The sequence below is a fragment of the Haemaphysalis longicornis genome, unplaced genomic scaffold (genome assembly GCF_048455015.1).
Source record: "Haemaphysalis longicornis isolate Haplotype H1 unplaced genomic scaffold, Haemaphysalis longicornis Haplotype H1 scaffold_1, whole genome shotgun sequence".
Classification (NCBI taxonomy): domain Eukaryota; kingdom Metazoa; phylum Arthropoda; class Arachnida; order Ixodida; family Ixodidae; genus Haemaphysalis; species Haemaphysalis longicornis.
This window is the reverse complement of record NW_027526203.1, coordinates 227,515,939-227,648,034: the sequence shown is the minus strand read 5'-3', so window position 1 is coordinate 227,648,034 and position 132,096 is coordinate 227,515,939. Positions and strand designations below refer to the sequence as shown.

Below are 132,096 nucleotides of genomic sequence, written 5' to 3'. Positions count from 1 at the left end.
TAGTCGTAGTCGGTAATTTTGAATGTGGATGTGTCGAGCCCGAAAAGAAAGCGGTTTACGGGTTTCGGGATGCAGACATTTGGCTTGCCAATCACGCTGATCCGACACATCCGACCACCCTACGGCGCATGCGTACATCGATTTGACATTCTCCAAAATGTGTATGCAGTAGCAAGTTCCGCGAAACGTTGACATGTATGACCATATATTAACATGTATTGACATGTATGACATGTATGGCACAAATAAGTTTAAGGCGAAAGTCTTAAGTGGTGCATTAGGCGAAAAACTGACGTTGTTGTAGTTATTGGCGCCCGGTCAAGCAAAGGGCAACCGCTGCGAAGAGCAAATGAAAGGCATTTGTATCATTCGATGCGATTTGAAACCGGACCTTCACAATTGCGGCCCAAGGCTCTCCCCCTGCGCTATCTCCGCCAAGTGCCAGCGGTAGAATAAAACCTGTCGTTGTTCTTGTTTCTTTTTTACTTGGCACACACCTCCTTGTGGGATCGGCCACGTCGTCCGCTTCACAAAATTCACAAAGCGATAATTCGGGACGTAAAAGTTGCCGAACAGCGCGTGCCGCCTTGCACCTTAATGTGATGGCAAGTGAAAAAGAACAGGTGCACACCAACCACGCAAAAACCTGATTTTAGAGGAGCTGTAAATTGTGCCAGCCTTTTTGCTGTACTTCGCGCGGCAAGACGTGGAAACGAAAGCGAATGAAGAGACGCAAATACAATGTAGCAGTAATGAAGGTGTTTGTTCATAAGCATCACCACGTAAGCAGAGTTAAGTGCCCGAGGAATCTTTCGCAACGGTATATAAGTCCTCCCAGGGGACGAAAACGGCCTCCAAAAAGCGACGGCAGAAAAGAAAACGCAAAAAAATGCCACCAACAACTTCCGGAGTTCACCCAGCTATGCTCCTCATTTAAAAATAGGGAAATCCTTGTCGCGAATGCGGACTTCATGCTTCAGGAAATACGGTAGTTTACAGTTAATGTATTCTTGGCAGGTCGCAAGCGCTAAGCTGCCGAGCCGTCTTTATCGTGTATACCTTCATCTTTTCAAAGCCAGCGTAAGCGCTCCAACGCATGCCAGACATTAAGAAATTGGGACTTTTCTTTCCTCAAACGTGTAAAACAATTCGCTACGGGTGCATCTCAGTTGCTGAGCGTGATAAAGCGGCGTATTTCCGCGTTTCCGATCAGCTGAAAGGGCACTCGTTCTGACGAAACATGCTCTTACGCACAAGCGTTTATTTGCGCGTGAATGTTTGCTGATTGGATCACCTGCCCTGACCTCTACACTTGGCAGGGATTTTGTGCGAGGGCTGCTTCGACCGGCATACAAGCATGGCCCGTGCAAGTAACTGTTTCTCGTTTGCTCATCGCTCGCGAAACGGAGATATTCTTCAGAAACTCGGTGATGTCCCCAGTGAGCTGTACTCAGCTTCGTAGAAAGGTTACTATTTTTATTTTTATAAAATATTTTTCGATTCTTTGACAACGTAAGCCGGGAACTTTATCCCGACTTAAAAAACAACGGGAGACGACACCTGTAGCTATCGGCCCTGTTCGACACCGTAGAGGCCTGAAGGTGCAAGTCGGGAGACGGGAACTCTTGTAATTCGAACCGCGTCCTTCACCGCAAATGGTGCGCCGCCGTAAAAACCCGGTGCCTACACTAAAAGTGGACGCACGCAACGCACGCCCTTGCGCGTGTTGCGTGCGTTGCAACCACAAGATGCGCCGAGACGCTGAACCTGATTTCGCAATTTTACGGCAACACACCGAACCGGTGCTGCAGGCCAAATTCCAAGGGTAATCAAGGCAGTTATCTGCTCTCGGTAATTATGTGTATGCAGAAGTTCGCAGGAGAAGTGCTTTTTGTCAGACGCTGATCGTGTCAGTTAAGCAGTGTATATGGGCACATATTTGAGTATACGATCGTATCGACGAGGTACCAGAACGACAGTGGCCTTGGATGGAATACCGTTTAAAAACCCGCAAGAACTGAAGCCAACACTTTGACCATTCATGAAAATGTTGGGCCATGTTTTGCTCCCTTTATTTCTGCCATTAGACGCGGCATAAGTTTCTAATGTCGCTATTTTTTGTTGTTGTTGTTGGAATTTGTGACTTTTTCCTTTTGTGCTTTTTAATGAGTTCATTCGCCGGTGTCTGGGATAAAACTGTCGAGAACTACCCGTGCGTTTTCGGTGTTGCTGTCATGTCGGTAGTACGCAATGGTTTTTTTAGAAATATCGTATTTATTATAGATAGACGAATAAATTACCCACCGTACTGTTCTTTCGTACTGTGCCGTTGAGACTTTCAACAATAGCTTAGATAAAGTAATTAACTCGTAAAATCTGGTTTCTCTGCCTTTTATACATGGCTTGGATCCTGCTTAACAAGCGCCCGTGTACTGTGCGTTTCTCTGAGTAAACATCGCTGAAATTTACCCAAAATAAACGCCAAGCACGCTAACAGCTTCTCAGACGGTTAAAATTGAAAAATATCGTCACTCTGTCAGGAGTTTCGTCTAACAAAAACATTTATTGCTGAAGAGTGCACTTGTGAAAACCAAAAACACCTGATGCAGTCGTTTTATTTAAAGGCTTTTTTTACCATTTCTGTTACTCAAATTCTACGGTGATATATTTCGACAGCTAGAGACGACAGAAAACTTCCCCGGGGTTCTTTTTCGGTTACCTTGGAAGCAACGATGTTGACATCATGCCGGTTTACTATGTGGTTTGGTTCTGCCCCAGGCTTCGCAGTTTTTTTTTTTTTTTTAACCTGTCTGGTGGTTTTAATCGACCTTGCCATTCATGAGCCACAATTTATATAGGGTGCACGTGCTCGCACTCCCTGAGATCTCCCCTAGATAAACAAGAGTGTCGAAAACGTGAGGGCATAGCACCGTGCCAAACATTGCACTACTGCCTCTTTCTAGGGCTTTTTTATTTTATTAGACACAGCTCACATTTCGGATACTTGGAATGTTTTCGTCTTCAGTACTCTATGTTTCTTTTTTCCAAGGGCACATCAACGAAGCTGCACGTGTCTACAATCAGGCTGTAAAAGGCTACACGTACCTTTGGTGTTCGTCTATTATAACGGTAGTTACAGAGTGTTTGTTAACTGCTTCATTTTAAAGTGTAATGGGTTACAACTACGTGCACACTTTATTTAATGTCCGGTTAAGGATATTTGCGGTACAATGGAAATGACATATACTGTACAAGTATGGCGCTGTGATGAGTTGTGTGCTGAATAACGCAAATTTATAGTGCGTACATTTATTACAAAAAGACGACAAGAGATCAACTCATGTAAATGGCTTCGTTGTAGTGGCAACACTGCGCAACATTAAATACATAGGGCGTTCACTGACGCCTGGTACACAAACTGGAAATACATCGCGGAATTCTTTACTTCAAGTTGTTTTGGTGGAATTAACTGTTTTAGAGTGGAAGCCGTTTTTGTAAGTAGTTATTGTTCAGTGATGGGGCTTTAATCATAGCGGTAGTAGTACCGGTAGGGGTGGTAGTAATGACAGTAGTTGTGATGGTGGCGGTGGTAGCAGCATTAATATAAGGAATAGCGATGACGGTAGTACTAGTTAGAAGTAGCAGTAGTGCCAGTAAGGGTGTCTGTAGTAGTAGGAATAGTGAGGGTAGTACTAGTGGATGTGATATCTGCAGCACGAGGTGATATTTGCAGGAGGGCGACTGCAGCTGTGGTAGCAGTGATTGTAGCCAGAGAGAGAGAGAGAGAGAATAGTCTAATGATACTGGTGAGGTTAGCCTGGCCAAGGCGCCTAGCTTGCTACACCAGATGTATAAAAAAAAAGAATAAATTGATGAAGAGATGATGATAATGACTGGTAGTAATGTAAATGTAGTGGTGTAATAGCAGTAATAATACTAATAATATCGGTAGCACTAACAGTAACAATGGTACTACTAGGGGTAGTGGTAGCAGTAGGAACAGTAGTAGAGGTAGTAGTAGTAGTAGTAGTAGTAGTAGTAGTAGTAGAAGTAGTAGTAGTGGCAAATATTCTGCCTTGGTCCATCAAAATCAACGAAAAAGTGTGTAACAGCAATAGTAAATTAGTGATGGTAATATGGCAGTGGCAATACCAGCAGTACTCAGCAGTAATACAGTGAAAACCCGCCGCGGTGGCTCAGTGGTTAAGGCGTTACGCTGCTGAGCACGAGGTCGCGGGCTCGATTCCCGGCCGTGGCGGCCGCTTTTCTGATCGAGGCGAAAAGCAAAAACGCCCGTGTGTACGAGATTTCGGCGCACGTTAAAGATCCCCAGGTGGTCAAAATTAATCCGGAGCCCTCCACTACGGCGCGCCTCATTGCCTGCGTTGCGTCGGCGCGTTAAACCCCACAATCAATCAGTAATACAGTGAAAGCTCGTTAATTCGGATCTCTAGGAGTAAAAAAACTGTGCGAATAATATCAAACCCGAATTATCGAACGAACGATAAAAACAGCACATTTATAATTATTTTATGCGTACCTTTACTTTGCAAATACTCAGTGATGCCAGTTTGCCGTTTGGCGGGTGGCTGTGCGGAAAGAACAGGTTTTCGCGTGAGAAAATTTGTGCAAAGCAAGAGTACTGCATGTAGCATCATAGCACAGTTCTTTCAGAAAAGCGAGAGCATCTGGTGCATCTAGCCAGTAAACGGCCGGGTGCCGCTTGGTGTTTACTGGCCCCGATGTACACTGGCATCTTCCCACCGCTATGGGGAGAGAGCGCGTGGGCGAAGGACGACGCGGTGCGGCTAACGTTTCGACAAGGCGTTGGTCCGTATTAAGAGGAGCGCGGGTCATTTTGAGCTGAAATAAAGAAAGTACGCGGCCACACAAATGTACATTATTTAAGGGAAGGAGTAGGATTTTTTGTGAATTCACGGGGCCTGAATTAACGAGGTTTTAGTGTAGTAGCAGTGGTGTTAGGGGCGGCAATTGCAGCAGTAGTAGTAAAGCGACAGAATGGGTGGTAGTAACGCTAGTGGGAATAATTATGGTACTATAGGTTGTTTTTCTTCGGAGACCCATTGTGACTACATGCAAAAACGACGAGAAAAACCATAGAAGTCCCCGCAAAAATGGTTCCGTTAAAATTATTTTTCTACACACTCACATAAATGTCTGCCATAATATCTAGTCTCTCTTCGGCCCGACAGAGCAAAGTTAAAACTCCTCGGCGTGGGCCCGATATACACTGCAGCATGCAGTCACCACCATTTGTGTCATCGGTATTAGCACTGTCTTCGAGTACACCGGTGTGCATTCGACACTGACTACATCTTTGGTGGCATTTGGATGGTGGCGAGAGAGAGAGAGAGGGGGGGAGGGAGAGAGAGAGAGAGACAGACAGAGGGAGAGAGAGAGAGACAGAGACAGAGACAGAGAGAGACGTGTTTATTAAAAGAAAAAAGAGGCTTGCGATTGTCTTTGGGGCGGTGCCCTCCTTCCAGGGCCCCATGGCTCTGCTGCTCCTCTCCGGGCTCGAAGAATGAAGTTATTCTGAATCCAGAAACCGGAACTGGCCAGAGCTGCCTCGCATAGCACTAGCACGACCGTGTTTATGGCGTTGCGTACTGAAGGCCACACGATACTACACGCCCATGCTGCACGAAATAAGTTGGAACGGTTTCCGCGTTTATTGGATACGTTTGTGTGTGTTTGAAGGAGCATTTTGGATAGCCTGCTTTCGCTCAGGTTGATACGTGTTCAACGTGGGGCACAGCAACACTTCATGGGAGATTGGATGCTTTCCGTTAAGTGTTGCACTCCTGTATTACGAAGCATGACCAATTCAGCCAGAGAGTCACCCTGATGCATTACGTTTTTAAAGCGAAGCTTTATTGCTCTCACTGATGGCGTCTGTAACACGAAAACACCCTGCAGCAAAGCCAACTTTCTCTGTCGATGATAATGAAGGATCGTGGGCGAAGTGAAAGAAAAAAAAAAAACGCTTCAGTGGTCGGAATCGCACCCGGCTCCTCGAGTTATGAAGGCGCCGTCTATCCGATCGCTCCGTTTCGGCATGCTCGAAACCCACTTCAAACTCAGACGACAACCAAATAATGCGTCACAAGAAAGCTTGTTCAACCATTGTCGTCGTTACACGGAGGGATGCATGATTTTTATTGCTAACCATTCTCGATGCGTTCACATTCACAGACAGCATGGTGATATCTCCTAGGAAGCAGTCTGTTTATGGGTCCAAACTGTCGTCAAGGCATGATGCAACTCAAACAATGCAACGACCACTGCGGCAGACGAAACACCGTACGCTTAAACAAGCGCAAGCCAGGGTCTTGAAACAAATACATGAAATATGAACATGGAAGCTATACAAATAGCTAAGAACGGTTGCACAATTAAGAAATTACAAGACCGTTGCCAGTATTAAAAATCTTTGTTTTCTTACTTCTTTATGAATGAACGTGGCGCAGACATTCCCCTGTCACTTTAGACAGCAACGTCACCTGTCACGTGGCAGACGATGCTGTTTGCATAAACTTTCTCACGAAAATACGGTAAATGCGCAACTGTTGCTATAACCTCGTAGTACAGGAACTGCAGGCAGTCTTTAAGAAAGTATTTTAGCGGCTTTTGATCTTAAGAATTTTGTGTATACGAGAAAACATCCGCACTGCCGTGAACACCACCAACACAGCTATTCTGCCGTTACGAACTGCGTGTCGGCTAGCTCAAGTTGATCACCGTGCTGATGTCGTCGGGTATATATCGTCTCCAGACTGTCAGAGAATTTATCACTTTAAAGTACCAATGAAACGACTGAGAGGTGTTTACGTAGCTAGTGCGAAAATTAAGAGTTCTTTGTAGCCACTGACTTCATCCGTCAGAATTACAGAGGAATCGCAGAGGAAAAATGTTGAAAGGATGTGAAGGGGAAAAATCCGCAATGTTTTGTTTTTAAATTGCTACAGCGTACATTTTTCATTTCGCACGGATGTGTACAAAGTCTTATTTGGCATTTCGGCTGCACATTACGCATTTTCGCACTAAGCCAAATTGTTATAAGCCAAGTCAATTACGAAAATGATGCGGATCTGTACTCTTTGTACAATACCCCTACATGGCAGTAATGGCTTCGAAGGAGTCGCTTTGACGCCGGCGTCACATTTCTTCTCCCCTGTGTAAAAAAGCTGTCTGCTTGCCTTACTTGCCATAACTTGGGACCGACCCCAAAATGGCTGCTGTCCCGCCTAGCCGCATACTCGGGGTGCTTGTCGCATACTTGGGGTGATTGTAACGCACACTTCTTCGCCTTCATCATCGGCAATGCAAACAACCCCTCATGGCCCCACTCATAGCGTCACATTCCGGGCGTAGCTATGCTTCCTTACTTCACCGCACGCGTGGATCCTCGTGATACAGGCTCCTGGGCCGGGGAACGCTGTAATGGACGGTTTCGCAGCAACTTTCGCAACTTTGGAAAATCTACCCGCGCTTAAATGCGACAAACTGGGAACTTGTCAAGCCAAACTAGCTCAGCATTCTCGCAACAAACAAACTGCTGGCGACAACTCTGGCGACCAGCCACACTTTTTCATCCACAAAGACAGGTTTCCATGTCAATGAAGACTTTATTTAGACTTACAATCATTTATTAGGGCCCTTAGATGTTACATATAAAAGGTAGTGATAAAATGACAATTTCTTAGTTTCCGATTGAAGCATCTGAAAATCTGGCGCTTAAAAAATGGATCCAATAGCTAGCTATTTATTGCGTCTAGTGTTCTCCCCACTGAGGGTAAGAAAAAGTTAAGGCGGAAAGAATAAAGTAGTAATAGTGGCGATAGCGAGACACAAATAAACAGGTTAAAGTTTTAACAAGCACGGTTCCAGCTCTTTTTTAGCAAGGTGACATTCCACCATACATGGTGCAGCGGGTGTTTACTATGGTTTAAAGTAGGTATACGTGACTGATAGCAGCGTACAAAGATTAACAGTGATAAAATACCTTCGAAAATACTGTTGCCTGACGTAACTCAACCTAGTTGGTTCTCCATTGAATGAATGAATGAATGAATGAATGAACACACGTTTTTTTGAAAGAGAGAGAGAAGTCCCCGTGAAATGACCCGAGGCCTTGGTGAATAGTCGGAAATGGGGTAGGAAGTAAAGAGTGTGGAGAACAGCGAAAGAAAGGCAGCTAGAAGCCGTCCTCAATGCAGGCTTCAATGATTAAAAGTAGCACGAAAATCCAGCAGATGCTTCCTGTGAGGTGGGGCTCTAAGTGGATTAACCCAAATTTCGTAGTCTGCCGGTCGTAGCGGGCCAAGTGTCTTCAGGCAGCGTTCTCTAGAAACACTGTGTGCCGAATGGTCGCTACTATGGCTATCTGGCCAGGTGTACCGCTAGCATTTAAGAACCATGCTTGCCCAGGTCAGGTGGGGAGAACTGTCAGTCTGCTTTGCATGGTCGACGAGGTGTGCTACAGTGCCAACCTCGTTTTGAAGCTCGAGGTGGACAGGCTCCATTGACCGAATCAGTGCAGACCCCCTTCTTGTGTCCGTAGTGTAGTCCCAAGTTGTATGAACAGCATTACAATCTCCACCAATGAGAATGGGCAAGCCTTAAGCTCGACGACAAAGAGCCATGATCAATGCGGGGCCATCACCATCACTCACAGCAGGACGTATGTGTACTGATGCCCAGTGGTATGTCGGCGGTATGAAAAATCAATCTTGACTCTCTTATTAAGCGCCATTGGCTCCCACTGCTTCTTTGTGATGGCGGCAACCACTTCGCGCCCCTGCGTACAAATGTCACTCAAGTTTGTGATAAGCGTTTGTCCACGAGCACGACAGCTTGGCCCCTAGCGTCAGGTGCGGGTGATTGTTTGTCTTTACCACTTCTCCCTCTTAATTTAAGTATCGTTGGACACGGCTACGTATTGTAGCGCGTGAGGTGAACCGAAAGACAGTCCGTTTCTTGGAGAAAAAGAAATGTTTAATGACATGCTCCTTGCGTGAAGAGAGAACGACGGACAATGAGAGATGTCAGCGCTTGTCTGTGTAACGTCTGTCTTCGTCCGTCGTTCTTTTTTTTTGCGCTACAAGTGTTTCATTCAAACACCTCGCGTTCGTACACACAAGAACTAAAGAAGCAGAGGGAGACAATGGCACTTCATAAGAAAGTCAAGATTGATTTTTCAAGCCCCCGACATAACACTGGGCTGTTAGGGTGCAGGTTAATTTAAGGGTTCGGATTAATTCAATGATGCACCAATTAGCCCAACTTGCGTTTTTGCTTTACTTTAAACCATTTGACGTCCTAGTTTGTTTGTTTTTTATTTCGAGCAGATTGTTGCAATTATTTACTCGTGCAAAAGGAAATGCCTAATTTTAGGTGCGTGATTCCATATCAAGGTTGAAACCACCGAATAAATTACGTCGGTAAGGATGCTCTGAGCCGGCTATTATTTGTTGAGGCAATGATCCGAGAAATAAACGTAGCACTAATGTACAGAATGCCCCGAAGGCGAATCAGAGACGCCATGGGCGAAAAATGTCGTGTAGTCGGGGAGTATGCAATTTTTTTATATCTGCTGAATAAAGGGGAGTTGAATTTGGCACAAAATTCGCCGAATCGCCATCAAGAAATTCCATCTCTGGTACAAGAAAGTAGCTCAATATGGGCCAATTTATTACACTTCAAGGTAGTTCCCTGCGTCGCGCCTCAACTGAGTCCAAGAACACCAAGGCCAACGACCTCGCATACCAACTGGTGGCATCTAAAGGCAAACGGTGTTCACCTGTCATGTTTAATCTGTCCAATCATCATTAGCTCTCACTACAGTCTACACCACAGGTGGGTTACAATAGTAACTCCATGCTCGCTCTTAGATTAATAATTGTCTTCCTGGTGTTGTGCCCACCACCCAACGCACGAATTTTCACTTAAGGACAGTGGCTTAGTGCCTAGAACGTCGTGCTGCTACTCTTGATGTCGCGTGTTTGATTCCCGCGGCCTCAGAGGCTGAATTTCTGTCGGCACCGCAGTACAATAAGGTCCAAGTGTGCAAGAGTTCAGTGCACGTTGAGAGATGCAGCCCAAATTGATTCACAACTTTCACTATACCGTACCTTGCAGCGGAGGCATAGCTTCGCCGAAAAATACTCTAATTTAAACTCCCACGTAAGACGACGCGTAACAGTCAGCGCGGACTAGTTAAGAAGTGTCTTTCTTTCCATTACAGCATTAACAAAAAAAAAGCGTTCATCCCGCATTGACCTTCCTGATCACACTCCTCTATCTGTCAAAATTGAGTAGATCTGCGCACGTGCCGAGCCATTCGCCCTCCTCACCCATTTTTGTGGGTCTTTGGATAACCCCATAACCCGTATTTCTCTCGTACTGCGGTTTGTGGGCGTTCCGGTCCGGTCGGTAAGGGGGAGCTAGGTTTATCTCTGTGGTTAATCTAACGTGGCGCCGGTGTTCCATGAAAGCCCTGTTCTGGGTTCACGCTCAGGACACCGCCCATGGCGGGAACTGAATGACGCAAACTGTAAGGGGCGCGCGCTAGAAAGAGATAAGCATAAATTTCTCCGTAAGACAACGTGGTGCCCCAGGCTCATCCCCGTTCCCCCTCTCAGCTGCGCACATTGGCCACTTTCTGGCGCCAAACGCGAGCATCAATTGACCTCTACAGCACTGCGCGCTTGCCCAACCAGGCAGACCTGGGGCATCCGGGGCCTATTCGGAGAGGTCGCCTTAAAGAAGTGGAGGGGAGGATGATGACAGAGCATGCGAATTACCTCTCTTTTCTATCGCTGCATCTCTCTCTTTCCTTCGTTGCTTCACTTACTCCATGTATGCGGCCACATCGCGACACGCGAGGGATCGAATAGACGCGAGGCGGGCAAGGGTAAAACCAAGCCGAAAACGGAATGAGAAAACGAACATCCGTGGCATTGATGACGCGTAACCTTTACAAAGAAAAGAAGCCGATTGTCATAAGCTCGGCCCGTAATAAGTGTAGCGCTGCCAAGTTCAACTGCCGCGAAAATCCCGGATCCCCCTCCCTCTATAGGCACATGGCACAAAACAAGAAGCGCCGTTTCTACTGCGCCTCTTAGCACTTCGTTTCGGGTGTCGGTTGCAAGTGTGTAGCGGCGTTTTTCCAGTCGCGTACGTTGCGCGCGCAGAAACACCAGCGGTATTGGACGTTGCGGGGATTCCTTAGCAATTAATTCTCCGGGCGTCTTTTCGAAGCGTACCCGTGGATAACGATCGGCGCCCGTCTGCTACATACTTCGTGTTCGCTGGCCCATGGAACTCAACGCCCCGCATTAACTTACATTTGCAAAGCTTTTCGCATCACCGTACTTCCACCTGCATTCAGCTTTGTGCCCGAAGTACGCGCTAGGGGAGTCCTCTCAAGAAGGGCCAAAGTCGACCCACTCTTGTTCACAGCTTTTCCAAGTTCGCTGTCAATTTAAAGCTCGCCCCATTCGGAAGCAAGCTCTTGATCGTATTGCCAGCATCCTTGAACCCGGGGGAATCGAACGTCAAAGCATTCACGCTTCCGCTTTGGGTCCTTGGGCACGTGGTTGAGGAAGCAAGCGAAGTTGCGTCGCTGTCTCTGAGGTGCTCACTCATCATGATTTTAAGATTTTTTACCGGTGACCGGAGTCGCCTGCACTCAGTCCTCCCGCTGTTCGTTGTGGCGGTCACACTACTGTTCACGGTATCTGCTGGAACCTCGCGAGCGGAGAATTCGACCAACGTCCATGACTCAGTCACACGGGTGCCAAATAGTGCGTCGAGCACGGAGGAGCAGGATGAGCCCGACTACGAGCAAGCTCTGCGAGATTTCGTCGCTCGCGCCTTTGCCAGCATACCGGCATCCACAAGGAGGAAGCTGTTAGAGGCCGATGTGCGGCCGGAGTGCAGCGTTGGCCTGTTCCGCATGATGCGGGCCTTTCAGAATCTCGACCCTTGGGCACTGAGACGTAAGTCTACTACATACGCTTCTTTACACCCTTCTCTGCGCGGCGGACTGTAATGAGGGTAAAAAAAAAGCACTCTATCAATCAATGTGGCTGTACCAAAGTGTCTCGTAGTGCTACCTGCGGTACGGTTGAACGAGCATTTTTAGCGACTTAGTTACGGAGAGCATAATTTTAAAGAAATCAGCTTTGCATAGCGCACGGTTCACTTCTATGGACATAGTGGAAAAATTCTACCTCCTCGGGTGATTTTTGCTAACCATATTTGCAGGCTGTCTTCCTCCGAGCGTGTGGGCGTACTGCTTTTGTAATCATTACATGTGCTCGCTGCGGAGAAATTGGTAGTGTTGGAGTAGAGCACTAGGGCTGCTCATGCTGTAACCCCTGAAAACTGCCTGAACAGCCTTTGTTGCTTTACTTTTTACCGCCACATTTTCTCGCTCTCGATCCAAAAACATCATCAAAGTGCCGATTTGACGTTTGACTTGTCAACACGCTATAGCGCCAGAGCGACTGGTTTGACATTGTTTGTGTCTGAGCAAGCGCGGCAACATTAATGTAAAAAAGTTCGTCGTCGTCGACTTGGTTGCCACTTCAAACTAGAGCCACTAGATCAGGTTTCAGAGTATCGGCACTCTTTACGCTAATTGTTGGATGCCGCCAACAGCAGCCATTGATCGAACTGCGTCCCGTCACATTTGTTTGCCCCTGAAAACCCATGGGCGCTGACATTTTGGTGCCCATGTGTTGTCGCGTGCGCGCATTCTTCGATAAATCGGGATTTTCGAGGCACAGTGCGGCTGTATGAGGCGTTGAGATGGAGTTTTTAAGCCCCAGACAGAGTAACGATGGCGTGCTGCTCTGTACTGGGCTATTTAAATCGGCCGGGAGGTGGAAAAAGCCTGCTTCGCTTTCCACTGGGAAAGAACGACAGTGGCCTATAGCGTAACCTACAGCCACTAGAAAAGTGTGGCTTATTTAGTGGCTCTAGCAAAAACTAGAGCCACCGAAAGCTACGCTAGAGTAACCGAGCCTGACCCTGTCGCCCCTGCACGCCGTCTCGAAATCATCGAAAAGTAAACACAGCTGTCATGGTTACCGGTCAGCGCCCGGATCAATTCCGCCCGTCAAGGTAGGCCTCAATTTGGCTCATAAAGCTGGCCACCCTGGCGATAGGCTACGAAATGGCTGCCGGAGTGCATCAGTGCCCTTAATCTTGAGCCTAGCTGATTGAGTGGCTCTACATCAAACGCTTCGTTCGCCGCCGGAAGCGCTATGGAACCAAAAGAGCAGGTACGGTGAGCGTTCCTTAGAGCGTAGCCACGTAATGTCCATTTTTGCTCGGCGGCGCTTCTGATTACCATTGCTGTGCCTGAAGCTCAGGCAGAGCCTGCCATGCTAAATCGTAAACTTCCTCAGCAGTTATCAGCAGATGTCACCCTTGAAGTCAGAAGTAGGACGGTGAAGAGCTTCAAAACCACGGAGACGACTGTATAAGCATACACGCAAGAAAGGCAGTTAACTTTTGCTTGGGAAAGGCGTAGAGTATACGAAATGTGAAAATCAGCTTTCTGACTTCGAAAGGCCGGAAGCAAGGAAGTTGGCAAGCAGTTATACAGACGGGCACTCCAAGCACGCTGCGCTTGTATTGTGCTTTGCAAATACTCCACGTGGTGGCGCGCTGTACGATGGTAAGGGGGTAAGGGTCCCGTGCAGTTTTGTGTACCCCCCAGATAAGCCTAACAGATAGATCGCCTTCCCATTACAGCCAATATGCGCCATTAGTGCGTATGTGCATGGGCAGTTTTTTGTTGACGGTGAGAACACGATATTCGGCCTATATCATTGCATCACCCTGCGAGTTCACCACTGCTGGTTCTAGTTCAGCGAAATTGTAGAGCCCTAATTTATTATTCTTCCATCCAGTGAACTTTACAAAAATTCATTAAACTTCTGCCTGCCCACCGCAATTTTAATGGCTCATTGCCTACGAAGTTCTGGCTGAGGGTGGTGAGGTGTAATTCCGGCCTTTAAAGCCACAAGGCCGGCTTTACATCCCCAGTACAAAGAAGCGCGTATAAATTTTCTGCCCTTCGCCAAAGTGTCTACGCATGCATCCACAAAATCATAGACCTAATAGAAAACTTTGTGCCGTTCAATGCCAGGGAGAGCTCAAAGGGTAATGCTACATTGGGTATAGCAACAGGGCATCGGAAAAATGGACCGTAGTTCGCAATGGAGCAGCTGCTTAGTCATTCGGCGGGTAATTGCTAAACGCTGAGGAAGACAAAGAAAGGCCGACATTGATACATCAAGGACCAGAGTCGTCAGAACGAACCAGTGTGACGAACAAGGAGGCGCCTACAGACACCGTGAGCAAAATTTACTTTCCTGAGCACAATAATCGACGAAGAATGCCAGTCTTTCCAATCCTGGATGCTACAAATTTAAACATATATCCAATCGTTGCAAGTCGCCCCTACAGAGTCTCGTCCTCGTAAAGTAATTTGCGGTGCTGTGTCGCGCGGTGCCAGCCAGCCCGCTACGAAGGTCCGCGGCAAGTCCATTGGTAATCCTACCACGGCCGCTGAGACCCACGCGCTTCGGAACGCACTATCCGAAACGGCAGCCTCGCTTCCATGAGGCTTCAATTTTGTCTTGTGTGTTTGCAAAAAGGTGGAAAGCAAGAACCTGCAGCATGGCATGTTGGCTGGAACGCAATGAAGGACACAGCTTGTATAAATTGGACCTGGCCGACGACCAGGGCGTGGTTCTTATTGTTCCAAATGTAATGAACTCCAAAAAGCATGCTAATTGTTGCTTTAGGGGATTCCGATTGTTGCATAAAAGCATTTTTCGAGCAATGTATTACTGCATTCAATTAAAAAAAGTCTGAACAGGCATCACTGAAGTTTTTCTTTGGTGGTGGTGCACATTTTACTACCAAAATTCAGGCTGAAGGAATAAACTCTAGAGCTGTGTCCTTTAGAGAAACTGCCGGATAAGTGCCATTCGGTAAAGAGCGTATGAAATAAATCAACTTTTCGTAGATACTAAATTGTTTATAGAATTTTAAATGCCAATTTCTTTCGAATTTTATTCGTTGCTGGCACGCAACACCCTCCCGTGATTACACGTATTCGACAAAAGCCGGTTATTTAAAGTAGATTCCATACTTCAATTTTTATGTGCTAAATGTAATCAAATACCCTCTGTCGGTCATCGCTGGTTAAAACACGTGTAGTGCCCACAGCTTCCGGAAAGAGTCATTTTAAACTCATCATTGAGTGACTCCTAAAGCATGATTCTATTTCTTGGAACAGGTCAAACAAATACACTGCATGTTACCTGCAGAGTGTTTGTTTGACCAGGTATGTCAAGGTCTCTCTCTCTCTCTCTCTCTCTCTCTCTCTCTCTCTCTCTCTCTCTCTCTCTCTCTCTCTCTCTCTCTCTCTCTCTCTCGCTCCCTGTGCGTCTGTGTGCATGTGTGCGAATGTTCATACGCACGCGGCGCGCGTGTGTGTGTGCACGCGCGTGCGTGTTCATGCGCATGTGTGCGTACTTGTGCGTGTTTGTGGGGACCTGTGCGTGCGCGTGCGGGTGCATGTATGTGCATTTGCGTGTCAACACGCGCGCCCATTGGATATATGCGCCTGGCTTTAAGCAGTACGTCACCTAGTACAAGTTTCCGACCGACAAGATAACGTCATGGGCTTTTATGTTATACGCGTACACCACCTGTGACACTTGTACCAAACCACTGCACACAGCGCATTCTTAACTGACGACATGTATGGGCGCCCCCTACTTCGCTCAATGTGGCGCCCGCCCCGAGAACACAGTACTTTTTTTACTGCATATAGGATATCTGATCGTTTAGAAGGGACCAAGGTGAAAAGCTAATTGGGGGGGTCCCCACACCAATTATTGCGCAGAGAAAACAACACACGTTTCCAGGTATCAGCTTTCTTTTTGCCCGTACATTTGTTCTATGCGGGTGAAACTTGCCACTTTTTTCCGCGTTCGCAGCCATTTAGTGAGGTGATAGCTCCCGTCTTTTATGGCTGAGTCGAACTCATTGGCAGCTTGATCTGCGATGCAGGAGGATAAAAAGTACCAATTTGACACTTCTCTGCCCCGCGTTGGCCGGCTCGGGTGTTCCGGTTTTTTGTTTTTTTTCTTGGGAATGCAATTACGCCTGATCGCGTTGTCAACCAAATTCTTGCACTTTGTCGCGATATTAACTGCCAGGCAGCGTTGATTGATTCGATTGTTCTTTGCTTGATCCGGTTACGACGTTTTATACGGAAGGTAGTGAGTAGGTGGCCAAGCAGGCCTTTTCAGTATCGCCAAGGTCGACTGGATCACGACCGGCTTTATAGATAGCTATAAAGCCGGTCGTAAATTGGAAACCCAGTGGCGGTGCACGTGGGCGCTGATCCAGGCTGCGGCACTGCACTGCCATCGACAATATGGGCGTAAGCCTAAATAATTTTAGAGGTACGCAATCCTAATATTCGTCAAATCAATAATAACCGAACAGTGCAAGCTTGTATAATTTTATCACGGAAGATTAAACAATAAGCTTCCAGAAACACAAAAAAAGAAAGTTTTTGCCGCCCTCTTAGGTAGAAATCTAATGGTTTCCACTTGGTTTCCATACTGTGCCAAGGTGCCCAAAATGAGCTAAGTGGGTCGCCTTCTTTACCGGAAGTACCTAGCACTGATTCAGAAGTAATTACTTACGAAAACGCAAATTTTGGTTCGGATGATCCGCCGCTCTTTCAGATCGGTAATCGGTGACAGTGGCCATGGGCTGAACTCTTTCAGAAGCAGGTATCGGCGTGTCTAAGCTTTACTTTCAGATGCCCATCTCGATGCTTCCTCAGGTGGTTTTGAGTGGACCTACTTCGTAATCCTCGTCATCTGAGTTATTCCTGAACACTAATCGGTTTTGCCAATCTAGTACGCGGCTATCAACATAGGTGTTTGCTGCAATGCGTTGCCTCTAAAAAAATATCTTGACCTAACAGTTCATGAAAGTGACTTGTATTGATGCGCAGAAACCCGCAACATTGGAGGATTTCTGGTTAAATATAATCAGGAAGCATTGTATCTCCGGGTTGTTCAGAGTCCATCGGATTTACACGAAAACGCATATGCGCGTTCATCACCCACAAATTGGTTCAACCCGGTAAACCTGAAGTGCAAACTATGCTGCTGCAATCTTGAAGTCTTTTCTTTTGATTTTATGGGGAGTTCTATAACCTGGTCACGCCATCGTTTACATTTTGGCCTTCAGCGTAATTGGTTCACGTTGCGTGGATTTCGCGTGGATTGGTAGTTATATGAGATATGGTCATCTATCTCCGAATCAAAATTAAATGAGCTAGAAAAGTGTGCACGCATGCTTGGCAGTTCCTTTGCATGGGGTTATGATGCGCTGTAGTAGCGCAGAACTACGGATTAATTTGGACCATCCGGGGATCGTGCATATGGAGGCTTCCGTGTTTGGCTTCTCTCTGAAATACAGCCATCACGGCAGATATCTGGGCAGTATCTACGACCATGTTTGGGAAACTCCCTTCAAATAACGATCGCTTCGGGGACGCATCGAGGACTTCGGACTCGGACTTCCGCGTCGTGCCCAACACAGTAATAAAGTGTGCATTATTGAGGCATGACCTGGCAGTCACAAGCCCAGTGTAGTCTCAATTACGTCTTTGGTGCGTTTAGAGTGCCGTACGACTCTACTATAGGCACTCCACTAAAGCGAAGTCGGCTGGAGGGTTGCAAAAAATGCTGTATCTGGCTCTACTTCGCTTTCCCAGATGTAAGGTAGCGTAACATAATCTAACATACCCTAATTAACCGAAAGCAACAGTTAAAAGGCCGAAAGCTAACCTAAAACTGGAAGAGATGAGTAAAACTAATCTGAAAAAAATAATAATAAAGGAGGCAAAAGCCAGCCTCGAACAATCGCCCTTTGTGTAGGGCAGGTAATACTGAACTTCATAACCACAACGCCAGACGCTCCGCTCTTTGCCAGCCTAGTTTTAAATACTCCAATGTCGCCGGACGGCGCCCCAGCCATGGCGACAGGGCTGCCCTAGAACGCTGTCGGACGGCACTCGAAACACTGCTTTACGTCTTTCCTCTGTTTGTTCAGCCGGCTCAAGACTGAACGACTTTCCACTGAATATTTTAGCACAGCAATGACATGCGTTCGGTAAAACGGCTTTTGGAGCCATTCACGCACGCAAGGCCCAGTTCTTCTTTTTGCTTTCGCAATCACTGTTGGTGAAACCTACGAAAGTGATTTGCGGCACCCACATCGTACGTGGCGTGGTGATTCTACAAGTTCCGAATATCGTTTCTCTCACCGTTTCCAAAATTAAACTAATTTATTGTGAGTGTTGTTCATTTTAAAGCGGATCAGGATCGTTGCCGAAAAAAAAAAGCTAACACGCCGCGTGGAAAATATTGATACCAAAGCGCTTTTCTTGCAGTCTTTGACGCGTCTGGCAAGTACCCTTCGGGGCTGCTGCAAGGCACCAAGGCCGACCTGGGCGCTTTCGACGAGTGCGTGGAGACTGTTGTGCACGACAGCTTCGGCCGGGAGGTGTCCAAGGGCCAATACTGCAGCCTGCTTTTCAACCTGCGGTCCACTCCGGCCATAAAAGAGCGCATCTCTTCACTGGACGTTTTGCACCCGCTGGTGAGTCTTGCAACTTCCCAAGCACGTGCCGTCAAATGAACCACTCATTATCAGCCGAAGGTAGTTTACCTCCGCACTCTTGCGTTTAGTCATTCCAAGCTCGGCCTCAGACATCCCGACAAGACGCTAAGCTTGTCTCTAAGGCTTGTGGTGGAAAAATAAAAACGCCATAGTGCCGGGGGGGAGGGGAGGGGGGGGGGGGCGAGGAGGCGCAATTGAGAATCCAACGCACGGAACGATAGTTGAGGGTGCGCCAGCTGCGACCCACGGCAGGAAACGGATTCAAATGATCTTCGCTTGGTAATGGGAGATTTTACTTCTTCCGCCCAGCTATAGGGTATCGAGCTTAAATTTATTTGGCCATTCGAAATAAAAACGCAGAAGGCGTTTGCGTCGACGGGTGACAGTAATAGAGGCACCGGCTTCGCAGTGAAGACAATGCACCGGGGCTAAAATTGCGTCTGCACTGCTAACATTCAGTATCTTTCCCTTCTATCAATGAAATTTGCCTGACTTAATACTTGAAAATATAATCTTGATAAAACAAATTCCAAACAAATATCTGAGGTTTTCTTTTAACCTCACGGTGGCATTGCGGTCTCAGCGCCCCGACATATGCGAGAAGCCATTTTTTGTGGGTTTAAAATGAAGTGCAAGACTTTTTAACTTGCACTGATCACCTTAAGCAGTTAAGGTAATTTGGCCGCGAGAAGGCTAATGTAGAATTGGCAGGGTGCAAGGTCTGCGTTATGTGCACTCTCTAATGAAATCTGGGCTAGTTTGCCTAACGTCGAGCAGAAAGTTCAAAAAGCAGAATACTCAGGCGTATTCTGAGCTATGATCGAGCGCCATTCTGGAGTGTGGGGTATGGAATGACCCATTGAAAAGCCCATAAGGGCGGTGAAATTGGGGCAGTCCAAAATATGTGTTAATTCGGTGGTATTCACAGGGAGCAGTTTGGGGCATCACTCCCTCTCAGCCTCTGCAGCAGTTTGGGCATCGCCTAAGAAATTGATAGCGAAGGAATGGAAGTTTATGATTTGCGGGGGCGTACGGACAGAAAACCTGGGTCGTGGGAGCGCTTCATATATGAACGGAATATAGCGGTGAATCCATCATGGAGACATCTGCAACGTAGAGTTGAAGTTATAAAAAAGCCACATTTTTTTAGACAAATGGCATTTTGCATGGGCCGTGAGCCCTTAACACTAACATTGTGGCATTAATTCCCCTTCGGCTGCAATTTTGGCCGTCAATATTTCGGCCTCCCTTATGAATGTTATTGCACTTAAAACTGAAGCGGGTAATAAGCTCATGAGTGACTGACCGCACTCTTCGGTAGCCCGAAGTAGTTCTAAATGTGATAACATTCCAAGACACAGTGAACTGTTTTGTAGGGTTGCTGTTGTATAGTTCAACGGATAGGGGCGGATATCTCAGCCTAATAAAGAGAGAGGAGCCAACCCTTGTCCCGCCCGGCAGGTTGTCGTAGCGAGGGGGAAGGGGGGTGAAGGTTGAAGGAGAGAGGCTGGGTACTGAGCCCAGGAAAACAAGAGAGGGATATCTTCCTAGCCAACTCCGCAACTCCAGTCAGTCCAGCTGCTATTTAGGAATGCAGGATAGGATACCAAACTATTTACAATAAACAGATACAGCGAGACTGATGGAAGAGACAGCAAACATGCTCTCGCAGGCAACTTGCTGTGGCCTAATGGACGATGAAGCAAGCCGTGCTTGAGAAGTAAGGAAACAGGAAAAATGCTCCTTTTAGAAATTGTTCCCATACATCGAACGTTTGACGCAGTTCTTAATGATACGCTTCATAAAGAAAGCGTTACGCATCACCGTCATAGTTCCGCATTAAGAGCTTTGCAAAAGAAAACAGTCACCCGAACGTAGATGTCTGCACGCATATTCGTGTCTGTGTTGGCAGCTGTGCTCGTACCAGGATGTATTTGGCAAACAGGATATTCTGCGCCAGTTTTGTTTACCACTCATCGCGTGTTGAAGGGTTCTGGCTATGCGCTATGCACTGATGCCGATTCGCATGCGCCTAATAGTGTTGTAAAGCTCTGCAGATTAGTGTTGATGCTTCCTCGGGACATATCACATTTCGCTTTGTGCAAACGCTTAAAGCCATCCCTTGAGATCATGCTCAACTTTCTGAAAGTATGAAAACAAAAAACATAGCTATACTTTTAGTGTTGCTTAGTACAAGTCAAGGGGAGGCAGCCTTGAGGTATTGTGTGCTTACTTGCCATTCCTGTACCCTCGACAATCGCAGTGCTTCGGAAAAAACCTAAAATCATTGTGCAGTCACCAGAAGTAACCTTATCTGGTTTTAGACGTAATGCAGTCGTGCGTGTCGGGATTCGCATTTGCTGTGGTTACCAGCTTGCGTTGTCTTACAACAGTAAATGAAATATTGCCGGGAAGAATGGAAAATTGTACCTAAGACTTGTTAAGACTTATACTGAGACAGACCTCACGAAAACCGTCTCGAAATTACATGAATTAGCCCTACGAAGTTACAAATCCAGTATTAACGACTCAAGTGCGCCCCCAAGTTTCGTTCTGGTAAAGATGCCATTCGAGGATTACAGGCTACATCACCCGAAAGAAAAGATTGTGCAATATAAAAGTTCGCGTACTAACCGGCAAAAAAAAAACTTAGCGTTCGATGAACCCCTCAGAGATTGGATATCTATTGTTTAAAATCAGCAATAGCTCTTGAGTGGGACAAGAATTTCGTGTAATAGGGCGTTTTTGTTTCTAGCCTTACTGAGAGAACAAAACCAAACGCCAAAGGTAGTACGCCAAAGGGAAGACCCTATTGGTTGCCTTTGGTAGGGGAAACAGAGAAATAACGGTGACAGGGGAGCGCGCCCTCACAGCTCCATGTCTCGCATTACAACGGTAGGTCGGCAGGCATCTGGCTCTTTGAAAGAAACTTAAAGTTCATTCGGTGTGCATGATTTTCCGCACACGTGCAAAACAAAAAGGTTGAGATGACAATGGTGGTGGCACGTATGCGGTGCATTTTCTTCCACTCGATATTACAAATAATGATAAAGTGATGGTTATTCTTCTCGAGCATACTGTATCACTGTTGCATTGCATTTACTCCAAAGCGTGCAACATATTCTCTTCACCACGTATCTATGTGCACGACGCTCTGTCGGCATCGGGCACTATAAATAGTGAAGCTTTGCGAGTGTGCTAGCATGCGCGATATATTGTCTTAAAGGCAGAATTTCTCCCTAAACAGTATACAGGCACCTAATTTTGAACGTTCAACTTAGAGTTTCCGGCAGCGAGCGCGTTTCGTTTATCCTATTAAACTGCTGCTCTAGCGAACGTATAGGGTATTACAAGCTCTTTTGATGCACAAAACTCCAGCCTTCCCCTCAGCTTGCTTATCGCAACGTCAAATTCGCCAAAGCAACCCGTTGCACTGCGTCCAAACGGGGTGAGACGTTGTTTAGAGTTCATTTCGGGTGGGGAATGCCCTACAGTGCCTTTCGAACCCCAAGAAAGAATGCTTGTTCTACATCGGCTCAAGGGCACATCGCCTGCTGAAACTGATTTTACTGATCCCTCGGCAACCAGTGTCGAAGTACAGGAAGAGGCTGATTTATCCATGTTTGTTTAATAACAAAACGACCGCCATGACGTCCTTCCGCTCTCAAAGTTTTGTACTAAAAGGGACCGTCCCTCGTGGATTGTTGATAGCGCGGTTAGAAAAAAAGGTTAATAATGTTGTTAGCTATGTACAATAACGGGAGCTTAAAATTACAAGTGCTGGGGCATTGGTGATTATGCAAACCCGGTTTTACTCGAACACTATATTTTTTTTCTTTTTGGAAGGGCATACCAGCTGTGTGGCGGATATTGGTGTTCTTTAAACGACTACTTCTTCTGAACGGCTCGCAATATACGAGAGGTGGTTTTCAGATTGCTCGTGCTTAAAATGAACTAATACAGTTTTAAAACATTCGCAATTATGACATTGTTCTGACATTTCTGTTGATTAACAAAACGCGTAAGAAAACGATTGTACCTTTTTAGGTTATTGTTGTATGATGTAAAAAAAAACACTGGGTTGTCCAGCTTATGCTTCAGGTGGGTCTTTAGAAGCAAACTGAAAGCTTGCGGTGTGTGTGCGGGTAAAATTTACGGCATACCGCTGAAACACAGTCGCTGTTACTCTGCTGACAATGTGGGCCAGACTGTTTCTTTGTGCACGCTCGGTAATCACAAAAATTGGTTTAGCTGATAGAAATGCTTGCATGAAAAGGTTTCAAGTGGTACTACACGCTACTCTGTAGATGGGTATACCTCAAGTTAGTACGGGGATTGAATGTTCACACCATTGTAGGACCATTGAAAAACAGAGGTGGTTTTGTGTGCGGACCCGATTCCTTTTTTGGCAGCGCACATCATGAGTTTTTTATTGAGGAAGGTTATCTTACATCGGGGGGATAAATGAAGTTTGTCTTAATACCTTGAAATATTTTCAGGTTTATTCACGGTGTAACGACAATGAAAATACTGTTTTTTTTTACATATTGCGGATTGATGCGGCAACCTTCTGCGCACACTGTGTAGTGTAACATTTTCCTACAGGAAGGAGGTTTGCGTTTCGGTATTCACAATTTTCATTTCAAGACGACGAGACAGACTTTCTAGCGCTATGGCGGCTCACTCGTAAACGACGACGAAGAGGACAGTCTGAACTAGACTGGGCGAGCTGTCTGCCAGGACGCTACCGAGGAGGGTCACACCGGTTTTTGTAGACTTTGTATGGTGCATCTCTACCGTCGCATAACTTCTCCGCGACGTCGCGATCGCAAAAATGTTGCCATATACATTTCGTCATGTTCTAGAGCAATGCTATGTAGAGTCGAAGTGGTCCCACTACACTTATCGTTGAAATATTTACTTATTACCCCCGCAGTAACAAGGAAATATTGGCAAAATATCAATCCAATATCGTCTAAGTATCCCCATGTGGTGTCTACGCCATCCAGCAATCATGCAGGTGCACAGAATTTCTGCATTATATAATTTCGTAATGATCACCACATTTTCCTTCTAGTATGGTATGTTTTCGATGCTCCTGCGCAGAGTTCTCCAATACAGGTCTTTTGAATGATAAAAGCGAACACTATTTGATATCCCTCCCACTTTTCCTTTGCCAAAGAGCTCATTATCTTCTCTGTCCGTACTTCCGAAAGAGTACTGTGGTTGCTAAGAGGGCCATGAGCTTCATGAACGAATACTAATACCTGTCATTCAGCAATCGCCAGAGTTACACTAATGAATTCTTTATTTTCACTTTCAGATGAAGCATTACAAAGACCTCTTTTTCATCGATGAGTTTCCCATGATGCGCATAGGCATCTGCATCACTAACGACTGTGACGAACAAGACTTGCGCGCTCTCATTGCGGCAGGTAAGCAAAACGTTTCTCGATTCGGGTGAGAAATGCGAACCACGATACAATTGAAAATGTGAGAGCTATAAAAATATAACGATCAAATGTTCGCATAAAGTTGAAAACTACATTTTTTTAAACAGAACTCAGTAACAAGTCAGTTAACACATAAAAGGTAACAACTGAAGCGCTCCATTTCTCTTGACTACCCTCTTGTTTTTGCGCGCTGTTTATTAAGGAATCGACGGCCGCAATGTCTCAAAATTCCTCGCTAGTTTAGAGAAAGTCGGCAGCGTTGTGTAAAGCCTCCATAATTAAACTAGAGTAAACCATTTCAATCTGGCACCAAAACCTGGTAAACTGGCCACGTGGCGACCTTACGACTAATACTTGGCATTACAATGCAGACGCATTCGCATAACCTAGATCACTTTATCTGGGTAAAATACAAGCATAAGCGCAACCAGTTTTTCTCTGATCTTTGTAATAAACTTTTAATCTCAAAATTTTCCTGGCCAAAACTTTTCAGTCCTGCTTCTCTATGCGTTCAAACGCAGGCGCCACTAGCTCCCTCTCTGCAGTTGCTCACCACTTTTCCAATACAGCAAGCTCGTTGGAGCTCCAGTTTCACAGAAAGGTTACAATCTGTGCTTTATTTATATTTAAATCACTATTAGAGGCGGAAAATTCCAAGTTATTTACCAATCAATCTACGGATACCTTTCACCACTGCGCACTGGCCATATTCTCTGAATGAACTAGCACAGCCTTCTACGAGCTTAAAACAGAAACACGTTGCGCAGACGCTCACGAGTTCAACGTTGGATTCGTAAAAGGCACAGGCAGCCAACTTCTCACTGTTTTATTTTAAAATTTTTGTAGCCTTTCATTGCCCTCACGTGTAAAGCAGGGCAGGTTGTTGCATTGTGGTTCAGTGTTCGGTGGATGACGTTCATTGTGACGTTCATTGTGATTTAGTTGACAGCATCGATTCCAGTGACCGGGTAGCATAGGTAATGTTCGGTGTGCCAAAAATGCGTTTATAGATGTTTCCGGGTGTTTTTCGCGAAACAATCTCAGCGTACGACGTTAGAGGTGATTGTCTCTAATTTACGCTATAGAAAACATACGCAGGGCAAATTGTTGGTCTCTTAAAAAACGAGTATGCCACAAGCAGGCTTATTTATGCTTTCGTCCACGCTGTACACCCGATTTCGGGAAAAGTAGCAGGAAATAAAGGAACCCAAACGAATGCGATATGAGCGATTTGCCGTACCTACAAGGTTATGTCGAATTGCTGGTACTTTGACGAAGTAAAGTGCTGTAATTAAGGACCAAGGAACCAGTAATTCGGGAGCATAGCTTTGCTCCGCTGATAATCCATGTTCAGGATAGAAAGCACAATGTAATAAATAAAAACGAAGCACGCGGGGATTCTTTGTTGCAACTCAGATCTTGTAAGGCCCTCAGCGGCAAGCTCTGCTTTGTTTACAAGGCGGTCCACCCCCAAACGACTGGGAGTCTACTACCTCGCCACAGCTCTCCGACATGACGAATTGCCCGTGGCTAGCGCTGCTAGTGGAATAAATGTTCAAAAGGATGTAGAATGGGGCTAGTTGGTGATGCTTCATGTTGAATTGCGTTAAGTATACAGACGAACAGGACACTAAGAGGACTGGGACGAGGCGCCAGCTTGCAACTGTTCATTTAAAAAGCCGACAGCAATGCGGGACACCTAAATATACCCACAAGGGCGTCACTTTGCGCTTTCGCAGTAAAACCGATCAAACATAAAACCAAAACATGAAGTTGCAGAAACTTATCTACTCAGCCGACAACAATACACGAGAACACTGGCAGGAAAATGTGGGAGTGGCTGCTTGCAATATGTTATCTTTCTTATCATGGTGGCTCTCTCTGAATGAATTTTGTTCCTCATCAGTAAGCAGTACTGACGGAGTGCTAACGCACCCTTCCGCTTCTGTGATTGTGTGACATGCTTCTATGATCTCGCGCGTTATCCTGTCTTTAGCCTGTGCCAGAATTGGCGTGTTCTGAAACTGCGGTGTGCACTCACGCGGCTTACAAGTTTTGCAATGGAGTGACAGACTGCTCGTTGCCTGTGTTTGCTGACCTGCGTACCGGTGTTCTCTGAGGCGTTCACTGACGCACCTCCCGCTTTGTCCTATATAAGCTTTCCCACACGCCAGTGGTATTTTGTATACTATACACGCGTCTGACAAGCAACAAATTTTTGCCTGTGTTTAGCGCCGCATTCTCCTTTGCCTTCCTCTCTGCCGTTCACTTTCCCGCACATGCCTTTTAGCTTTGACGGTGCAGAGAAAACCACTCTGACATCATTCTTTTCTGCCAGCTTTTTTAACCTGTGTGATATTCCATGGATATATGGGATTGCAACCGGAGTCTTTTTCTCTGTTACACCTCTTTCATTGTTCCTAGTCCCTCCTGTGATGGACTGGAGCAGCTTTTACCTGACCGATGCCAGCAGGCTGTCGTGTATTGTTGTCGTCTGAGTAGATATGTTTCTGAAACTTCCTGTTTTGGTTTTAGGTTTTATCGGTTTTACTGCGCAAGCGCAAAGTGTCGCCCTTGTGTGTATATTTAGGTGTCACCCGTTTGTGGCGTCTTTTTAAATAAACAGTTGCAAGTTTGCGCCCCGTCCCAGTCCTGTTAGTGTCCTGTTCGTTCATAGCGCAATGCAACACGAATAAATGTTGCTAGTATGCAAATAGTTGCTAGTAGGCTGGGCATCTTCATTCAGTTTCCCGGCCGCGGCCGCCGCTTTTCTGATGGAGGCGAAAAGCAAAAACGCCCGTGTGTACGAGATTTCGGCGCACGTTAAAGATCCCCAGGTGGTCAAAATTAATCCGGAGCCCTCCACTACGGCGAGCCTCATCGCCTGCGTTGCGTCGGCGCGTTAAACCCCACAATCAATCAATCAATCTTCGTTCAGTGCTGTCATTAGTACTTTGCAGCATTGTGGCGAAGCATGCAGGGTGCACGAAGGCGTTGTTACGAGTCTGCTACTACTACCTCCACCATTATTCCTAATTGATTTTGCTATTACCACCATTAGCATTACCAGTGCTGACAACCTTAACATTACCTCAATCACTATTAATCCAACTAAAATTAGTTAAATTGATGCGTAGTATTAAGGGTCCCGTGCCGCAAAAAAGCCGTCGTCCATGGGGAAGCGGACTGTGAGCAAAAAATCTGCGTTCGAAAAACATTCCGTACGGCCACTTTGCAGCGCCCCTGAAACCCCCGGGGTCGCAAGGCGCTGCCCCAACTGACTGCATGTGAACTGGATCGAAAAATTTCACCGCTCCCGGGGCGCCGCTAGGCACTACGATTATGTCAAGGCTAGGACTTTAAAAGCTATGGGGTGTAAGGCGCCGTGATGGATACACGTGTGATGGATGCAACGCCGCGTACTACACTCAAAGGGGAAGCTCCAGCAACCTACAATTTTGTCATAATTGTTCCAAGGACGATTCTGGCACTGTGCGCGGAGAAGCATTCTTGACAAAAAATAATTGAAACGGGCGCAGAAAATACCGGCGTGCTAAAAAAAGCCGCGGAGAAATGATAGTGCACAAATGTTGCTTGCTTCTTTATTTGTCTAAGGAATGCAAAGCTATTAGTAAAATGGGCCTCCTAGATATTTGGCACCCTTCAGGTGGCATTATGCACACGAGATTCCGTGCTAGGCGTTGCCCACTGGGAATTAGGAAAACTGACCATTGGTAGAGCACGTTGTGGTTTTCTTGGAAAATTAGATATATGCGATATCTAATTTAGAGCGATTTCATAAGGTACTGGGGCACAGCTGTCGCTAACAACATGACAGCAGATTCAAGGCGGATACCCTGGCGTTTATAACGGTTTTTCGAAAGGTGTTCGAAAGTAACGTGATTGGAAAGCGCAAATCAGCGTTGCGATGTCGCTCCAGTTTTTTTAAAGAGCAAAGTGGACTTACGGCCTATTAATTGCGAACTGCTTTTGTTTTTGTATTGCTTCTTTAGTGAAGCCCGCACGGCTTAAAGTCCAACTGGAGAGCTGCGCCACCATCGAAGCCATGCCGATGACAAGAGGTCAAGCTTCCATCATGTGAGCTTGAATAGCTTCTCTGACAAACTGTTCTGCGTTTTTCTTTGCTTTCACATTACTACGTATTACCCTTTCGAATGCTGCAATAACAGAACATCGTCCCCAAACACCGCTTACGTTTAGTGGCTCGACTATAGTCTTTGTGCACGCTTTACGCTTTCAAATTTTACGTTTGCAACTTCAAACAGATATGTACGACGTGCAGTATTTAGTGCAATCTAAGTACGGCGCTCCGAAATTCGGCATTTCGGCCAGCCATTTTTTTTGTTATTTCAGATTTACGGCAGTCATCTTTGGGCTCCAAAATATGCGTGATCGTTTACATGGAACTACAGCAATCGTCGTATGTGTGACGTCGGGGGCACAAGGTTGTCGTCTTAAACACTGCCAAACAACACTGAGGCACCCCGTAAAAAATACCCGTTGGCTTCCTTTGCCACTCCACAACAAACGACTAGCTATTGCTCCAGCAAAGCGCTTAAAGTTAACGACAAATCGGATTTGTGCCCTAACATTGCGCAATTTAAGCACATTTTCCGTTGCGAAGAAGAATAGCATAGAACACATTTTTGCGTTCACCTCATCTTGGTCCTATTATTCGCTTAATTTCCTACTTTAGCACCACTGTTTTTGGGTAGTTCTACCCCGCTGTAACGAGGCATATCTAGTAGAGTACAAACAAAAATGGCGCGGTGATCGCGTGACGTGATACTATAGTAATACTGCATTTCCGCGCAGTAATGGTGATAATTAGGCGATAATGAGTTAAAGGAGCCATGAAGACAAAATACAAGTTGGGTGTATTAGAAAGACTGCTTAGTCCTGATAACAATGATACCAATATCATCGCAATTTTCGAACAAATAACGGAGATATTAAAGAAAACGTGTGAAGCAGTCGCGACGCCCTAGCCAATTTCCCGCAATTTTTCTATGACGTCACGGAACTTTGTTTGTGCGATTGGCGGCCGCCTAACTGATCTTTCGCGACGACACATGACTGGACGGCTGTAATGGGGCCTCTAGTTCCATTTGACCGCACCACTTGAATGCTAACGTGCAGTTAACGCACTGAAAATTATGTTTTATTGTTGGCCCGTATGACGTCATACTTACTCATAACACGTCACTGTGGCGCAAAATCTGAAAGTTTTTAAATACTTCCTGCTTTTTTTTCGTTAGAAAAACATCTTTTGTGGATATAATGGAGCTGAGTGAGATACTGAATACTGGTTTTTTGAAATTAAACGAAGTTGTATTTTCTCTTCATGGCTCCTTTAAAGCCGCCGGTTGCTGAAGCATATTTGTAGGGCGCGTCATACAATTAGGTGAACAAATATAAGCACCTGCTACACCAAGCGCTCCATGTCGGCTGCAGGAGCGAGCGCTATTTCGGGGTAAGGGGCAGACAAGGACCCCTCCTGGTTTATCGGCAAGGAGGGGCATTGCTCGAGTTGCTATAAACTGGGCATGACCGCAAATAATTTCTGCGGAAAGCAATATCTTTGTGGCTAAAAACCTCCTAACGTGGCAGCAGCTTCAGATGCGCTGTAATGCAGACGCATCGCACTGTATCAAACACGGAATACCCCCTATTTTTACCTCGCAAAATAAAATGTAAACTATTGAAGTAAAACAGGAGTGAAACCAAAGTTACCAGGCGGTCGCGATATATGAACTTTTGGTACCAACTGTGGAAACACGCAGGGTTCAGTATACCGTCAAACAAGCGACAGCTGTAAGCTTTACAGAGCACACATAGTTTCATGCGTGTTTTCACTTAGGCCCGGGAAGCCTGGTGACTCCATACTTTGCCGTGGAGCTTGGAGGCACCCTTAGTCACTTTCTCTGTCCCTCGTGCGTATACGATCGTAGGGTAGAGAGTTAGTACTTTTAAGACTCTGCACGCGAATAGCCTAGAGCTATTTTATTATTCTTCGGAGGTAATCGCGCTGTATTCTTCGTGTTTTATGATAAGGGCGTTGGGAAATGCAGCTTTGCAAAATAATGCTGCATGTTTAGGTACAATGAACCAGCCCGCAATATACTGTGTACTAGTATGGAGAAAATTGTATGCAGCAGCGATTTTTTAGAAGGCTCGTGATATCTAAAAAATATTTGTATTTATTCAAGCGCGGTGTTGGCAGTGCTCGGCCTGCTGATTGGAGCTGGTTCCACCGTCGACGCGTACATGTCGTCCAGGACGACGTATCCTAAGCAGGAACACAGTGAGTGTGACAGGACTGTACTATTTCTGTTCTTAAGGAAGAGGCACTGTTTAGGCAGTCAAGAAGCCTCTTTGTTTCTGGTTATAGAGTGAGAGCAACAATGGCTTGTACAATTCCCAAACTCAATGTGTATGCCGCGGTGCATGGCGCGCCTCTTACGGTTTGGAGAAAGGTGTAGTTAAACGCTCCTTATCACGCTACTTATTAAAACGCTACTTAAACGCTAGTTAAACGCTACTTATTACTTATCCAACAGAGAATTTATCGGCAAAGCTTCCCTAAACCTTTAACAGTCAATAGAGTAGTTGAATGCTTTTGGCAGTAAAAGGATATGATCGTAAAGAAGAATTTGTTAGTCCGCATTAGACAGTCATCCTTTATGAACCAAAAAGTACTATTCGGTGCCATACTGACATGGAGTAGTGCATTTCTTGCTAATTACCTCCCATAACAAAAAACTCCTTATTTGCAGGCGTGTGGATGAAGTGTGTGATGTCCTTTTCTGCTCTATCGAACACGCGAGCTGTCTTCAACGTGGCCGAGCCCAAAGGCGCCTACGAATACGACCTTTCTTTCCTCCATGGATTGAGGTTCTTCAGTGTCGTCTCGATCGTCCTTGGTCACTGTTATGGCGTCATGTCTGAAACCTGGTGTAAGTAGTTACATCTATGTACAATATCCACATAAGCTAATGAACTCCGTTAAAATGCAAACATCTGCACAAGTAAACGGTGTTCTTTTATTCTTCCTTTCACAAGCGACGAGTGAAATGATTCTCTCCGTGTCAATCGAGGCTTGATTAGCAATCGTGTGTGCTCAGCGTGGCTTGTTAATTTGATTTCTGCTAAATTGATGTCATTACTGGCATCTCCTTTATAGTAAAATGGGGAGCACTAGAAAGGGTCCCGAAGAAAGCCACTCCAGCTTTGATTAATGCTACTTTTACACTAGCCTCGAACAGCGTGGTACTTTTAATGCGACTTCGATAAATCGTGACTTCCCGCACCCATAACAACAGTGATCTGTTTTAAAAATGGAAATTTGCAGAAGCGCTCAAGTACTCCCACAGCACCAGAGCCCCTTCTGCACCACAGCGCTCTTAAATTACTTATCATGATGATCAAAATAAAAAGTTAGTCCAGTTCAGGCCCAGCATGCCATTCTGCTCTGAAAGTGTATTCTGCGCAGTGACGTTTCGTAATGCAAGCGTGGTGCTTCGAAGTCTCTAATGTCACAGCTACGTTCAATGTTGTTATGAAATTGTATGCCGGTCCCTGTTATTCGTCACCTCTGCTGCCTTGAACTAGGCGCTTGATCAGGTATGTCGTTGAAGAAATCAGACACACCGACATTTAAGCACATTTGCGAGGTGCAAATATCTTTTATGTACGTAAAATAAAATGTAAAACCGCTTTCATGTTCACGCACAACAAGAACAAAGTAGCTTTAAGCAATTTTTTGCCAACTTTTTAAGTGTGTCTTCGATATATTCTTCTTTTCCAATCAAACGGTGCCCTTCTTGCCTCATTGATACTCTACATTATTAACAACCCTAAAGTTCACCTTGTATTTTCGGGTGAACGCAGGGAAAGGGGAAGTCGAGAACTGCAAAAGCTAAGCGTACCGTAAAACTGTCATTTGGACAAGTTCACACTGGTTCATTCTGCACAAACAGCGCCAAGGCGACGGAGGTAAAAAAAGTGGGGCGCGAACCTGTTTCCTTCCTTTTCAGCGTTCCTCACCTTGGCACTGTTTGAATATAATAAATTCACACACTAGCGGTTATGTTTCAATCATAAGCCAATACTCATACCAGGGTATCAGGAAATTGCGCAAATTCAGAATTCGTTGACGCTGAAGACATTCTCTTCGAATCACGTGTCAAAAAAGGAAAAGCAACACCGCGAGCATGTTCAGGAAGTGATTCACTCTGACCGAAGTTGCGCATGTGTTTTGCCAACCAAGATGGGGGAGGGTAGCAGCCATGCAAGCCTGTAAACGTAATGACGGGAAATAGGAATGAACGCGCGGATATTAAACTAGCAGCTCACAGAATGGGAGGCCCTTGCGTGTTTTTGCCTAACGTTTTGCCCAAGAACACTTTTGCTGCTGTCTTTAATTTCGGCTGGACCAATGTCGATCAAAAGCATTAAATAGTCCATCAAGCTGCGTCAGACGCGAGCTCCAAAACCCACGTCACTGCGAAGCCTTCCATGGCACGTCCGTCGCATGTTCAAAACAAAAGAATAGGAGCGCGCTGCTAGGGAATGCCTGGGCATCCACGTGGATTGCTAAGAGCGAATCACGCGCGAGACGTACTGGCCTCAACCTACGTCGCAAAAGGTACGAGTGAGACAGGCAGCTCTGCACCGCTGCAGAATTATGAGAAACGTCGCCCAAATGGTTGTGATCTACAGCCAACATCTTAACGTAGAAATATTAAGAATAACTCTCACCAATTCCATCATGTAACTCCCACCACAGCAAAACTAAAAAAATACTCGCAGCGTTAAGCTCCAACTCAGTGGTATTGAGCCTGGCATAAATGCTTTCGAAATTTCAACTCGTGAAAAATGAAAAAATGTCCTCGCCTTTTTTTTCTAGTTTATGACAGTTCTGTTAATGACGCAGACAGCAGGGTCTATATTTGCTTTCGGTGTGATGGTCAAACAGATAACTTGTCATTGCTTTCTCACGCCAGACGTTCATGTCATAATTTGTTTTCTTCATTATTCATTTGAACCCATGAATGAATAAAATCATGCGCCCCTCCGTCTAACGATGACGATGGTTGAACGCGAAGCTTTCTAGTGAGGGATACTTTGGTTGTCGTCTGAGTTTTCCACTACGTTCGACTCCTGCCGCGTGAAGTGTTTTTTTTTTCTTTCACTTCAACCACGACCATTAATAACCGTCGTCAGAGAAAGTTGTCTTTCCTCCAGGGCATTTTCACGTTGTAGACGCATCAGTGAGGGCCCTCATGCTTCGCTTTAAAATCCGTGCTCCCGGTCGCAGTCTCTCGATTTAATTCGTGATTTTGAATCTGTCTGTCGAACCATGCATTAGCTCTGTCGTGGGTACGTGGAATTCATGCGTAGGCAACGGCAAACCCACGCGCATTTGTGGAAATATGTACAAAATAGGTGATATTTTAGAAACACCCTCACGATTCGATTCAATGCCCTCATGCCTTCTAGTGCAAAGAAGCCGTTTAACATCAAATTTAACGTGACTGTGCGAGGGGCCCGAACTCGTAATGTCGGGTCTTTCGTTTCGTAGGAGGGAAAAGCCTGTAGATCAAGATCACAGAGCGATATAATGCAGCACGACCAAAGAGCGGCTTTGCTAGGAAACGCCCAGCAGCATCCGACGTGCTGAGCATAGTGGCTGCTGCATGTGCCACTGCACAACGCGGAAGCTGCGCAGGATGCACGCAATACGACGCTATGGAGAGGAGGTTTGTGTATGAACAGCCGGGTTCTGGTTGTCGTGGCCTGATCACCTGGTGTTTCTGCAGCGTGTCGCGTGTATGGACTTTATTGCATCGCTATGGCTTCAGGGAATCCATGGACGGAATTTGAGTCGAACATGACGAAGTACGACCAAGCGGTGCTCCTCCCCCTTATCGAGCGCTGCTACTCGCGCTCACTGCAGTGAAACTACTTAATTTTGTAGAGCGAAAGCTCTATTACGCTACATCTTTCAAGCTCACTCATCGCGTCGCAATGACCTTCAGCCCCCGGCGTACACGCTGAACCTTTCTTTCTTATCGCTTCGCTTGCTCGGAGATTCATCGCTGCGGTACCACGTGGCCAGTGAGAAGCGGTGCATTCCCATCTAGTTATCGCCCAGCGGCGGTTCGACCATCTGTCCGTGTGGTTCAGCGCAAGGGAACCATGTCACTAGTACAGATCTTAACCACTGATATATGAAAACGCTGTGCTGACGCAGCTTGCAGCATGCACCTCCATGAAAGCGCTGCTTTGGCGGCTGTTTTTTTGGCGCTTGTTTCCTAAGTATCGCCATCGATGGCGCGCCGGCTATCTTGCCTGTGCGTTGCCTTCATCGCAAACAAAAGCGAGAATCCAATCATCCAGTATAGATAGCTAGACGGCAGGCTGCGAAATCGCAGGCAAAGGCAAATTACCACGATACATTAGGTGCATATTGTTTGCTTCCATGCGTGGTAACTAGGTTTGGAAGTGTTAAACCTCACCCGTATTTTTTTCTTTCCAGCCCGATCGCTGAATATATTGATCTTCACTAGACAATGGATGAGCATACTGGTAACATCTGGATTCGTCCTGGTTGACACTTTCTTTTTCCTCAGGTAAGTGAGCGGTTACAAGTGACGCTGAGTTGTTCTCGCGGGCAAGGGAGCATGTATACATATGCACGAGCTGGCGTGTTTACGTGGCTGTGTATGTTGGTTTGATTGGTGAATATTAAAAAAAAAGAGGAGTTACTGTCTAAAGGAGTCACTGTCTAAAAATCTACAGGGTACGAAATAAACGAGTTATAAACGAGTTATAAACAGTACGGCTGCCAACCTATTGCCTCACGATTGTGGGAAATTAGCCGATAAATGTACACCGAACGTCGGTTGTGAGCCATTATCGATGAAAGTTTGCTAACACGTATGGAAAGAAGCCTTATATAGCAAAATGTCTCACGAGCTAAACACAATGTTTCTAGATTTTTACAATCTAGAACGGGGACACCCGTTCCTAATTTGCCATCGAGGGTGGCACGTTTGGAAACTGAACGGCATGTATCGATACTTAAAAACTTGTCTCTGTCTGCAAGGCCCTTTTAACGAGGTATTCTCTCGCACCAGTCACTGTTACAATAAGCTGTAACAGTTCTAAAACAAAAGGGGAATTTTCACTTCCAGGTTTACATTGTTTTGCTTGGCACGACCCTGTTTACATTGTTTTCCTTTGCACGACCCTAGTGCAGTCAGTAAAGCTCTATGAAAATGCACATATATTTGGGGTAGCCCTATCCCGAGGGAGGTAAAAAGAAAGAAATGTAGCTGATGAGGTGCTCACCAGAACTAAGTAGAGTTTGATCAGCGAAGTTTCAAGTTATTCTACATCTACAATTCTAACTATCCTAGCGCAGTCACGGCGGGGATGGTGTTGTCTCTATAAAGGATTCATTGCGAGTAAATTTAAAACTTCATGTTCTTAAAAAAAGCAGGGGTTCCTGCACGCTTTAGACTTACCAGCTGTTCCACCCCTGGAAAGCGACATATTAGCCAATTAGTGATCCATAATCGCACGCTCCTTTAAATGGACTTTGAATACAGCATAAACCTTGATTGAAATCGAAATAAAGCCTGTTTGTTATAACACTTGTTGCAATGCTAACAAGATTTAAAATCAAACTACCTGTACAATAAGGAAAATAGAATTAAAGTGACTCAGTAGCTGCTTTCCCGTGCTCACCTGGTGACATTATCAGTCTAGTTTGCGGGATTAGCTAATTCCAACGAAATAAACTGAACATTGAAATAGTCTTGTGGCCTTACAGCTGGAACTCATAGGGGATAAATCTTAAAAAGTAGTGCAAGGTGCAAAGGTGGTTTTTTTAAACAATGCGTGAGCACCGGTCCCCTCGCTTCCGCGATCAGGAGGCTGAGCCTGACGCAGACACCTCTTTGCGGCTTCAAGAGCCCACAACACGGAATTTCTCACGCCCCCCCCCTCCCCCATCTCCCCACCCCCACGCCGTGCTTTACGTTCTAACCGTCTAAGTGGTAAGGTCTGGTCGCTTTAGCAGTGGCATTGGCTGCCTACCGCTTCTCGTCTCATCCACCATTATCGGTATTTCATTGCCATCATTCACGTTAGACCGTATTATTCCGCTTTCTCGGCCTGAGTTTTACCCTCCACTTTACAACGCGGACAAGCGGTTACGGAACGCGTCGTTAAGCTGGACGACAGGTGCGTCGTGTAAAGACAGTGGGGCGAACGCAGCGCCACCGCAACCAATTATACCGCCTGCTCATGAAGCGTCTTGACGTCCTTCACTACCCACGTGCACTGTTGATATGTGCTCGTCTATCGTTGTGTCCGCGGATTTCACTAACATGTCCCATCTATTCCTCACGGAATGACAGCATTTTACCTCAAATGGGGGTCAACATTGGGCTACAGGGCAATAACGCTGGCCGAATCAACAGGAATCCTAAGCAAACGCTACGAGGGGCTTAACAAATGGCGACAGCGCTCCGCCATTTCTTGATAAGCTCTGGCAGTGATATGGCACGACAAAGAGAAAGAGAAATCGAGAAAACTTTATTCGAAGAACAGGTTATTGGAGGGCGGCTGCGGGAGGCCGTAGCTCACCGGCGAAGATATCGGCTTTGGCAGTGAGGCTTTGTTGATTGCTCAGGTCCGAGTAGCCCAATGCTGCCTCCCAGGGTTGAGAAGAGGGGAAAGGAGTATGTTGAAAAGTGCACATAAGATGACCAACTGTGGACAGGATTCCACCATGAATGCAGAGGGAGGAAGGGAATAACGAAGGATCTATATGGCAGAGTACCGCAATAGGAGGGAGTGATTTTGTTTGGATGGGTCTCCAGTTACTCCTCGCCGGTGGAAATGAATCGGAATCTGTATGGGAAGAGAAGGTGGTGTGCCACTATGGCGGCCCTTGACGTCGATAGAATAACGAAGATATCGCACACCCGGTTTTATTAGAACATGCTGAAGAGTGGGGTGAGATCAATCCGCCCATTTATAGTCACCTTCACCCCCAAAAGCAAAAGCAAAGCCCATTGTGATGCCATTTCAAGACGTAAGTGTTATTCAAGAGATGAAACTACTTGTTGTCTGCCACAAGTTTCCACCAGCGATTATAAACTTCTGGCTACTTCACGACTGCTACTTCGCGACAGTCAGCGCACTGACTGCCCACCTTTGGTTTCTCCCACTAGTCCGTCACAGAACTATTGCCCGATCATTTTACAACGGATGGAGGAACGGTGAAAAGCTCCTGAAAAAAAAAATGGTACCGATCTACGCTGTGAAGGTGGTTGGACTGCGAACCTGTAAACGGCACCCACAACGATTACCCGGGCGACGTCACTGTAATTCAGACACGTGGCCCTATAAACAGTGAAATCAGATACTTTGGCAGCCGTTACCTGGGTTTCGCGGGAGCTGCGTCTGCGTAACCGAGTGACCGAACACAGCAGCGACAGCAGGAAGAAAACGGAAAGGAGCGTGTGGCGAAGGCTAGGAGGAGAGCGGCACGCGCGTCCATGGCTGCCCTTCACTGTTGGTTCATGCGTCTCCGCCAAGGAGCTGCCTCCACATCACCAGAGACTGTTCCGTTCGCCGCTAATCTAAACCACGAGAACACCGTTGTCATACACTATGCGGTTTACACTTCACACGAGGGCTTTGAATGAGCGCACGTGGTAGACCCGCCCCTGCGCTCGTTCAGTACACCGTTTGTTTCCCCGCCTCCTAGTGTGGCCGTAGCTAAGTCGTTAAGATGACAGGTTGTCGCTCCGCTTTCTATGCGGCTCCAGGTTAGATTCCTGGCGGTGCCAGTAAATTCTATCATTTAGCCTGGCGTTTTCTGCTGATGCGGACACGAAAATTTCCTCGGCTGGTAGAGGCATACTGCTTCGCAGTAATATGGTCATTGCTCACTGATGGCCAAACGTCGAAACAAATTATAGTGAGGCGTCAGCTGCGCAATCTTTTAAATTATGCCAAGTTTTGTGTTGCCTTCATGACGACTTTTATGTTCCATTCTTTGCGTCGTTTCATCGAGCTTCCAATTCACAGAAATTCAGAGGTTACTTTCACTTGGTGTTGCTGTCCATATTCTGTCCGCCACGTCTATATGCTGAGACTTGTCTTTCCGCGTAACATTATATGCATTCTGTGTACCTTTGTATTCAGGAAACGCAAGGTTCAGCATTTATAAATCTAAGTTCAGCCGAATTCCTGGAATTATTCCGTGAGCTGGCGATTTTCATAGACCCCTATAGTTACAACGGTATTCTATTGCTCTCCGAAAAATTAATAGACCCACCTTTCCTACTTTCCTGTTTCGATACACCAACCCGCAGTACGCTGCGTACGCCCTGGCCACACCGATCCACGTGTTGGCGTTTACGTCAACGGCAAGTTTCAAGGGTTTCAGAGGAATCATTAGGGCTTTCAGGCGGCCGATGCAGTCTTAATCGTTTCGTCGGCATCCCTCGCGGATGTTCTGCGCTGGTTGTTGGCGGCTATTACGCCACGTATTCATGACTTCCCTCGCACTTACGGATATGCGCAAACGAGGAAGCGCATGCATGCAACACAATTGCGACAGGATCACCCTTCCTATAGCTGACAGGCAACGCATTGCGGAACATAAACGGTTGCTCCATCAAACCCATGGCGTAACGTTGACCGTCACTTGGCCAGTGACTATGCTCCTTGCTACACACATCACGGGGTACGTTGAAGGAGAGGTTCGCTTGATTTTTACGGCTTCGGGTGGGCCGCGCGCTCAAGCCCGCTCGTTTACGTGATTGTCCTTGACGTTTCCTGATACTACCTGCGTGGTTGCTTCTTGTTCTTGGCCGTCAACTGTAAAGCGTGTTGCATGAGCACACCTCATTTTATATTCTGTGTGCAAATAAGGATTCTGTGCCCATAAGTTGCGTGTCCTCTAAATTCATTAGAACATCTTTGGTCGTTCTTATTTGTTCCCATCGGAAGGCGCAATATTTCGAAGAAAGCCTTTGAATGTTTTACATCGTTCTGCTGGTGTTGCAGATGACTGGGCTTCCCTGCACTGCAGCTACCAAGATTACTTTATTTCAGTTAAATTATATTGAGACCCGCCCCACCCACCCCTTTGTTTCCTCTAGGGTCTTCGCATTATTTTTATCCTACAATGTGATACGTACATGAATAAAAGCAAAATTCCTGCCTTCGCGTCCACACCTGATGACCCACCATTATTATCATGACGTACTCTTCATTAATCAGGAGATTATCACCTCCATATGAGCAGTGTAATGAAAGGATGACTTGGATCATGACGCCATTATCGATAAGAGAGAGCGAGGCGACATCCGCATCTTGGCTTTGTCAACAGCAAAAAAACCAGCAGCTCCAGCATCATGACACGCCCCAAGAGGAGCTGGGGTGGGTGGGTTAACGGTACAGTAGAATCAATGGAATGACGACTCATTGGAACGCTTGAAGGGCGTGGATGTGGTCACTTTTCTCCGGTGGTTGATACGCGAGGTCGTATCACCAGCTATCCGTACTGATACGGAGCAGACTTTGGCGGTGTGCGTGTGTCTATTTGCGTGCACGCGTACGTGCGCATGCATGTTTTGGTTTGTGTGTGCACACGTGTTTGTGAGTCGATACACTGATGGCTTGCTATATTCAATGTTCTTAGTCCTTTGATTCCCAAAACTTAATTGTGTTGCTTAAGCGTTCGACAAGATTTTCATGATCTAAAAGGACTTCCGCCATCACAAACATGAAGTCAGAAAAAAAATTAGTTAATGAGGGCGGACACTAGGACACACTGGGCACTGGTAAACACTGGGAACTGTATGCCCATATATCACTTGAACAAGAGAGGTAGATTGATTACCATGATATATGGTTCAAGTGAAGACAATATCTTAAAGATTGTATTGCTATCATTTGTAATAGCAACGAAATTGCGCAAATTTTGGTCACCTGTCACTAGCCCATTGGGCCACCCGAGCTCGATGCGAGTTTACACGCGTAAACAATGTTTTTTTAGCATGATGAAGTACGTGCTGCCCTCTCTTCTTTAATTTTTCATGGTCCGAGATCCTTCGCTGTCGATAGATTGGGTTAAATGTCGAAAAAACCCCAAAGTGCGAAAGAAAAAATATTGTTTGAGTTGTTGCTCCTGAGCAACACTGGGCATCAAAGAATTAACGGTAATCAAGAAAGCACTTCATCTCCTGTTATCGGTGTTTTTTTGTGCGACCTAGCTACTTCAGTTTATTTGTACAGCGGCAGTTTCTGAACGCTTCTCTTCAGAAGCATCCCAACTTCCTCTTCCGTTTTCACATCGGTAATATATCGTTTCTTTAAATTATCGCGGCGTATCTCCTGTAGATGAACATCTAAAATGCGGGTCAACGTTGTCTCGACATCGCACTTTTCTGCCGACTGCAGCTAAGTAATAAGCCAGGTTTCAGTACAAATGTTTACAGACTATCATCTGCCATGGAACCATTTGGTGTATTGCTTAAGACGGCTACATTCCGTACCACCACGAATTGTTGAAGCTAACAGTGCAACGAACTCTTTCCTTCCAGCGGCTTCCTGCTGTGCTTTGTCATTGACAAGCAGCGCAAAACCGGAGTTGTCGTCTTCATTTTTGCAGTGCTTCGAAGAATTGTCAGGTATGACTGTTTACGTGTTACTTTAGCGGCCCTTAACAATTTTTATATCGTATAAAAGCAATACGATCACAACGCGAATACAATACAATACGATCACAACGCGAAACGTACGACCACATTTCGCTATCTCAAAATTATTTCTGAAAGCATCGTGTGAATATTGAGAATTTACAAACACATCTCAGAAATCAGTACACATGTGTAATTATTAACAGATGTATAGCGCAAAAAAGACGAAGGACAAAGAATGCACGAGAACGAAGCGCTTCGTCCTCGTGCATTCTTTGTCCTTCGTCTTTTTTGCGCTATACATCTGTTAATAATGATCGACCAACTAGCCCAACAACGTACTTTACTAGACATGTGTAATGCAATAATTTAGCGTTTATGTATTTATGTACACTCAGTTTCCCTTGAGTGATACAGAAGGTTCTGGAGGGAGTGAACGCTATTCGTTTTACTACTCTTCTCATGGTTTCCAAACCCGATATAATGTGAAGAATTTACCGAATATTTCGGTTCTTTTGTGCCTATCTGGTAACTTAAATGCTCGTACCATTTTTTCCCCTTTTCTTTAGAACCATGGTTCCGCTTTTGTTCATCGTGATGTGCATGCAACTTCTTCCTCTCATGGCATCGGGCCCTGGCGCAAAGGCCTTCTTCAGGAAATTGGATGACGAAGTTGAGCATAACTCTTGGCAATGGGTGTTACAAGTTCGGAACCTCTTCTACATCGGCGAAAAGGTATGCCCGCAACCATCCCGGGAATTCAACGACCGCTCACACTTGCTGGTGGCGAGTTAAAAGAGCCCTAAATAAGTTTCCGAAGGATATAAGGCGTGGAGCTATGGCTCTTTCCTCTCGGTCAACGCGCCGTGGATGGTAAAAGCTCATAAGGTCGGATCAAGACAACCTGGCGACATATGTCAGGGCCCTCGCGCTCCGAGATAAAAGCAGCCATTGGCCACTCTCGGCCGTGCATCACATTTCCTTTTAGCAGTCGACGCCCATGCACCACCTACTGCTCCCTGAGCGGCATTGCTTTTCGTGTCCGCCGTGCTAGCGTCAGTACGTCACCTCCAGAATAACGGAAGCGAGCGTTTGAAGGCCAGATAAGGGGGCCCCAAGCACAACATGCTCGCCCACGACAATGATTGAAGATTTCCACCAATGACCTGCGGCCCTCTTCAATGCACGACAATGATTGAAGATTTCCACCAACGACCTGTGGCCCGCTTCAATTTCTTCAATGCGGCGCTGTCGCGCCTTACGAAGCGGGGTCACTTATCAGTAAAGCACTACAGAGCGCAATCGCAGTGCAGGGAAACCGTACCTAGAAATGCCTTATGTGTATGGCAGGGTGGTGGGATGTGGGTCCGCTTGCTTCTGGGTTGGTTCGTTTGTTGTAGGACATATTTTAACACGAAAGTGTTTTATTCCCGGAAACGCAAAGATTTCACCGACGTCATATCCTTCATGGAAGTGACGCCACTACAACGAAGCAAGCGGCCTGTAAAGGGTGCACCCCAGCACACAGGGTCTTCTGGCGGGGAAGCAACCTTTTGTACTAAAGAGTACGTTATACTTAGGGTTGTTCGTTTTCGGGTCTTATATATTAACACAAAACTGTTTTATGCCGCGTTACCCCAAGATTACATTGACGCCATATTTGGGACGAAAATGACGCCAGTACACCTTTGTCCAAGCGATCCGCCAGCAGGACGTCGCTCGCCAAACACACCCACAAGACAGCTGCCGACCCGCAAATCATGCTCAGCTGCAAATTTCGCTGCACATTTCCCTTTCGTGTTGTACTTTTTCCTATTAGAGAGGCATCAACCACAGTTTTTCTTTTTTTTTTGAAAGCTTCGCGTTCTCTCATCGTTGTCGTTTCGACAGAGGAGTAGCTGACTTATTTTATCGCGTGCTCATCAAGTAAAACAGTTGCTTAATGATTGCTACTGTAACGCTTATCATTGATCAAAGCAATACAGAGAAAATACAAACATTTAGTGTGAGCAGTTCTTTAAGAATAAAATGCGCTGTTAAAAATTCTCTCAGGGCTACTTTACCATTTTTGGTCCGTACCTGCATGTGAAGAATCCCTAAACGTAATTAGATTTCTGTCTCTGTAGTCTGGATTTACTCAAAAATTTGGAAGGTGTAGGATGTATGCCAACAGAAAACTGGCTGTCTGTCCTTTTTTTTACTCGCAGTGCTTGTATCGAAAGCGTTTTTTAGGGCAAGCGCACTATATGTCATGTCCTGCAAAAAACCGGTAAACGTGGCGTCGCAACGGCGGTCTCGTAAATCCCGCTAGACAGAACCAAAAATACTAATGGCTCTCAAGGTGCATAGGCGGCGGCCTAGCATTTCCATCAGCTGCGGCGCGTCATATGGCCACGAACGCGGGAATGCAATGGCTTCGAAAGGAGTTATGTGCTACGACCTGGTCTCTTCACTAGCTAAACGCGTGCTGCTGAGCACGAAGACGCGGGTTCGATTCCCGGCCGTGGCGGCCGCTTTTCTGATGAAGACGAAAAGCACAAACGCCCGCGTATACGAGATTTTGGCGCGCGTTAAAGATCTCCAGGTGGCCAAAATTAATACGGAGCCCTCCACTACGGCGCGCCTCATCTCTTCCTCTGCGTCGGCGCACTAAGCACTACAATGAATCAATCACTGGCTGCAACGCGTTGCGTGGCTGCGAACGCAGTTATGCGGCGGTCTGGCGTCGGTGTCAGATATGCGACTTCACGACATTAGGCCTAACGCCATGCGTAGAGGTGTAACGTCGTCAAGCGGTACCGACAGTTGAAGTACAATGAGTTTGATGTTGCTATGCAAGTCCTTAGTGTCAGCGTTGAGGTCACACAACGTTAAGACTGAAGATTGTCCTGACAAAGCACCCACTTAGGTGGATTTGACAGTATTTTTACAGCTGCCTTCCGAAGTTCACGGCCGAATCACGAATCCCCATTTGGTGTGGCGGCAAGATACCCACTTACAGTTCTTACATACCCCCTCAGAGGGACTGCCCAGTGAAGATGACAGCTGCTGGCTTACGGCCGACAGGCTCACGGCCGATTCACTAATTCCCATTTGCTTCGGCTTCAACCTACCTACCCACACATATTATTTCGTGCGTGACCCACGTAAGTAGCTCTAAGGGCCCCTGCAAATTGTTTTCACAAATATTTCAACCTGGTTTTGTAATGATTTAAGAGGCTTCACAAAGCACAGCTTTTATCAGTTAACCCTTAAAACAACTCTTCAGTTCCTGCTGCTTAGCACCGACGTACAGATGTTCGATTGCGGCCGCGGTGGCCGTATTTCTGGTGGCGGCAAAAATCGAAAACCCTGGTGCCTCGAGTTATTCCATATTTCCCATTGTACTACGACGCTGTTTCTCATAGGGAAGGTGAAGCCTCGGCATGGACGTAAAACGCCAATTTTACTCTTAAATGTTACCAGTTCTTTACACATCTACCACTTACACATCTTACACATCAAATATCACTTACATATCTTCTCAGTCCAGTGGAACCCGTGATGCTTTCAGCAATCACCACTAAAACATAGTTTTACTTTCCCTTTCATTGCAGGCTGTGCTGCCGCACGTATGGTACCTGTCTGCAGATTTTCAATTGTTCGTAGTGGCACTCCCTGTCTACTTGGCGCTACGGAAGTAAGTACTCCTTTTTCACTATTTATAGATGCTACACTGACGCCTAACAATCTCCTGACGTCTGCTCTACGCCGGTCCGCCTGAACAACCTCTCGCGACTTCCAAGAGCGCAACCTTTATGAATGAGGAGGTCTGATCTATTGAGCGGCTAAAAAATTGTAGTGCCCTTTAACATCGCGCAATGCGAAAACTTGTGCACATATAGCGTAATATCAACACGCTTCTCCTGTCAAATCGTATACTGAACTTCGGCACTAGCCTATTGCGGACCATTGCGGAGAATTATTCCTCATTACGATGCGTTGTAGCGAAAGAGAGCCACATGCGTTTTGAAGACGTCTCCCCTACGAAACATGAAGTTATGATACTGCGGCATCAAGTCCGTGCTGATGTTGAAGTCATTAATGATGTATAGCCCGATGAGGCTCTTCACCACAACCAAATTTTGCTGGTAAACCATTGTAAGTACGCGTTCAGTGTAAGCACGCACACAGCAACGAACCTAACTATGCTTAGAAAAATCCTTAGCTCGTTGCTGTCACAAATTGGTTGATAATAATTAGTTGGCAATAAAGCGCCCAAGAGCCATGGCCTTGCCTAATTATTTATTCAAGATTAGTCACGTTTACCTGGGAATTGAAGGTGCAAAATTCATGTTTGCTTCTCAAACTTGCTTTGTTTGTCTTGGTTGTTTCGTGTCCGGTTTTTTTTCGGCATCACCAAATCTGAAGACGTCCTCTTATGGCTTTCCTTGTAGGCGCACGATTGAGAAAAGCGACTGAAGATGTTCTTTTTATGTAGACGCTTTCAAACTAGCTCCTATGATGGAGGTTAGCCATGCGAAGTTTCATTACGTTAGTTGGGGTATTGGTGTCCTTAGCCGCACTTTAATTTCGCTCTTATGGTGAAGGTTAGCCATGCGAAGTTTCATTACGTTGGTTAGGGCATTGGTGTCCTTAGCCACCCTTTAATTTCGCTCGTATGATGGAGGTTAGCCATGCGAAGTTTCATTGCGTTGGTTAGGGCATTGGTGTCCTTAGCCGCCCTTTAATTTAGCTCTTATGGTGAAGGTTAGCCATGCGAAGTTTCATTACGTTGGTTAGGGCATTGGTGTCCTTAGCCACCCTTTAATTTCGCTCGTATGATGGAGGTTAGCCATGCGAAGTTTCATTGCGTTGGTTAGGGCATTGGTGTCCTTAGCCGCCGTTTAATTCCGCCTTTCTTCCAGCTTCCTTTAGACGCCCACAAACTGTTCCAGACACGAAGCGCATATCGTGATTCAATGTACAAACCTCAAAATGGCCCGAAATGTTTGTGGCCTAAATAAATCATCCTCTTCTAAGGTTTCATTAATCTGGCTAATTGCAGAAGTCTCAATCAGCAGATTGAAAACCATGTTCGCTTCGTTTAGAGTCATTGTGCGTTGGGGAATGCTGATTTTCTTCCGAAAAGTACTCCCTACAAGGACATCTCCCGGTGTAAAACCATTGCGAATCATACCACAGTGCCATGGTCTACTTGAAATGAAACGGACGATTTGACACGGCGAATATATTTCACGCGACTTAGGTAATCTAATCTTAGCATACCTTGTAGAACCGTCAGAAGGGTCTCTTCTGAACTCTCTTCAAAATACCTCATCCAGCATTCCTAAAACGCGGCCGCAGGTTCCTCGTAGTATCTCTATTAGTCCACGAAAACAGAAGCTTTTTAAGCATGTTATGACGTCGCATAGCATCCCGGAGGCCTGTGTACATACCGTTTTTACCTATATAATAAAACTTTTCACTCTTTTCTGCCATGCTTATATAAAGATCTCGAGCCGCTATTGGAAACAATTGCTCTTGCAACTGGATCTTTCGATATCTAAAAACGAGTTTTCAATTCATAAATATGAACGTGCGTGCATTTGAGTGGCGAAACCGGTGGGGCCACAGGCAGACTTCAGTCTGTTCTCTGTTAAAAATTGGCGGCGTATCTGCTTGCTTCGCTAAAACTTTCTGACGCCCCCTCTCTCCGACCAGGAAAATGCCTCTTTCACTCTTCTCTCGCTGCTCCCATGATGACCGCAATCAACGTTTATTTGTTCAAATTCATTTTCCCGTGTTCGCACTGCTCTCACGCCGTCTGCAGAAAGAAAAAAGATGAACAATATGGCGAGCGCTGTCTGAACACGTTGGGACAGCGCTCGTCATTTCCTTCATATTTTGCCTTTTGTTCTGCTTAAAACACCACAAGCTCGATCTCCTTCCTTTCAGTGTTTCATTTGGCATCATGTATCTTCAGAGCCGTTATTAAAGAGTCGTTTTTTTTTTTCTTTTTCTATCGTGAAATCAAATCCAACGTGTATTCCTAATGAAAGAACACTTGTACTCTTGGTTATGTACCCATATTTTGCCTCAAGCATATGTGAGCTTCGGTTTGAGGTAAATAATGTGGACATGTGTAGCTCATTTATGCAGTTTTAGTAGTTTAGAACTGCCCTGCTGGTAGATACGTCGTATTGAACGTGAAGCACTTTTTTTTCTGTCAGGCGGCTGCATGCATGGACTGACACACCAAATTTTTTGCGTTGATTATCCCAAGAAATACCATAGCGTTTAATAAATGTCATTATCGAGCACACGAATATATGAAACAGTGCGGCACTTGGATGCCTTCCGCGTACGTAGACACATTCCGACTTGTGGAGCCCTACCAAAGTTGTGTTGGAAATGCAATTTACCATTACAAGTGCTTTCACTTAGGCGGAAATGCCGACGTCTCTTCAACTTGCCTAGTTTCCACAATGCACAAAAAGGAAGTTTTTTGAGTGCACTCGCCCGCCCGCGTCAAGCGATGTCGAAGTGCTTTAGCACGCTCGATATGCTCGTCTGTGCCTGGCTCTCGCTCAGACGAGACATTTTCTAAGGTATCTGCCGCGCGATGGCACTGCGCCGCTTCAGCACACTCGTTTTTTTTTTTAGTTTGTATCCAACAATGTGCCTTTGCACCGTACGCGGAAGCCACACCTCGTGCGTGCGGCCCAGTCGACAACGCTTGCTGCTACAACGCTAGACACGTTTAATCCCGGCCGCGGCGGCCGCTTTTCTGATGGAGGCGAAAAGCAAAAACGCTCGTGTGTGCGATATTTCGACGCACGTTAAAGAGCCCCAGGTGGTCAAAATTAACCCGGAGCCCCCCACTACGGCGCGCCTCATCGCCTGCGTTGCGTCGGCGCGTTAAACCCCACAATCAATCAATCAAAATCGTTTAATTTACTCCCCCCCCACCCCTGAATCGGTTCATTTTTTCAACAAGTAGCACCTGCGCGTGTGTACAAACGCATGCACGCACACGCACGCAGACGAGCACAAAACACACGGGAACACGAAAACACGTGCGCGCGCATAAAGGCTCTTGCTGTTTGCGACGCGTGTTCGGCATGCGTGTTTCTCCCTTGGGCTCACTCGGAGAAAGTGCGAACAATTGGCGCGTCATTTGCTATCGGCCACGCAGGCTGTTTGGCAAACCTACATCGGAAATTTTCCTGCTGACCTACGACTCCTGCCAACGACGCAGCTATGGGCTGAAGAAAAAAAAGCTAGTGCTAATTGAAAACACGCTTTAAATACACTAAATGGACCAAATGAAATATGATTTTGCAGTTTTCTTTTTGCGTGCGCATGATTTTTCACAGTCGCAGACGCCTGGCAGTCCTTGCGTTCATGATTCTTGCCCTGTTTGGATGCTCCGTAGCAGCGTGGCAAGCCAGGAGAGGGGACATCGTACCGTTCATGGTCTTTTTGGCGCAATCTATTACGTAAGTATTTCCCATCTTTCAAATATGTGTCCTTAGAAACAAGCGCTTTGTTTTTAATAAGGCGTAAAACCAGACTGTCTCACCGGTACATGGGAGTGGAATATCACCCATTTTATGGGAAAGCACCTATAGGTAGCCTCCTTTGCTTCCTTGGCAACTCAATCGGTCAAATCACGCAACATTCCCCGATGTTTCAATATTGCGTGCACTTGGATGGATGCCCATTAGAGGGTCATCAAATCGCTGCGAATTGTCGAGACAGCTTATAGACGTTCTGTGGATCTGCCTGCCATTGAACTAAAGACTAATCATACTAACAATAGCAATAATAATAGAAGAAGACGAAGAAAAACAAGAAGAGGGGCTGGCGGCTTGGTCACCGTAAAAAGCGGCCTTATTTTAAGTTCACACTTCACAGCATCCAAGGTCAAAAAGAGTGGAAACTAGCAGTGTTACAAAAAGAAAATATCAGAGTGAATTCCTATTCACATGGGTTTCATAGGAACACAGGATATCATGGAGAATATAATCAAATTTGCCTTCTCCAGATGGATAATACTATGGTCGCAAGTATAGTCGCGAGAGTAAGTATCAAGAAAAGACTTCTGCCTCAACGAAATACAACATCGGTGTGTTTTGCTGCTCGCCCTTACCCAGTACGCCATTATGAACAAGCATACCGATTAGAAGGACGTGGAGGGTAGAAAGACTTTGTGACTTTCATAATTTTCCCCTGTACCGAGTCGAACATGCCATTGTGTGTGAGGAACAACAAAGCTTTCTTCCACAAGAGCGTGTATATCAGAGGCGTGAGTTGTTTTTGTAGGAGAGTTGGCAGCTAAGTATCGAACGCGATCTGCTAGGCTTTCCGGCCTCAACCACGACGAGTCCAAGGAGAGTACGTCTAGCGGTATCATTGGGTGGAAAGAGTTCTTGTCGTACATACGTGAGGTCAAAGTTTTCGCCAGTGGTAGTCAGCCCCAACATTTTGTGGTAACAAAGAGCGGGTTCTGTCTTGCTATACATGTCTGCCACAGACTACAAAGAATTGGTAACGCCAGGTAACCGTCCCGTGAGCAACGGTGAGCTGAAACTGGTTGATAGGGACACATCGCATGAACAGCGCAAACGTCGCATGGAAGGCGAAGTAAGGCACTAACAGAAACGCTGACAAAAGCTTTAGGTTTGCGTTCTTAGCACCTTGTGTGTGCACGGCATTTCGGACATTTACAGTTTTTCATTTACAGTTTTTCATTTACATTTACAGTTTTTCAAGCATTCGGACATTTACAGTTTTTCATGACTATCTTGTGATGGGGACGCCATATGTTGCTGGATGCAAGTACAGTGTATACAGCATCCGTAAAATTACAACTAGCTTGTGCAAGCGTGAACGGCAGGCAACATTATTTAACTCCCTATCGGGAACACATGCAGGGGATCTAAAAAAGGGTCATTTTATCTTCAGGTTATGAAATATGGCTCTGGTACAGGAAGGCAAAATGTACTAAAAGTAGTATTTTATGTTTGATCTGTATTTTTATTTTTAAGTAACCAGACGCCGCTGCCCCCGATTGACCTACTTGCCTTTTCAAAGAGTTTTTGCAAGCGTGGGTTAAAAAAGCAGAAAGAGAATCAGCGTAAGCTGAGACTGCGGTTTCCGAAAATGCACGATTTGACTTTCACATAGTCATCGGTTCATCCACGGCATCTACCTGTGCAGTATTGCATGTTCCATAACCCAGTCCTCGGCCAGCTCGTGCTCCAGAGTTCCAAGCACGATAAACTCCGTACATGTACCGTATTGTCACCTGCGCTTCAAGCTCCGCTTTAAATAAAGCGCAATAGCGAATTAGTTCCCGATGTTAATTGCTTATTTATGGAGTTGTGCTAAGAAGCGCCCCTTAAGGACGCTTATACCTACCATTTATTCGTCCTTGGAGCCAACGAACTCCTCCTGAACACCGACTGGAATGGCGATAAGTGCTTCCCTGAATATATTGACGGGCTTGGTTTTGGGAGCACGGAAGGTTTTTTGCTTGTGACAGGATAAGGGATTAGCCGGGCGAGATTTTATTTGACGTTTCATACTTTCCCCTTTTTTTCTTGCAGGGTTATCAGGGATACTGTGAACGACTATTACACCCTTCCCTTCTACCACGCAGTGTGCTACTTCACAGGTTGCATCACATACATCATTGCGGGAAATTTTAGGCAGCACAAAGTGTCCAAGGTGAGCATCACAACGTCATTTAAAAAAAACAAGAACACATTCGTCCCCTCATTAAATACCAAACTTAGTTCGGTCTCTATTTTTTCTAAAGGAGGCAGTATACTATTTAGACATAACTTTTGTTTTATGTATACTAGTTGTACTTTGGAACTGCGCTACGCATACTTTAAAGATCAAACACCAAAAAATATTATGTTGATGTCATTAGTGTTGTTTCTACTTTCCGACCCAAGACGCAGCGGTGGCATGCCGTAAACTGTATTTGTATTTGGTTCAAGAATACTATTCAGGCAATTATCAAGCCGGCGCCACTCGTGTTTACAAACCAATACGCGGTGCCAGCATGACGAACAATTATACTTATAATGCTCACCACAGTTATGCACACATCGATTATTTATTCGAGCATGTTGGTTTACCGAGACCAAAGTTCAAACCACCGCTTCAGTAGAGCAGAGAAAGTAGCCTAAACTTTTCGGCTGTCGTGTGTGTATGTAGCCATTCTTGGGTGATGATTCGCGGTGTCATTTAAAGGGGCCATGCGGACAAAGCACAAGTTTGGTTCATTCGAAGTATTGACTCTTTATAATTATACTAAAACCACTTTTAATGTTTTAACCTAAACTTCGCTGAAATCAGCTATATAAATAGGAAAAAAGGGAATGGTCATGCGACTCACTAGGTCATTTCCAGCACTAGAACCTATGGCGCCATATACACTAATGTGCGATTGGCTGCGGCCGGCAAAAGCAAACGCAAATTAGGCTGAGCTTATAAGCTTACAAAGCGAGATATTTTCGCTTAAATGCAATGCATATTCATTCTACAGCAGTAAGAATGGTGGGGTAAACAATAAAAGTTACGAAAGTACAAGGAAACACAGAAGTACGAGTGCGTACTGATGTTGGTACTGCACGCATTATACTTGTTATAGCTGCACAGCAGTCCGGCGCTTTGGGGTTATCTTACACGACACTGGCCGATTGGGGTAAGCGACATTGTCTTACGTGACCCTGTTTTTGGAGCATACCCCATGTTTTACTACACGATTACTACCTTCCGTAACAAAAACAAAGCAGGTGCAAATACGGTCCGAAACAAAGAAAAGGCAAGCAGAGGTCCCACACAGCATGGCGGTGCCACGTAGGAGGACTGACGGTAAACAAAGCGCTTCGCAGTACGCTGCAAACTAAATAGCGCACTAGCGTTCGTTTAAAAATCTGCCCTGGTTACGTCATCGACGACATCACGAAACGTGATTTGGCGGGAGAATGAAAATGGTAAATTAAATTGATTAATTTCTCGTTTGCTGGCGGGCAAGCGCTGCGAGCACTATAAAGCACTAAATCTTTCCAATACTACAAACTTGTATTTTGCCTGCCCTTTAAACAAGAGGAAGTATACCTTTTCAGACCTTACCGATGAGGCCCCGGAGGCCTTTGCGTGGCTCAGTTGCCGCGTAGCTTGGGTTCAAGAAACGCGAATACTGAGCCTCTCGTGTTGGAGGGGGCTTATCCTTTCAAGGAAAATTGAAAGCCATTTATACTCAGTTCGAAGCGGCTCGCCGTTTCCACCCGCGACTCTGCGAAGCGCTGTTAGTTGGACCATAGGGCACGAGTTAATTTATGTTTACCACTTATTTTTCTGGAGACCGTGAGAAGAAACCAGTGATTAGTACACTAGGTTGCTATAGCTTGAAACATGGTGGTTCCATTGATTTTGGATGTAAGGTGCGGTGAACACGATTTCTTTGTGTTATGGTCTCTTGTAGGAATGTGTGGGAACCCTCATGAAAATGGACATTGAGTTTTAATAGACCCCCAATTGAGTTCCTATAGAGTCAATAAAAAGTTAATTAAAACTCATCGCTTATAGACTGTGCTCGTTAAAAAGTCAACAAACATTGTATTGCACAAACTCAACCAACATTTTATTGCCTTCAAGACAGTGAGTTTTAATACACTTCATATTGCGTTTCTTTTGAGTAAACCAAATCTCCCATCTTAAAGACTGTGGCCAATATAAAATCAATTAACTGTTTATTGCAAAAATGCAACATGAATTTTATTGCCTTCACTGTATCGAGTTTTTACATACTCTGTATTGACTTTCTATAGGATCGATCGAACTCGTAATGTGTGGACTGTGGTCATTAAACAGGCAATAAACATTTTATAACGAAGACGCGGCAAGCATCTTATTGCCTTCATTATGTTGAGTTTCAATAGACTCTGTATTGGGTTTCTATAGCCCACCCACGGAGGTCTGGTGTGGGCTGCTATTGCGCCGCCTGCCCTGCCCCATCTACCGAGATCGCGCGACGGACGTCCCATCACTTCGTCTTGGGAGCACTTGTGAGCGGTGGCGCCTGGGATGGCGGACATCACCACCGGAGTGTTCGAGCCCCTTCAAAGCTCCTCTGTTAAAACTTGCCAGAAAACCTGACTCACAGGCAACAGGATATTACGACTATACTCAATAAGAATTTTATAGAAAGGGAATAGAGATAAATTTAATAAAAACTCATCAGACATTCTGTTCAGATTTAGCTCATATGCAACAGGTTGTGATGACTGGGCACTATAAGAATTTTATAGAAATCTAGTTGAGAAAATTTAATAGAAACTCGTCAGAAACTCTATTCAAAGCTGACTCACACGCAACAGGTTGTTACGACCATACTCAAACACAATTTTAAGAAAGCTAATGCAGGCAAATTTAATAAAAACTCATCAAAAAGCCTATTCAAGCTTTATTCACACGCAACAGGATGTTACAACTATACTCAATAAGAATATTATAAAAATAATTGCCATCAATTTAATAAAAATCCGCCAGAAACTGTATTCAAACCTGACTCCCATGCAACAGGCTGTTGCGACTGTACTCAGTAAGAACTGTATAAAAAACTTATTCAATTTATTTTATAAAAACCCCATAAGAAACTCATAAGGAACTACATTCAGAACCGATAAGGTCTACTGACTTGGCTCTATAGACTTTTAATTAAAACGCGGTGGCCAATTTGTAATGGAAACTCAATAGAAATATTCTATAGAATGTTGACAAAAAGTTTATAAAATTCTTTTGAGCAATCTCTATAACAAGTTTATTAAATCCTGGTAACCATTTTTATGAGGGAAGTGATAGCCCAAAACCAAGTTTAACTGGAAGGTGTACATCGAAATTTCCCAGAGGGGGGAATAGCGTGGACTGCCCGAAGTGTTGTACTTCGTGCGGATGAAGGACGGTACGAACACTTGGACAGCTTCGTCACACGAAAGAGATAACGAAAACATAAGTGATCACTCTGACGCAACTGGGGTAATTTGCATCACCACCTTGCGTGCGTTCTGGCCGCTCGGAGCGAGATACGCAGATAAAACAGCCACAGTGAAAGCAGGTAAGCGACAAACGCAAGTCGTCGCGCAATGCTCCCTTTTCTACATCTTTAAAAAGTTTCAAGGCATCTATTGAAATGACACAGAAGCACCTTTCATATTCATCACATCTCTTTCAGTACTGATGGCTGTAAAGATCTGTGGTTTGTTCAAACTATTTTTGCGCTGTTATTAGGTAATTGATTGTGGGGTTTTCGCGCCGACGCTACACAGGCAATGAGGCGCACCGTAGTGGAGGGCTCCGGATTAATTTTGGCCACCAGGGGATCTTTAACGTGCGCCGAAATCTCCAACACACGGGTGTTTTTGCTTTTCGCGTCCATCAGAAAAGCGGGCTCTGTTATTAGTTAAGGTGACAGCTTGCTTCACGTAGTTCCAAGTTAAGCACATAGTTCTACTTGGTTTCAGAGGCAGGGGAGGTAGCGTGTATCTACGGGCAGTAACTATGCAACACAAATTACGCAAATAAGCTTGAGTGTTGGGAAAAATAATTGCTGCAGCGTTCGTATTCAGGTTGTCTCCTTGCTCTTCACGGAATATCATTTTCTGCAAGTCTCTCTACGTTCTTTAATAGTCCGACTTTTGAGAGAAATTGGCCGAGATGTCAGATGTTCTACGGATTTTATCTAAAGTATTTATGTGATCTAAGCTATTTTATGAAGGCAATAGTCTATATGCAGCAATTTTTTATCTTAGGTACTGTCCTGTCCAGAGACCTTTGTCGAAATCGCAATGGTTTTGTGTTACCAATCGTCAAACATTGCCGCCAATAGAAGCAGACATGTAATGGCTTCCATCCACACATCTTAAACGTGGTATTGAATACAAGGCAGGATTTTGTTTCCAATACTTGATCTGCACAACACTTATTTCAGAACACTTGACAACGTTGGAATAATCACTAATTAAAGTAGTGCATGTCGGAAAAGCTGGACATGCTTGAATTGAAGTACGAGGCAGGGACCCTGTGGTACCTCTTGCCCCTTAATTGCGTTGCTGCTCTCCTACGATAGGTCAATTAAGCTCAAAAAGCATGCAATTTGACGGTGTCACATCTCATGACGTTTGAGGATTCCGAGCGGCGACTCTGTTGACAATGTGATTACGCACGAGATCAGTGACATGGCGGGTAGTTCGGTCGGTCGGCCAGTCGGTCCAACGCTGTGGCTGACACCACCAACATACGCATGAAGCTATGATGTTCCCGTCAAGTGGTACGCTCAGAGGGAGTTCTTTTTAAGCGGTACCTGTGTTTGCGGTGCAATTCATTAGGCTCGGAAGGGGGGTGGGGGGGGAGGGTGTAGACGCATCTAGCAAAAAGATACGGCCACGGAGTGAGTAGCGACACGTGCGCTCTTGTGTGCTTGTTTTGCTTGCATATTAGAGTACCCGAGGACGGGGTATGGCAAAATCGCCTGTAAAGGCAATTTAAGTCCCAAATCAGCGAGTTGTTTCTGTAGCTACAAAAGCCTATCGTGGAAAGATCCATGAAGGAGAGGTGACAAAGAATATATGAACGCATACTGAAAGCAGCTGACAGAACTTTTCGCCATGTATATAGTTGTGCCAATGGCGCTGTCAATATTCTATAAAACGACCACCGTACGGTAGACCAGTGTGAGTAGTAATGTTTATTTTTTGTCTTTATTCTCTAAATTTATTTCTCGTGGCGCCCATGAGGGGAACTGTAGCAAGAATTCTTAAAAAACTCAACACCAGTCGGGCCGCTGCTTGTAAAATAAGGGGATGGTACACTGTCCTAATCTTGTGTAATCAAGAGTTTTACGTACATCCTTAACTGTAGTTTTACTGAATTTCGACCTGTGCCCTAGTTTAATTCACCACGGCTGGCTGGGTCCCAGGGGCCGAATTTCCTTAAAAATGGACGTCGTTTTGAAACGGCGCTCTGGTTTTGCATTGCAAATACATGCATTCTTGGGATGGGGCATCGCTTGGAGAGGCAGGAAGCGTAGCAAATGCCTGGGCTTGGTGAGGTGCTCATATACCTTTACAGTGGCGCAAAGCCAGCGCAAAACGACGCGTACTGACCCTCGTCGTTTTGCGCGTCGCTTTGCGCCATTGTCAAGGTGCATGTGCACCTCGCCAAGTTGCATTGTCAAGGTGCATCTCGCCAAGCCCCATGGCATTTGCTACCGCTTCCCACCCCTCAAGCGATGTCCCAGCCCAAGAATACATACATGCGCATGCCAACACAAGAGCGTCGCTTCAAACCGACACCCGTTTTTTAGAGAATTCAGCCGCAGCTATACATCTTCGTGTTCGGCACCAGCGAGAGAACGAAATAGCTTACTAAGCGGTTACGCTAAAGAAAATGTCCTTTTATAACTGCGTCTTCTTCAAACAAGTCACTGGCTAAGCAAAGGGTTAAAAAAATTATTCTAAGGTTCGCAATGTGCAGCTGAAACACAAAACTGGTTAAAATGACCCACAGAGCAGGCGCTCTGGCAGCAGATGTTAAGCATGAGACCCATTCCGGGTCGTTTCGACGGATTATATGTGAGGTCTAAAGCAATTTAGTGGCTTTGACATAAAAGGTGGTGCGTGAAATTTACACTATAGATCCAAGGATTCGAAGCTTAACGTGGGTGAAGTGTACGCTTTAAACAACACCCATGTGGTCGCTTCCCCACAATTCATGTTTGTAGCCAATCACTGCGATGAATCGTTTCAAATTTGGGGGGTTCAACGAACTGAAGCGGGTATGAGGCGCGTGTTAGTGGAGGGCTCCGGATTAAGTTCGACCACCTGGGGATATTTAACGTGCGTCGAAATCACGACACACGGACGGTTTAGCTTTTCGCTTCCGTCTCAAAAGCAGCCACCGCAGCTGAGATCGACTCCGTCTCCTTGGAATCAGCGGCACAACGCCTTAGCCGTTGCCCCACCGCGTCGGGTGATGAATCCCGGAATATAGGCCTTTGAAGTGGCCCGAAATACCATTTACCTCACAAATGTGATCTGAACAGTAACACTGCGCACTTCATGAACGACATTTTACACAGCGTGATCTTACAGCACACGAACGTTTTTGTCATATAATATGCCGATCCACTACGTCTGCTTAGTGCACCGCTTATATCACATTTATTGGTTACTCGAGTCTGGAAAATGAACCAAAGGGATTTATTGCAGGCTTTGGTGCTCAACCTGGTGAGCCATGAAGGCTGTAGCATTTAGAACGGTTTGCAGTAGGTCGGATTTTTAATGTTTTCTCTATTTCCTTCGTGCGTGGAAGCACTTCAAAGCCATGGCTGTCGGCAGCACAGGACAGTTCACCATGATGTATTCAACGTGGCAAATACATTTTTAAATCCTTGCAATGGATTGTGGCACCGTTTTCAAGCTACTTTTATTGTTGAAACTGCAAAATGGACGACATCCAACCCCGCGAAAGTGGATGTCCGGCGCAACTGTTGTAAACCACTACACATGCTGCTGGGGCAGGGTATTAAATGTTCCTCGTTGTCTCGGCGGACTTGTCGCTTGCCCTCCGCTTCTTTGGCGGCAGATCCTCGGTCCTGACGCATGCGCTCCGCGTCTCAGGCGACAACTCCTGGGTCGTGCCTAGCCTGACGCATGCGCGAGCTTTCGAATGACGTCACACCTCCCCTCCTTTCAGGAGCAGCTGCAAACCTAATATTTACGAGAAGACGTGGTTCGGGGGTTCTCATTTGTCACCGGTGCCTTATCATCCATCATGCGGTTTCGATGCTTGTTTTGTAGGTTTTCTTTGCACGAATACTGAGCTGTGTGCTGCACGCCTGGTTAGCCTGACGCCTGCGCTCGGCGTCTTGGGCGAGGACTGCTGGGTCCTCTCTGGGTTCCTTGTTTACGACACGAAATTTTCCGACCAATCAGATGCTAACGGCTTCACTGTAAAATAAATTGTCCAATTACGGCGATACGGACGCTCTGACGCAACGCTGCAAAATAATTAGGTGATTCTGCTTAGCCAAAAGCTGGTCAACGGTGATTCGCTGCGCCGAAAAGATCATAGCCATGCAGGATTTCCCTGGGAAAAGGGATCTACACTGTAGCATTGTTCAATGCAAAATGTCATGCTTGATTTGCGTAACGTCATAGCGTGGAGCACATTTTTAGGGCAAAATTATTTGATTGGTCTAATAGTTGGCATACTTTGTCATTTTTATTTTCATTATTGGCCATTGCCGTGGGTGGTGGTAGACTAATATTTGTTTATATAGGTGCACGTGAGTCAACAAGGGAGGCCAGGTCGCTGAGTAACGCAGGGAAGGAAGAAAACGTTTGCAGAGAGTTTGTTTTGAGCAAGAGACCTCATAAACGCAAATAAGTAACATTTGGCTCATATACTTGGTGGAATCTTCATATAACGACTGGGGGTGTTGAATTGACATCTTCCATGGAGCTTCCTAATTGCAAACTAAAGCGTTTGAGATGCCCTTTAGGAATAACACGAATCCCGGATTTATTTCTTTTTTGCAGGTTGTTCAAGCTATCGGGTGGGTCGTAACCTTCCTCTTCGGTGCCTGCTGCGTGTTAATAAAGGCTACATTCTACAGCGGTGACGCTCCAACTACAACCATGGGAAGGATGTCCACAGCCTTCTTCGATCGAATCATGTGGTCGCTGTTCCTCGGGTGGATAACCTTGGCTTGCATGTCAGGACGTGGAGGTAGGTGGGACGCTGTTTTTCTTTATGAACTACTACACACGAGGTGCCTATCAACCCACGTTTCACTCCAACCACCCCTCCGCATAGAAAAGTTATTCGTAGGCGTCAAAGTCGTCCCGAGTGAGGAGTAAAGAAAAAAATGACCGGCGACAATTCACATGAATACGGTGTGGTTAGCGCTAGCAGTATGATACCGATTGTGTGAGGGATCTGTGTTGACCAGCTTTGTTCAGTTCACCCCCGTTGCAAGTAAAGAACACCATAACCGTACATGTAAAATTTCTTCCCTCAGATTTCATCGTGCGTTATGTGTAATTACCAGCGCGAACTCCTATTCACCGGTTTCAGTCTCGGATGCGGCTTAGTGAAGCTAGTGTACTTAACATTACAAGTTTAAAGCCATGCCCAACTGCTACCATGCTTTCCCGTGTGTTACTGTAGAGTTGTGATCTCATTTTTGGACCCTGGTTATCCGTTACACTGTCCACGTGACCTTATCGAACTGGACCGAGATAGATGGGCTTTGAATGCAGGTCAGAAGAATGCCTGAATATCCAGGAAAATATGTTCTCTTGTTATCTGTCGAAAGATCAGTAGGAAATAGGCGCCTTATTTTATCACGTGAATTGTATTTTTTGTTCTGGCACTGCGAAAGGAAGGCTGGAAGAGGTATCTGAATTTCACGGTGAAGAAACGTCGAATAAAAGAAAAGCTCACACCTAGCTTTGATGCTATGCTCAAATTTGCTGCCTTTTCCGCATTTCATTAGTTGGTCATCAGTTTAACAATGTAACTACACCTCTGTCAATATATTTTTCAGCGTAAAACTCACTCCGTAAATAAATTACCAATTAAAGGCAGCTTAATACCAAAAAAAAAGCTCTCTAGGAAACTTTTAATACAGCTGCATTGATCCTAGTCCCATGCTGAATAATAAAAAAGCTGAAACGGAAGTACGCGAGCATGGCGGATAAGGTGTGGTGCAGTGTCCAATGAGCTAGTTTGTAGTAAGCCTATGATGTGACCCTTGGTACCGTGCTGGGGCTGCACTGTAGGACATTCATCCGATGAAAGACATCAGGCGCCTGCGAGCTTAGGTTTCGGCAGAGGACAAGACATCATACAATATTTCCATTTTGACTGAAGCGTCGCAGTCTGATCTGGAATGGCTGATGACCAAAGAGCGCTCTTAAATGGCCACTCACTTTGGCTTTTCTTGAACGACAGTTCTTTATGCATGCCTGGGGAGATAGGGGGGGGGGGGTGATTTGCACTGGGTCTCTTGAGTAACCGCGATGTACAGGTAGCGGAGAAGCGCGGGCACACGTCCGACGGTCAGCACCAGTAGCGGCGTAGGCGAGACCGCGCCGATTCCATCCTAACATCTCCCGTTTGTCGTCGCTTTTCTGGCACGAACAGGCAACGGCCGTGCGCGGAGGCTACTTGTTCCGTGGCGGGGGCTAATCGCGACTCTCTGTATCAGGAGCCCGCGGTACAGGAAGATATTCCTGCAGACTAATGAGCGCTCACCGAAAATAACAGACATAATGCAAGTTTATCAGGCATATTGAATGGGTTAGATGCTATATTCAAAGCACCGTGGGATACTCGCGCATTTAGTTTAATGGTACCTCGCCATTCCTCCGCAGTAGACCGAGTAGGGTGAGCCATGAATCCAGATTTTTAATTTCTTGGTTATAGGAAGCCCCCCTATATACTGCTCTCGTTTGCCGCCCTGAATGACCGGCGCCAACCTGCCCTCCCCTCTCTATTTCCCAAGAGCTACGGAAATGAAGGTGCTGTCATGATGTTTCTGTCGGAATTTCGACCGCAGACTCCGCGATTGCTCTATCGCAGCCCGCTGGTGCATGCATTGGATTAGCTGCGTTATTTGCTTTGCAAGCCATGTTCAAGGCCCCATACTGCTTTAGCCCGCCACATAGGTAACGTGACGGAGGGGCTTTATTCTTATCCTCGTGTTCTCGGGGCTCCAGAAGTGGAGGTGTCGATAAATCCGCGTGCTGCTCACTACCGCAACCGAGTGACCGCGGCACTCCGGTGCACTCAATGTTACCTTACAGCGTAGAAAGGCACAGCCAAAGAGCGCTCAGAACGCGCATATGAGTACGCATACGTCACCTGTGAGTATTCTCGATAAACGAAGATGGAAAGGAGCAGGTTTTCCGTATCAAGCGGGAGCGAAAAATGGCCGACGATGGCTTCTTTTCAAAAGTTCGCAGTATTTTAAGAAGCTAGAAGCTTCCGTGGACGTCATGGGAGGTCTTGAGGTCTAAAGGTAAAAGACCAAGAAACGCCTCATTCCTATTGCATGCTGCATGTCAAGCCTAATTAAACCAGAACGAAGCGTAAAGGAACTGCCTACAAAGAGGAGCGTGAAAACAGCAACAATGCGAATCACTTAAGCTCGTAATGTGCTAAAAATGTGTACGCCACAAAAAAAAAAAAAAAAGGTCGCAGAGTAGGTCTTAGCGTTTAAGTTTGCATAATGTTAGAGCCCAAAAAAAAAGGAAATAAACCCTAAGTGACAATTTTCGCATAGTGCGTAAGCATTCTTTCCAGCCGCTTTCCGCCGCCCATACACCCCTACTTATCAAAGTGTGACAATTTTTGGGAGAAGTGGCCTAAAGATGCTTATTCGTTAAAAGCCTGCTCTTAGGCGTGTCCATCGGCAAGCATCATTGACAGTGCACTATAAAGACAATCCAATGGAAACCACTGACAAGCATCTGGTAATACAACACCATGAAATTTGTATCTGCTTAAATGGCATCAGCTAAACTATTGCCTGCGACTTTGGGAACCATGTGTGTGTGGTTACGCAAGGCCTAGCGTTACGTAACAAAACGAACCGGGGCCGCAAGACCGGTTTTATCTAATTTTTCGCTACGGCCAAAGCAGCCCTTCCCGTTCATGCCGAAAAACTTCCGCAGGGCTGCTACCCCCCACTTCGCATTAATGCACATTAGCCCCGTGTACATGGACGCGACGGGGGCGGGGTGAGTTGAGTGGCGGGTTCAGCTTACCTCGACGCGTCCGAGTTTATATGAACCCGTCCAAAGAATCGAGGTGAGGGGAGCGGCGGGGTTCACGGAAAAGGGGCTACCGTATTTTCACGATTCTAACGCGCACCCTCTTTTGCTAAAAGGTAGCTTAATATTTGTGTGCGCTTACAATCGGGCTCAAAACCGAAATAGGCTTTAAAGGGACCAGCAGCATTGCCATGCGCAACGGACACGAAGTACCCGCAAAATCCAACTCAATCCAATAAAAACAATCCGTCAACACCACGTGAGTGAATTTCGGCGCACTGATTCCTCAATGGCATGCCGCATACCCTGGTCAGCTGTTGCACATTTTTTTGTGCTTCTGCTTAGCCCCTAACGCTTAGAATTATGAAGATCAAGGCACTTGAAATCGCAAGCAACTTCCGTGTTCCTCGCTATAACTTTATTTCCAGCAGCAGCTGGATAAGCAACCTTGTGAAGCACAATTCATTTTTGGCTTCCAGAGCTGCATGCCAAATAAAATCTCCCTCTTCCAGGTACGTTGTGTCATGTCTTTTCCATCTGCGCAGTACCGTCAGTGTCACATTTTTTTTTTTTCGAATTTTCCAGCGCGAAGTTACCCGCGCGTTACTATTGGGGGCGCGTTAGAACCGCGCAAATACGGTATTCTGCTCCCCGCGGCCCGCTGACTGAGCCCGACGAGCGAGCTAACCCACCCCCTGCCTCCGAGTTGACTGGACTCGCCGCGACGGCTCTCTGACCCACCCCGTCCGCTTATACATGGGGGTGTCGAGTCCAAAAAACCTGTTTATTTCGACTCAACGCGCCCTCGTCGGGTCAATGTAAACGGGGCTATTTACTAGCTGTGCTTGAGGGAGCAGGTTTATCTAATACCGAGTCCCGACAAATGTGACTAAAAAATTGGGTGTGCTCTATTTCTTTACGCATTTAAAAGCGTGCGTTTTAAAAGGGCTTGCAACACAGTTTCCGAGTTAAACAGTACTGGCATCTTCGTTAGTGTACTTTGTTCCTTTGATAACAGTTGCACCTCATTGGAGTGTGTTGTTGGAAATACACGATTCAAGAAAATAGTTTAATGCACGGGCGTTGTCATGCCAGAACATTCGTATTTGATATTTAGAGCCTCTTGTATACCGAAAATTCGGGTGCGCCTCTGATTTTTGAAGGTTAAAATGACCCGTATTGTGTTCAAGGCGGCACAACACCCTTGTTAGGATTTATGTCTGTTGAACCGTATCGTAGCCTGGTAGACGTCTCATAGCGGCATTGTGTGCCATAGGAGCATGATGGTGCTGTTTCATGCTGCACAGTGCCAGATCTAATTGTGCTGTGGGCGTCGAAGGACCAGCGTATCCCACAATTTATGGAGAGCTTTCCCGCATTTGCCGCTCGCAGGGTTCGTGTCTCGTTTCCTCTCCTGGAGCGCCTTCGTCCCCCTGAGCCGGCTGTCCTTTGCGGTTTACCTCATCCACTTCCCGTTCATCGAGTTCATACTGCACACCTCCAGAGAGCGGATATTCTTCGCGCATTTCAGTTTGGTAAGAACACATAGCAATGATACGTGGATTTTTTATGCTTTCTCATATTCCTTGCTGAAAGATAATCTAATTTTATAAGATAATATGTAAAGATAATATATAAAAGATAATTTGCGCTAAAAACAGCATTAGCCTGCAGCTGATTCAAAAGGTCGAAATAGGATCACTTTGGGTTATCACAAGTACGGCAGACCATTTAGCTCTTATGAAACCCGTTTATAAAAAAGTCCCTTATGCCCAAATAGCCTATGATTGGAACACATATGTTAAGCCTTGGAGATCACTAGCAAAAAGCCCAAATATAACTGTAAAGTTGGTGAGACGTTAGTGTAGTTCAAAGTGACGTTGGACTATATTAAACACCAGATCCGCCGAGCTGTCCAAAGGGGAACCACCCTGATTGGAAAGCAGATAACCAGGGAATGGGCAAGAGTTGGAGCATGGCAGGGAATCAGGTAGAGGGGTGGGGGGCATAGAGAGGCCCTTATTTGCCTCACTAATGACAAAGAAGGGCCGAATCAAGACAGTGGCAAATTGGGGTAATTACGAGATGCCTTTGTACGGCGGTGTGCTACTGTCGTCTGATAGCACTTAATAAAGTTGTTGCATGGATAGGTTATATAGTTGTTGCATGAATAGGTTATATTAACATAAACATGGCTGACGGTGACACCACCGAAAGGAAATTTTACTTATTATTTCACCTGAAAATAACATTCGTTTAACATTTTCGTTCAACTTAGCTCTTGGAATTAGAGCACAATAAATCTTGCCGTGTTTTTTATAGCATTTCTTGTACTCCTGCTTCATTTGCAACAAGCACGAGCAGAAACGCCGCTGCAGAAAGCTCTTATGTTACGCCAGGAAAGGGACTTTCGCATCTGTCGTCGGCTTCGCTTGGCTTGTTCTTCGGGCTGTTCGCTTACGTTCGATTACCTTTCGATGCTTCTGCACGAGATTTTATGTTTACGTAATTTTTCATTGTAACGTAAAACTTGAAATCGTGTACACATGCCCAATTCGTGATTTTTATAACGGTCGTTTTCTTATTACTACCCTTGGAGTAGCGTCACCGGTTTCGCGAGGCGCTGTGCAAGCGAGAGTAGGCAGTGCTGCTTCAACGTCCCCGCCAGCGCTGCCGGTAAACGCTTTCACTCTTCTCTTTGTGCCTCGAAGCACTTCGAAAGCTATAGGAACCGCAAGCTAATAATAAGACTATGCGATTTCTTCGTTGCTGCAGATACCCTTTCAGTTGCTCCTTTGCTTTGTTGTTACTTTCGCTAAAGTGACTATCGAACGCGTCTATGGCTGCAGCAAAAAGGAAGATGGCCAATAGCCGCGGCATGGCTTGAGGGACGTCACTCAAACCAGCAAACAATGAGCAGACCATACAAGAGAGGAAAATCTTCAAAGGGAGTTTCTAAATTATCTAGTGCGCGCAGAGCAGTAATACATATTGCTTTTGTTCATCCTGACCGTATATTCGAAGTATTGGACGTGTTTTTACTAATTTTTAAAGCATTCTAGGATTTGAAAAAAAGCTAAAAAAGGTGTTTGAAGAAGTTGCAGGAACATTTTATCAATGATAGCAAGTTTAGGGCTAGATGACTGGGCATTAGCGCTGTCTGGGGCGACCTTAGTGCGGTATGCCCTGGTCGTGGCTCTATTCTGGGGCTCTAGCAAGAGAGAGAGAGAAATAACTTATATTAACATAAAGGATTAGGGCACGGTGGGCGCAACCAGGAGGGTTGCGACCACTTCAGCCGCTTCAGTCACGATACAGTGCGGTATGAGTTGCTTTGAAGAGATCGAAAGGCAAAGGATTGCGCTTAGTGAGGCAAGCTTGTGGCGATAGAGGTAAAGAGATTGGGAGGGGAGAGAGATTTCTGGGCGATGTGGCTGCCGTCGGAAACGGATGGCGTGCATGCTCGCAGTGTGCAACGTGAACCGGACCTTGTCCGGAGAGGTGCGACGGATTCCAGGTGAGGTAGATGTCGGGAAGGTTGGGGTGGGCTTCAATGATACGTACAGGTGTGAGAGGAACGGCAGACTTCGTACGACCAAGTTAGTGACGTAGTCTAGGGCGGTAGTGGCTGCTTCTATGGCCGCTGGGGGGGGGGGGGGGGGGGGTAGGGGGGTAGTGGGGTAGTGGTGCGGATAGTTGCTGCCGAAAGGTGCTAAAAGACGTGGCAAACTACCGCGATGGCATAGGCTCGGTTTGAAGGGTACTTCGTGGCGTCTGCGTATTGATTGGGGGGATTAGTGGCGAGCAGTCGGTGCAACGAGGCCGCATGAGGGGCCCTACATGAATATAACAGAGAGCAACGAGCCGGCGTGATGTGCTCCCGGGTATGAGGCGGTTTGCCGATCATACAGCTGTCGGGCGGTGGAGTGTCATAACCCAGTTAACTGATAGGCATAGTTAAAAGCATACTCTCAAAGCATTTGGGGTTTTAAGAAAAATTACGTGGTCACCCATGTCCTCCTCATGCAGACACTCTTTTATCCTATTAGACTTTTCCTTTTAATTTAGAATTAGGCTTTTCCCCTAGGTCACTGGCCACCCTTTTTTAATCAGGTTTAGTCTATTCATATTACTAGCGACCGCAGTGCTTACGTGCCATCTGTTGGGACAGTGCGCGTCGTTTTCTTATCTTTTGTTTTTGTTGAGCTTGGAGCAACTCAACTCACATCTTTGGTTTTTATGTTTGTTTTATTCCCGCCTCTCTTTGACACCCTATTCAGCCTTTTTTTTCCCCATCTTCCAGCGCTACAAAGAACACTCTAAACTGTGCAAAGCAGAAATCGAGGCAGCCAAGGAAAAAATTTTCAACAACGATATAACAAACCTACTGCAGACCAACACGAGAAAATTTTGGAAAGTGATAAATCCAAAGTACTCATCATCATCGTCCATATCATAGTCTAAAAATGGTACAGACCTTTCCTCATCAGAGGCTGCAGAGGAATTCAATTCTGTTTTTTGTTCTGTGTTTACAAATGAAAGCCCATTACCAGCCACTCTTACTTTACAGTCATTAGATTCAGCAATGGATGACTTGCTTATCACTCAGGAGGGTATTGCTGCAGCCATTGATAGACTCCCGACCAACTCTGCACCAGGCCCCGATGAAATATGCACCAAACTACTAAAAATGACTAAAGTGGTCATATCCCCGATCTTAGCTGCTTTATTTCAGCAAGCGATAGACACAGGATGCGTACCGTTTGCTTGGAGAATTGCCCGTGTTATCCCCATCTTCAAGTCAGGCGACCCATCTGTGCCTCTTAACTACAGACCGATTTCCTTAACCAGCATAGTTTGCAAACTTCTAGAACACATAATATCATCTGCCGTAATGAGCTACCTAACAAAACAGAGCTTCTTTTTTTCTAACCAACATGGTTTTTGGAGAGGCCGTTGTTGTGAAACTCAGTTATTCGAATTAATGACTGATCTCCATAATGCAGTACATTCGTCCTCACAAATAGATGCTATATTCATAGATTTCGCCAAGGCCTTCGACAAAGTCCCTCACATCCGTCTAATGAAAAAACTTTCTGCTCTTAATATCAACCCTAAGATTAACAGGTGGATTAAGAACTTCCTAACCCATCGGTTTCAGTCAGTAACCATTAATGATCATTCCTCCTCTTTAGCTCAAGTAACTTCCGGTGTTCCCAGGGCTCAGTCTTGGGTCCTATCTTATTTTTAATATATATCAATGACATTAATACTAATATCTCTTCTACTATCCGATTATTTGCGGATGACTGCGTCATTTATAAGCAAATTAAAAACCCCCAAGATTTCTTATCCTTGCAAGCAGACCTTAATCAACTGACGAAATGGTGTAGGGATTGGCAGATGGAAGTAAATGTGCCCAAAACTAACGCCATAACATTTACCAAAACTAGCGCGTCTGAGCCCCGTCACTATTTTCTCAATAGTTTGCCTGTACAAACCGTAACCATGGTAAAATACTTGGGGGTCCACATAACGTCTGATCTAACCTGGAATCACCATATCGATACAATAACCAGCAAAGCTTCTAAATCACTCGGATTCATTAGGCGCAATCTGCATTCAGCTAACACATCCACAAAGCTTCTGGCCTACCAAACACTTGTTCGATCAAAGATTGAATATGCAGCGCTAATCTGGAACCCCCCATCAGTCGTATCTCGTAAATAAACTTAAGGCACTCCAAAATAAAGCTGCCCGATTCATTCTCAGGAACTACTCACGAACATCAAGTATAACAGAAATGAAACAATCCCTGAACTTACCACCTCTACAACAACGCCGGCTTTATAGTCTTTTATCGGTTTTGCATAGGCTATACCACAGCCAGTCTTCTTTCGCTACCTCGCACATAAGACCCGCTGGTTGCGTTTTTTCCCGTTTAGATCATGCATTCAAATTTCAACCAATATTCGCGCGTACCAACCTATTTTTCTTTTCGCCCCTCTTACTTGCTATTCGTCACTGGAATCAGCTCCCAGGTAACATCGTCACCCTCAGTAATCACGACTCCTTTATCAAAGAGTTGCAGTTATTCCTCAATGTATAAATCATTTTTCAGTGTTTGTGTCATTTTTGAACCTCTTAGATTGGTTCAATGTTCGATGTTTGTGTTATTTTGAACCTGGGTCATTTTTTATCCCTCGCATTTTAGGAATTGGATAACTGTAGTGCGCCTTTTGTGTACCCTTTTTTTGAAACTATGCATTTCGACATGAATGTATTTGTATTCGCATTTTTTTGGGTGTTGCTGTTTTTAATGTTGCAATATGTTCTTTTTTTCATTGCGACCCCTATGTAACGCCCGTAAGGGCCTTTAGGGTAAATGAATAAATAAATAAATAAATAAATAAATAAACAAATAAATAAATAAATAAATAAATAAATAAATAAATAAATAAATAAATAAATATTCAACGTGTATTACGAATGAAAACAATGGTGGTACCTCGGTGGTACCTACATTTTGCTTCAAACATTCCTCAGGTTCTTTTGCGCTGAACACTTTCGAAACGTATGATCTATGCCAGCAGTTTCAATAGTTCGGAACGCCTTGCCTGTATATACTTCGTGTTTGGGTATTTTTTTAAGTGATTTTTTTTTAGCCGTGGCCCCTTGTGAACAGCCTGTGAGCCACAGACCCCGGATTTTCGATGTAGAGTTAACTAAAGCTTTCGCAATAAAAGTTCAAAAAAACTGTTTTAAGGTACCTTTATGCTATATTATACAGGGATTCGGCTTCCCCACCCAGCAACGTTTCGAACAAAGAGAACAAGCCAGCTTCTAACCCATGACCGGAGAGGAAGTACAAAACGAGATATTTCATTTTAACTTTATTCGGACAAAAGGCGCTTTGGGTAAAGAGGCAAAATCCAGATTAACTCTGCCGGGTGGCGGTCTTCTCACATTTTCATGAAGAACCACAAGAAACTGAGGCCTTGTGGGTTTCAAGGGTTGGGAGCTTTGCGTTCTGGCAAAGCTCACAACCGGTCAGCATTTACAAGCAGAGTGCGACGGTTTTTTTATGATTGCAGAATGCTCTAAAATGTTCTCTCACATGTTTTTACGTTGCCACAGCATGTCGGTGTGCCGGCATACCCTAGTATTGCAATAACGGAAGTCAGATTCAACATAGAATGGCTCTAATCTGTGCGAGTTGGTATATATATCTGGATGATGCGTGGGTTATGCACCCGTCGAAGCGGTGGGGCGAATCTCGAATTCGCTAGATCGTAATAGCGATAGTACAAAAGCAGCAGCAGCACCAGGGGGTGTTACCGAGCCACCGCTGCAATATTCTCAAGAAAGCAAGAATTAGGAAAAACTTAGCTGCTTCGCTCTTACAACCATCCTACGGTTACGCAACTGTAGGAAATGTTTTGAGACTATTGGGGAGGTGTTACACGAAAGGATAAGGTGCTTGGTAAGAAAGTCGGTAAGCCAAAACAGCACACGGTGGTCTTTAAGCCCCATAGGATAAAATGCTAACATGTGGGCAAGCATAAGTAGTTATTTGTGCTATCCACTCATTCACCTACAGCCCACGGTCAAGCGTAGTATTTTTAGAATGTTAATTAGCGAATTTTGGTTATGAAAACCACGTGATCATGACACCCTCTTTTGGAATATCTCCGCTGCCCTTCACTACAGGGTAAAAGGAAAAAAGGAATTCATCCAACTGTCCTTTTCCTTTCGTTTCCGTTTCTCGGTTAGCGGTTGAGTTTCCACTATGGATGTTCACCAACCAGCTGGTCTTGCCATTTTACTGTTATGATTCTAAACACGCGACATTGTGCACTCCTGTCTGGATGGCCATTCGCGGGATTTTGTGAGTTTGGGAAACTTAAATTGTGCCTTCTGTGTCACACAGGCCGAAAATATACCGCTGCACTTTAGCTTCTAAAAAACTGTCTAGATATACTATTACATGAGTGGCTGCCCTGAAAATATGAGTCCCTGAAAATGTCGGGCAGTGTTCACTGCGTACCGTGCAGAAATAAACGTAAAAGATACTAATCGAGCTGCAAAAAAATGCCTACAAGTAAAGTAAGTCGGTGAGTCGATTTTTAAAAAACGAGAGCCCTTCCACTACTGTGAAAATAAAGCACCTTGAGTTATATGTGGTGACTTGCTATATTGACCGAACGAACCCGCATAAACATAAGATTTATATAAATTTAAACTACTTCTCACATAGTTTTTTTCGAGATAGTTTCGCTAAGATAAGAGTTACAGCCGTTTCTTGTAACCATATTCCCTACGTTGGCGATGCTTTATCTACAACAGACGGGAAATCTGTGACGTTCACAACTTCACTGTGAACTAACTAATAATGACAAGTGCATAAAATTCCGCGCAGTAATAGAGTCGTCTTAGCGGACAATTTCAATGCACGTTTTTCAAAGACACCAATATTAGAATGAGAGCTACAGAACATTTTACACTAGCTTTGGAGCCAGCGTGTGCGATTCTTTGTCGACTTAACCGAATAGACGCACGCAATTCTGGTCATAACACAGCGCAAGATAGCTTCGCTGTAAAACTGCCCTGTGAAGAAAACCGCGAAGCACCGTACTTTGAACCTAGAGCTCAGCACCGGTGTGGAGCGTACAGAATTTTGCTTATTGGTGCGTGACTTTTGCAATAATGTCGTGAACTAAACCTTATTCCTGGCTTCACAACGGTCGGCCTTCATTCACTCCTAGGTGACGCTGTTCTTCGGGGTGCTTGTGTGGAGCTACCTTCTGAGCTACCTCGCCTACATCATCTGCGAGGGCCCCACAACCAATCTGGACAAGCTGCTTTTCGGCGCCTCGAGCAGGCCACGAGCCAGCAACGAGGCGTCTGCACCCAGCCCGAAAGAAAACGAGGTTTCTGCACAGACCGGCGTTCCGGTCATCCAAATACCGCGTATCGTCTTCGACAGCAACGAAAATAGTGTGGCCAACGGAACGGACGGCCCGCGTCGACACGGCGTTTCGAATTAGCGGTTCTCTCGACCGCCGTCGCATGAACCAAGCACCGAACTCAGTAACTCAACACGCAGCGGCTGTGGTAACTGTGCGCCAATGCCGAACAATTTCAGCTGAACCTGCAACGGGGAAACGACTCTCCGATCTCGACGCGGAAAGAGAGACCGCTGAGTGGGTTGGCCCGTCCGAGCGTTATTTCTTCTCTGTGGCAGAACTGGCGCGTAGAGCTGTTTGTCCCACTCCTTGGCTTGGGAAATGGATAGTTACGGCATTCAAAGCTGTCAGTATAAGCAGTAATCCGGTTCCCTGCATAAAGACAATCACATGTGTATTCGGATGTATGGATGAGGATGCGGCCTTTCTCAAAACGCTGATAATTTTCTCAATCATCGAGATGTTACAACCGTTATCCCTGACGCTAAAGATCATTCGGCAGTATATATGAGTCCATGCCGTTGTTTGGTAAATGCGCTTCTGCTACCATTGATCTGCGAGAAATACCGCAAGGAGAAAGGGTGATTATTTTTGCCTTTTTTTATAAGGGCGTGTGTATCGCACGTGTCTGAGGTGAATACAACATTTCTTTTCCCAGTGGCTTGTACATAAAGGCAGGACGATGCCTATTGTTTGTTACTCACTGTAGAAAATGTATTTAGATGCGCCGAGTTTTACCATTGAAGACAAAGGTGTGACCTGCATAAGTTTTGTTTACAACGTAATACCATATTTCATGGCCGTATTGCCACTGAAGCAAGTCGTACTTTCATTCATCCCAAACGCACTCTTTACGCTGGTGTCTAGTGTTTCTCACGAAGTGTCTTCGAGACATGGAATAATTTAATTACAGGCTACTGTAGTCTGTTCTAGAAGGGTGGGCGGGAGGCGCAAATTGATTTCCCACCATTGCAGTCGTTTACGGGGTCGCTGTAGCTTCAGGGGGCTAATACATCGTCACTGTCTCTTAGCATGTCATACCGACTGGCTCAAACACATTCCACTGGTTTATGCAGTATAGCGTCGTAAAAGATATAAATTTAACTCTTGCGATGCGTTCTTCAAACAGGTTTTATCTGAAATACAGATGAACGCCTTCTTCCAATATCCTATTGGCGAAACAAAGAGTAATATTTAAAACGAGCTTTGTTGTATATACGTGTTGTTTCATTTTCAGATTTGATTTCGTTCCGGATGTGTCACCATCATTTCCCATTCTTTTCTTCATCTTGGCATAGAAACAAATGGTCGCTTGTTTTCAATAAATGTTGTTTGGCTATGTGTTGTATTAACACGCGTCTCCTTTGAATTTTTTTCGTGTTTACTTTACATGCGCATTTCAGTGTCCAGCTGTAACGTGCGCACACAGTGTACCGGAGAATTCACCTGCGAAGAAGCGTGAGTGTCTACTCACGTGTCTTCGCAGGTGAATTCTCCGGGGTCCTCGAAACCTCGTTAGCGTACATTCATAGCGATAAGAGCAAAATAGACAAAAATGCTGATAACGATTCACCAACTATAGAAGAATTGGAATTGGTGTAGGGGACGGGCGCGATACTTCAGATCCGCCTTCAGATCTTTTTTCTCCTCGAATCATCAGTCAGTGCGACTTGCGATTCGAGGATAAAAAGACCTGGAGCCAAATCACAGGTTCAGTGATCACGTATTGAAGGTGAGACAGAGATAGATAGATAGATAAATAGAGAGAGAGAGAGAGAGAGAGAGAGAGAGAGAGAGAGAGAGAGATAGAGAGAGAGAGAGAAAGCTTTAATTAATGCTGAAGAGGTTAGCACGTTAACAGAAGAACAGGCTACTTGAGATGCGATGAATAAAGTGGCACGACAAAGGAGAAAAAGAAGAAAGGTTTGTAAAAACTATAACGTAATTAAAGGAGCCATGAAGAGAAAATACAACTTCGTTTAATTTGAAAGAACTAGGATTCAGTATCTCACTCAGCTCCATTAGAGCCAAAAAATATGTTTTTTAACGAAAAAAAAGCAAGAAGTATTTAAAAACTTTCAAATTTTGCGCCACAGTGACGTGTTATGAGCAAGAATGACGTCACACGGGCCAACAATAAAGCATAATTTTCAGTGCGTTAACTGCACATTAGCATTAAAGTGATGCGGTCAAATGGAACTAGAGGCCCCATTACAGACGTGCAGTCATGTGTCGTCGCGACAGGTCAGTTAGGCGGCCGCCAATCGCACAAACAAGGTTCCGTGACGTCATAGAAAAGTTGCGGGAAATTGGCTAGGGGGTCGCGACTGCTTCACACGTTTTCTTTAATATCTCCGTTATTTATTCGAAGATTGCGATGATATTGGTATCATTGTTATCGGGACTAAGCAGTCTTTCTGTTAAACCCAACTTGTATTTTGTCTTCATGGCTCCTTTAAATAAAAAACAAAGTAGTTGGGAAAAGAAAGAAAAGCATTTACTCCACCAAGAGAACCCCATTAAACAACTTTCAAGACTAGAAAACCTCGTCGAATTCGGAAGTGGTTATGAAACTCAAGAGAACACCTGTCCTTGTAGCCTCGTCAGCGTGACTACTTTATGGTCCGGAAAGCTCTAACGCATTCCCCCATCGTGGTCGCATAAGCACACTTGTTTTTTTTAAAGACGATAGCATTTCTTGGTCTACGTAAACGCAGAAATTTTGGCCTGTCTGTCTGTCTGTCTGTCTGTCACTCGATTCGCCAAAGTGTTAGAGAAGCTGCGCAATAGTCTTATAAACGCACAGACAAATCTAAACGTCTAAGTTCGGTGTCAGCGTTCCTAATTGTCAACATTGTTGAACAAGATCAAGATATTACGCAAATGTAAGGCAGAAAATCAATACACAAGAGGTATTTACAGTGTTCCTTTATTAAAAAATCATGAATGCTTGGTTTTCGCTATAGCAAATGAAATACTACATCTACGGCAGAAAACCGCCGCCTGCTGTTGCCAGCGCTACTTCCTGGCGTCATTTAAGAACTCAAACGGCAATAGCAACGAAAGGTTCCACTAGATGGGATGCACGTTCCGCTTGGAACGCTCGCGCAGTAGGGCATCGAGGTTCTATAAATGTTGTAGTAGGGTGCTGCAATTCACGCACGTCTCCGCCGTACGGCAGCGCTGGCATCGAGGCACCCGACTTGTAGCAGTAGAACGCGGTAAATTTAAATGGACCAGAGCAACCCTCTAGCGTATTATCTTGGGAGGAACCAGACGGGAAAGGACCAGCACGAGAGGTGAGCGGGAAAAAGAAGGGAGGCCTTTACTTTGCAGGACGGCAGTCGACTATCGTCTTTCGCCGACGTTTGCAACGAAAGGAGCATATATACGCGGCCAATTTTTTTTGTGCAGTGGTGAACCGCGAGCAGCAAGCATAACACGTGCCTGATGCGTTCCTTTAAGAAGCACACCTAGCACATAGGTGAATCGGCCCGGCTGATCTAAAGAAAAATCCACGGGCGTAGGCAACATTCTGGCGTAATAGGTGTAGGACACCGCTATGCTGCTTTGATTGGCATCGTGGAAACTTGGTAGTTGCAATGCGGGTGAATCTCGTGGAAGGGCGAGTGCATCCTTTGGGTCCCGCCGAGCGGACAGCCGCAGTCTCTAACCGGGTGTAGCCCGAAAGAACCAATTCCCGTTTGACCCCTTCCCGTTTGAACCCATTCCCGAAACGCCCTTCCCGCTTGACCCGGCCCGTGTGCGCCCGTTCCCAAAACTACCTTCCCGTTTGGGCGCTTCCTGTTTCAGCCCGTTCCCAAAACGCCCTTACCGTTACAACCCGCTTCCAAAGCACCCTTCTCATTTGAACCCACTTCGTTCCAACCCATTTGAATTTCTGAACATATGCGTTACCGTCTTCGAAACTGTTCCCCAAAATGTGCTTACAGGCAACGGGTCATGCACTAAAAACTTGTATGCATCAAATTTTCCGGAATTGACCGATATTTCCGGCCGATAAAAGTTTCCGAATGGCGTCGTTTTAATGTAATAAAACTTAAGTGCCTGGTGTTTTGGGGGTGAATCTAAAGAAGCTAGAGACGAGAGTCAGTCGACCGAACAAGAGCAAACGAGGGCAGACGCAGGGCGACCCTCGCGACCTAAATACATTTAGTTAAGTGCATTTAGGTATTTCGCTGTTTTCGTTTTCATAAGCGACGTGTTTGATCATTTGTTAATTTATTGTTAATTTGTTAATTGGTTTGTTAATTTAAAAGGTTTATTTTTTATTAATTGTTAATTTGTTGGTTAGGCTTTGTAATTTAAAAGATAAAAGATTTGTTCATTGGTATTACTTGAATTGTAACCGAATGTCGTCTTCTCTAGATTCAAAAAGTGAAGCCCAGGTTTGAAAAGCAGTGAAGGACTCTGGATGTACTGAGCTTGCTATCGCAGCGGCTGTGAACAAACGGAAATAAATGAAAAAATCTGAAATGTGTTTTATAACGTTTCACAAACTAAGTACGTTATTCCGGGAACGGGCTAAATAGGAAAATACGAAACGGGAAGATTCTTTCGCCCCGGGTTGAAATGGGAAGGAACAAACGGGAAGGTTGAAATGGGAATGGGTTCAAACGGGAACGGGCCAAATGGGAAAAAGCGAAACGGGAAGGTTGTTTTGCGCCGGATTGAAACGGGAGGGAACAAGCGGGAAGGGTAAAATGGAAATGGGTTCAAACGGGAACCTCCCCTCTAACCCAGGTTATAAAACTAAAATAAAGAAACAAATTTCCCTCTGTCGGTAAACTAGAGCTCACTTGTGAGTCGTGGCAGCAGCAGCAGCAGTCGCCTAATAATTGTTCAACAGGTGAATACTAGTATCACCAACACCGAAACGTTCCCGTAATACGATTTGTGTCGTCACAAATCGTGAAGGCTGAAATGGGATATGTAGCACTTGTCGGCTTGTCTAAAAAATTCTTCCAAACCAAAAAGTAAGAGGGTGGTGTAAATGCTAAATAGCCCGACACAGGCATTTAGCCTTACCTGCGGCAGAATACGACTGTGCTTTGTCCTGAAGTGTTGGTACACAGCAAGCACGCAACCAACGCAACCCTGTTATATGCCGTCCTTTCGCACATTGTAACGCGACCAGTACACCATAATTGATACTGTTTAGTATTTGAAATCGCTGTTTCAGGGGTGCAATAACAGCGTAGGTCCGTTGCACTGATGTTTTTTTTTCCTCCCGAGCAGCAGCGTCGTTTAACACATCCCAGTGTGGAGAAGCGTGGACTTTTTGCAGGAAAGATAGCGTGCTCGTCGCTGCCTCTGTTCACAAGATTCCATCCACCTAAGCATCAGTTATAAACAGTTATCAACAGCCACTTTCATGACGCGTCCGGCCAGCGATGCCCCAAAAAGTAGTAGTTAAGTGGGACGGCATGATAACCAAAACGGCCAACCAAGTGGGCGAAGGCCACAGAAAGTCAGTGGCGGTTTTGTTGGCGGCCAATCAATATGTACATAAACAAAAATCCGAAGGTGTCACCGATGTTTTTCTTCTCACTTTGCGAAATGTAGCGACACTTTTGTGTGCGTCCCAAAACGCGTTGACAGAGCGCATCGGGCACTGGGTGTAGCAGGTGGAGAAAGTGTCCCTCGTTTACTGAATCCTCCAATTCACTGCACGCAAATGTAATCGTAGTGGCGCGCTCTTAGCGGCCTCTGTACAGTACAGATTGCCTGTAGATTGATCAAGCCCGCTTTCCCTCCCCATGCCCATGCAGGTACAAGGGCTATCGTGTGTTCCAAATAAGCATGCATTCATTTAGGCTCTATTAGGACATAAAATCGATCCAGATAGTAATGGAGGGAGGGAAACAGGATGACCAAGGTGACTTAGTACGGCCGGCGCGCGTCGCGTGCTGTACACACGTGGTTTTAAGTCGACTAGCTATAGCGCTATAGCTATAACGGTCGAACCATACAAACACGCAGCAGATGCTGTGTTTTGCTATGCTTATGATTACCTTTGGACAACAAGCCTTAACAAAATAAGCGGAGCATTTATTATATACTTCGATATGCGAAACGTTACACATTTCCGCCCGCTGTTAAGCGGCGTGTTCAATTCGCCAACTACTTTCGGTGATGAGTATCATAAACCATGGGCATGAACATCAGTGTTCCGTACCCCGTTCTGAGGTGCACCATTGCAGTTTAAGGCGCAGTAACACAGCCTTTTCGTTTAATAGAGACAACGAAACTACACCTGAAAGTGGGTCACAGTGCGGCGAAGCAACAAGAGGGAGCCAGAAATGAGTTTTTCGTCACGTAATCGCCGCCGCACCGTCACTTCGAAGTATATCATAGCGGCACCCATTGGGCGAAGAGGAACACTTCGATTTTCGCTCAAAATGATCTCGCGATTTTCAGCGCCTACCAGTGGTCGGGCAGGACCAGGGAGTTGTGAGTCAACCTTTGCAGCGCCAAGAGCAGTTCTCGGTGCACCGTCGCCACCAACGAAGTATTAGGGAGCACGGAGGAAACCGCATAACCTTTTAAAGCGAAGCTTGAGTGTCCTCAATGATGCCGTTGCCCGCCAATATGCCGTGAAGGAAAGCAACTTTCTCTGAAGATGATTAATGTTCGTGGGTGAAGTGGGAAAGAAAAAAAACGCTTCCCGTGGCCGGAATCGCACTTGGGTCTCTCACATTACGAAGACGCCGTCTATCGGATTGCTTCATTTCAGCATTTTTTTATTATACCGTTTTTCAAGATCACAGGTCAACTCAAGGATAGATTAAATACACTCTGCCATGCTTTGGCTGACGGAAAAACTTCAAATAAACATCAAAAGTACACAGCTCTTACAAAACTGGCAGCCACTCGTGGTCAGGGTCTTGTAACTTGTGGATCTCGCACAGCATGGATATACTTTGTGCAGAGTACTTGCTCACAGTGAGCGCTTGAGGATCGGCATGGCGCACCGCCATCCTCGACCTTCAAATGGCATGCAGGCCTAGAGCCATGATAAGATCGTACGGCACACTACTATCACTTTGTACAGATAGAAATCGTATGCCATCTGGTGAAACGGGCAGGTCTTTCTTTAAAGTCCTTTGCAACACACCCCAGAAAAAATGGCATCCCAGCACTCCGTGAACACATGTTCAACCGTTTCTGGTTTTCCACATAATGTGCAATTTGTTGACCAGGCAACAAACCAACCTTTTTTTCCATCCTAGTTTTAACAGGGAGGGTGTTAGTGTGTAACTTAAAAAAGAGTGTTTTCACGGGCGCTAGTACAGTCATTTATTTTACACGAGATAAAACATCCTGACCAGGAACGCTGGTGCGTAACGATCAATACAAGGGCACCGGGAACAGCATTTCCTTCAAAGTCTTAGTGAGGGTCTTCCTTGATACGGTTGTTAGGTAGTAGAGGGAAACCCGCACTGTAAGAAATTTGAACGAGTCCACTACTTCCTTCATATAGCTTTTGATTGTACCACATATTTCATTCGCAGAGGAAACAATGAACATAGGCAATGCACTGGCTAGTGCTCTTCGCATGAAAGTACATGTAAAGGGTTCTTCCGAGTCTCCTAAAAACAAAGACCGGTTGACAAGCTGTCTGGCATAAATGTGACATAGACCTTCACCATCCTCCCTCACCCGCCGAAAGAGATTAGTTCTACTACAGCGCCCCCCCACCGATGACCATATGAAATCAGTAAATTAACAGACGATGTATTCTCTGAACATGAACTCTCGAACAATGAAGGATTTGTAACCCGTACGACAGCTTGACTAAAAGAAAAAGATTGCCGTCTGTGGCACCTGCAAAAACCGAAAAGGCGCGACCACCCCATTTTGTCTTTTCACGCAACCTTGCTGTTTCCCCTTCCCAGCACTTGTCGTTTTGTTCGCACAGGTCCAAAGGTACCCCCATATAGCGCATGGGCGTGCGCGACCACACCCCGTTCTCAAACACACACGGTGCCGATCACCACTCCCCATGAAAAAAACCCCTATATTTCGACAAGTTAAAAGAACTATTCGTTACCTGAAAAAATATTTGGTAATCCCAATCGCTTTGCTAATGCTTTCCTTGTGTTCACAGAAAACAGCTACGTCGTCAGCGTATGTAAGCAGTTTCACCTCACTCCAGCAAATCGAAAGCCAGTTAACTCAGTGGGGTGAATTATTTTTAAACAAAAGGGTTTCAAAAAACTCAAAATAACAGAGGGGACGCTGCGCATCCCTGCCTGAGAAAAGACAAGATGGGTATACTTTTTGTGACATTTTTGTTGACGATTCATTTTGTGGAGCATTCATTGTACGCTGTGCGTACTCCCTCCTTGACAACCTCGCCTACATTTACATGTTCCAGAACGCAAAACAAAATATCATGGTATCATGGCCGAAGCGAAAGCCAGGCAGCAGGTACCACTTTGCGGCGTACACCCAAAACCCAAACGTTAGATCTACGTAGTGCCCACCCGATAGTTGCTGCGGGTATTCTAGAAAAGTGCCGCGTACCTGCATAGTAGCACATACTCGCAGTGTGGGATATGCCAATAAATTAATCCATCCCGAGAACGCTTTGCGCTAAACTATCGTCGTCGTTGGATGGAGGGATGCATGATTTTTTTACGTCACTTGTGGTTTCACCCTTGGGGGTATGGTGCACCGGCATATTCTAGGACACTGTACTTGTGCGGCTGAGAAAATGCGCAAAGCGAGTACGGGAAAAGTTGTCTTACGGCGCGTTATGTCACACCCATGCTCCCCCCCCCCCCGCCCCCCCCCCCCCCCCCCCCTCGTTGCTCAGCTCTCAGAGCAGTGTGAGTGATCCATTCGCAAGACAAGAGCCCGTGTTACCGCTGCTTTCGTGAGCTGCTCTGGCTGCTAGTTCCCCTTTCCCCTGTTCGCCCAATGGTACCGCTATCAGTCATCAGCTATTTGCGACTCGAAGCTCGCGGCGTAGGCTGACACCAATTCACAAAACAACAAAGAATGCCGGCCCAAACAGGTTTGCGGGGCAACTTTGTTTGCTCCCGTGGTGAGATGCTTATCGTTGCAGCGCGTAATGTCTGTGTTTTCTTGAGGGAAAGCGCATTATCGCTTTTGCGAGTCATTATGGGCGGATTCAAGGACTGCCATGAATCCTCGTCTACAAAACGGCGCAGAAATTGTCCGTTGGTGCAGCAAGCGTCCGGGCAGCTAACGAACCATACGGCATTTCGATCAAGATGCAAGGTTTTCCCACTGAGCCTCAGACTGTGGGAGATTTATTGATTGTGGGGTTGAACGCGCCGACGCTACACAGGCGAGGAGGCGCGCCGTGGTGGAGGGCTCCGGGTTAATTTTGACCGCCTGGGGATCTTTCATGTGCTCCAAAATATCGAACACACGGGCGTTTCCGCTTTCCTCCTCCATCAGAAAAGCGGCCGCCATGACCAGGAATTGAACCCGTGTCCTCCTGCTCAGCAGCACAACGTCTTGCCACCGCGACGGATCTTTGGACGCAAGAGGGGCAATAGCGAAACTATCTGCAGCGCTAATCCGCTGCTGCCAATAAACGTTTATGTGAGATTTTGACACTCAGCTGCATGCGAATAAAAGACTTGAACAACACTTCCTTGCGGACACATGAATAAATGCTCAGACTACAAAGTGCATGAAATAAGGTTATCGGGCGCCACAGAAAAAAGGAGGAAATTTTTGTTTGCAGCATTACAGCTCTTTATTTTTTATTTTTTTTTGCGCGGAGTACGTGCTTGAGTTTCTTCCTACGGGTCCGCCTGTCCCACTTAGCTGGGGACAACTTCTGAACAAAATGTATTAAGAAATAATCTAACGGACAAATTCTATTCGAACACGTACTTTTATCTACAGACGGCGTCCGCGGCGGGCGCCTTTCTGATGGAGGCGAAAAACGAAAACGCCTGTTTTAGGGACTTCGGCGCGCGTTAAAGATAACCAGGAGGCCCGAATTAATCCGAGGCTTCCACTACAGCGCGCCGCATCACCTGCGTAACGCCGGCGCGTTAAACCTAATGATCAATCAATAAAACCAATATCTTGCAGACGGATTCTGAAGTAACCACGCGTTATTTTCAGGTTAACTTATATTTGGTTCATTAGTGATACCAGCAGTGGCGCCTCAGTAATAACAGGGACTGTGCTTTTGGCCAGAAGGGCATCAGTATGATTCAAAGCTCTTTTTTTTTTCGTGCGGTAAAGGTGAAATTTGTAAATGCCTGTATTGTCAGGGATTTCGGGGCCCGTTAAACAATTTTGAGCAGTTTACAACAGCGCGTCTCGTCTACGTCGCCTACTCAGGACCAGCGGCGTGTTAACGAGAATTAAAATTATTTAGTGTGTGGTTTTTCTGTTCCGTGATTAACCTACAGGGACCGCAACTAGCATGTAATACATTACCGGAGTGCGACTAGGCTAGCCGTGCTTACACGCTTTGTGCTCAAATAGATGGTACAATTCCCCTGTGTGAGCGGAAAGGAATAAACCTTCCATACAACCCTGCTTCACTGCTTGTCGTAATGGAAGCTTCGGACCTACGTAGGTCCGAAGCTCACGAGCAGTGCGGTTCTCTCTTACGAGCAACGACTCTTCGGGCGTGCGCACAGCGGCAAGCATTAAAATGTCATGCGCTACTCCTAACAAATATCTTAGAGCAATAAGCCCGTAAGGAAGATTATCACTGGGCACTAGCAAAAAATGTGGCACTTACGGCAGGCGGTCAGGGAAGAAGCGAATGAACAAGCGTGTGCTGCTCATGATTGCGAGGAATGAATTCGTTTCGTTTTTCCTTGCAAAGCAAATGACAGTTTACTTGAAGGGGTAGTCATTCGGAACGTTCCCAGAGAATAGCGGGGTTCACCACCACTTATTTCCGATCGTCGTGTTGCCCATCCGTCACGCCTACTGAGATCCGCACTTTCAATACTCGCGGAAACTGGCAAAAATCTGTACCCGCGTTTGTGTGTTTTCACCTCCACGGCACGCAAAGGGGACCTAAGAAATCTCAATAAACATACCCTCTGCTGTCCCCGCGCCCTTGCGTGGAAACATTAGAACTTCGCAGTTGGAAGGATTCCTTTTTTCCCTGGGTGTTCTGCGCTACAACGCTGTAAATACTCCAACAGGCCCAGCTTTTTGTTTTATTCGCCTTGCGGGGTGTGAAGAAACACAGCCAGGCTCCGCTAAGACTTCGAAGCTGATGAACCTAATTCTTCTGTGTCTTTCTTTTGCTGCATGATCGGTAAATAATTTTTGCGAATTCACACTAGTTCAATTTCAGAGCGATTTAACTTCGCCTCATTTGAACTCACTGAATCACGTGCGTTGTCTCACGTACCATAGGAAGGCCAGTGCATAAATGAAAAAGGAATCAAACCTTTATGAGAAGCTGACTACATGCAGTGTAAGTCGTACAAAATGTAATTAAGGGTGTATTTAGCAAAAAATACCAGAGATATTAAGTCATGGTATATATGTTTGCCGCCTTAGCTACCACGTCCGACGTCGTGACGCTGGTAGCACAAAACCACGTATTGAAGTCATTAAAGAGTCAGGGACTCAGGCCCTGTTATAGGGGCAGAAGCTGATGACATGTGCCAACTGCATTAAATCTGCGTCATCATTTTGAGAGCGGCATAAAAGCCCGTTTACATCATACGAATGTGCCCGCTTATTATACAGAAATACCATGTCGTTTTAGCCACAAAAATGGCCCGTAAATGCACAAGCGGCAAAGTGCGGAGCGTTACTAGCTGCCAAACATTATACCACCGGTCGCGCAGTCTGAGAAAAACGTTTGAAGCGGCCTTCTTCAAAAGAGAAAATCGTACGCCTTCTGACGCTATCAATACGAACCAGGGCAGTCAGAAAACCAGATTGAGGACGGAAAACGTACCACCTTAACTTCGAGCATTAGCCCATCCATCCATTAGCCCATTAGAGGCTCCTTCTCTCTAACTGGAGATACACGCCCAAGAGAGGTGGCAGGGATGACAGCAAAGCATTGTTTTTAGTCTTTTTTTTTTCCTCTGAACCGTGGAAAACCAGTGACGCTTATTAGCGAATAACACCTGGTACTGTCCGCTTCTCCGATTTTTCTGGGCGCTTGTTGCCGTAACTGCGGACCTTGGGCTGCTGCTGGAACGCCCTCCCCGGGAGGCTGTGGAAACAGTAGTAATATTTGTAAACAATGATGGCACCGAATTGCGCTTACACCGATTTATGGTTGGGGGTATTACACACCGAAGGGGCTGGTGGGCTATGGGGCACGCATTGATGGAGAGTTACGAAATATTGTAGACCACCTGAGGGAACTTGGCGTCCAGCCAAATTTAGGTACAACGGTGTTTTTGTTTTTCTTGTGCATCAGAAAAAAAAGGTACACGTATTCCTAAAATCACCTATGAACGCGTGAGCATCTTTGCGCTGCTTCTCCGCTACACCAATCGTCTCTTCCAGCAAAAAAACAGGCCTTTCTTTGACTACACGCTATTTTACGAAGTTAAAGGGCAGTGATCGGTTTTAACAGCGAAGTCGGTTGTTGCAGGCCAGTTTCGTATGGTCCATACAAGGCAAAGGCATTCTTCTCTTTCTCCCTGCTCCTGAGTTTCCTGCTGAAGTGCGAAAGTTCATGGACACAGAAAAGCAGTGTCATTTTGAGGATTCATCGACCTGTTTCATTCTTTCAGCAGTCAGACATTTTGTGTGCCATCCACGTGCCAATTTCTTTGCCATTTACGCCGTATTTTCAGCCCCCTAGTTAAGTAACGCTTCCGCTCTTCATCTGGCCGTTCCGTATACCCTCGACATTCTGCTGGCAGGGCACCGCTCCCAGGTCTCGGTCACTCGCGATACACTGAATGATGAAAATTTTAAAACCCGCGTGCATTTAGTAGCAGCCCTTCCGTCACGACCTGTGTTAGCTTCTGGTACGCGGCCACTTTCTTCGCAGTTAAAATGACATTTATAGATTCTATATCTTGGAAAGAGTCAATTATAGCACTACTATATTGCAGTACTCTTTAGTGTAGTGTTAGTACATAATATCCTGCTTGACCCAGAGAAGTCCTAACCCCCAACTTGGTATGCGAACGACAATAGTCCACTACAGCGAACACATACAGCACGTAGGTTCAACGTCGACCACAGCAGACACTGTATTCTACCTAGGTAGCCGACTTCAGCGGTACCTAGGGCACTTTTTCTGCCCGCACTGGAGCCGTGCATCCCGAAGCCTTTCCAGCACAACCTGAAGATGCTTGATCTGTTCCCTTCACCTGTCGGAGAAGGCGGCCACACCGTCAAGGTAGGAAAGAACTAGCTAGGTAAGGAGCTCTCCCCTGCAACACACCGTTCATGGAGTCAGAGAAACAATACCGTGGGTTCTTTAGGCCAAAGTTTAACATCATATGTTGAAATGGGCCAAGAAGGCAGATGAAAGCAGTGTAGCAACTGGCGTGTTGGACAGGGGGACCTGACCATATCTAGCGTGGACATTACACCATGTTAGATTATTTTCACACCAAGCTTGCTGTTGGATAAGTCGGGTTTACAGTTAATGCGTTTATCCGCTGTAATCGTCATGCGGCCTAGGCCGCTTGTCCGGGGTTTTTACGAAAATGAGCGGCGAGGTGTAGTCACTTTCACAGAGTACAACCACTACCAGCTCACACCCGCATGTGACTTCAGTATCCATAATCTATCTTTGCCTTGACAAAAGACAGCACGGTTTGCTCAAAATTGAAACAGATAAGGAATTTGGAAAGACAGAAAGTGGAGAAAAAATGCCCGCCGGGTGGGATCCGAACCCACCACCTCCAGAATACGCGTCTGGTGCGATGACCACTACGCTACCGGCGGGGCTATTTTCCCCTTCACTTTCTGCGGTATTTATGTTAAGGTATTTTTGCTTCCTGAGCTTTGGGGTGGTAGCCAGCGCGACTCGGACTACTCGGGGTGAAGGGGACCTTCTTTTTAACCCTTTTTAACTCTTCTTTTTGTATGCACTTAAACACAAGCAAGGCAATGGCATCACAAATAGGGATAAAATAGTCACAGTCGCCGAGGAGTTCTGAAGGGATCTGCACAGTATCCGGGACATCCAGGATAATCCCGAACGAGAAAATAGTTCAGAGGAGATAGAAATCCCACCAGTAACGATAGGAGATGTAAGGAAGGCTTTGAGAGAAACGAAAGGGGGCAAAGCACCTGATGAGGATCAGATAACAGCAGACCTCTTGAAGGATGGCGGAGAAATTGTACTTGAAAAACTCGCAAACCTGTATACGCAATGCCTAATGACCGCAAGTGTACCAGAATCTTGGAAGAATGCGAACATCATCCCTATCCATAAGAAAGGTGACATGAAGGACTTGAAAAATTACAGGCCGATCAGCTTACTGTCAGTTGTCTACAAGGTACTTACAAAGGTAAGCGCTAACAGAATTTCTGCAACCTTAAATTTCAGTCAACCTAAAGAACAAGCAGGGTTCCGTAAGGGCTGTTCAACAATGCACCATATTCACACGATCAATCAAGTGATAGAGAAGTGTGCTGAGTATACTGAACCCCTATATATAGCCTTCATACATTACGAGAAAGCATTTGACTCGGTCGAAACCTCAGCAGTCATTCAGGCATTATGGAACCAGGGTGTAGATGACCATTATGTAAGAATACTAGTGGATATCTACAATGGGCCCAAAGCTACGATCATCCTCCATAAGGAGAGCAGTAAAATACCTATAAGGAAGGGCGTCAGACAAGGAGGCACAATCCCTCCAATATTATTCACAGCATGGTTACAAGTATTCAGAACATTGGATTGGGAACAGGTGGGAGTAAGAATTAATGGCAGCAACCTCAGATTTGCCGATGACGTTGTCTTGCTAAGTAATTCGGGGGACGAATTGCAAAGCATGCTTTCCGAACTGGACAAACAGAGTAGAACCGTGGACCTGAAAACTAATATGCAGAAAACCAAAGTAATGATCAATGACCTAGGGACAGCACAGCGGTTTGAGATAGGTGGCGAGGCAGTGGAAGTGGTAAGCGAATATATCTACTTACGCCAAGTTGTGACCCCAGTTCCCAACCATGAGGCAGAGATATTTAGAAGGATAAGAATGGTGTGGAGTGCATACGGCAGATATTCTCAGATAATGAATGGCAGCCTACCCTTGTCCCTCAAGAAGAAAGTGCATGACAGCTGCCTATTACCGGTACTCACCCACGGGGTATAAACTTGCGGGCTCACTAAGAGTGTTCAACTTAAATTGAGAACGACTCAGCGGGCAATGGAACTGAAGATGAGAGGTGTAACATCAAGGGACAAGACGAGAGCGGAGTGGGTGAGGGAACAAATGCGTGTTATGGACATGTTAGCTGAAATTAAGAAGAAATGGACGTGGGCATGGCATGCAATGCGAAGGCAAGATGCCCGTTGGTCATTAAGGGTAACAGAGTGGATCCCTAGAGAAGGCAAGCGTAGCAGGGGGCGGCAGTACGTTAGATAGGCAGATGAGATCAAGATGTTTGCAGGGATAAAATGGTCGGAGTTAGCGCAGGACCGGGCTAGTTGGAGATTAATGGGAGAGGTCTTTGCTCTCCAGTGGGCGTAGATAGGCTGGTGATGATGATGATGATGATGATGATGTGATGCCATACATACATACATACATACATACATACATACATACATACATACATACATACATACATACATACATACATACATACATACATACATACATACATACATACATACATACATACATACATACATACATACATACATACATACATACGAATTTCTGGATGATTTACATCATCCCGAGCTGCTTTCTATGAAAACTCCGGGATGCAACTTTCCAGTTTCCCACAGTTTTTTTCCGTATTGATTACTCTTAGTGATTGACTGTCGTGCAGAGGGATTCAGAACAGTCATTATTGAGGTCAACAATTTATTTGCGTGCAGTTCCGAGTTTAAGGAAATCCTCTATCAGATCTTAAACGTATGTAAACAGTAGCCGTAACTATATCAGCAGTAACCTTAAACCTCCAATTACGTCAAATATATTGAGAGTTATTCAAAATATTTTTACGGTGTTCGTATTCAACTTGAGTCGTTGCACATGCACAATTTCCCTTTTCTGTAATGGTTTGACCCGGTTCCTCAACCGTACACGTTTCTAGCGACTTATTACGGTAGCATGAAGGCGTTTTCCCTGTGCGTTTTAGGGCTAAGCGGAATTATTTGACATAGGATGTACAGCTACAGATGATTGTTAACGAAAAATTCCGAAATTGGCTTTTTCAGTGGCGAGTTTAGGGCACCTGTTTAATTTCGGAAAATGGATGCAAGCAAAACGAAAAACTACTTGGCTTTAAAAAAATTTCCTGGTGGCTAGAGAAGTGCGTCTTCGAAGTCGGCCCTCAAGTGTTTGCGTGAGTGCGTGCGTCTGTGAGTGTGTGTGTGCGCGTGTGCGTGAGCGCGCACATGTGCTTCTGCGCCTGTGTTCGTACGTTTTTAACCGGGCGTTTTTAATACGCTTTTTAACCCCTATGTCAGAACCCGTTCAACAAGATTAGTCATTGCTAGAATGGAAAAGCATCGGGCTGTTATATACGACTTCGGCACTAGCATTAAATTGCTATGCGTTCGGAACGCAGTTTGTTGCCTCCCGAGGTGACGGAGAGTATAGAGGATCGGCGACCCGAATTAATGAATAATGTCAATGAAGTGCATTTTATAATGTTACGGTAGCGTCAAAAAGGAAAAGGGGGCAACATATTAGCAGGGGTTGTACGGAAAACGCCCCTGGGTACATAACTGCGCCTCCATGGCGCTGTGAATTCGGACTACACTGTTGCTTTTGCTGGCGAAGACAGTCGGTCTGTTTGCATTTCCTTGCTCCGACTCCCACATGTGTAGGTTCCGTAAGCTCGAAAGCAAGATTTACTCATGCATTTCCGTACCTTGCCTCCGTCAGCCCCGTTGTTTTTTGGGGTCAATCACGGTAGCTCTCTCTCGCTCGCTCGACGGTGCGTGCGAGCCTGTTCTACCGCAGTGTGGTGTGCGGTATAGCGTTGCCCTAATTGCATCTCCCAATGGCCTAATCGAAGAAGTTCGCTAACTCGTGACTCACACCCGCCTTGATTGTGGACCGCCCTCTACACGCCGCCTCATCCTGGTTCCCGAGAGCCGCACGCCTGCCGGCACGCGACCACGTCGATAACGCGGGCACGCGCGGCGTCGAGTGGCTCCGAGAAATGTGGCGCGCGCCGCCCAAGGGGCACCGGGGTCAGTGCGGTTACGTCACTGCGCGGGCGCCGCCATTAGTTACGCGTCGCTCGGTAATCTCTGCCAATGCGGACAACGAGTATGAGAGAAAGATAATGTATCGGCACTGTCCACGTACGTGTTTTTTATGTATTAGGGTAAGGCAGTTAGGACATTTTTCTTGGAGATTCTAGGTTCGAGGGCAGCGTCATTGATGTAACAAATGACAATCAGAAAAAAAAGTGTGACCGAAATTTGTACTGGATAATTCACAAACGACAGGCTTTAGCATATGTTTGATTCGTGCCTTCTATATTTTCTCCCTCTATCCCACCTCCAGGCACAGTTCTTTGTTATCTTGTTTGGAACATTTATTGCACATTCTTTCTCGATACGCCGGGGCGATGCAGAGGGTTTGGGAAGGGCAAAGTACTGGGGTATGACTCACCACAGTGGCATAGCAAGAAAATGTTTTTAGGGGGTTATACCCCGCCGGTAAAAAAAAGGCTACACCGCGCCCAAAGAGTATCTTATTTCCGTTTTCTCGCCTTACTCTCGTTTTTACATTTAAAGTAAGATGAAGTGTAAAAAGCATGGGTGGAAAGACAGACGGAAAGAAGGGGTGTCCGCCAGTTAGAAAATTTCGCACGGTGTTTTGACACCACAACACTCCTCCTGGGTAGGCCCGTGACCCACCGTGTATATGAGAACTACGCTGTGTTGGGCTAGATGGCTCATGATTTCGCGGGCTGAACGAGACGTAAATAAAACCTATGCTGACAGGGAGAAGACAAGAAAAATCTCTCGACTGTAGATATAGTTTTTATTTGCGCCTTTTTTTACCATGTTTCGCCATGAATATGTTTGCACTGATTACACTGTTTTGCGAGCGAACATATTTATTCAGTTATTACGCTGTTACGCCTATGAAGTAATTCACGTGCTACTGAAATTCGAATGTTTCGATGTACAGCAGTCACGGCACCATAGCTTCATCTCTCTCAAAGTGCAGTTATAACTCATCGTAGCCAGTCAAAAGGATCAATCAATCAATCAATCAATCAATCAATCAATCAATCAATCAATCAATCAATCAATCAATCAATCAATCAATCAATCAATCAATCAATCAATCAATCAAGCAATCAAGCAAGCAAGCAATCAATCAGGCAATGGAGCAATCAATCAATAACTTGGAGCGCCAGAACCAGGTGGTTCTACCACAATAGATCTCTACGCGCACTCTTAAGGAAATGTGCGAACTCTGAAGTCTAGAAGAGGGTTACATGCCCACTGAGTATAGCGCATACCCATGGTGGTGTATTCCACAATACTTTAAAGGCAGAAATATTTGCTCCTTTCGCAGGATCTTCCCTGGTAGGGGCAACATGGAACCGAAGCCGGGGACTTTCATTTGGCTTCCGCAGACGAATTTAGGCTCCTACACTGGCTTCGGACACTCTCCCCGTGGTACGTTACCCTCCTTTTTATGAATGGCGTTAGCGTGATCGCGTCCTATTTGGTAGTTATTATTGCGCGAGCAATAGATGGAGCATATCGACAAAAATTTGTGCCGTCGTTCCGTCGCACAAAGCGGCGACCGAAGAACACACAGCGACAGAGCGGGTGTGGAGAGGGGGACGTGAAGCCGAGCTCCGAGCCGACAGCGGCACGGCCTGCGGTGGCGCCGCGCTCACAGCACTGCCTTTGCCAGACCACGGTGTAAGAAATATTCTTCCACCGTGTGCCAGACGCCATAGAGTTTCAGAAACTCTATGCCAGACGCACCCGCCGTCCGGCTTCTGGACACGTCCCTCCACCTCTTGTACGCGTTGAGAAATACAAAGGCGAGCTGATGGCATCGGGAAACAGCGTCGAATGGCGATGACGATGACGGAATGCCGATGCTGGCAGTCAACAAAAGCAGCGACAGGCAGGCAACGCCGCTGCTGAAGCCAGCAAACATGGCCACTGGGATGGTCTGCACTCAAAGTACTGCTGACCCGGTGATGAAGGGGATGGCGAGAAACGCCGTGTTGCGGGGCTTAAAAAACCGGAGCAAGGCGTTCTGCTCATGGCATTCTCTTGCGACGACGCCTTTATAGCACGAAGAGTCGCGGAACGCGAAACGTTGCTGCACAAAAGCGTTGCAAGGGTTCTAAAAACATGCGCACAGCTAAAAATATTGAGATGTCAGGTTTACTAGGCTGTTTACTACGTTGTCAACCTGAAATCTCAAGTTGACAACGTTTGTAAGACTGTTTGAGAAAGTTGTATTCCTTAAGACACAAGCTTCACAATACACCACAGAAAGAATAAGCTTCACACATTTAAGATGTCCCAAGTTACAAACCCCCCACCTTATACTTCCCCTTCCCCCACTTGACGTAGAGTCTTCCTGCCACAATAAAGGCTACCTCCTCCTCCTCCTTTCCCAGGACCAATCTATCATCATACCCAAACTAGAATATGTGAGTATTGTAATGACCCCTGCAAAAAATTTAGCACTGAATCTAGAAGCTAGGAATTCAGAGATAGGCTATTCGCTTTACATTTCTAAATTTTTACGTATGAGCTCACTGTGGAAAGAAATTATGGCGAACAACACACTATCCGCACAACTTATAAGACAACAACGCTGGGAATTTCTGAGCTCCCTGCTTAACCAAGAATTTGCTATACCCACCATTCATTGTTTTCATTTCTCATGTCAACTTGAAATACGCCTTCATAAGCCAATATCTTTAAAGGGGTCAGGAAGAGACAATGCATTTGCCTTTGCTTAATTTTGCCTGCTTAAATGACATTTTGAGAACAATAAATCCCAAATATTTTCACAGTTCATTGTTTCTAGCATTTAGGAGACGCCTTTGAAATTCTTGTTTTGAGGCGCATCGCAAGCGACCAGTGTTGCGGAATGGGCGTCCCCATTCCATTCCAGTTCAATTCCGGGGAATTACAAGTTGCCTAAATTCCATTCCTTTCAATTCCTCGGAATGCAGGAACATCGCCCATTCCCACTCCGGGAATTGCCGGGCAGTTCAATTCCATTCCTCTAATCCCTCAACGTTTTATCGGATGATTATTAAGTTACCAATGAACCCACCATTAAGCTGATGTTATTACACGCGTTAAGAACTGCTAAAATACGCACAACACATAACCATTGCAAGGTCGAGGGATAGTGGCTTTGTGGCATATCTCGTTCAGTGCAATCACCCTACTAGTTCCCACAGGGGCAATTCTCCAGGTAGTTATATTATTTGCATGGTCAGCACGTCTTTACGAGTTGTGATGCTTTAATATTGTTTAAGCGTGAATGTGTTAATGCTAACGTGACGACATGTTCTATTTTTGTGCTGTCAAAAGTATGGTTGAAGAAGACATTATATTCCTTAAGCAGTTAACACGCGTATGGAGTGGTCGTGAGCATGGTTAGAACTATAATTTTGTAACGAGGAACAGAACCTCCGGATTTGGTGGTATCAGTTGGAAGAATTATTTCTCGAGCACCTTGTCCTGCCTTTGCACCAAATATGGATAATGGGCCGCAGAGGTCGTCAGCACTCACCCATGTCAAGCCCACCTTGAAAGCACGGATAGGTTCAGAACTTCCTGTGTTTGCGTGTGCGCAGGTATGCGATGTCGCCCTTGCCGAAAAGCTTAGTTACGTGCGTCAAGTATCATCCACTGCGCACGAGCGGAAGTTCAGGCTGTGCTTAGAGTATGCGCGACCTTTGTATGGGTGTCTCGATGAGAACCAATGAGAACCGATGAGCGCCTGTGTCGTTCCCTTTCTCGTCCCTGTGATAAGTTTTGCGCTTAAGTGTCACTCATGGAAAGAGAACCAATGCGCTGGGAGAATTCTTTTTTCTCTCGTTAGTGTATACTGGGATAGTGCATTGGTTCGTGTACTAAAGTACGTCTTGTTTTTTTTTTCTTTTAGAAATTGGGAGATTGTTCACACTTTAGCACCATGCAACCTTTGCCTCTAGCTAATGCGTTGCGGCCTTGGACTCAGCAAAACTGAGTCCAAGGCCTGCGTAACTAATTGTATAACTGAGGCCTGTATAACTAATTTGAGGAGTTGCATGCAGTGGAGTAGCGATGAAGGTTCCCCCAAGTGTCTTCTGGTCTGGGCGATCAACCGAAAGAAAAGATGTAAAGAAAAATGATAACGATAATAATAGAAGGACACGTTCGGCAGCCGGTCAGTCTAGTGTTGTTGAAATCCCTACGCCAGAAAAAAAGTGCGTAGGTGTCCTCGTTGATATGTTGTAGGGTTTAACGCGCCGACGCAACGCAGGCAATGAGGCGCGCCGTAGTGGAGGGCTCCGGATTAATTTTGACCACCTTAGGCCGAAATCTCGTACACACGGGCGTTTTTGCTTTTCGCCTCCATCAGGAAAGCGGCCGCCGCGGCCGCGAATCGAACCGCGACCTCGTGCTCAGCAGCGCAATTAGGTCTCCTCGTGAATTTTGTATGCTGCAATAAAGGTCTCAAGCTGCCGTGAAAGGTCGAAAAAAGTTTATTTTGGTTTCATTCATCAAAATTACGTAACAAAATGGTGTGAGCCAAATGGGCGCTTCGCCGTTCAGTTCTGAAAACACGAAGTGTAAACGACGGCTGCTTCAACGATCAGTTCTAAAAAAAAAAGTAAACTAGTACAGTTGCCTTCTGCCTGTGTGTTGCGCTTGACAAGCGAGCTGCTTGAAAGAGGTGTTTGAGAGCCGGGAATTCGCTGTCTGTCACTAAAAGAGATGCCGTTGAAATCACGCGTTCCACGTCAGCTGACGTCACATTTACAACGGAAACTGCCCTTGCGAGTCGGGAAAGCAAGGGAAAGTGGCTAGCGTTCGCTTTCTGTTAGGTCGGAACCGTTTAGGAACAAAGCTTGCAGCGTGCAGCTTGCAGGCGCAGGCGTGACCGCAGTTCCTATCACATGGGCTCTCCTGTTTTGAGTGGATTCTCGAACCAATATTTTAGTCCTTCGTAGACGTTGCATCGGGCAAAGGCGTCCGAGTGTCTAGACAGGAGGGCCAGTATTGCAAAACGTCCTGGGGGAGGAGGGGGGAGCGCGAAGGGAGATGGGGCGTAAGCTGATATGCAAAATTTCGCAGTGAACACAAGCACCGCGCCAGCGTCCCGATGACGGCGAGGTGGAATGCGATCACCGACGGTTCCGGACGCAAAAAACAAAAGTGATGCGTGGGGAGACAGCTCGCAGCCGGGGCGAAGGCGCCGCTAAGGTAAAAAATCACAAGGCGAAGTTGGTGAGAGAGATAGGGGGGGATGCCACCGCGTAGTTCCCCACGACGGATACCAACGGCTTAGAGCCGCGTTTATTAGGCGGAGAATCGCGACGAACTTCGTAGCAGCGCTGTATTTAAGGACATAATTGTAGTAGAATCGCTGCTTATAAATATACCGTGCTTGTAATCAGCCAATCGATTTTAACAGTACTGAGTTATTGTTAAATTCAAGGCTCCGGCTTACTAATGTTTGAACTTGGGCTGGTGGGATTTTTTGTGTATTTTTGCATATTTGGAAAAAAACAGCGCGTAGAAGGAAAAGTGCGCTTTATTTTGGGAAAAATACATGTAGTTCCATTCCCATTCCATTCCGGGCAAAAGGCGCTTAATTCCATTCCCATTCCATTCCTTCAAGTATTGTCGCCATTCCATTCTCATTCCATTCCGGGGTCGCGAAAATGTGGAATGATTCCGGATTCATTCCAATTCCGGACTTGTAACTCCGCAACACTGCAAGCGACCATGCGCGCATCGTCGGGAGGCAGCGGAACTAACATGTAACGTCACACTAAGAGCATTCGAGAGTTAAACCAGCAAACGCTCTTTGTGTATATCGTTCTGCACAGCTGTAAACCCGATATTTTAAAAATAAAGCATCCTTCATTCGTTGTCATAAACAGTTCTCTATCGACGTGACCGGTGTGGCGACCGCTTCAGTTGTCTGGTCACTATTTTAGCAGAACTCAGCCCTGCTGGCTGTTTGTACTGGTTTCAGCCAGTTTCCTTGCTGAAGTTCACGTTGTTTTGCCGGCTTCTCTTTGGAATCTTACCTTTTCTGTTATCAAATGGCACAACACCACAAAAGCAAAAAAAAATGTTCTCGTGTGCGATTTGAACTTCCGGCCGCCGAGCCAATCCAATGTTACGGCTGCAGCTTGCATTGAAATCACACACTTTATCCACTACACTGTTGACGAAAGAAACGCGCTGGATAGAAAATTGTGGCATAAAAGCTGCTTGACATTTATAACCCAGCGCTCGGCTGTGTTGTCAAATTCTAATCAACCAAGAGCTTTAACCACCAACTTACTGTTGAATGCTTCTACAGTAAGCCAAAGCGGAGCATACCCACTCAACCAAACAACGTTAACAGCATTGTTTACTGGAGGAAACAAGAAAGCAATCGAGCTGCGGGATGGTGGGACTTCGCAACTCGGCGCTGTATCATTGCTTCTGGCTCGTATGTTCTCATTTTAAGCTTTCGGTCATTTATTTCGTCGGGTCAGATGCTTCACATTCGCGCAATTCACATTACAGGCTACGTCAGACAGACGTCGGCAAGCTTGTTCAACAATACCGGCAAGCAGAACGACAGTTTACACTCGTACCAAGCAGCTTAAACAGGGTACAAATACCCAGTTTTCTTTAAATGGGGTCTGCCTGCGCCACTCGCCCGCGTTCTTGACTGAAAGTTCGACCATGTTGATCAGCCGTGTCAGAGATCAGACATCTCCAGTTCAGTTCCAGGGCGAGTTTCATCATGGCGCCGATGCTGTAGCTTTATCTGACCCTCTGCGAGCCCGCTCTATGCCGACATGTTGTGCAGACGATGGGGGGAACTGTGATTGCCTGCTTACCAAAACATCACGACTCACTTGACGAGTTCAGGACGAAAGCCTCGGTGAAACCGTAACTGAATTTCTTTCCCTATTTGCCGATATCGGGCAACTAAACGGGTATTCGTTGTTTATCAAGGTTCCACAGTTAGAAGTACCCACACAACATCTCTTCTCGACCCCTGTAGTGCCATATTTCGTAAAGAGATGTCTTCAACTCTATTGCTCCCCCATACAGCATCCCCACACAACTTTGTTTCAGAGCGTGATGATCATGACATCGTGTAGCATTGTTACGATTCGCCATTCTCTCCATTTCGTTCCCTATGTTCGTGATCTTAGACGCAATGCATGTTCGCTGTCATATGATTGATCTCGCTTGAAATACCCATCCTGCCGGCACGACACGATGCGGTGTCCAGCATTTATTAAATAAAAATAATAGATTTATATTTATGAAGAAACGGTAATGCAGTCGCTGACCAGGTCAAAAACACGAGGTAAAAGACGCTTCAGAACCCGTACGGGTTCCTTGTTCCCAATGAGAAACCTGTTTCAACTTCTTGTCTGACTTGGTCAGCGACTGCACCACTCTTTCTTTATAAACCTCTGACCAGACGAACATTTGTCGAACCCTTGACTACAACTATTTATAATTATATATACATAAGTATATATACAAAGAACAACGGCTCCAAGTATGCTGGTTCATTCTCTTGGCACGCTAGGACAAGAGCGTTTCTTCTATGAAAAACATATAAAGTGTGCCGTTCAACAGCAGACTGGCAGTTCAACAGGCGCACGCTCTACTTTCGAAGTTTGTCCTCATTCAGCTGCCAAAACGAAATCTTCAGGCGGGGGGGGGGGGGGGGGGGGGGGGAGGGGGGGACCTTGCGGTGGCAGGCGTTCAATGAAGAAACGCGAAGGCGATGGTCTGGATATTCCTTCAAAAAAGCGTCGTCCGTAGTCTTCATTTCGAATGAAACAAGGGCTGCTGTTCCATCCTTGCTCCTTCGACTGGGCGTGAGCAGCAGGCACCGGTTCTGGCTTGGTCTCTTACCAATCGGAAAAACTTTCCGCTGAAGCAACAAGAAACGAAAGGGCGGGGCAAATGCATGGGCGCCAACTTCAACGACTGGCTGCCAAAGAGGCACATGCAGGTAGCCAACCTTTCCACCGAATTGTCAAGACAAATCCACGCCAAACAATTATAAAGCAGTCAGTCGCTTCACACCATTTATATAGAAAGGAAAGTTACTCGCCCAGACACCAAAAAAGAATTTCGTCTATTGCTTGTTCAAAAATATGAATTTCTGTGTTGTATGGAAAACGCATGAGCTCTGGGTCGAAAACAAACCTGAAACGTTCGGTTTACGCGTCGTATACTCTATAAAGAGGCGGTGTAGCAGTTTTTTTTTTTCACTTTTTACAAGAATCTAAACTACTTTCGGAATGTAGTTAACAAGTGCATCCATGATAGGGGTCACAAAGTACTTTAGCAAAAAATCATGCTCTACACCCATCAGATAATTTAGAACTTCGAAAAGATTCTCTCTCGTCCCAGGTATTCGCCCTGTCTGCTCGCACGAGTGACGTCATGCGTGTGATTTCGGAGCTATTGGCCAGCTTTGTTTCCCCTGAAGCAATAAACACATTTGAAAGCCACCTAAAAGACAATCGCAGCAGCAAAGCAGAAACTGGGAGGCGTATCTGCTGCGGAGAGCAAATCACGCTGTACTGCTCTGTGCTGGCCGTACCTGTAGCTCTAGCAGTGCTAAGCCCAAGGAAACCCAGCACCTCTGATGGGCTGTGAGCGCGAAATCATGTCTAACGCCTGAGACGCTTCGAATCCGCATTGCGTAGTCAGCAGAATTCGTTGTCTTGACGCTGAGACGCATTGAATCGCGATCACCCATAGCGCTGTTCAATGGCTTCCATCTGCCTTCAACGCGTTGCGCTGCTGTTCGTTCCTGCCACCGTGCACCGAAGAGTTGACGCCGGTGGCGAATTCCGCTGCCTGCTGTTCGCTTGCTTGGCTGCGTTCTTCCGCTCCACTTCATATGCGATGTACTGGCCATCGCCACCTGTATTTTTTCAATGCCACAAGCACCATCCCCGAGCGGCTAACCACGCCCTTTCCTTCTACTCCGTACACTCTCCCCAAATGCTAGCCTTCCCAGTGCTTTTATTCACTTGAGCGGTTAATCTTGGGGCGACGCGGGTTGGAAAGTGGCAACGTTGGCGAAACGTGCTCCGGTTTGAGTTTTTTAACGCTGGCGAGAGCGCCGTTACTTTGGCAATCTAAAACATCGGTTGCCTGCGCAACCAGGCACAATCCGTTCTCGAATTCAGTTACGGTCGGGTGATACCGGTTCAGCTCGGGGCCCCGCCTTACGACACGATACATTATGCCCTAACCAAGGATTGAACTTGCGCTAGTTGGTTCTGCATAATATGACGAAAAATGACGTTTTAAACGAGGACAAAGGAAGGAATTCACATACGACGCTCGTGTTTGTGAATTCCTTTTTTTTTTTTGTTAACGTTTAAAACGCTGTTCTCGCCGTTTTAAATTATGCCCTATTTTCCCGGAAAAATAAGAGCAGCCGGTGACTAACCTCAATGTCATCCCGTTTTTTAAAGACGGGGGTATTTATGCGCTAGGTAAACGCCAAAATTTTCTTCGCTCTCTTTCACTCGAAATTAACGGTGGGTCTGTTCACTCGTGAGCTCTGCCACACTGGCAATTCGTTCGTCAGTTGGTGCTCACCGGTGGTAAACCCTCGTCACTCACCTGCAGTTCCCCTGTGGCTCACCGCTCGGTCCCGATGCACTCGGTTCTTTATAGGCGACCACTTACCTACAAATCACTAGTGGCGCTCTCGGGGCGTACAAGTGATCTACCAAAGGGTCACCTGTAGGTCAGGTCGAAAAGGGGGAGGACAAGGTATACAGAGCGGGAAAGAGGGATTGAACATGAGGGACACGGAAGGGAAGGAGGCGGTATGAAACAGGAAGAAACATTCATTGCGATAAAACAGCGCCAACTATACGGTACGAGTGACGAACAGATTCCGACACAATGTATACCAGCTGACCCAGTTCTCGAGCCTGTTGAACAGGGAGAAACGATAAGCTAGAGTGTGCGGCCAGTGATAGGGAATGGTATGAAGTGTGGGAGGAAGGATAAGAGGCTGTAAAGGGATAGGGAAGATAGTGCAGCGTAGGCTTTAAGGGCGAGGGGAATTGGGGATTTCTGGAATGAGGACAGGGAAAGGAATATAATTAGGACAGGGAACGTGAAATTCCTTGGGAAGTGGGCAAAAGCGAAGGAGAGAAGCATAGCGGAATATATTAGGGGTGGCCCAAGCTCTGTCATTTGTCTACCCTACTTCTAGCGAAGCAAGCATGCATATACGGCATTTTTCTGTCTGTCAGTATCAACTTTGCACCAGCGCTTGCAGGTGCTGGAACCGAATTTCATAAAACCGTGACGCCGACCTCGACCTGTTGCTGCTAAGCAATGTAAGACACATGCAGCGACCACTACCAGGTTACGGAGGTACACGATGTGCAAGACACTCCACTGGAGATCGAAAAATCGGGTGCTATACGCTAACGTTATCTATACGTGCACTATGATTAAACGCAATCATTTCGAAGGAGATAGGATAAAGGGCTTCCTGAGCTACACAAGCTGCTTTGAGGGGCTTTTGCAGACAGTAGATGACTTCAAAAGTACGGCTTTTAAAATCAATTTCCTAATGAGAAGATTCCCGCGATCTCCATAATGCTAATTCGGAAAGCTAGCACGCAGAGTAGGACATAAGCGGCTCTTCTTTGCATATTATACATTTTTGCCATCTCTAAAATAGAATTCGAGGGACAAAGGATCTTCTTAACTGTGAAAAGGGAATCTGGCGCATGAGCAGCGCAGATTTCTTAAAATGTAGCACACTGTAGCAGAATTTGACTTTGGTTGAGTTTAATGCAACGGCTGCTTAGGACATCGCTGTTGCCTTGAAACCATGGTCTGATCTTGCCTCAGTCATTATGCACGGAGCAACAACGCTGCTTTCTAAACACCGCTCTGTAGAGCAAAGCTTTTATGGCCATGCAAAAGGAATATACGGTCGTCGCGTGCACGCAGTAAACTCGTCCGGCGCAACCCCTTGCGCATGCGCAAGAACACCAGGTTGGAGAGGAGTTAGAAGTAAAGGGAGTGATATTGACTGGGGTTGATAGATGACGTAGCTGCACCCTCGCTCCTACCGACACTGGTAAGTGGGACGGGCCCATCGGGGGGGACGAAAAAAAGTCTCTCGCAGCAGAGCGCGCACGGAGCGAGCTCAAACGACAACGGCGGGAATGGGTGACGGCGGTGCGGGCTGAGCAGCGTCAGCGTACGGCAATGGCAAACACCGGCCACACGTTACAGCTTCACTGGTTAACCCTCTGTACGTAGTGCAGGGGGGTATTTTGAAACTTCTGCATAAGGAAATTAGGCACTTCTGCAGTTCACTCGCCATTGGGAATTTGTCACCTTATTGTATCCGCTGTACCTCCTCCTATCATTCTATATCAAACTTCGCGCAGGACGTTCTTCTCGCGGAAGCGATTGGTGCGCTTCCGGGATTCCAAGATTCAGACCGGCACACGACCGGTCTGAATCTTCAATTTTTTATACGCAACCTTCCTGCTGCATTAGCTTGGCCATGAAGTGGAGGGGAATGCAATGCCGCATTTGGTTAAACGTACTACGTCTTACAAACTTCTCTTGGTCGCAATTTTAGCCGTAAAACGTAATTTCTCCGCTGCCATAAACAATCTGTTTGCGAAGCTCGATTCGGAAATGCCATAATGAGGTGTTAGTTCAAGCACTTAAGCAGCTTGAGGTTTTTCGACAACATTTCTTGCGAAATGAATCTAAATATGACGTGGAAAAATAATCCGCGATGTGCTTCAGGGTCATAGTGCTTGCATCAATTACAAATAGAAACCAGGTACAAATAGAAACACCCGACAACGACCAAAATACGCCCCGATAAATGAAACTTCGGTGCAGGCTTTCGTCGCTGGCCGTGCTCGCGGTAACTTACACTATGGCTGGAAACAGTGCGCATGACATGCGGACATGTAGGAGCAGGGTGGAGACCAGGGGCTGGTCGAGGTGAAAGGCCACGGTCGGCGTGGTTCATGGATGCCCCATGGCTCTCCGCCTCCATGTGGAGGCGGGAGGCCTTGTTGAACAGGTTCAGCCCCTGGGCGATGGCTCTGTGGGGTGGGGAGGCCACCGCGCTCGTGTCCAGGGGCTTCGTACACCTTGCAGGGGCTCGTACACCCTCCTCGTACACCTCGAATTTACGGCAGAGCTGGGTGATCGCCCGAGGGTAAAAGCAGAGTGCTAAAGGAGCACATTCGACAAGTCCTTGACACCTGCTCTTGTGAATGAATCTCGACAGGCATCTGGAGCAGCACAAGGCACTACAGTCTGTACGTAGTATAGTGATTAGAGGTGTGCGAATGAGAAAAAAATCTAGTTCAAGTCGAGTTTACACCTAATTCTTCCGAAAGGTCATGATAATGTTCAACTATGGAGCAGCAAAATCACTAGAGCTACCTCAAATAAAATCGGCGTTCTTAACTGTTTACATTGCATATATTCTTTCAGTGAGCCCCTCATCCCAAAGTCATGCCCGCTTAGCGATTACCTGGATTATTCCGGCGGTTCTGCTGCCGCAGATAGCGTAACCAGGGTTCATGGGCACCGTACTGCTCCTGACTCGGCGTAGTCGTTCGAATTCCTGGAGCCGGGGGCGCAAAACAACGTCCCCTTAAGAGCAAATTTGTGGGTTCACAGCTGGCTGGCACCCCCGGATTTCAGAAACGCTTACGTACACATTAAGTACACAGGAAAAGGACGGGAAATTCCTTCACTCCTGCAGCTGAAATTATAGAGCATCGCATGCGATATTCTAAAGTAGAGGGTTCGGATCCTCCTTGCAGAAGAAATTTCTCTCCATTCGCTATATGTCACTTACAAAGTGATATTTTTACGCAAAAAAGAGACAATCTACTTCCCTATATGCCCTTATTGTCGTGAACAAACAGCTCTGCAATCGCCCTCAATTCACATAGGGCAAAAATATTATTAGTCGCGATATTTCGTTTTTTCGAAATCCAAGTATTTGAGTTAACCTAGTACAGCATGTTGTTGGGCTAGTCCTGTCTGCGCTTGTTCTGCGCTTGTCCTGTCTACTTGTCACGGTCCTGTCTTTTACGCGCAGTTTTTTCTACTTTCATGAGTTAACCTATAATTGAGTGCTAAATATTATAAACCTTCGCCCGGACCTGCGATTCCCGGTTGGCGTGGTTTATGGATGCCCCATGGCTCTCCTCCTCCACGTGGAGGCGGGAGGCCCTGTTGAACAGGTTCAGCCCCTGGGCGACACGTGCGTGGGGTGGGGTGGCCACCGGGCTCGCGTCCAGGGGCATCGTGCGAGCCATCAGCCGATCGGGACCCCAGCCCTCCTCGTACACCTTGCACTTGCGGAGGAACTGGGTGGTGGCCTGAGGGTAAAAGCATAGTGTCCAAGTGGCCCATTCACCAATTCCTTGACACCTGCTCTTGTGAACGAATCTCGGCAGCTACATCGAGCAGCACAAGGCACTACGTCTGTACGTCGTATACCGATAAGAGGTGTGCGAATGAGAAACAAAAACTAGTTCAAATCAACTTTACACCAAATTTATAAAACGTTATGAAAATGTTCAAATATGGAGCAGCAAAATCATTAGCGCCCCCTCAAATAAAATCGGCATTCTTGACTGTTTCAATTGCTTATGTTCTTTCAGTGAGCCAATCATCTCAAACTGACACACGCTTAGCGATGACCCCAATTATTCTGGTGGTACTGCTTTCACAGACGTTCGAATCCCTGGTGCGCGGTCTCAAAATAACGTCCCCTTAAGAGCAAATTAGGGGATGCAGAGCTGGCTGGCACCTCCGGGTTTCAGATACTCTTACGTACACATTAAATACACAGGAAAAGGACAGTAAATTCATTCACTCCTGTAGCTGAATTAATAGAGCATCGCATGCTATACTAAAGTAGAGTGTCGGGATCCTCCTTACAGAAGAAATTTCTCTCCATTTGCTATCATTTACAAATTTACATTTTTACGCAAAAGAGACAATCTACTTCCCCTATACTCATGTTGGGCGTGAACAAGCAGCTCTGCAATCGCCCTCAATATCCATATAAGGCAAAAATATTAGGCGCGAAATTTAGTTTTTCTAAACGCAATTATTTGCTATCACCTATATTTGAGTGCTAATTATCATAAACCTTCGCCCGGCACCTGCAATGTCCGATATAAAAGTTCAGGCGTTAAGGAGCGCGCAATTACCGAACGACCTTCCGATATATGAAAACACTATCTCACGAGCATTAGCCCCGCTGTGTCTATGTTTAGGTGAAACAAAGTGAAACAATCCAGAACAGACGGGAAAACATCCTTGAAGTCATAGAGCAAAAACTCGTTAAACGGCGAGGGCGGCCGCAACAATACCGAGAAGCAAGCACACAAGCTCCAGTGTCTTTTTTACTCTTGCCAGGTTTTCGAGCTGGGATTAAGGTGTGTTACTGAGATGCCACAATTTGCGTTCTTCTTGTCAACAGGAGAACTTCCACAAAAGATGTACGAAACGGACGCCCTGATTTTCACCATGCCCGCGCGCGTGTATGTGTCTGTGTGTGCGTGTGTGTGCCCGCGTACGTGCTTGTTTAGAGAAGAGAGCAAAACACAACACTTCAAGTTACCTTCTTCATCCTTGTGGTACACGTTTCGAGGAGAGATGCGTTTTCGCAATATATGAGGGATTCTGTAAACGTACCGCAGGAGTCCATGACATCGGAATTTTGAGGTGAACCACTGTTTTTAAATATTCCTTAGTAAATGGTGACGATGTCTTTCGGGTGTGCGTTCTAAGGAAATACTGTAAAAAACAAACTGGCGGATCCAACGTTAATGTGCAACTCGACGAGTGAAGCTTTCAATGATGTTCACATCCTCATTAATGTCAGTGTTCCGGACTGCAAAATCGACTGCAAGTACCACCGTTTCAAATGATTACAGGACGTTATGGCAAGACTGCCTTGAGACAAAGGTGAGTGTGGCATTTTGTTCGCTCGTATCTTCGGGGCGTAGTTCCCACAACACTCGTCGTCTTGCAATTGTTGCCTTCACTAACCCATCGCGGTGGTTCAGTGGTTAAGGCGCTGTGCTGCTCAGCACGAGTACGCGGGTTCGATTCCAGGCATGGCGGCCGCTTTTCTGATGGAGGCGGAAAGTAAAAACGCCCGTGTGTACGAGATTTCCGCTCACGTTAAAGATCCCAAGGTGGGCAAAATAATCCGTAGCCCTCCACTACGACGCGCCTCATCGCCCGCGTTGCATCGGCGCGTTAAACCTACAATCAATCAATCAATGTTGCCTTCACTAACGAATAGAGCCAGCACACATCGGTGGCCCCTCTATCGCGATAGCCTCTGTCTGGTAACCATGGGAACCTGCTCTTACCCCTCAGTTACGCATGGCCTTCAGCAGACGGGAGAAAAGGCTCGACCTAAAACAGCTCCGCTGTTAAAACGGAGCCCTCCCCTTCCACGCTGTTCCAACTAAGCTACCATGGCAGCCGAGTTCAAAGACTTGCGGCGGTTAATAAGGCGACAACTGCTAAGGATTGTTTGTTGCCTTTTGGCATTTTTATTATTATTAAAGATGCGCCATTTTAAGTTGTTGATCGCGGAACACCAAACTTTTTTTTCGCTTACGCAATATAGCATGCCAACCAAGGTCGCATAGTTTTGCACGTGTCTTAGTAAGTAAAACAGTTCGTGTTAGCGTCCAGTAACGAAGCTTTTACAACAAACGTGTTACGGCGTTAGGCACTGACGCTAAGAGATTTACCACGTGGGGCGTCTTGCACAAGGGATCAGTAAATGACGTTCGTGAGTGCGGCAAACCCAACACCAAAAAAGCAATGCTTAAAGGACTGCCACTGATTCTACTAAATTTGCTGAACCAGCCAACAGATAATGCTAACAAGCCTATGCGTACAGGTTTTGGCATTGGGATGAAGAACGAAAGAAACGCATGGGCACGCCGATGCGAATCACCGTCGCACCAAAGCGGCACCGCAATGAAAGCCCGAGTTTTCACGTGCAGGGGGCGTCCCCGCTCACCGCTCCGTGTCCGACCCAAGGCGGATGGCCTTGGCCGTGTCCAGTAGCCGCTGGCGCCAGTCGAACCGACGCCGAGGGGGACACCTCGCGTCGGAGCGCATCGGGCGGGACGACGGCGAGATGACACGGAGCTCCACCGTCTTGAGCGTCGGCGGTCCCGTGCGGGTGCTGAGCGAAACTGGGCTCGCCTCGCGATAGCACGATAGCGACGATAGCGCGAGACGCACGCCCCACGAGCCGGTTGCAGTGAAGAAGAATAATAATGGAAAGCTAAGGTTTATCAGTGGGTCAAGGGTGTTAAAAAACGACACTATTTAATGGGTCACCCACTTGTAAATTTCGCATATGAGCTCCAACTGGAATGGCGTACAAGTTTCACCCCTGGCGATAGCCACCTTGTGGGCACGTAGGAAACTCGTTGAGGGCACCATCATCATCACCGTCGGCGCCCTTCTGACGATGCCGCAGCTGCTGTCACTGTATACCAATAGAGAGAGGCGGTTTGGCCACACTGCAGAAAACCCAGCAAAATGGGCTCCAAGGGGAGATAAGTCCTATCACTCAAAATACAGGAAGGGGGAGATAAGAGGGAAAAGAGTGAAAAGAAATACGACAGAAAACCTCTGAATTAAGCGTAGATATGAAATAAACACAATAGTTACAGGAAATATATACATATATACGAAACACCTACTTCATTCACTCTCAGGGTCGCACGGAGGTGAGTTTCCTTAAAAAAAAAAAACTTCAAAAGTGAATAATTTAATGAGTCAAGATTGCAATTTCATGCGATTCGTATCCCAGCCATGTATGCCATTATTAAGCCCTTATTGTAGAAACGGTTGATCATAAAAATTCGGTAGTTAATAATAGGATAATATTCATAGGCTTGATTGGACAAGGAGCGACCAAGCTCAAGGTAAGCGAAAAGGGAGAGAGTTAGGCATCGCACTCTTCAGTGTGTAATCGAGCGGTGAGTACGGATAGCAGTTTGCCACCGCCGATTTACTCCGGCTTTCTAATTCTGCTTCTCCGTCAGCGCAAAAAAACTTCTCTTGCGCAAATATGTTTAAAAAATGGTCACCATCCCGCCCTGCGAAAGTGGATGTCCAGCGAAGCTGCTGTAAACATTGTGGGAGGGTATGAAATGTTTCTCGTCGTCACGCTACCTATTGTCGATTCCCTAGTTCCCTCGCCCTTTTCTTCAGATGTGTATGTATAAACTTACGGCGGGCCTTACTGTAGATGCTGCGACACGCTGGACTGTAAACGTGTGCCGACCACGTCATTGTCGGTGTCGTTTCTATAGAAGGTGAGCGTTGACGCTGTGAATTCGCATCACTTGGCCATGATCATCCACAAATTTTTTTGTCCCCCAAAAAAGTTGAACGCATTTTAGGCTGAACTTCATGACTAATACATGCAAGGGAAAAATTGTTACTTGAACATTTTGTGTTGCCAAACAGACTTGCAGAAAACAAGCATTGCCACCCAGTGTTGCCGTCAGACGCCATCCGCACGCGTAAGTGATGTTCACTTGAATCGGTGTACTGCATAGCTTGTTCGGTGACCTGGGCAAGTTGGTGTATGATGATGATGATGATGTCCTCAAATATTTTGGCACGTACCCACAAGAGGGGATTGGCCAGGGCTAAACCGGTTGAATACGTGGGGACTTCAAAATACTTATTTCCGGAACGAGGCTGTAAAAGGAAACTTAGTTGTGAATGAAACCCGAATTACCCATTAATCAGCACCGTTTAGCAATTCAAACGACCTGAGGCAGAAAGAAAATTTTGAATGCAATTATATATATATCCCTTTTTGCAAACCCCAGCTTTGATGCGCCAATAGATAATATAAGTGTTATCGATAAGGTCAACCCCATCCGCTCAATCGGGTCCTTCAAAAACAGTTGTCTAGCTGTTGAGAAACGGCGACAGTCGAGAAAAAAATGTTCGATTGTTTCGGGGACCTGACACCGCACACATAGTTCTGTAGGTGAAAGTTCTGATCTGAACAGATAGAAATTAAGCCTTGGAACCCTGCAGCGCAGCTCGTTCAGGGTGAAAAGAGCACAGAAAAGACGAAGACAGGGATAGGACAAACGTGCCGTGTTTGTGTTTATCCCTTCCCTGTCTTCGTCTTTTCTGCGCTGTTTTCACCATGTCTATAGCTTGTATCACACACTGTCCAATGTTTCTTTCCCGCCACTAGCCTTCATAATAGACGTTTCATTACTTCTTTTGGGTAGGACTGTAGAATGCGGAGAACTGCATGGGGATACGACGCAGCCGGCGCCGTAGTCGCGGCAGGGAGATTGCAAGTCGCTAAGGTATACCTTGGGCTGTGGTGGCGGTGAGAGCGATGGCGATTCTGTAGCGTCAATTGTGAGGGTTGTAATGGCGGTTATTTTTTTCCCTCGTGGTCCAGGGTTTCGAGGAAAAAGGCTGGATTGGGGCGGTGCTTGGCGTTGTCGATATAGCGGATTTCTTGAGGATATATCAGAAACTCACGGAAGGCACGGATGCGGTTTTGTCGGCGACGGTTGTTGTAGGGGGGGTGCTTGTTTTGGGGGGAAAAAATCCTCAGTGGCGCGTTTTCCGGCGCTTTCCGTGCAGGGCTGTGACCTGTATGGTTTCTTCAGGCACTGCAAATACAGTTATTGTCTCCGAAATTGGCATGGTGGGCAACGTTTCAATATAAAGATACTCGTACAGAGACGCTCGAGGTTTTGAACCCGTGCCACGCATATCATGCAGACTTCAGTTATTCGAAACGAGTCAAATAAACAGCCATTCACAGCGACTTTTTCCCAAAACTTAAATAAAAAATGGCCGAGGTTTAACACATCTAAACCTAGTTATGAAGAGCGAAAGGTTCGTTTGTTTTGTTTTTGCAATGGCTATGTGCACAGCGTTTCTGAAGATTAGGCTACTAGATTACTGGATTCATCCTTTCGCTTGCGCTTCAGGCACCCACAGACAGGCCAGCCAGCGCGCCATCCATGAGCGACCAAGCGCGGTGAAGCAGCCGTTACACCCTCGCCTAGTCACGTGAACCTGAGGCCGTTATATTGGCACAGAAGAGGGGACACAGGATATAAATACACAGGACGAACGCTAGCCCGCTATCTGGCGTTCATACCGTCTATTTCTATTCTGTGTACCGCTTTACATAATGTGTTCATTATGGAGTAATCAACTAGCGGAACTTTCCATGCTTGGTCACGTGGTCCGCAGCGACAAGGCTCCGAGCGAATGCAGCTAAGACATCCCCCCTGCAGCGAATAACGTCGCGTGACGTTACACTTGCCACTCTTCCGCTTTTTATTTAAATAAATAAAAATTGAGCAATTTGTGAAAGACGTGTCGGTGGCCGAAAGGAGGAGCAAGGAAGCGGTGCCGAGTAAAGCGGCTTCACCGGAATGAGAACTCGGGGGTTGGACGTATACAGCTTCGCTGTAAAAGTATCTTCGTGATGTTTGGACGACGTCCTCTTTCATTGTGCCTGTAGGTGACACCCGCAGCCCATCGAACCCATCGCGTTTCCTTGAGCCCGTTGGTTCAACTGGTTCGTGCCCCGCTGGTGATGATACATTCACGGCTGCGCCCTCATGGTGACTATGGTTGCGGCCACGTAGGCGAGCGAGAGGCTTCGGCACACGAACCAAGATGTCTTCCCAAGGGGCTCTGACAGGCGGCAGTTGTGGGGAAAGCGAGGCGCTCTGACCGGAAGCCAAGTTTTGCACGAGCTGCCCTGCGCGGGTGGCTGCGAGTCCGATGTTGTGGCCTTCGGCCCTCCCCGTGATAATAGCGCGGAGTGTGGGCAGCTGTGAATAGCGGTAAAGTTCTTCCGCGCGGGTGTGCCTGGGTAAGCCAGTAATTACTCTCAGGCTTTCGAAGCGTAATGACCCGCCGTGGTGGCTCAGTGGCTAAGGCGTTGTGCTGCTGAAAACGACGACGCGGGTTCGATTCCCGGCCGTGGCGGCCGCTTTTCTGATGGAGGCGAAAAGCAAAAAAAATCCCGCGCCTTCCCGCGAGGGGAACACGAGTAAATGCAGAGCATTGGGGCCTCAGTACTGATTGAAGGCAGTGTTGCTTCCATCGCTTCTTCCGTGATGCTGGAGTAGCAGACACGAGTAAACGTGGGCACGAGCGTCAACCAAGGAAGGAAGGAGCAACGCAGTGACTGAAACACGAGCGACCGCTAGCCGCTATATTTGCAGCGCGCGCAGTAGAGGGAGAGCAGTACGGGGGGGGGGGGGGGGGAGAGCGCGCATGCGTAAGCAGCGCGCACCCTTCTACGCCCCACCGCGCTGCTATCACGCACCTGTTACGCCGAGACCGCGACGGAGCGAACGGGCTGACTACGACGCATGCGCGCGCCAGCTGCTGTTGAGAGAGAGGAGGGAAAGAGAGGCGCACCTGCTGCGGACGCGAAACTGTTGATACCGTCCGACGCAGGAACAGGCGAGGCTAAGAAATGCTCTGCATTTAAAAAAGGGCCCATCTCCCCGCGAGGGGGACTCGAGTAAATGCGTCGCATAGGGGGTGGGTGTATTGCGTTAACGTTTAGTGTTTGGGGAGTTGGTGGTAGTGAATGCGTTGTATCAGCAGCTTCTTGACGTAGTTTGAATGAGTCAAGGATATAAGGCGCGTTCGTAGCCTTCCATTCTGTGTCGGCTTTGTGGCGCAGTGGGTAGAGCACCATGTACCTTGCGTTCCGCCCGCAGGGTCGTGGGATCGAAACCAGGCGCCGGTAAGTATTATTTTTTATATAGTGTAGGGGGAGGGGTGGGGACCTGTTGTCGAGAGCGAGGAGGGTAGCGTGATGCGGGAGAGGAGGAGTGGGGGAGAGGGCGCACCTGGAACGGCTGTTGCGGACGCCGAGGCACGCCGACAACGCCGGGTGACATCGTGAGTTAAAGAAATGCTCTGCATTTAAAACGCTCGTGTGTACGATTCTGGCGCACGTTAAACATCCCCAGGTGATCAAAATGAATCCGGAGCCCTCCACTACGACGCGCCTCATCGACTACATCGCGTCGGCGCGTTAAACCCTACAATCAATCAATCAATCAATCAATCAATCAATCAATCAATCAATCAATCAATCAATCAATCAATCAATCAATCAATCAATCGAAGTGTAATGTCTCCAGTCAGTCAAACTGTGGTTTCGTAAGGGCAAAGCATGGAGCACTGTACCACGCCTTGGAAATCAGCACGGGGTGCGGAAATCAGCACGGCTCGTGCGCAGGACGTGTGTCCTTGCCCCGCCGAATCGGCCTCCAATTCGCTTAATGGTATCAAGCTGCTGATTCCAAACATATGTGATCTGCCGGATCCCTTCGCTGAACTGTCCTTCTTCGTGGAGTGGCACCTGTCGGCAGCACGCTCTATGTGTTGACCATTACGCGTTAATTATATTTGTGCCCGCAGGTGGTCGAGCCCTCCAATGACGAGGTGTGGTGTCTTTTCTGGAAACAAACTCATTCCAGTCGCGAAGGGGATTGAATAAAAAAGCTAAGAGTGCGGCCTACCCCGTCGAACAACATCATATGATTGGCTGCTGTTTATAAGGCGAACTATTGACTACATTTTTATCGAGCAGAGGCGCACCCCTCTATAACCCCCCTCCCAGTTTCTGGAAGAGAACGCGGTGCATTTCGGCCACTTGTTGCTGCGAATGGTCGAAGCGATGCTGACGCAAGGTTGCGCGGTTGGCGGCAAAGCATATCGCTCGACTGGTATTTTTGCACAAACGCAACAATGAACACCGATGTAAACCTGGGCATCTTATATGCTTGCCAAAGTAGCCGGCCTATCAGACGTATACGTGTGCAGCGCCACTTGTGATAAAAAATGTAGTTTGCCCGCACAAAGAGCCACTTGGCAGGTACTTGGCAGGTACTTTTCACACCCTTATCGGTAAAAAAAGGTGTAGTATAGGTGGCAGAAAGGTTGTTAGCAAGCCATTACGCCCTTTTTTTTAGGTTCAAACGCCGTAAATTGTACCTTCACACGTTTTTTTTTTTTGTGTGTGTGTGGCAAAAAGGATGGTGACTGACTGCAACACTATCTTTTTTCTGTTTGGTGTAGAAAGGTTGTGAAATGGGTGTTCAGTTGAAAAAGAAACTGGGGAGCGGGCGGTCGACCTAGCTTCCGGTTTTGCTAGGTTTTGCTAGGCTTTGCTAAGTTTTGTTAGGTTTCGCGATGCTCGTGCTAGGCTAGGCTAAGTGCTGAGTGGTGAGGTCAAATTTAGCCGGATTTTGCAAGGCTTTTCCAGTAGGTACCCCCCCCCCCCCCCGAACAGCGGTTCCAAGGGGGAAATAAGGGCTAGGTCGACACCCAACTCCGCTGTTTCACCAGCCTTGCATCACTAGTGCAAGCTCCGCCAACTTTTTTTTGGCGTTTTAGAATCCAAAAAAGCCTAGTATCCTTAAAACGGTAAAGTAAGATGTGCGCATACGCATGCGCCCCTTGCGCTCACACTCTAACTGGCTCGAAAGCCAGCTTCACTGTTATTATACCCTATCTGTGGTGGTGCACCCTTAACAGGCGGCGCAGTTCTTTTTCTTTGTATTTTTTTATTTGCTAACACCGCCGAACCTAGCTCAAGCTCAAGCCTATTACCAAGCTCTGGTGGTAATAAATTGCGCCAATTCGTATTATTTTAACCACCGTGAGGTAAAAGACATCCCCGCGCTCATGGAAGATGTTTAAGCACACCCCTGTAAAAGGGTAGAAAATACCTATAACTTTGGAGGTCTCGTACGCTCTTTTACTTAAGTTCCAATCCCCTAATTTGCACCTTTGCAGACATGTGGCAAAATGGTGTTGAAATAATTTACACAAATTTGGAGGGTGTTGCAAGGGTATGGAATAGGTATTCGGTATTTAATAAAATTACATGCCTTATTGAACATAATAACTGCAGCACTTGTCCCAGTCTACCTCAGGATTAAAAACGTTTTTGCAAATCCGCATGGTGACTTGTATATAGTGACATTAACATGCATAATTCTGAACTTGCGCTAAAATACTTGATTTTTGTGGCAAGCTCACCGACTCTACCAGAGGTCTCTCTTCTGCTGGCTATGAAACACAAAGTTCAGATGTAGCAGTAAGTTAAGTAAGTATATAATCGCTCTCCCCGTGCATCCCCTTGGTTTTTTTGCTCCATTCATTTGTGGTCCAATTGTCGCTTGGGCGTGTTGAATGTGTATGTATGTCCTGCTGCGCGCTCAGCCGATCCACACAGTCAAGCTAGTAGCGCTGCCCACACCCTTATTTTAGGGTGTTAAGCAGCCTTACACCCTTATTTTAGAGTGTTCCGAAGCACACCTTTTTTCACAATTACACCCTTTTTCAGTCATAACACCTTTGAAAGGTGTGTGCCATGAGGAATATGTTTACACCCTTTCCGCCAAAAAGGGCGTAAAAAAGTTTAGTGCGCACGGTCTGCTGCCTACGGCAGCAATAAGGCGAGCTGAGCTGCACTGCTTCTAGCCTGCTAGAACCCCGTCGTGGAGGCATCCCCACGTTTCCAGTGTTATCCCTGAACAGTGGTGTCGCGGCAGCCATATATTCAATACTATAGTGACTGCGCGCATACCCTAAATATCACTGCGTACGCGCGGCATGGCAGGACGCACCTTGCTCCCTCTATTTAACCCCGCGGTCTAAATAGGCAGTCATGGGTGCACACGATGAATCTCCGGTCATAGCCGTATCCTTGCCTGACTCAAGCATTACATTCTCTTCACCAGGCATATACCAGGCGTCGTTGGCAAAGCTTGGCGCTGGTAGAGTTGGTAGTCCTTCACGCGGCCTGAAGGTCTCATTAGGTGTACGAACGGGGCGTGTATCAGAAAGGGCCGGCCATCAGCAGCCACTTACTGCGCATACTCAGTTGCTAAAAAGAGCTAGCATTGATGAGCGCGGCTTCTCGTGGTCATGATTCCCACTACAGCTTTTCTGATGGAGCAAGCAAAAAACCTCTACGGGTGGGGTAGTTTTGAAGTCGTGTTAATAAGCGCTATGTCGTCTGAATTATTCCATAACCATTCACGGCGGTTTGCCACATAGACCAGGTGTAAGTTGTGCTCGTAAAACCACCGGTTTAATTTCCGAAACACTTATTTAGAGCAGAATTGTTAATTTTCCAAACAGCAGTATGATTTCTTCACATTTAAAAAGGACTTCGTTTCTTCCACCGGAATCAGCGGCCAAAAGAGATTTTTCGTGAGGGTAGTAAATCAACTAGATTAGCTTAGCATGTTACTGTAACTTTTTCTTTTCGTGGCCGCAGACACATATAGGTTCAGGGAGAAAACTGCAAGCAAGTAATGATTTTCAATGCACAAATAAGGGAACAAATATATGGTGTTTTATATTGATCGCACTGAAGGTACCGTTCAGCCAAAAGAGGACATGCAAACGTGCGTTTAGTATGCGCTAAGTGCCTGTGCAACCGACAGGGAATGGACCGGATAACGGGCGATGATGCGCCAGATGGTGAGGGCAAGGTGCTGGGACGCAAAGAGGAAGCAGGATCGGCATTGAGTGGCTCGGAATGAGAGCGTGCCCTTGTAGATTTCGGAGACCAGGCGCCAAACCTGTTGACTGCTCCACTCCTGTGTATTTTATCTGACACAAATGGGATTCTTGTCTAGTCTTCTAACCAATGACATCAATCTATTCTTCGTTTCTATTACGGTGGTCTTTTCGTCACTTCATTTTGTGCATATTTATTACATAGGCCTATGATGTGGAGCTATTAACCCTAGTGGGCTATCCCGTTTCTTGGCCAATCTACGAACGCTTCACGAATGAAGGAACAACAACAACCAAAGCAACAACAACAACAAACCATGACATCGGCCACCGCTGCCTTTCTCGTCGCTGGACCTTGTACTGCTGTACAGCCTTGCCGCCCTCCATACATTTTTGACGCACTGGCTAGAGTGCCGTCCGGCGACGTCCCAAAACAGGACGCAGCGTCTGGATTTGTGGTGTAGTTCAGTGCGCCATGATTGACCCTCACGCCCTCACAGTAAGCAAGCACTTGGCATTAAATATTTGTTTGCTCGTTGAACTTCGATTGATTGATTGATTGATTGATTGATTGATTGATTGTAGGGTTTAACGCGCCGACGCAACGCAGGCGGTGAGGCGTGCCGTAGTGGAGGGCTCCGGATTAATTTTGACCACCTGGGGATCTTTATCGTGCGCCGAAATCTCGCACACACGGGCGTTTTTGCTTTTCGCCTCCATCAGAAAAGCGGCCGCCGCGGCCGGGAATCGAACCCGCGACCTCGTGCTCAGCAGCGCAACGCCTTAGCCACTGAGCCGCCGCGGCGGGTGCTCGTTGAAATTCACAAGTTGCAGGAGCCTGATCTGGAATGGTTACCGTTCTAGAAGAGATGTGTGCGTTTGGTGTTTATTTGACTTTTGGCCGTCAGCCGAAGTTCGGCCTTCGCTTTTTTAGAGCGTAGCTTGCTATGCCTCACTTGCGCCGTAGATCCCAACACCAAAATGCACTGCAGGAAAGCCAACTTTACACAATAAATTTCCGCAAAAGAAACATGATGATGATAATTTTTTATTTTATTTTATTTATTTTCAAGGGGTGAAAGTACATTCACACATAAGGTGGAGGGCAAGAGGCTACAGCCTGACGAGGCCCTTCCTCCCAAAGTAGCTTGCACCGAAGTCGGGAGCAGCACACATCACAAAATCAAATTAAAAGAAAAAAAAATAGATACAATATTCTCTTATATCATGCAGAAAAGAACAACATAGCTAGCACATTTTTCGAAGCCCAAAACGAAAGAAACTGCCATCGTAAAAGAAATAAACACACACACACACACACACACACACACACACACACACACACACACACACACACACACGCACACACACACACACACACACACACACGCACGCACGCACGCACGCACGCACACACGCACACGCACACGCACACACACACGCACACACACACACACACACATCATACACTAACAATTTTACCGCATTAATTTTCAAATAAGCAGAAATTATAAAAAAAAGCGTGACATGCACACGTTTGATAGAGCGTAACCGTTCAATTGAAAGTGAAAACACGACAAGAAAGACAAGTTTAACACGGAAAATTACTCAACTTATTAAGCGCGAAGTGCCTCAAGAAAAAAAATGCTTTCCGTGGTCGGAATCGAACCTGGGTCCTTCCCGTTCTGAACCCGACGTCTATCCCATTGCGCCGTTCCGACAGGTCGAAGCTGCCCGAACTTCTGAATAAATCGAATTCAAACAAATAAATCGCAAACGCCCACTTACTTAATTTCGCGCAGAGAAAGCCGCTTGGTACGACCATCATTCTCGTTACATGAACGTGGCTTTGATTTGTTAATCAGTCCGCGAAGTGTCTTATGAGCGTGGCGTGACCAAACCCATGACCTTCTGGAGGTCGTGCGTTCGGATCCCTCCCACCCGGGTAGCATGTTTTTATTCAATTGATTTCTTTCATATCAAGAATTAAACGTACATCAGCGAAAAAAAACGATGAATTCCTTCCCGTTGCCTTCCTTGGCGTTCCTGACTGCTGGCCTTTACTTCTGTGCTCATTCAACGAGCCCCTCCTTTCCCAGGGTGTCCCAGCTATCATGCACCAAGATTTAAAAAGAGAGCGATGGCGTAACTCGAAGAAAACCTAGTGCATAATGTTTGCAGTACTGTGAAGAAGTGGTCAGTAATTTTTTCATTAATGAGACTTAACTAATTAATTGTAATTAATTATCTAACACGAGAATCGCTGTACTAATCACTGAAGTGTCAATGAGGCATTTGTAGGTACCCACGAGGGGCATCTGACTACGGTATTTTCAGCGACGAACTAATTCCGTACTAATTTATTCTGACTGATAAAGAAAACCCGCGAATAATGAAAAATAACACCTGAGCTCCGGCCGCGTGCACGCCCGGAGGCAAGTCAGGCCCGAGCGAGCGCTGCCGTGTAGCGGAGGTAAGCATGTCAGGGACTCATCGGTCTGGCAATGGACAGCCGGTGAACGAGCACCTGCACTCACTGCGCGCTCAACGGCTAGCCCAGCGTGCCGTGTATGCACTTACTGTTCTTGCAGCTGTTGAGCGATGTCCACGGCTATTTTGACGCGGTATCATTGCTCTCACCACGACGCCTGTTTATACTCGAATTTACCGTTATAACAAGATAACTTTATTCGAAAACTCGCATTTCTCCAAGTTCTTCATGGTCGCCACTGCAAGCATGAAGAGCAGATCATCCCCTCCCTTAAGGAACTATTGCTTATAACGAAGCCAGTTTGCTGTTGCGAGGACTTCGATATAGCGAGAGTTTCTCAGAGCACAAGAGCAGGCTCCACGGGCTTCCTTCACGGCGTCAGCGGTAAAAGTAACCGGGTTCATCTAGTTATTCGATGGACCATGATGAAAACGCCCTTTAACCCTCCCCAAATGATTTCAAGGCACGTGCGCGGTTATTCACGTGCCTGACAAGGCACATGAATAACGGCGCACGTGCCTTCATGAGGCAATGAACACCGCTCGCATGACATTTACGCCACGCTGTGGGGACATCACGAAGTAGCGCACTCTCAGCTCCACTGATACGTGCAAAACAAGATTCCGTAGCGCCGGAGAAGCGTGGCACGAAGGATCTCGGCGCATCTACAAGTTGCATTGTTTCGGCAGCAACAAAACGGGGCGTGCATTATAGTTAAGCTATGTTCACACTACTGACGCAAAAGCCATATCGTGATCTATGGGCTTAAAAAAATGTTACAGAGACATCTACGTTTGGATCCCAAGATGTAAGGTGCGATAGCGATACTTCTAATACCAAGGAGCGTTTTTGTAGCAGTTGCTGCATTTCCGATCTATTTCACAAGCACTAAAGGTCATCGAAGAGGGTTTGTTTATTATCCCCGTTGCCCAGTTAAGACAATGGCTCTCTGCACTTAAAATGTGAGCGTGAGAGGTCGCGAATGCAAGGTATTGGCCAGTTTGAACGAGGAGGCGTCAGTGTCAGTGTTTCAAAATGTTTATTCGGTGATGTCTCGGCCGGGCTGACCAATTTTGCTTTTTGACAGAGTGAGGGAGAGAGAGAGGGAGAGAGAGGGAGGGAGAGAGAGAGGCAGAGAGAGAGAGAGAGAGAGAGAGAGAGAGAGAGAGAGAGAGAGAGAGAGAGAGAGTTCTTTGTTTAATGAAGAAATAGCTGGGGGTTAGGACCATAAGGTAAAAGATTGAAGTCTTGGGCACCAGTTGCAGCAGCTTCTTCTCTTCCACTCTCAATCAGCTCGCGCTGTTTTGAAGGTAACGAGCTTATCAAAGCTTCCTCCCATGTCAGGAAGAAGTGGAACATGCAATGCTCGAGTTGTTGCCCCCTGAACACACCCTTGGACATGGCTACTTTGCGTGCAAGAGGGTGGATGTTTCCCCGATATTAGAAACGCTTTAAAGGGACAGACAACCGATTTTTGTCGAGTATATATTCTCTATCCCAAATGAAAGGGCATCACTTAAAGCACCTTGACGAGAAACGGTTTTGCTGATAACGCTCTAGAACTTTTTAAATCGAATTGTTTGATCTACGAGCCGTATGTGTCCCTCCCAAAACTAATGCTGGCAACCATGGCATAGAGTAGCTCGGAAACATACTTTTGTCTGTATGCGAAATAAAAAACGATATTTAAAAACTTGTTCCCAGCTAAAAAAGTTTGAATCTAAGGCTTTCCTGTTTCTTAATGTGTTTTTTTTAATGCAAGGATCTATTTTGCACGAATGCGCCATCTGTTGGGATAGACGATAGGTAGAATCTGGCTTCACGTTGTGAAGGCGGGAAGTTCGATTCTCCCCGGGGGCGACGTTGTTTTTTTTTTTTAAGCTACCGTTGGCGTATTTGGAGACTGAAATCAAATATTTTGGCAGAACAAACGCCCCTGACTCAGACAGAATCGTCAGAGCTCCTTCGCTGGGTCTGTTTACTGAACGCTGCCGTTGATTCTGGGCATGGAGGAAGATTCTGGGCATGGTGGCTCAGTTAGCCACACTGAGAGCAACCTAGCGGCGGCGGGCGGCGTGTCTTTAGAATTTTCACAAAGTAATGTTTAGAAATACATATACTATTTAAGCTTGTACAAACACCTGTATTAAAAGGTTTTCAATACGTAAATAGACGTTTCGGCAGTTACGGCAGCTGCTAGGTTTGCAGGTCACGTGACAGGGACGCATATGGTAGTGTCAAGTTTCGACACTACGAACCGCCACCCTTCCGATTTCAGGAAGTTTGCTGCCAAATTAAAATTATTTCCGCCAGTTTGTTTAAAAATTGCTTGTGGTTACCGGGCTAATAAAACGCTGGCTTTCATATGAGCTAGAGAACATATACGCGACAAAAATCGGTTGTCTGTCCCTTTAAGTTAATTACTGTTGTTCCCACCGAACACCTCAACGCACATAGATTTGCAAGTACTTGGGTTAGTTTTTCGTCCACAGAGTTTGTGATTCGTCGGCATTGAGACCTCTTTGTACCACGTGGAAAGATCGTGTTCCTAGCCATAGGATGAGGATTCGTTCTTAAGATTTTTGAGGGGGGCAGGGTGGTAGTCGTGGTCACAAGGAGCACGGTGTGTGAGCTCATCTGCCTCTTGGTCAGTACTTCGTTCTCTTCCTGACAAATGTGTCCCGGTGTCCAGGTTACGTTGTCAACGTTCTGCTTCGTGGATAGGAATATCATACCGAAGCGCTTAAGTATTTTGCCCGCAGGAAACAGTATAATGCCTTTCAGTACATGTAATGATGTTTACGCTTCTTTTCAATACTTCCGCAAGTCGGATTGTCAAGATCATGTCTCCAACTTCTGCTTCTTTGTTTGTTCACGTAGGAGGGACGTGCACTGACAAAGATTGCCAGATTAGTAAACTACGGCAATTGCGGCCTCGTGCTTTCGTACATCCCGTAGTCGGTGTATACTGTGATCGCAGGATTCTGGAACTTTCCTCGAACGAAGTTGATCCGACCATGTCACCTCTTCTTGTGTAGCATTGTGTCCATATTTTTGTTAGAGTGGTTGGATCGGTGCTATGTCTATCATGGCCTGCAGTAGTTCCTTTAGAAAGGGGCGGTTGTGCTGGTCTTTTATACGATGGTCCCTCCTGATATGGTTTTTTCCAGACGCGCTCTTGGAGCTAGGTGAGTGGTTTTTTCGAAATGCGTTAGGTAGACGCAACTTGAGGGCACATTCATTGTCATTATAACCAATATCCTATTTATGCGTTCCTGCGCTTTCGAGTCCATGCTTTGTTCCGCATATTGTTATTTCATCCTTCCATTGATGTAATGGCCTTCCCCTTCTTCTAGATCCGTCTATGCATTTCCATTATATTGCCCCGCGGGTCTACCTGCTGTTTTTTAGTCTCACGGTTAAACTTGTGAGGTTGAGAATGATCTTATATGCTGTCCTGATGATGTTGTTTCTTTTACTTTCTTTGGAACGGCTAAATATGTGGCACGGTACGCTGTGCAATATCCGGTTCATGATCAATGGCTGCATGAGTCTTATTTTTTCTCTCTCTCTTTCGTGCTCATATATTGGTTGGGCGTTTTGTTTATGGGCAATTGGTTAAAGGTGCTCTTTTCTGACGATTGTGAGTTTGGCACCACATCTGGTCGCTAGAGCCCTAGCGAACATTTCTTCGCGACTTTTGTGTGGGAGGACATCCGTACACATTTTAAAGATGATATTTAACTTGGCCGCGTGGCGCCATCCATTGTTCGCCTAACCGAGCTTGCTGCGGAGACAGACCCGTGGGAATATTGAAAAGTACTTTGAAAACTTATATTATTAGCGGCCGTATAATCGGCTTTATTTTAGTTCTTTTGTGCTTATAATATATGCTTTATTTGAATTCTGGGAGACTGGCTTTAATCATTTGCCGCCTGTTTTAATTACGTCACCCAATGTTCGTGCCGGCGATAGTTCCATTGGGAAACAGTCCGGGGTAGCTCAGTAAGTAAGGCGTTGCGTTGCTGCGCCTAGGGACGGGTGTTCGATTCCTGGCAATGTAAGCACAAAGCGAAAACACCTGTGCGCCGAGATTTTGGCGCACATTAAACATCCTAGGGGGGTTTAATTATTCCGCAGATTTCCACTACGGCGGTCCTCGTAACCCACGTGTAGCTGCAATGCATTAATTACCGGAAAGTTATATTTTTTGATCTCTGGTGGGAACACGTTTTGATGTGATGGCGCAGGTTGCGGGAATGGCTGGCGACTATGTCTGCGGGGTGTGTTCCCACGGACTGGGCATAGAACGAACTTCACAGCGCAGGCGTGGTACCTGCTGAAAACGCGTTTTCTTTCTTTCATCTCCGCTGTGGTATCATTGTCCTCATTTCCATACTTCACTTACCCCTGTTTCTTAATCCAGATTCAGGCCAGCCCTTCAATATTGATGAATCAGTCGTAGCTTCCGGGTGGCAGCGATGACGTATTTACGTGGACGCCTGATGAGCAAGGCTGATAGCGGACGGCTAGGAGCCACGGAGAAATCCAAAAATGAGCCTAATAACGCTAGCGCGTTAAAAGTTGCGGAAACATCTACGTTTGGGCCCTAAGATATAAGGCGCTATAGCGATACTTCGACTCCGACGGAGCGTTTTCCTACGCACTTGTTGCATTTCCGGTCTATGCTTCAGGAGCACTAAATGTCATCCAAGGGAGAAAGACTAGCGACGAGTGTTTTATCGCCGTGGCCCAGGAAAGACAAAGACTGTCTGCACTTCTGTCGCTTAAAATGTGAGCGCGAAATGTTGCGGATGCCAGGTGTTGGTCAATTTGAGTGCTGAGGCTTGAGTGTTAGTGTTTCAGTATGGTTATTCCGTGATGTCTAGAAGGGGTGAACAATTTTGATTTTGCGTTTTGCGAAGAGAGAGAGAGAGAGAGAGAGAGAGAGAGAGAGAGAGAGAGAGAGACAGAGAGAGAGAGAGAGAGAGAGAGAGAGAGAGAGAGAGAGAGAGAGAGAGAGAGAGAGAGAGAGAGAGAGAGAGAGAGAGAGAGAGAGAGGAGCGAAGCTCTTTGTTCCGGAATAAATAGTTATGGCTTAGGAAAATTTGGAAAAAAGATGGCAGGGAGATCAAGGGTGAAACCTGAAGTTGTACCAGATGCAGCGGCTCCTTCCTTGCCCTCTCAATCAGCTCGCGCTGATCTTGAGGCAACGAGCTGGTGAAAGCTGCCTCCCATGTCTCGAAGAAATGGAGTATGTTATGTTCGAGGTGTTTACCGCTCACCTTACCCTTAGACGTGGCAAGGTTGCGTGTAGGAGGGCGGATGTTTCAACTATTATAACAGGGTTCTAAGTTGATATCTGATGTTTCCACCGAGCACCTTCAAGCCCATAGATATGCGGATATTTGTATTGGTTTTTCTTACACAGATTTTGTGATTCTTCGGCATTGAAACCTAGATGTAGCAAGGGGAAAGATCGTGCTCCTAGGCATAGGATGAGGATTCGTTCTGAACACATTTCGAGGAGGGCAGTGTGGTAGTCGCGGTCACAAGGAGCGCGGTATGTGAGTTCGTTTGCCCCTTGGTCAGCGCGTCGTTCTTTTTCAGACCACTGTGTGAGGGTGTCCAGGTGAGATTGATAAATTTTTGCATTGTGGATGGGAATGTCTTACCGAAGCGCAAAGGCATTCTGCCAGGAGAAAACAGCATAATGCCCTTTGAGAGTCTGTAATGATGTTACGTTTCTATTTTATACTTCCGTTATAAGATTGCCAAGGGGATGGCTACAGCTTCCACTTCTTTGCCCTTGTAGGTTGTAGAGTCATGCAGTCGCGAAGATTGCCAGAGTAGTGAACTACGACAATTGCAGCCTCGTGCTCTCGTATGCATCCGGGAGTCGGCGTATACTGTAGTCTCGTGATTTGGAACTTTCCTCGGATGAACGTGATTCTGCCATATCGACTCTTGTGTAGGATTGGAGCCATAGTTTTAGTAGAGGATATTTTTTAATGCGGATTTGCTGGATGGGTGTCATGTCTACCATGGCGTGGAGTAGTTTCTTTTCAATGTGGCAGGTGCCTCTCTTCTTTACGATGGCCCCTCCCGAATTTGTTTTTCCATCCGCTTTCTTGGCGCTAGGATAGGGGTTTCTCCGATTCCTTGAAATGTGTTACGAACACAAAAGCACAAGACATATTCATCGCCATTATCACTAACATCGTACTTACACGACTTCAGGGTGAATACCTTTCCCATTCATCTTCACTCACTCGTGTCGTGTGCTTCCAGAGTCCATTCTTTGCTCCGAATATTGTTATTTTATCCCTGCCTCGAGTTAATGGCCTTCCCCATCTTCCAGACCCGTCTATACATGTTCATTCTGTTACCCTGGTGGTCCAGCCGTTGTTAGTTTGTGTCACGAACAAAATTGCGGGGTTGAGCACTGGCTCATATGCAGTCCAGTAGACGGTGTTTTGTTCACTTTCTTTGGAGTGGATAAATTTGTGGTACGGTAGTCTCTGCAATATTTGGCTCATGAGTAGTGGCTAGATGAGTGTTATCGTTTCTTCCTCTCCTTTTCTTACTGTTCTCTTGGCCCAAAAAAATCTTCAAACAATTACCACAAACAAAACGCCCAACTTGAGTGTTTTGTTTGTGGGTAACTGGTTGAAGATTTTTAGTTTTGGCCATCGTGAGTTTGCCACTACCGCTTGTTTCTAGAGCCACGCTGAGCATTCTTACATAAGTTTTCTCTCGGAGGACATCCACATCTATATTAGGGTGATTTTTAACTCGGCCGCGTTGCGCTATGTCATTTGACAAACCGAGCTTGCAGCGGAGACAGAACCGTGGGAATATTGAAAAGTATTTTGAAAACTTGTGGGATTAAACTCTATATAGTGGGCTTTATTTTACTTCTTTTGTACTTATCATCTATGCCGTCCTTGATTTCTGGTAGGCTGGCGATAATACTTTTTCCCCCATTTTAGTTAGGTCACTCAATGTTGGTGCTGGTATAAGTCTCGGTGGACACCGCGGTGGCTCAGTGGGAAAGGCGTTGCGTTGGTGAGCCAAAGGACCTGGGTTCGATTCCCGCCCGCAGTGGCCCTTTTCCTGATGGAAGCAGAAAACAGAAACGCCAGTGTGTCGAGATTTCGGTGCATGTTAAAGATCCTAAGGCGGTCTAAATTATTCCGGAGTCTTCCACTACGGCGTGCCTCGTAGCGCACATGTAGCTCTGGCGCATGAATTACTAGAGACAGAGAAGAAACATTTATTAGAGCAGACGGTGGTGGTTGAGCCGTCACTCGGTGGGGTGGGTTCACCTCAGTCCAGGTACCCTTGGGCCTTGGCTGCAGCCCTGGCACGGGTGACCAGAAAGATCTGGTCAGCGTGACGGGAGCTGGTCAGCAGGCCCTCCCACTGCTCTGGGGAAGGTCTGGGATTGGGGGTAAGCGATGGGGTGTTTTGACAGGCCCACACCATGTGGTAGGTAGTATTAATAGAGGGGCAGAATTGGCAGGTGAGGGTGTATTGGGTAGGGGAGATAGCGTGGAGGATGGGTGCGTTGTAATATGTGTTTGTTTGTAAGCGACGCCAGATGACTGCTTCCTCCTTGGTTAGTTGAGGGTGAGGTTGAGGCAAAGTGAGACGAAGGTTGCGATAATGGTGCAGGATGTCGTGGTAGCGTGATGGGAGAGCGGGGGTTGGAGGAGGCTGGACCGTAGGTTCTGTTCCTGAGGGAAATGCCCGGTGTGGAAGGGCGCGGGCAGCGGCGTGAGCCGCCTCATTTCCCTCTAGGGACGAGTGGCCGGGGGTCCAGACGATGTACAGCTCGGGGAGGGGATTGATTGATGCGAGTATGCGTAATGCAGGAAGTGAGATGCGCCCACGTTGAATGTTACGGCAGGCTTGTGAGGGAGGTGAGAAGTGTGTCTTCTGAGTTTACAACCGCCAGAGCATGAGCCTGGCGTGTGGGGTAGAGGGCGGCGTCGGTGTAGCGAGTATCGGGGTGAAAGTGGAATTGTGAACGCAGATGCTTAACCCTGGAGAGCCTTCTACCTTGGTTGAATTCTGGGTGCATATTGTTAGGAATTTTGGATACAGTAATGTGGGACCGGATTGAAGATGGAATGCGCTGAAGGGCTTGTGAAGCAGGTGGGGTCGGGTATCCGAGAACTTGGAGGATGTGTCGACCGGTACTGGTAAGGAGGAGTCTGGTGAGTTGGCTGTTGCGTTGAGCTTCCAGTTTGATCGTCTGATGGAAAGACGCTTTGGTGTGATGGCATAAGTGGCCGGCACGGCTGGCGACCGTGCATAGAACCAACGTCACTGCGCAGGCGCGGCACCTGCTGAAAACGCCCGTCCTTTCTTTCGTTTCTGCCATTATATCGCTGTCCTCCTTTGCAGACTTCAGTTGCCGTTGCGCCACATTACGATTCCGCCGTGGCCTCGAATCTTGCTGCCTCAGTCGTAGCTTCCGGGTGGTAGCGGAAACGTATTTCGGTGGGCACCTGATGAGCATGGCTGATAGCGGACGGCTAGGAGTCACGGAGGAATGGAAAAATGAGCCTAATAACGCTATCGCGTTAAAAACGGCGCGTCACACAGTTCGGTTGGCTGAGACGTGAAATGGCGTCATTCTTTAAAGTTATTACGAGAGTTGCGGCAACAGTCTGAACCCGGCCTCACAGTTACACACCGGTAAATTAGCCCCTTCGGCCAGGTGACACATAGCGCCAGCCCGATACAATAGATCAATCGAAATGTCACAGCCTGCAACGGTCTTGGTAGTTACGGATAGTTCACCAGTTTGACTTTGTACACCGCTTATTCATGTGCCCTCGTCCGCTTGTCCCCGGGAGGCGTAGAAGTAAGTTGAAGCTCCTGAAAATAAAGTAATACTAGTAATATCATAAATACCAGTTCAGTTTTGTCTAATGAGACTACCCGTCTTTCATAGAAACTGTTTTAGCGTGATTGGTTAATTATATGCTTCGCATGCCCTAGGGAAACCTCGGAGGGATCTCTTATATTTTAGTTTGTTTTTTTTTTACTTGTACTTTTTGTTAATCCCTTAATGTCATATTGAATTAACAGGTGTAAATTTCATGCAAGAGCATCATTCTGAAATGCTCCGTAAAGAATTTCTCTCTCTCACTCTGTGTCTGTCTCTCTAAACTCGGTTAACTGGCGTTCCGCGCACGTCGCGTGGTATGCGTTGACTGTATTTAGAAGACCGCTTGCCCTGACTAGAGTCTCGGTTACAGCTTTTAAGAGTACGGACGTAGCTGCAGATCTCCAAATCGATACTTAGCAGATTTCTATCAATGAGTTTGCTCAACCGGTACTGCTATTATGGTCTTGGTACAATCACCCTCAATGCAGTTATGTAAAACCTTACGAATTCACCGCAAGGTTGGGGTTGAGCGGGAAAACCCACTCAACACCAACCTTCCGGCATTGCTGGCGATTTCCTGTGAGGTCTTTGATACTCCTTAAACTTTTGATGATGGGTTCCACAACCACACTAAATTGCTTTCTAGAAGCTTATTAACGAGTTTTCTGAGATACCGTCCGGTTATAGCTTGAGTTCTCGTGTGGTAGTGGCCACAGAAACGTTGGAATATGCCATAAGGGGGAGTGTGGGAATTTTAAGCTTTCGTTTCACCGGAATTCACTCGAATATTTTAATGTAAGACCCCTGCAATAGTTGTGGCCTTCAAAAATTGGCAGCGTATCTGCTCCTTTCGCTGCAGATCTGCTGCTTTCGCAGCAGTCTTCTGCCTCATCTGCCCCTTAATGCATCTTTCTCTCCCCCACCCACCTCTCATGCTCTTCCTCTCCCTTTCGCTTTTCCCACCATTCAGACGGAGGAGGTTTGCTAGAGTCAATCAAATTTTCCCGCCTTACACTGCTCGCGCCATCTACTGGAACTTTTTTGCTCCCCGCACGGGGAACCTTGAGTATTCATGGTGACGGTGAGCAGCGACACCGCGGACCCCGAGCTCCCAACATAAGCCGTGTCCAACCGTGGCGAGGTGTTTAAAAGTGAAGGGTAGAAGCCGTAAACGGTGACCGTCGGAGCCTTGGTCAAGCTCCGGCCGATGGGCTCCCTGCCTGTCTACCAGGCAGGGACCTCCGGGACCTCTTTGACTACCACGGTAAGGTCAAAGGAGAAAGTACCCCCGTCTCCCTGCTTTTATACTATGCCGTATGGTTTCCAAATTTTCTAAATCCAACGATCGGCCCCCTAAAAGGGCCCACACCGAAGTATCCTTTTCTCCGTTGCCAACGACGAGTTTCCCAAAGCCGGACAACTATGCTAGGTTTTTAGTAATTGAATCTGTTGATGCGTCGAACCCCCTTGCCACAAAGTCTGTCTTCCTGATCTCCAAATTTCTTGAGGGCATTGTTGGTCAATCCTACAAAGCCAAAAAACTTAGAACAGGAGAAGTTCTTGTAGAAGTGAATGACAAGCAACAAGCTACAAATCTCTTGACTCAAACTCGCATCGCAGATCTCGACATCAGGGTCACACCCCACCGCAGCCTTAATAGCTCCCAGGGTGTGATCTCTGAATCAGATCTGATGAATGAAACTGAAACCGATCTGTTGGAAGGCCTTAAGGACCAAGGTGTGACAGCAGTGAGGCGTATCATGATTCGCCGAGATAACAAGGAAACAAAACATGTAATACTGACTTTCGACTATTCCACAGTTCCTGAATCAGTAAATGCAGGTTTCATTCATTGCCCCGTCAGACCGTACATCCCCAACCCGCGCCGGTGTTTTAAATGCCAGCGTTTTGGGCATGGCACTACCGCCTGCCGTGGTCGACTAACATGCGCCAAGTGTGCACAACACGATCATCCATCTGACAACTGCCCATCGCAAACCCTCATCTGTGCTAACTGCCAGGGACCCCACGGGGCCTACTCTAGAACATGCGAGAAATTCAAACAGGAGAAGATCATCAAGGTGAAAGTCACTGAGAACCTTACCTTCCCAGAGGCGCGAAAGAGGTTCGCCTCTTTCCCCCTGGGGAGGTACGCCGACGCAGCTCGCCGGGGGGCAGAGCGGCGTCTGGTGTCCCACAGGGACCCAGTTCAGCGAGTCTGACCTGGTCCCTCCCCAGCCCCCCCCCCCCCTGGGTTGCCTCAGGCAGCCCAACCCGCCACCACGCCGCTTGCTGAGGCAGCGGCGGTTGTGGTGCCAATCCTTCCGTTGGGACCGGTGCCGCTCCCGCCGCTGCCTCCCCGTCCTCCAGTGCGTTGGAGGGTGTCGAGGGGATGGACATCGGGGGCCCCGCATCGGCTCCCACCGTCATTGCACCGCGTGTGCCAGCCCGCGGCGGTGGCGGCTCAAACGAAGAGCTCCCGAAGGGGGACCAAGTCCGGGGGGCCCGCTTCGACGGGCACCCACAGGACATCTGATGACGAAATGGACGTCGCGCCGTTCCTGCCTGCAATGCAGCGCAAGGAGCGGCCTCCGACGGCCAAGCCAGTAGAAAGGCCTAAAAAGTCTAATCGAAGAGTAACAACCCCGAAAGACGACACATGAACACACACGAACACACACACTCTAGTCATTCTTAAATTTAAATAATGGGAACAGAAAACATCATCCAATGGAACTGCAAAGGCCTCCTTAAAAATCTTGACGATGTGTATGAGATTCTGCATGCCAGTCAGCCAAGTATCATGTGTCTCCAGGAAACCCACCTCAATTCTAAACAAACAAATTTCTTAAATAGGTACATGGTATTCAGAAAGGACAGGGTTGGCTGCACCCACTCTTCAGGAGGTGTGGCCATTATCGCCCGGAAATCATTAGCATGCCACACTCTCTCTTTAAACACTGTCCTCGAGGCTGTAACGATCCGTACAATAATATTTAATAGGTTGATAACGGTATGCTCCATTTACATCTCTCCTGATTTTGCACTTCTGAGCTCTGATTTCGAGGCACTGGTTGACCAGCTGCCCGAACCATACATACCAACAGGCGACCTTAATGCGCACAACTCTCTTTGGGGCTCCTCCAGAACGCATGCCCGAGGTCGCCTGATAGAGAAGTTTCTTACATCCTCCGGAGCATGCCTCTTCAACAAAAAACAGTCTACATACCATAACTTAGGACACAATACATACTCGCATCTTGACTTGGCGATTGGTTCCGCAGTTCTCTTTCCATGTCTTGAGTGGGGTGTGGGCACAGACCCATAGGGTAGTGACCATTTCCCCACTTCATTAACGTATATAGGTATAGGCCCGAGCAGTCCATCTTCCCATAAAAAGTTTAATGAATCAAAAGCAAACTGGAGCACATTCACACAAACATCTCAACTACACCACACATCCATAAAACACCTACACCTGGAGGAAGCCGCCCAACTCGTAACGGCGCACATCCTCGACGCCGCACATCCTCGACGCCGCCGAAAAGTCCATTCCCAAGGCCTCCAGTGGGTCCCGCACCCCAAGGAGGACCTGGTGGAACGAGGACTGCAGGCGGGCGCGAGAGGCCCAGAACAAGGCGTGGGGTGTCCTTCGCCGGTACCCCACGTCAGATAACCTCATTTCTTTTAAACGGGCAAAGGCTTTTGGGAAGCGAGTGCGTCGTGAGGCGAAAAGGGAGAGTTGGTGCAACTTCCTAACTTCCATCAACTCATACACTGACACACACAAAGTCTGGACACAAATACGAAAACTAAAAGGACAACAGACACACAGCCTGCCCCTGGTTAGTAAAACAGGGGACACACTGGAAGACCATGCTAACACACTTGCACAACACTTCGAACACGTGTCCAGTTCAGCACACTACACAAACGCTTTCATGAAACACAAAACATCTGTAGAAAAGAAGTCCCTGCGTGATAACAACAAGTCGCACACTTCTTACAATTCTCCTTTTTCAATTCATGAGCTGAAGGTTGCTCTGAGCACATGTAAGCCTTCAGCTCCAGGTGCAGACAAAATCACATACACCATGATACAACACCTACACCCAGACACTCTTGAAACACTCCTACATCTATACAACAACATATGGCTTTCGGGGCACATTCCTCGCTCTTGGAGGGAGGCCTAGTGGTGGCTTTCCTGAAGGAAGGAAAGGACCCTTCCTCTCCCGCTAGCTATCGGCCCATCGCCCTCACAAGCTGCCTGTGCAAGCTCCTCGAGAAGATGATAAACAGGTGCCTCGTGTACTTTCTTGAGTACAATAGTCTTCTCGAGAGCTGCCAGGCAGGCTTCAGGGCGGGGCGGTCCACCAACGACCAACTCGTCGCGCTCGAGTCCTATATAAGGGATGCTTTCCTCCACAAACAATATTGTATGACGGTATTCTTTGATCTGGAAAAAGCCTACGATACCGCGTGGCGGTATGGCATCCTAAGTGACCTAAAGTCCTTCGGCATAACAGGTAACATGATGAACACACTTGCCAGCTACTTGTCTCAAAGAACCTTTCGTGTACGAGTTGGAACTACACTCTCTAGGGTTCATGTGCAGGAAAACGGCGTGCCGCAAGGTGGAGTTTTAAGTTGCACCCTTTTTATTGTGAAAATGAATTCTCTTCGGAAGGCGCTACCACCGTTGATTTCATGTTCAATTTATGTAGACGACGTACAGTTATCTTTTAAGTCTTGTAACTTGTCTATCTGCGAGCGGCAAGTCCAGCTTGGTGTGAACAAGCTTGCCGGCTGGGCAGATAGCAACGGTTTTAAATTTAATCCAGGAAAGTGCACTTGTGCTTTGTTTTCCAAGAGGCGTGGCGTTCGCCCGGATCCAGACATTCAACTCCACGGTGTATCTATTCCTGTAAAAAAGCAACACAAGTTCTTAGGTATTATCTTTGACGAAAAGCTCACATTCATCCCACACATAAAACAACTAAAACATAAATGCTTAAAGACAATGAATATCCTGAAGGTTCTGTCGCACATCTCTTTTGGTGCTGACAAACAACTTCTTTTACGTGTTTTTACCAGCTTGATAGGTTCACGATTGGACTATGGTAGCGTTGTTTATGGGTCAGCAAGTAAAACATCCCTCAAAATGCTGGACCCAGTGCTCCATCTCGGGATCCGCCTGGCGTGTGGCGCCTTCCGCACTAGCCCGGTCGAAAGCCTCTATGTGGAGTGCAACAAATGGAACCTACAACGTCAGCGAGCATACACAGATCTCCTTTATGCTTTTAAAATTTTATCCATGCCTCACCATCCTTTGTGGGAACGCGACCTTAGCGCGTTCCCTTTGGTTCGGCTTCTCCACACCGCTTGCTCCTCGCGGGAACGTGCTCGGCAAGACGTCGGCGAGGGGGATCTACCTCCTCGCCGTAGGAGTGTCTTTAAGCCGGCGAGCGCGTGCGGGATGCGAGCTGCGGGGGGGAGTTGGAGCTCGGGAAGCGAGGCGAGAGGACGCGCCTTTTGGCCTCCTTCCTTCGAGGATCGGGCAAAAAGGAGGGCGACAATGGCTGCCACCGGCGTCCCAGCGAGGCAAACGCGAGCGCGCTGAGGCGCCCCCGGAGATGACTGTTGTCGCGGTGAGTCGGACCTCTCGATTCCCTTAAATTGCCCGGGCGAGGAACTAGATCCTCGCCGTCAACCAGCTAGCCTGCATTCTCTTTGGATGTTTGTTATTCAGTAATAAATGTCAATGAGCGAAAACACTTGTTGCTTCCTTTGTTCCGTCGAGCCACGGCCCGCCGCGGCTGGCGCGGTACAGCCCGCAGCCACGGGGTGGGGGCAGATAGCTTGCCAGCTGGACGAAACGAGAAGACGAAGACGGATTAGTCTCTCTCGTCGCCGGTTATGCTATTGCAGGGAAAAGTAAACCAATCTACTTTAACCCCGCTATAACCCCACATCTGGCGCATCAACGTGGGGCTGGCTCTCGGAACATGGAACATGTCATTGTTCGGTGTGAGAAAAGTTCTTTGCCCGAACCTGACAAGTGTTACTGCTAGCGTGAATCAGATCGCTAGCGGAGGCAGGCGTACTTTCTTGAGAGCGGAGTGAACGTTGCTACATAGTGCTAGAACATGTGAGCGCCGAGTTTTCTCAGTGCGCCGTTTAGGCGGGACGTTTCCGCCGCGGCACGGTGAGGCACTGAAATTTTGATGTCCAGCACCCATGACGCGCTAGGGCATAAGTTCCGCGCTGTAATTGCAAGCCCGAAGTGAGCGAGTACGGAAGCTGCGTTGTTTGGCCCGATTTTCTTTTTCTCTGCTGTCTCTTTTATCGACTCCGGGAGTCGGGGCTCTTTCAGCCGTGTGGCCAGGGGCCACGGGTGCCGTATGGGCTGTCTGGTATTGCGGCTCGGCACCGGGCGTTCCGACATCGCGAGACGCGATGGGCGCCGCCGCTCATTAAGCTGTTTGTATAGCAGCGAGCGGGTAGGGCCGACGACAAAGCCGATGCCTCCTTCACGGCTTTGCGAATGGGGCAGTAGAGCAAGCCTCTGGGTTTCCGGTCGTTGTCAAAGATGCGTTTGCCCGAAGGCTTTTCGGAGCCGGCACCGCGTGGGAGAGGGCACGACCGAGGAGGACGTGGCTCGGTAGCAGACGGACGGGAAACGGCCCCTCTTCTCCACTGAATGACGGGGTGCGTGTCGTCCGAATGCTTGTTTTAAGTGGTTCTGCACGTAGCAGGGGAAGATCTCCTTCGCCTCGAGAAAGTGAGTTTTTGTGCGCTGTCGGAAACCGTCTTTTGACAGCCGCAATTGTTTAGCGTCGTGCCACGCGGCCGATGCTGAGGAATAGCATTTCTTCCTTGCCTGACTTCATGGCTTGCGGGAATGCCGATGTGATACGCAATGCGAGTTGAGTCACCCAGGCTTGCTTGCTACGCGATGTCTTTGCTGCCACCTGCTGCTCCGGGTCCACGAGCGTTCGAGAGCTGGGGAGCACTCGCGGCTGTCCTGGCGTGGCGGCTACTTGGAGGAGGCCTGGCAGCGGCTCCGTGGGAGCTCCCTACGGCTGCTGTTTACCTCCATGAGGGAGGGCGTGTTGGTGCGGGCGGCGCCGTCGTGTGCTTCATGGCTGGGCGTCACTTCGGTGCTGGGCCGCACTTTGCGGTCGGGAGGCTCCTGGGCCTGCTGATACGTCCTCGGCGCATCCTGGCTGAGAGCAGCGGCTGTACGGCGGTCATCTGTCAGCGCAGTCGCTACACTTGCTCGGGCTGGCTTCAGCCCTACCCTTCGAAACCCTGGCCTGCTGTCTTCGGCCAGGGCCGGACGGGACCTGCTGATAATCACCACCGACTGACAAGAGCGGCAGTACGAGCAACGATGCTCGTGTTGGCCGGAGCTGTGTGCTGCGCTACGTCGAACCTATTGCTGAGAACTCTGCGGTCCCCGTTGCATTGGGCCAGCTGATGCCTTTTCAGCGGGACTTGACGAAAGCAGCCCCGGACACGGCTGTCTACGACGAGACTGCATCTGTGCATGACATGCGTGTTCGAACAACCTCGGTGTTACCTGCGACACCTGAGCGCTACATTGTTAGATCTTGCATGACCGTTAGATTGTGCATGCGGCATGCGATACCTTTGATGACAGCGAGTGCGAGGACAGCTACTGCGCGGGGCGAACCTTCCTGCTTTGTTTAGGTTTATGAACATTGCGTCTAAATGTCCCTGCGTGCTATTCTTTCCACCGTACGGAAACGTTTAAGGTTGGAGGGATGTGGGAACGCGACCTTAGCGCGTTCCCTTTGGTTCGGCTTCGCCACACCGCTTGCTCCTCGCGGGAACGTGCTCGGCAAGACGTCGGCGAGGGGGATCTACCTCCTCGCCGTAGGAGTGTCTTTAAGCC

At 46.7% G+C, this 132,096-nt stretch overlaps 1 protein-coding gene and 1 non-coding gene across 2 annotated transcripts; one reads left to right on the top strand and one right to left on the bottom strand.

Moving 5' to 3' along the window:
- Positions 1-10,918: 10,918 nt before the first annotated feature.
- On the top strand, positions 10,919-72,121 carry LOC144142507 (nose resistant to fluoxetine protein 6-like). Its single transcript, XM_077674067.1, has 15 exons — positions 10,919-12,023; positions 18,530-18,738; positions 24,083-24,194; positions 28,226-28,310; positions 30,443-30,537; positions 31,010-31,189; positions 34,774-34,867; positions 40,868-40,954; positions 41,533-41,698; positions 44,560-44,642; positions 48,322-48,444; positions 50,557-50,677; positions 58,564-58,753; positions 63,196-63,338; positions 70,569-72,121. The coding sequence occupies exons 1-15, from the start codon at positions 11,672-11,674 to the stop codon at positions 70,848-70,850; spliced, it is 2,322 nt and encodes a 773-aa protein (XP_077530193.1). The 5' UTR covers positions 10,919-11,671; the 3' UTR covers positions 70,851-72,121.
- A 12,489-nt stretch (positions 72,122-84,610) lies between these two features.
- On the bottom strand, positions 84,611-84,683 carry Trnat-cgu (transfer RNA threonine (anticodon CGU)). Its single transcript has one exon. It is a non-coding gene; the product is annotated as a tRNA-Thr (tRNA).
- Between the last annotated feature and the right edge of the window lie 47,413 nt (positions 84,684-132,096).

What these genes read in the sequence shown, in the direction of transcription:
- LOC144142507 (XM_077674067.1), top strand. Translation starts at nt 11,672, where the DNA reads ATGATTTTAAGATTTTTTACCGGTGACCGGAGTCGCCTGCACTCAGTC. An exon ending in TGGACGTTTTGCACCCGCTG is followed by an intron (nt 18,739 to 24,082) that starts GTGAGTCTTGCA and finishes TTTCACTTTCAG; the next exon opens with ATGAAGCATTACAAAGACCT. An exon ending in GCGCGCTCTCATTGCGGCAG is followed by an intron (nt 24,195 to 28,225) that starts GTAAGCAAAACG and finishes TTGCTTCTTTAG; the next exon opens with TGAAGCCCGCACGGCTTAAA.